The sequence below is a fragment of the Maniola jurtina genome, chromosome 2, assembly GCF_905333055.1.
Source record: "Maniola jurtina chromosome 2, ilManJurt1.1, whole genome shotgun sequence".
Taxonomy (NCBI): domain Eukaryota; kingdom Metazoa; phylum Arthropoda; class Insecta; order Lepidoptera; family Nymphalidae; genus Maniola; species Maniola jurtina.
In genome coordinates, this window is record NC_060030.1 from 9393077 (window position 1) to 9537255 (window position 144179).

General features: G+C 36.4%; 14 protein-coding genes and 3 long non-coding RNA genes across 20 annotated transcripts; 9 read left to right on the forward strand and 8 right to left on the reverse strand.

Moving 5' to 3' along the window:
- Positions 1-1031: 1031 nt before the first annotated feature.
- On the reverse strand, positions 1032-2799 carry LOC123877193. The gene is made up of 4 exons (XM_045923716.1): positions 2711-2799; positions 2372-2581; positions 1892-1993; positions 1032-1276 (listed from the first exon to the last, which is right to left on the reverse strand). Exons 2-4 carry the CDS (start codon positions 2561-2563, stop codon positions 1136-1138), a joined length of 435 nt encoding a protein of 144 aa, XP_045779672.1. The 5' UTR covers positions 2564-2581; positions 2711-2799; the 3' UTR covers positions 1032-1135.
- A 1656-nt stretch (positions 2800-4455) lies between these two features.
- LOC123877202 lies at positions 4456-5255 on the reverse strand. The gene is made up of 2 exons (XR_006798521.1): positions 4965-5255; positions 4456-4648 (listed from the first exon to the last, which is right to left on the reverse strand). It is a non-coding gene; the product is annotated as an uncharacterized LOC123877202 (long non-coding RNA).
- Positions 5256-6157: 902 nt separating this feature from the next.
- LOC123877163 lies at positions 6158-8186 on the forward strand. Its single transcript, XM_045923667.1, has 3 exons — positions 6158-6734; positions 6817-6871; positions 7265-8186. Coding segments are annotated over exons 1-3 (966 nt in total). The 5' UTR covers positions 6158-6732; the 3' UTR covers positions 8174-8186.
- An 81-nt stretch (positions 8187-8267) lies between these two features.
- Positions 8268-19936, forward strand: LOC123872471 (trypsin, alkaline B-like; the record flags this gene model as incomplete). Its single annotated transcript, XM_045916756.1, has 4 exons — positions 8268-8304; positions 16901-17066; positions 18432-18684; positions 19583-19936. Coding segments are annotated over 4 exons (747 nt in total), but the record flags the coding sequence as incomplete, so codon positions are not given.
- On the forward strand, positions 9376-12017 carry LOC123877179 (trypsin CFT-1-like). The gene is made up of 4 exons (XM_045923693.1): positions 9376-9480; positions 9988-10153; positions 10907-11165; positions 11650-12017. Exons 1-4 carry the CDS (start codon positions 9432-9434, stop codon positions 11929-11931), a joined length of 756 nt encoding a protein of 251 aa, XP_045779649.1. The 5' UTR covers positions 9376-9431; the 3' UTR covers positions 11932-12017.
- An 800-nt stretch (positions 19937-20736) lies between the features above and the next one.
- LOC123872479 (trypsin CFT-1-like) lies at positions 20737-23269 on the reverse strand. The gene is made up of 4 exons (XM_045916769.1): positions 23221-23269; positions 22566-22728; positions 21977-22232; positions 20737-21045 (listed from the first exon to the last, which is right to left on the reverse strand). Exons 1-4 carry the CDS (start codon positions 23267-23269, stop codon positions 20758-20760), a joined length of 756 nt encoding a protein of 251 aa, XP_045772725.1. The 3' UTR covers positions 20737-20757.
- Positions 23270-25878: 2609 nt separating this feature from the next.
- LOC123877171 (trypsin CFT-1-like) lies at positions 25879-29120 on the reverse strand. The gene is made up of 4 exons (XM_045923679.1): positions 29065-29120; positions 27726-27891; positions 26923-27184; positions 25879-26166 (listed from the first exon to the last, which is right to left on the reverse strand). The coding sequence occupies exons 1-4, from the start codon at positions 29105-29107 to the stop codon at positions 25879-25881; spliced, it is 759 nt and encodes a 252-aa protein (XP_045779635.1). The 5' UTR covers positions 29108-29120.
- A 974-nt stretch (positions 29121-30094) lies between these two features.
- LOC123872490 (trypsin CFT-1-like) lies at positions 30095-31672 on the reverse strand. The gene is made up of 4 exons (XM_045916795.1): positions 31597-31672; positions 31145-31310; positions 30669-30924; positions 30095-30382 (listed from the first exon to the last, which is right to left on the reverse strand). The coding sequence occupies exons 1-4, from the start codon at positions 31670-31672 to the stop codon at positions 30095-30097; spliced, it is 786 nt and encodes a 261-aa protein (XP_045772751.1).
- A 926-nt stretch (positions 31673-32598) lies between these two features.
- On the reverse strand, positions 32599-33939 carry LOC123877196 (small proline-rich protein 2H-like). Its single transcript, XM_045923729.1, has 2 exons — positions 33637-33939; positions 32599-32888 (listed from the first exon to the last, which is right to left on the reverse strand). Exons 1-2 carry the CDS (start codon positions 33868-33870, stop codon positions 32697-32699), a joined length of 426 nt encoding a protein of 141 aa, XP_045779685.1. The 5' UTR covers positions 33871-33939; the 3' UTR covers positions 32599-32696.
- Positions 33940-34647: 708 nt separating this feature from the next.
- Positions 34648-38310, forward strand: LOC123877185 (cornifin-A-like). Its single transcript, XM_045923702.1, has 3 exons — positions 34648-35082; positions 36041-36352; positions 37691-38310. Exons 1-3 carry the CDS (start codon positions 34741-34743, stop codon positions 37736-37738), a joined length of 702 nt encoding a protein of 233 aa, XP_045779658.1. The 5' UTR covers positions 34648-34740; the 3' UTR covers positions 37739-38310.
- On the reverse strand, positions 37007-38095 carry LOC123877204. The gene is made up of 2 exons (XR_006798522.1): positions 38008-38095; positions 37007-37097 (listed from the first exon to the last, which is right to left on the reverse strand). It is a non-coding gene; the product is annotated as an uncharacterized LOC123877204 (long non-coding RNA).
- A 4202-nt stretch (positions 38311-42512) lies between the features above and the next one.
- LOC123877706 lies at positions 42513-43970 on the forward strand. Of its 2 annotated transcripts, none has more exons than XM_045924565.1 (3): positions 42513-42712; positions 42842-43043; positions 43529-43970. In XM_045924565.1, exons 2-3 carry the CDS (start codon positions 42868-42870, stop codon positions 43722-43724), a joined length of 372 nt encoding a protein of 123 aa, XP_045780521.1. In that variant the 5' UTR covers positions 42513-42712; positions 42842-42867; the 3' UTR covers positions 43725-43970. The 2 variants fall into 2 exon arrangements, with proteins under 2 accessions (XP_045780521.1, XP_045780512.1); XM_045924556.1 differs by having other exon boundaries at positions 42514-42711; positions 42845-43043.
- A 577-nt stretch (positions 43971-44547) lies between these two features.
- Positions 44548-51723, forward strand: LOC123877672. Of its 2 annotated transcripts, none has more exons than XM_045924523.1 (6): positions 44548-44811; positions 47253-47301; positions 48252-48619; positions 50023-50237; positions 50348-50546; positions 51353-51723. In XM_045924523.1, exons 1-6 carry the CDS (start codon positions 44760-44762, stop codon positions 51568-51570), a joined length of 1101 nt encoding a protein of 366 aa, XP_045780479.1. In that variant the 5' UTR covers positions 44548-44759; the 3' UTR covers positions 51571-51723. The 2 variants fall into 2 exon arrangements, with proteins under 2 accessions (XP_045780479.1, XP_045780487.1); XM_045924531.1 differs by lacking the exon at positions 44548-44811 and adding an exon at positions 45639-45918.
- Positions 51724-52161: 438 nt separating this feature from the next.
- LOC123877664 lies at positions 52162-54943 on the forward strand. Its single transcript, XM_045924511.1, has 2 exons — positions 52162-52770; positions 53317-54943. Exons 1-2 carry the CDS (start codon positions 52639-52641, stop codon positions 54466-54468), a joined length of 1284 nt encoding a protein of 427 aa, XP_045780467.1. The 5' UTR covers positions 52162-52638; the 3' UTR covers positions 54469-54943.
- A 401-nt stretch (positions 54944-55344) lies between these two features.
- LOC123877686 (guanylate kinase) lies at positions 55345-66125 on the reverse strand. 2 transcript variants are annotated; one of them, XM_045924542.1, is made up of 6 exons: positions 65859-66125; positions 65501-65768; positions 64048-64271; positions 63227-63334; positions 59745-59840; positions 55345-56047 (listed from the first exon to the last, which is right to left on the reverse strand). In XM_045924542.1, exons 2-5 carry the CDS (start codon positions 65755-65757, stop codon positions 59812-59814), a joined length of 618 nt encoding a protein of 205 aa, XP_045780498.1. In that variant the 5' UTR covers positions 65758-65768; positions 65859-66125; the 3' UTR covers positions 55345-56047; positions 59745-59811. The 2 variants fall into 2 exon arrangements, with proteins under 2 accessions (XP_045780498.1, XP_045780501.1); XM_045924545.1 differs by lacking the exon at positions 59745-59840 and having other exon boundaries at positions 55352-56047.
- On the forward strand, positions 57505-58552 carry LOC123877725. Its single transcript, XR_006798664.1, has 2 exons — positions 57505-58111; positions 58142-58552. It is a non-coding gene; the product is annotated as an uncharacterized LOC123877725 (long non-coding RNA).
- Positions 66126-67451: 1326 nt separating the features above from the next.
- Positions 67452-73507, forward strand: LOC123877653 (G2/mitotic-specific cyclin-B1). The gene is made up of 8 exons (XM_045924505.1): positions 67452-67590; positions 67679-67737; positions 67847-68049; positions 68429-68555; positions 69035-69418; positions 69742-69864; positions 70212-70432; positions 71390-73507. Exons 2-8 carry the CDS (start codon positions 67708-67710, stop codon positions 71811-71813), a joined length of 1512 nt encoding a protein of 503 aa, XP_045780461.1. The 5' UTR covers positions 67452-67590; positions 67679-67707; the 3' UTR covers positions 71814-73507.
- Positions 73508-144179: the final 70672 nt, after the last annotated feature.

Here is a 144179-nt window from a genome sequence, read left to right on the forward strand (position 1 = left end):
ATGATTTGTCATGCACGCCTGCTGTAAATCGCGATCAATATAGAGACAGTCAATTTCCCAATGATTGCTATACCTAAAACTAACGGGTGCTCCATAAAATAAATCTGGAGTAGGTATCTTGCTAACTGCTATTTCTATCCAAAGGGCATTGAACCTCAATGGCATACCTACATACCCGCCATTTTGAAAAAACTTCGTTTCGTTCAAAAAACCAGCCAAGTGCAAGTCGGAATCACGCGCCGAGGGTTCCGTACTTGGGTATTTTTCCGACATTTTGGACGATAAATAAAAAACTATTATGTATAAAAATAAATAAAAATCTGTTTTAGAATGTACAGGTAAAGCCTTTTCATATGATTCCCCACTTGGTATAGTTATCTTACTTTAAAATTGAAAATACTAATTAACTTATTTGTTCATGAATATGTTTTTTTTGCGATGTAGCCACAAATTCACGGTTTACGGATTTTTCCTTTTACTTGTGCTATAAGACCTAACTACCTGCGAAATTTGGTGATTTAGGTCAACGGGAAGTACCCTATAGATTTTTTGTATAGACACGACATCGGCCAGACAGGCAGACGGACCGACAGACAACAAAGTGATCCTATACGGGTTTCGTTTTTCCTTTTGAGGTATGGAACCCTAAAAACTAAGTGATCACAATCAAAAAGTGTTCAGTGATAAAATGTTGTAAGAAATATACTTTCTGAGATATTTGAGTTCAAAATCGTATACCAATGTGTACTTGGTCAGTGTCTCTCTCTAGTCCTCCCTTCATTTCTGAAGATCGTGGTCCTGGTGTTCCTGCAACCTCGTACGGAATAATAAGGTACTTCCATCGGCTTCTATCGGAGGCGAATCTTACAATTGTGTGAAATCAGCTCAGTGTCATAGAGTATCACCAAAATCTTTTCATTTTGAGAGAGTAGAGTAGAGAGTCGGCTGCGGTGGGTTGAAGATGACGATGATGACCTAATTTAAATAATTTTAAGAACCTAAAGAACCGAAAAAAGAATGAATGAAAGACGTTCACCATCAGGTAAGTATATGCTTTATAAACTAGGTACCAAATACTTATAAATTTTTTACTGAAACAACAATTTGTCATACAATTATAATAGAATCATAGGTGTTACTTTTTTCTTCCAGTTTTTGGTGAAGGGTTGCGATAACATCTTAGTAGCATGTGCATATCGTAAAAGCTCATGTGGTGAAATGAAAAATATTCCGGATTTTTATAACAGCCGCATTTATTGGCTCCTAGGCCTAGAACCTGTAAATAAAACATTAGATGGGTACGTAAATCCAGAAAAATGCAATAATAAGACTACTACCCGCGAACTTCCGCTAGATAGCGATATATATTGTAAAATTATTTTTTGTCATCCGGTGTATTTTAACATTACACTATATTTATATTTATGAACTCAGTTTTTTACTCTTTCATTTGATATCCCACTCGATACGATAGTAAAAAAATATATTTTGGAAACCCCCACTTTTTTGGATGTAACATTCGTCAGGTCGATTTTTCTTATAAAATGTAGCCTACGAGTAGGTATGTCACCCGGAACATAATAACGAATCGATTGATCACATTCATCAAAATCGGCTCACACATAAATACATATAAACCTACGTATATAGACTGCTACAATCATAACCCTTCCTTGCGGCTTTGCCGTAGTTGGATTAAAGGTCCGACTGACAAACCCATCAGCACCAAACTCTGGAACCTCCTGAAAAGCTCTAATTTTGCACGCAGGTTTTAGTCGGTAGGAGTCCGTCGTAACTACTGTGCTCCCCCGAAGCCAGTGGTACATATACCTATATGATTTGATTTGACGACCCAGTGGACAGTGAGACTGTAATATTAATACCTACATACCTCTCCAGCTGTACAGCGGAATATTCCAGTTGGGAAATAAGGTAAGGTCTCGAAGTAGGGCATAACGCTGTCACATGGTAAATTATGTCCATATTTTCGACACTGAAAAAATCACACTGCATATTATATCTAGCTAAAATTATTGCAATTATCTCTATGGGCAAAAAACATGGGCATTCCCACAGAAAATTAAATAATAAACTTATTAGGTAGTAGTTATTTTATGCCTGGACTGTAATGCACTATTAGGTATTGATTGACGATATGTAAATAGATATGTGGGGGAATACAAAGGAATCACACAGAAACCAAGGCGGGTGGAGGTGGTTTAGGGCTTTTGCGTACGCGGGCATATTCTGGACTGCATCTAAGTTACATAGAAAATCCAACTATATACACTCAATATAAATTATTCCCGGCCCACCTTCCCGGGCCTAATTTCTGTGAGTGCTACGAGAATAGCAATTGTATGTAATATACATCATAAATAGTGGGAGCAGAGGGGTTGCAGTCAGAGCATGGGTGCGGGGGTGGTTTGTCGCTGTCCCCGTCACTATGATCGCCATCGCAGTCTCCTTTTTGCCGTGATCCACTGCCGCAGACTCCGATCCCGTAGAGGAGAGTTTTATTTGCACGGCAAGCAACAATACGCGGCGATTTAATCGCGAACATGACACTTGAAATTTTAACCTACAGTAATTTTATTTTATTGAAACCTCTCAACATTGAGTGACATCTGATTTTTTTAAGGAAGAAGAAAAAAAACTTTTATTTTTGAAGATATTACACTAAACTCTACTAATACAAATTACGCTAGACCTGCGATTGTCGACCTCTGTTTGAAGCAACTTAATTTTCACCATTCTGTTGCTGATAGCAGTAGTGCGTGCTATGTGCGTGTTATGTGGTGGAGTATTTGAAACTATGTTAGTGATGATACATCTGTCAAAAATTTGATACAAAGCGTCAAATAATTCCTAGTTCGCTCGGTGGGGCGCTTCGAATCGGCTAACAAAATTGCTCTTCTTTTTGTACGGCATGTCTCTTCCAGCGTAGGTACGGAAATACACATTATATGTATATTTCTACCAGAGAATGCGCGAGCACGCGCGGGACTGCGCGCGGATGCGCGAGTATCCGCACGGATGCACAATTGATTTTTTTCCATCCTTTTTCTCCATCTCTTTTTTATTTGCTTCTTATCTTTAACACAAAGGTACGGCCCGTTCACACATGGGAGTCCGTTTTACTGGTACGTTTTTAACGGATACGTTATAAATTTATGCTCTGTTCACACATAGGCACCGTATAACGTTCAACGGATCCGTCATTACTGGATGCGACGTGTGAACACAAAACTCGCAGTATACCGCCGCTATACTACAAAGATGGATCTATCCGTTAAAATTCTACGTATCCGTATATTTTTACTGTTCCGTCGTCCAGTATTCGATGACAAAACGGAATGTCATTTTTTTACGGAACGATATTGTTTACTGTATACAGAATACTGTGCCATGTGTGAAGTCGCTCACGGCCGGTTCACACATGTCTCCGTTTTACTGTTCCGTTTTATCGTATACGTTTTTTTTTTTCGTCAATGGCGTACGTAGTTGTATGAGCGACTTCACACATGGCACAGTATTCTGTATACAGTAAAAAATATCGTTCCGTAAAAAAATTACATTCCGTTTTGTCATCGAATACTGGATGGACGGAACGGAAATATACGGATACGTAGAATTTTAACGGATAGGATACTGTGTGCGTACAATACAACACGACAGAGTCCATCCTTGTAGAATAGCGACGGTATACTGCGAGTTTTCTGTTCACACATCGCATCCAGTAATGACTGATCCGTTGAACGTTATGCGGTGCCTATGTGTGAACAGAGCATAAATTTATGAAGTATCCGTTAAAAACGTACCAGTAAAACGGACTCCCATGTGTGAACGGGCCGTCATACAACTACATACGCCATCGACGAAAAAAAAACGTACACGATAAAACGGAACAGTAAAACGGAGACATGTGTGAACCGGCCGGTAGTTGTAATAAGCAATAGCAAGCAGTGACACAGCAGCAGCAGAAATCACGTCGTCGTCGCCCATAGTCACGAACAAGACAGTGAAGATTTGCGAGTCTGGAGGGACACAGTTCACGCGTGGATCGCGGCATACATTCACGGCGTGAAATATCGGCGCGACTTCATGTGCGAGTGTAGAGCCGGCTGGAGAATGCGCGAACACGCGCGGGCCTGCGCGCGGATGCGCGAGTATCCGCACGGATGCACAAGATTTTAGATATTATTTCAATGAGGATAATGTCGATAATACTTTGACTGAAAAATGTTCTGCGCTGCGCTCCGACCCTTATAGTGGGATCCGAAATAAAATTGCAGCGGGTCATTCTCTTTTCATGGGCAAATATGTTTGTTCTGTTTTTAAGAGCATTAAGAAAGCATATTCTGAAATATATCATGCAAAGAGAAAGGCAGCTTGACCATCTCTGAAGCCCTAGGTTATCATGGAAAACAGATGAAAGAAAATAAAATGAGAAAGATCTTTTTAACTTTTATTCACAAAATCTATTGACATAAACATTATGCTAAGACACTATGGAAGCCACCACAGATTGCCATGCCATCCCTTCCAGCGGCGATGTTAGCAAATCTTCGTACAGCAAGTATATATGGTGATGTTAGGGCAGCACGGCCCGCAGCTCGGTCCACAGCAGCCACCGCAGGGTCCACACCTGGTATAAAAGAAAAATCACATTTAATAAGAAACGGTAATAGAAAATCATATTCAATATGGAATTGAAATATGAGAGAAACAGCCATAATTGAAAAATCTGGACAGTGGCTCCCCAGCAACTTCCTGAAGTCCTCGCCGATCTTGGTGGCCTGCTTGGATTATAGAGCGAGCTCAGCTGTCTGGAGCGATCTAACGGGGATTTGCACCAGCGGTTGAGTGTGGAGAATAAACCCACCAAGACACAATAAGAAGAAGGACTAAAAGATTTTCTAGTAGTCTACTTCTAGTAACTATAAAAGTTGTAAAGTACTTACATTTTGGACTGTGAGTATACTTATGTAGTATCAAAGATTGATAATGACGATTATATTCAACGGTAATCTTACGGTCTATTGCAAAATAAGCCTGCTAGATTTTTTTGAATTTTTTATATAATATGTGAATCACTTGGAGGATTTGATTGTACTGAATGTATCTGCAAATTGTGTTCTACAAATCGACTTTCTAAGGTTTAAATCAAGAACATATGAATTCCAATTTTGTAATTTACTTTTTTGGTCAGCCAGTGTGACAGAAATAGCTGTTGACACAACAGCTCAACATGAGGTGCGTTCACAGCGAGTTTCAATTAAGAAGAAAGAAACCACTTTACGAATAGCATACCTGTGAAATGATTTCTTTATACCCGTATACTATGGGCTTATAACCATTCAGTAAATTACCAGAATTTGTTCGCGTGGATTTAGTATTTTAAAATCCTGTGGAAACTCTTTGATTTTCCAAGATAAAAAGTAGCCTATGCCACACTTTAGGTCTTTAACTAAAACTATGCAAAAATCAAGTTGATCCATTGCCACTTTGCGACCATATTGAAGGACAAACCAACAAACAAACACAGTTTTGCATTTATGGATAGTGATGGGTATTGATTCACTGCTCGACTATCGTCTGTCAGTATCGACTATCGACCATAATGTACTATCAGCAATCTCACAAAATAAAAACTGTTTAATATACCTACCTAGATTACCAATGGATTTTTTTTATAAAACGAATTAAATATGTGCCTTGGCATGACCTACCTAAATTACTAAATTATATTTCACTCAAGATTTGTTTGTTCACATATCAAAATTTTTGTGGAATTACTACTTACCTAAATTTCAGTGCAAATAATTTTTTGGACTACATTATAGGTTAAAAGGAAACATTTTCATTTCCAATATGAAATACTGTAAGCCTTGCACCCCTTTGAAAACTTGCAAAAGTCGTGAGCTGAGAGGCAGTATTCTCTACACAGATTGTTACTGCCTGCGTCGTAATGGATTGCAGTATGACTGTCGTAGAAGTGGCTGCCAAAGTTCTCGTCTATGTCAGGTGCTACCTGCCCCAATGTGTGGACCAGCCCACGTGGCATGTGTGAAGCATTGCGCGAATCCACACGCGGAACCTCTATGTAATATATGCAACATGAGGCGATAGCTGAAGAAATTGAGAATCACACTAACCTGCACTGAAATAATAAACAGAAAAAAGCTGATATTATGAGCCAATGGACGATGTATAACTATATTATATCGATTATATCATCGTCAGCTAACTGACGACTAATCAGCTCTCATAGAATAATCCAATGATATAATATGTTATTTTTAAGCTCACTGGGATTTACATTACGAAGAAGCTATACTACAATTTACAATTGTATATAACATTTTATGGAACAGACTCCTGCAAAAATGAGAAAAAGCAGATACTTGATAAGATAATATGAACTCCGGCTAAGAATGAAATGAAACTTTTTGCATAATCTTTTTAAATCTGGCATGCAAGAATTATGAAAAATATGAGAAACAAATTTTTTAAATTAAATTGAGAACAAAATGGCCAGAAGAATTTTTGATCACATCACGTACACATGGCCTTTGAGTGATAAAAATTGAAAAATTTCTTATGAAATTCAAAATTTTCAAGTGATACTTCACAGCTATTTATAAATTATATTAACAAAATCGATAAAAAGTAGAAAAATATAAAACCTCTCTCTTCTTTTCGTTTAAAATTTACTAAATTGAAAGAACAATGTATGTGTAATTTTGTATGTTTGTATTTGTAATTTTATATACCGAACTTAAACTCCAAATAAATACCCGATGATATTTACAGGTGCTCCCCGTGTGGACCTATGGTTTGCTACAAATATGAGGATTGCGGGCCTCCAGTAAGTTCATATTCCGGTGTTTGTAAGCTTTGTAAGAAGGGCAAGGATTTACAGGCGTATTAATGTTCAGTTGCAGTGTCTTCCACGCTCTGCATTTAAGCGAAACGGCCTGCAGGACTGCCAATACTTCCAGCAGGGGTCGATCCGATATTTGTGTCGGGCGGGCCCATGCTGCACTAAGCCGTGCCCGCCACCATGTCCGCCGTGCGTGCGACGACCGCCACCTGGGAAGACCTACGTTTCGCGTTTTAGTGATTTCGACCTCATGTCACAGTGGTAGTTGAAACTGTGTCGTTCACCATCACGTAGCTATACGGGTAATATATCAATCACGTATTCACGGCGGACAGGGATTTAAAAAAGTACATGATAACGTTTTGATTTTCGTTACAGAAAGAAAGATCTGCCGATACAGATCCTAGAGTGGAAGAGAGTGGTACAGAAAAAAAGGGATCAAAAGAGAATCAACTCAAGAGGACAAAGAGCCGTGAGCTACGTGGTGGAATTATGTATTATAGTTGTCATTGTATAAAGCGTAATGGTCTTCAACATGATTGTCGGCGCACTGGTTGTGGCGGAGAGCCATCGTGTCTAGTTATGCCGGACCCCTTGTGCGCACCGAGTCAACTAGCGCGAGCTCGCGGGCTCGCAGACCCAACACCACTAGCAGCACATTACAGAGCTCAAGGAGGTGGTTCAGGTGGATCAACGGGTTCCAGCACTGAATCCGGCACTGGCAAAAGATTCATAGTGTGTGAACTTAAAGGCATCGTTCCAGACTCTTCAACAAACAACAAGAATAAGCAGTGCTGTAAGTGCCCAATGCTATTAAGTAACACTGTCGAACGTTCTGCATACAAAGAGCGTATTTGCATGCCAAAGGCTGCAACAACCACAGAAACGACCACTACACAGTGTAAGTGTTCGTGTAGTTACAAACAATCACCCGATAGTGTAAATCCAATGTTGATGTTGGACGAGGAAACCTATAATACGATTCTTCGTAGATTCGAAACTAAAGAATTAGCTCCAAGCGATGTAGTTATTGGGCCAGGTGGTCGACCAAGAAAGGTAAAACAAACTGAAGTTAAGGATGAATCGTGTACTAGACCGGGTTGCGTACACTGGAAACCGCCGCCGCCTTGTTTATGGGATGCTCCTTGCAAAGCTGACTGTTTTGAAGCTCCGCCTGGTATCCAGCCTGGCCGAAATCCATTAACTGGCAGCGGCGGCTCCAGAATACCCAGCGCATCACCCGGTGAAAACTCTGGTAAAAAGTTTATAATGCTTACTCCACTTTGAATGCCTACATTCTGTTCAGGTTGTTCAACAAATGCAGAGTCGGCCAACACCAATGTAGCGGCGGCGGCAGCAGGATTACCGGTTCTAGTGATGAAACTTTGTTAATGATCTGACTGCTGAGCTAAGAAAAGGTGCCATGCTATATAATTTTGTTAAATAAAATAGTTTATCCTTAACCCATTGCTTTTATTGCTACAGGCATAGGTACCTACCATATTATTATGCATCCGAAATAATAAAAAAGGGAAATGTTTTCGCCGTGTTGTGACATTGAGCTAGAAGTAGGTATATTTTGATTTATATATTTTCAAATCTATTGAAAGTATATTAACAAGTGTAAATTAAAAATTTATAACACCCCCGACAAGTGAAAGTTACAGTAACTAGAAAAGAGAGCTAACTTTCAAACGGCTGAACCGATTTCTCTCCGAATACTCTCGATCAAGCTACCTTTCAAACAAAAAAAACTAAATTAAAATCGGTTCATTAGTTTAGGAGCTACGATGCCACAGACAGATACACAGATACACACACACACAGTTACACACGTCAAACTTATAACACCCATCTTTTTGGGTCGGGGGTTAAAAATATTATGTTGAATCATAGGTATGTCTAGTTTAGACGTACCTATTTTCCATTTATTAGTTCGGACGCATCACTACCTACCCTTATTATAAGTTAGATTTATAACCGATATTTTCTAAATGCCATCAATTTTGGTGATCAAGTCCCCTGCAACATCAGGACTGAAGATTTTGAATCCAAATTTCGTATGGGACATTTTCGCAAAGTTTCTCTATCAATAGAAAAAAATAGGCAAATCGGTTTAGAAATCTCGAAGATTTCTGGATAAATAAGTAGAAAAACAACTCCTCCTTTTTTGAAAGTCGGTAAAAAAGGAGCCTATATTGCTCTTATATACATAATCAAAGGTTAATCTTGCAGGGTCTTTTATCCACACGCCTTTTTGTTATGAAACTCTCGATATAATACTATAATTACACCCATCTGTGGTGGTATTTTCAAGAAGAGTAGTTGGATTTAAGTATTAGAACTTTATCTTGTTCCACTTTAATTTTTTAAATATACCTAAGCATAATAAATTATGTTATAATATTATTCTGCATGAGGACTTACTTATCTTAATCATTGTGATAAAAATAAGCTCACACGTCTAGGTGAAAATATCTACATGGCTCATATATATATGTAAAACCAGATTAATTAGAAGTCAGATGTAAATCAACGTGAGACCATGAAGACAATAGTTGTTCTATTGGCGATTTGCCTTACTAGGGCTGCTTGTAAGTTTCTGATATTTTTATTAAAACAAAAAACCGGTCAAGTGCGAGTTGACCTCGCATATGAAGGGTTCCGTACAAGATATTTTAACATTTTTTTATGTGCAGCACTGCTAGTTAATGACAACAGCGCCATCTATAATCATAATTTTTTCGTGAACGCATTTTAATTTTTTTTCGTGTGATGGAACCACAAATTTACTGTTTTCAGATTTATTCCTTTATTTGGGCTATAAGACCTACTACTACCACATTTCATGATTCTAGATCAACGGGAAGTACCCTATACTTACAGTACGGATAAGTACAGACACGACGGACAGACGGACAGATAAACAGACAACGAAGTGATATAAGGGTTCCTTTTTTCCTTTTAAGGCACAGAACCCTAAAAAGTCAGTAGATAAACCATTGATGTAAAAGAGTCTTAGTTTTAATAGTTCTTAGAAATAATGATTAATCTCTAATAAATGCTGATTTTAAAAAAAATGTGTATTCATGTTATTTCAGCGCTCCCGCGACAGCAGGACAGGATTATTGGTGGATCGGTGACCAATATTAATACCTATCCGTTCGCTGCAGCTCTACTTTACTCGCAAAGTAATAATTTCCGTCAAGTTTGCGGCGGCACAATTATAAACAATAGATCTATCCTATCGGCTACTCATTGTTGGATGTAAGTCAATATTTACGATTGAATGGATGATGCCTGCGACTTCATCGTGGATGTAGGTTGTTCAAAATCCCGCAGAAACTCTTGGATTAGAAAAAACAGCAACTGCTACTGAATTCCTTGTTTAGGCAGAATCTGTTTTCCGAACCGGGCGGTGGCAGGATCTTGATATATCATAAGTGGTATAAGTAACTGTCCGATAAATTGAACTAAATAAATTGATTTCGTAAGTTTATTTTTTACGAATAAAATTCATAAAAATAAAATAACGATTTTCGAAAAAACGCGTACGTGAAAAATATTCAGGGTAGTTATAAGCTATCTTCATTCCTTTCAGCCAAATTAGTTCTGTCATTAGTGAAGGAATAAACATCTAAACTTTCACATTTGTAATGTTATAAAGATTCTTACAAAATATGTCTTTGCTATAATCATTTATAATGTGTATGCCTAATTCGTTCCTTTAATAAATATACCTACTCGATATTGGTAACTAACCCCCGACACAAAAAGAGTGGTGTGTTATAAGTTTGACGTGTGTATCTGTCTGTGGCATCGTAGCTCCTAAACTAATGAACCGATTTAAATTTAGTTTTTTTTTTGTTTGAAAGGTGACTTAATCCAAAGTGTTCTTAGCTATAATCCAAGAAAATCGGTTCAGCCGTTTGAAAGTTATCAGCTCTTTTCTAGTTCCTGTAACCTTCACTTCTCGGGGGTGTTATAAATTTTTAATTTACTCTTGTTTTATGTTTACAGACGTCAGCTAGCCGCAAATCGTCACCGTATCCGCGTTGGTTCTACCAGAGCCAACAGCGGTGGCACGGTACATAACGTCGCTCAACTCATCAGCCATCCGCACTATAATACTTGGAACCACGACAATGACGTTGGCTTGGTCAGAGTAACAAGTGCTTTCCGATTTGGGACCAGCGTGCGGGCTGGGGCTCTCATTGGAGCCAATGTTAATATCCATGACAATACAAACGTTATGGCAATCGGATGGGGAAACACAACTGTGAGTAAATTTAAAATATGATAGAAGTATCTTAATAAGATCTTAAAAATCCGAATAAACATTGGTAGTCACTCTCATATAAAAATTAATAGGTTTAACATAACTCAAAATTTAAAAACCCCCGACACAAAAACCTCTATAAGAAAACTAGAAAAGAGCTGATAACTTTCAAACGGCTGAACCGATTTTCGTCGATCATACCGAAGAACACTCTCGATCAAGCCACCTTTCAAACAAAAAAACAAAATTAAAATCGGTTCATTCGTTTAGGAGCTACGATACCACAGACAGATACACAGATACAAATACACACGTCAAACTTATAACACCCCTCTTTTTGGGTCGGGGGTTAAAAATTATTCATACCTACATTTACAGTCTTATTTTAATGCAATATTTCATTATTAACATAATTATTATATACCTGTTACTGTTATTTATGTAACTTAACAAATATCTCTGCACTTTTTTATCTATTTTTTAGCCGTTTGGAAGCCCATCAGAACAACTTCGTCACGTTCAAATTCGGACAGTTAATCAAGTTACTTGCCAAAATGCCTATGGTGGAGGCACCATCACTGCTAACATGTTATGTGCTGGCATGAGTGGTCGGGGCTCATGCTTTGGTGACTCTGGCACCGGTCTGGTCCACGGTAGCGTGGTTGTGGGTGTTACCAGTTTTGGTCGCGAATGTGCTTCTGCGCGCTGGCCTGCCGTCTACGCAAGAGTTTCTCGGTTTATTCCCTGGATTCAAGCGAATGCTTAGGAACAATTATTGTCTTCATTAATTTGCAATTGATTAATTATCCTGCAGATATTAGCGATTGGACTACTGTACAACTACCTTTTGTACCTATTGTGTAAAATAATTATTTGTCATTTGATGTAAAATAAAGAATGTTTTTTATTTTTCAATGTGTTTTAATTACTTTATCAGTTTTATCAGATGGTTGTTTATCTGCTTGGTTCGAATTTTGCAGTCTAAGAAAAGGAGACTGACTGATCTATAAGCTCAAAATGCTGGATAGGAATTTGAAATTTGTGTAGTATAAGCGGACGAAGCTAGCAAAAGCTAGTTGATCTATAAACACAGGTTTGTAGATTGGAATGGCCATACAATATATCTTGACAAAGACAAGTCAAAGTCAAGACAAAAGACAAATGCAAGTCAAAGACAAGACAAAGACAAGACACTGACAAGACCAAGACCCGACCAAGACAAGACCAATGTAAGACCAAAACAAAACTAAGACACAACCACGACAAGACCAAGATGTGACCTAGAAAATACCAGGACAAGATCAAGGCATAACCTAGACACGACTAAGACAAGATAAGGCAAGAACAAAACAAGATTAAGTAGACCAAGACAAGACCAACATATCATCCGCATAGCAATGTCTCATGCAACATGACATTGAGATAATATGCAAGGTGAAGAGTGTAGACGATAACATTGAGCCCTGTGAGACGCCAGCATTGATGGGCTTAATTTCTGTGCAAAAACTGTCGACAGCGCCTTCGATGCTCCGTCCATCAAGGAAGCTGGGGACTCAATTACACCTGTTAATGGGTACTCCGTAGGTAGTTTCGCTTTCGATGGTAGTAAGTAGTGGGTAGATGATGCCACCATTGCCACTTAAAGATATTAACACGTTTTTTTTACATTAAGTACACATAATTTTACATTAAATTTTATTAGATTAAATACTTAATTCTTGCATCGAAGATCGCTAGGTTTACGTATCTAATCTTTGTTATTAAGTATCCATTACGCTCATATTATATAAATAAACAAATTAAGTTGTCCCGTAACACAAATAAAATACGAAACAATGAAGACACTCTTTTTCTTATTAGAAATTTGCATTACAGCAGCTTTTGCATGTAAGTCTCTTGGTTTTTAATTTGGTAGAAAATTGTAGATAGTAATTCAAGCCCAGCATATTATAACGACAAAGACGCGGGCATAAACTAGTTAAATTACAATACAATAAAGTACAATATGAGATAACATTAAATGCTTTTAACATTACTAAAATAAATTTATCAGTTTATAGGTAGGCAGCTACTGTATTTCATTTTAATATTATTGTAGCGCTTGTCCAGCAGCAGGAAAGGATAATTGGTGGCTCAACAACCACTATAAATACGTATCCGTTTGCTGCAGTTCTACTTGCCACACAAAATAATATAAATTTTCGCCAAAGCTGCGGTGGTACAATCATAAACAACAGATCTATGCTGTCGGCTGCTCATTGTTGGTTGTAAGATAATAACTTATACTTATTATGATAATATTTCTTTCTAATGTGATAAAAGCCTGCAGAATCTCGTATTGTGAACTACCTTCCAAGTACCTTCCTTCAAAGCAAAATTGAAATGGATCTTTTAGACAAGCGCGCTCCAACCTAAACCTAGGTTGGACCTCATAAGCATGATTGTCATCAAGCGCAAGCCTATCTGTCATGCAATAAAAAGTAGAACATACTTCTATACTTATTATCTATACGTAGATTAACGTAAATATATTTATATCCACATGAAGCATACTTTAAACTACCGGTCTACGTCACAGTAGACTAGAAAGGTATCGTGTGTTTTCCCTATGCACCGAAAGAACGTGATGTGATCTTAAATATGATGTAAATTTTTAAAGCAACTAGGTAATTTAGTACCAAAGTAACCACGATTTTTTTCTGCTTGGTGGCATGAATATAATTTCTCTTCTTTTACAGTCGACTGCCTGTCGCAAATAGTTATCGTATTCGCGTCGGATCAACTAACGCTAACAGCGGAGGCTACGTGCATAATGCAGCTCGAGTAATTGGCCATCTTCTATACTAATAAATAAAATTGGAGTGTCTGTCTGTAATTTCGAAATAACTACCTTATATTAAGCTCATATGGTTATTTGAACGATACCATAACTGAATCACACGTTTTTAAAATTTTTGTCTGTCTGTCTGTCTGTCTGTCTGTCTGTCTGTCTGTCTGTCTGTTTGTTTGAAAAGGCTAATCTTTGGAACGGCTGAACCGATTTTGACGGGACTTTCACAGGCAAGTAGAGGATTGACCAGGGCGTAAAATAGGCTACTTTTTTAACCGACTTTCAAAAAGGGAGTTGTGTTTTTTACCTATGTACACCGAAATCTCCGAGATTTCTGAACCGATTTGCGTCATTTCTTTTTTAATCGATAGAGGAACTTTGCGACATTGTTTCATAAAAAATTTGGAGTCCAACTCCTCAATCCTGATGCTGCAGGGGATCTGACCAATCCACGCGGGCGAAGCTGCGGGCATCAGCTAGTCCACAATATAATACTAGAAATCACAATAATGATGTTGGAGTGGTCAGAGTGGCTACAGCCTTTGAGTTTGGTAATACTGTGCGAGCTGGAGCGCTTTCAGGAGCTAATATAAATATACCTGATAATGCAAATGTTATAGCTCTTGGGTGGGGTGCTACTACTGTAAGTCTATTTGTAACTTGTTGCATGAAAATGTACATACATTCATTTAAACTTGAATAGAAATAGTTTTATTTGTTGATTTAACACATATTAAACACATCATACAGAAAGTATATCTTCTTAAGATCTAAGTCGGCTCACCTAAATGTTATAGATACAACGCTGTTATTCTGTTAGTGTCCAAACGAGGAAAACGAAGATCTAGGCCTCAATGGCTCTTATTCCATTATAGGATGTTATTATTTATTTTATTATCTTAAATTATTACAATCACACATAACTGCCATAAAAGCCCTATGGCAGATTGAGCCGAAGCAGGCCTCTTAATAAATCAAAACTATTGCCTATAAAATTAGTCAATATAATTATTACTTAGATTGATGAAATTATTTTTAGCCAGCTGGAAGCCCATCGGAACAACTTCGTCACGTTCAAATTCGTACAGTAAATCAAGAAAGATGTCAAACTCTCTATGGCGGAGGTACAAGTACTATCACTGCAAACATGTTGTGTGCTGGCTGGGATGCCGGGGGTCGCGGTTCATGCTTTGGTGACTCTGGCACAGGCCTCATCTACAAAAATGTTATCGTGGGAGTAACTAGTTTTGGTCGTGAATGCGCTTCTCCGCGATGGCCTGGAGTTTATGCTAGAGTTTCACGATTTATAACCTGGATCGAAAACAATGCTTAAGAACAAATGGCCAATAACCCTTGATGATAACATTAGTGACCATAAAACAAGCTTAATATCTTAAATATCTTTAAGAACCTCGTAGGTATATACCTTTTTCAATCATTTGATACATCTCTACGTCAGTTATTAAAGGTCTAATTTTACGTTCGTATGTAAAAGGATTGCATCCCAACTTGAGGAAGGGGAAGATATAGCACGGATCTAAGCTACAGATTGCTAAGTTAATTTTCCTGAATTTTTCAAAACTATCTGCTAGTACTACTTCACATTTTAAATATAAAGTATATTTATTTGTAAGTATAGTAATACAATTATTTACAGTAAATATATTTGAGCAGAATATTAAAATAATAAACCAAATTACTATTACTAAACTTGTTTGTGTTACCCTCTGATTACACTAATATTATAAAAGCGAAAGTGTGTATGTGTGTGTGTGTGTGTGTGTGTGTGTATGTTTGTTACTCCTTCACGCAAAAAATACTGGACGGATTCGGCTGAAATTTGGAATGCAGATAGATAATATCCTGGATTAGCTTACATGACATAGGCTACTTTTTATCCGGGAAAATCAAAGAGTTCCCACGGGATTAGGAAAAACCTAAATTCACGCAGACGTAGTTGCGGGCATCGGCTAGTTTTATTATAATTTGACCTGCCATGCCAGCTTGATCGCGATTCGACAGCAGGTAATTGATTGTTTAAATTTACAATTTATTCATGTGAAAAAATGTTTCAAATAAAAGCTAGCATTACACAAAATCTTTCTAGTTTTCCATACAAGAAGACAAGTATTACAGGTATTACAATAATTTATCACATAACTCTCGGGGGATATTATCTCGGTGATATACAACCGAGATCAAGTTTTCAGGAACGATATCAAAAATTGCTAACACTAATCATACTTATATCTAATGCCATATTGAAGTCAAATTGTAAATTAATTTTTATCATAATCTTAATGACGTGCTTAATTTTAATCATCTATGAAAAATGACCTTTGAAGTAATCCAAAACAGTAAATTATTTTATTTAAGGCAATATAAAAACAATATTACATGTTGCTTCTGATCCAAATCATTTCCTGCAGTGAGTAGCAGCCATCCGATTTTGTCACGATGAAGAAAGTTGCAATTTTACTAGTTTACCTCACGTTTGCTTCTGGTAAGTTACGATCATAATTATTATTTATTAACACTGTAGTACAATGTCTGAACCTTGTTTCACTGACTCCTTGTTAGTTGTTACCAATAAAGCAAAGGTTTTGTAAGATCAAAGTAATGATCTCGAATCTAAATAGATTATTAATAAAGTTATACTGTTTTAAGATTTGATTTTTACGTGCAAATTAAGCTTGCGCGCTTGACAAAGTTATAAGGTTCATAACTGGTAGAAAGCAATAATATTAATAATTAATAAGTTGCCTAGAAGATACCTCCTTCTTGTTTTGAAATACATGATAGGAAACAAGGACGCTGAAAGGGCGTTAGTGACTCGTATCAGAAACGTTTCCAGAACAAAACAGATTCATAATAAATTATGACCGCTTATTTGTCTTCATTTCAGCATTTCCACAACAAGAGAGAATAATTGGTGGATCAATAACCAATATCAATACATACCCATTCTCCGCAGCTCTCTTATTCTCAAGAAACAATATAGGATTCCGCCAAAACTGCGGTGGTACCATTATAAACAACAGATCTGTTCTCACAGCTGCTCACTGTATTAAGTAAGACAATAAAATATACCGACCTAAACTTATATAGTTATAAGTACCCTAAAGGTTCTCTTGACAGACACGACAGACGGTCAGACTGACAGATAAACAGACAACAAAGTGATCCTATAAGGGTTTCGTTTTTCCTTTTGAGGTACGGAACCCAAAAAGTCGTAAGAGTCGTCATAATCATCAATACATCGCCAGCTCAGTACTGATCACGGGTCTTCTCTTGAAATGAGACGGTTTAGGCCATAGTCCAACTCGCATGCAGGATTCCTTACGATGTTTCCCTTCAGCAAAAAATATGACTTTTTTGTTAGCTACAGTTTTCTGAATACCTATTCAATTTTAGCATTTAAACTATCATTTATTGATAGTGATATTCATTATAAATATATAGGTATATGTATAAATATATAACATCATGATCAACCCAGCGCCCGCGCCGGTTCACTACTGAGCAAGTCTCCTGTCAGAATAAGAAGGCTTTAGTCAAAGTCCAGCATGCTGACCAAGTGCGGAATGCGGATCGGCAGATTTCATACACCTTTGAGAATGTTATGGAAAATTCTTAGGCATACCTACAGGTTTCATCACGATGTTTTCCTTCACCACTAAGCAAGTGATATTTAATTACTTAAAACGTACATAGCCCTGAAAAGTTAGAGGAGCGTGCCCGGAATCGAACCCCCGACCTCCCGAATAGGAGGCCGACGTCTTAACAACTATATAGACTAACATAGCTTTTAAATAAATTACAATTATATAAATTATGCATATAAATAGGTAATTATGGACCTTTTTGAGTTTCTTACTGGCTCTATCTTCTCAGTAGCATCTGTTGGTGGTGACTATTTTATATTAACTTGTTTTTAACCCCCGACCCAAGAAGAGGGGTGTTATAAGTTTGACGTGTGTCTGTGTATCTGTGTATCTGTCTGTGGCATCGTAGCTCCTAAACTACTGAACCGATTTTAATTTAGTTTTTTTTGTTTGAAACGTGGCTTGATCGAGAGTGTTTTTAGCTATAATCCAAGAAAATCGGTTCAGCCGTTTGAAAGTTATCAGCTCTTTTCTAGTTATTGTAACCTTTACTTGTCGGGGGTGATATAAATTTTTAATTTACACTTGTTTTATGATCGATTTCTACATCGAACTCTGACGTGGTAATCAAAGTCTTTGGTAAAGCATTTTGATTTGTATTAAATAAAACAAAATTGAAAATTTTCTTTTATTTATTTACTATATTTTTATTTATTTTACTTGTTATTCTTTTTTTACTATCTTTTTATTATATCGTCGTGATGGTTTTTTCGCGTTCATTAACTTCTTATAAGCGCCATAAGTTATCCTTTTTATTTCTTTTATTTACAGTGGTTCCAGTGGCAATCACCGTGTTCGAGTCGGGTCAACCAATGCCAGTAGCGGCGGCAGGGTTCACAATGGTGGTCAACGTCTCATACACCCTCAATATAACCAAGGAACGATGGACAACGACATCGGTTTGATGAGAGTGACATCGGCGTTCCAGTTTGGAACCACTGTACGAGCTGCAGCCATTATTGGACAAAATGGGCATGTCCCAGACAACGTACTTGTTTGGGCTATCGGATGGGGATGGACAACAGTGAGTTTGATTTTCATAGATAAACTAGCTGGTGCACTTAGGATGGCTGATGGAATTAGGTTTTTAATAATCTTGTGAGAACTTTTTGAATTTCCGGGATATAAAGTAGCCTATGTCACTTTCCTGGTCTTAAACTATAACCATACAAAAAACACGTCGATCCGTTGCTCCGTTGCGATGTGATTGAAAGATAAGCCAACACACCAATAAACCAAATGATTCGACATTGATGTCTTGCTGAATGGTACTGGGCGAAATGGTATTGGTAGTAGGTAGTTAGGTACCTAATTAGCTATCGCAAATTCATGTCTTATTTTAGAATATCACTGTCACTACCTATATTATAAACACAAAAGTGTGTTTGTTTGTTCTTCAGTCATGTCGCAACAGAGGAACAGATTGACGTGATTTTTTGCATGGATTTAGTTCAAAACCTGCAGAGCGACATGGGCTACTTTTTATTCCAGAAAGTCAAAGTGTGTCCGTAATATTTAAAAAAAAATCTAAATCCACGCGGACGAATTCGCGTTCATCGACTAGTTTGAAATAGATTCACCCTGAAATCTCATACATGCCATACGTTTTTTTTTGCTTTTTTTATACACAGGAAATGCCTAACTCATACACCTCTCTGCCAGGTGAAATGGAGGGGTTATGTGGGGCTTGCATCCACTTATAGAAAATTACTGTACGAACAGTCTTGAAAGTCAACAGGAATGAAATTTTTATAATTTTTATGATAGTGTTTTTACCTACACTTCCTTCTTCTTCTTTCTTTCTTAGCCTCTACACGTGCACGCCATTCCTTTCGGTGTTGTGCGAGCCTCCTCCAGGTTTTTCCCACTTCCTTACCTTATTTAAAAAATTTATGAGTAAAATTCTGGATTTTTTTTTTCAGGCTGGTGGACACAATCCGTCAGAGCAACTACGCCATGTACAAATCCGAACAGTACCCATACCTAGATGTCAGACTGCTTATCCCGCATTCCGTATTACTGCAGGGATGATATGCGCCGCCTGGGACTCACCAGGGCGCGGCTCATGCCAGGGCGACTCCGGCTCGCCTATTATCTACAATAATGTTGTCATAGGCGCCACTAGTTTTGGTTTACATTGTGCTAATCCACAGTTCCCTACAGTATACGCCAGGGTTTCTCACTTTACCAACTGGATAAGAAGCAATGCTTAAGAATTACAATTGAATCCTTTACTGTTATATTTTACCCTTAGCTTCCAATGTCAAGTTTTTTAATTTGAAAGCAGCAATTTTGTATAGTTATTGCACTGATGTTTTCTATTCATTTTAAGTAGTCGCAGTCTATAACATTTTTATGAAAAAACATTTATATAATAAGTAATAATAATTTATTTATTATTCACTCATGGGCCTATGAATAAATACACGTTGTAAAAAGTTTTTATTTTAATTTTCATAACCTCTTCTGCAATATAAAATAATTACAATAATAAAAATAATAATTAATATAATTGGTGGTTACATTCAAAATGTGTTTCAATTTTCAAAGTAAGATAACTATACCAAGTGGGATACCATATGAAGGACTTTACCTGTACATTCTGAAACGGAATTTTATTTATTTTTATGCATAATAGTTTTTGATTTATCGTACAAAATGTCGAAAAAATACTCGAGTACGGAACCCTCGCGAGTCTGCCTCGCACTTGACCGGTTTTTTCCTTAACTTGTGCTATGAGAACTACCACGGGAAGTACCCTATAGGTTTTCTTGACAGACACGACAGACAGACAGACAGATAGACGGACAGACAGACCAAACAGGCATTTGAAGGTGTGAGAAGCTAGTGCAATCATCATGATCAACCCATTATGGAGAACTCTCAGGCATGCAGGTTTCTACTCGATGTTTTCCTTTATAATAATTACATATAATGCACATAACGTTAAAAGTCAGAGGTGTGAAACCGGAATCGAACCCCGGACCTCCCGAAAAAGGACGATGCGACGTCTATCATCGCCTATGGACCGCAAGTGCGATATGGACGTTTAAAAAAAACACGTAGGTAGGTACCTACATCATATAAATACTTTATTTTAGGCATTAGATGAAATCCAGCTGGTAAATCTAGAAACTTTAGTATAGATGCTGGGGTATCCTGATCCTCCGCATCCAGTACCAAAAGACGTTATACCGACGACTATGTCGTTATGCAGGAGAGGTGAGCCGTGGTCGCCCCAGCATGATCCACGCCCACCACCTTCCCACCCTGCGCACAACATATTTGGGGAAATATAACGTGAGACGTGATAGCTTCGGCATACACTTTGGCTTACTTTCCTGATCTGAACCTGGCGGAGTTGTTCCGATAACTGTTCACCTTCCTGAAAAACAGTTAAATTAATACATTGGCGCTGTATCATGTAGGTACAGACCTCCGTGGCGGCCGGAGCGGCAGCCACTAAAGACGGAAGGGGCCAAGAAGCGTAAATATGAAAATATAGAGAATAATTTCATATTTTTGCCTTTTGGGGTGGAGACCATGGATTCGTGGGGTGAGGATGCCAGATCCTTTTTTTAAGGATCTGTCATCCCGTCTCGTGGAGTCCATGGGTGACCGGAAGAGATCTGGCAGTTACCTCGGTCAGCGTATTAGTCTGGCAGTTCAACGAGGTAACGCAGCCAGCGTTCTGGGCACCCTGCCTCGTTACAGTGGCTTGGATGACATTTTCGTTTTGTAATTTATATATTAAAGTACTTACATATCTGTAGTAATGATTTAAAATAAACTATGCTACTACATAACTTTATTATATGAAAAATAGGTATTTAAATTAATTAATTTTTGTATCAATCTTGTTTATTCAGACAACCGGCTGACCTTTCAGTTGCCCACTTGAAGATAATGTAGTGTATTGTTATTTGTTTCATATTGTTACTTTTTATGATTTGAAAAGAGCAACTGCTGAGTTTCTTGCTGGGTTCTTCTCAGACACTACATTCTATTCTGTAGAGTCACGGACGTAGCGTAAGAGACACTAAGTAAAGCCTGTAAAGTCTGTTAACTAAAACAAGTTTGAATTCGGCGTTTATCTGTGTACGCCTTACCGAATATTCGCAAGGTAATGTCAAATGATGCGTTATTTATGAACAAGTCTGTCATGTCTTCTAGCGTATTAACTCATTAAAAAATGAGCTATCTACACCACAAGACTCTCGTCTCTTCATTCAACTTCACCTACTCGACTATACGTCCTTATTGATGTCATGCTATGATGAGGTATTTCTAAATGATTAATATTAAAATAAACTTACACCTTTCTGACCCCATCCGATAGCCCACACAGCTTGATTTTCCAAAACAATATAATTAGATCCCGCAATTAATCCAGCTCGCACATTATTCCCAAAGGAAAAAGCAGTCGCTACTCTCACTATCCCAATATTGCTATCCTCAGTCCTGTCGTCCAAGTTTGGATGTTCGATGAGTTGCCGGACTCCGTGGATGCTGCCACCGCTGTTTGCGTAAGAAGAGCCGACCCGAATGCGAATCTGATGTGCAGGTCTAAAACTACAAATGAACAAGCAAATGCCGTGTAATTAAAAAGGTTTAACAATTAAGTAATCAATCATTATAAATAAAATGTCTAACGGCTAAACTTAAGTGCCAGCGACGACTGCAGGATCTGCAGGAACCGTCGGGGAATGATATGGAGCCTATAGGTTTCTTGACAGACACGACGAACAGACAGACAACGAAGTGATCCTATAAGGGTTCCGTTTTTCCTTTTGAGGTACGAAACCCTAAAAAAGACTCCACATTGGTTCGAAACTAATCGGACATACTCCAAATAACAAATAACTTCAGAGAAAATGCTTCTGATAGTTTATGTTTTGGTCTTACCCCCAACAAAGAGCAGCTGTGAGAACAGATCGGTTATTAATAATGGTACCACCACATTCATATAGATAGTTAACATTATCCCGTGCATATAAAAAGACTGCTGCATACGGATGTTGGGCAACAGTGGCTAGTGATCCACCGGCGATCCTCTGCTGTGGAAGAGCTAAAACAAAAGCTAATATACAGCTAAGTACATTATACATTCCTATTTAACATTAACTTTGATGATCTCCGCGGTTAGCAGTTAGCACTATGTTATGTATTAAGTGAGACTTCCCGGGCACAATTCCTGCGAGAGCAATTTGGGAATGTACAATAATAGCGAGTAAGTATGATTTCTCTGCGTCATCAAATCAGAAATGAGGGGATCCATAGAAACCAGAGTAACGACATAACTCAGCGGGTTGCGAAGCTGAAGGTGTCACTTCAGTGATAGTTCGAAGAACCGATACACGTTCCAAGATGCTTGAGTGGCGACCTTACACCGCCTGAAAATAGGCAGGCCTGTGACTAGGGAGACAGATAACATCAAATGACTCGTTGGGACCTGCTGAATTCAGGCAGCCGAAGAGAAAGACCGTGTTGCCAGTAGTGGATATCTGTTGGTTGATGATGACTACAATAGTAAAATAAAAAATCAAGTATCACTACTTACCCACAGCACTTGTAAGGCAAATTGCCAATAAAAAGGCAATTTTATGCATTGTATCTAAATATTAATAAAATGATTTAAAAGATTTAGGTGCTTGATGTTCTTTTTATAGGTTCTCTTCAATATGAAAACTGATAAGATAAATGCCTCACCAACTGCTATATCATGTGTGTATCTACATATAATGCAAATACTAATAAATTATTGTAATTCCGAGCGCTGGACCATGAATGCAACGGAAAAACTGGACTGATTTGCTGCATCGACCAGACGCGTAAAAATAAAATATGCACTTCTAATCACTACAGAAAGCCATCAAACAGGAAAAAAAGAAGAATAATATCAATTTCTCAACCTGTACTGTAGCTCTGAAACCCGGCTGTCTGGTCTCCCCAACCGGCACAGAGTAAGGATAAGGTAGTTACATACAGAGATTTGACGAAGACAGCAATCTTGCGGTAAGTGCGGGACAAAGGCACGACCCGAATTACTGCCCTGTACTTAGAGCCCTATGTTGAAGGGTCGTCGTGGTCATCATTCAGCACTAGGCCAAAGTCGTTGGACTATATTATTGTCTCTCGTTTACTACGTGCTACCGGAGTGTTCCTCCGCCGGCCGCCCGTTACAAATACGGGCGTGAGAGTAAAAATTGTTAAAAAAATAAGTATTAATTCTGCGATACAGCGCCAAAATTAACAATAATTGTAATAAGCTTACGAAACATTGTAACGAGCTTTTAGCATAGCATAGTATCCAAAGGAGGGTTATTTGTTTAATAACCTACCTACTCTTGTCCGATTATAAATAAAGTTGGTCTACAACATATTATAGACATATAGGACTATAGTTAGCGACAGATCGAGATGGCAAGCGGGATATGAGGCGCACACCCTCACAGCGCCCACACTCGCCTCACCGGGTTAGCGTGGGGGCTGCGCGGGTGTGCGGGGTGTCCCCACCCCGATTGGCATCTCGACCTGTCGCGCACTATTATACCAATTTTCAAATAGATAAGTAAACTTACTCACTATGTGATATAATATCGCACAGTAAGCTTTAAAATCCTCACTTGTGAAGGACAATAAAAAAATTATAATTGGGTGATTAAATGTAGACTTTAGATTACATAAGGAAAGAATCGATGCCATAAATAAAAACAGATATGTAGATACTAATTAAACGTTCAGGCATGTACCTATACTTATTTGGCTTTCAGGATACCTGCGACTTCGTCCGCGTGGAGTTAGGTTTTTAATCCCGTGGGAACTTTAAAAATTTCAATTACAGGGACGCAAGCCACCTCAGTTCCAAATTTCATACAAATCGGTTAATCGGATGGGTTTTTAGGAATCCCGTGGGAACTCTTTGATTTTCCGGGATAAAAAGTTGCCTATGTCCGTCCCCGGTATATAAGCTAACCCTGTACCTTTTGTCTGAATCGGTTAAACTGTTGGGCCGTGAAAAGGTAGCAGACAGACTGACAGACAGACACACTTTCGCATTTATAATATTAGTATGGAAGTATGGATAGTATGGATAATATCAAACGTATGAAATCATGATCAACCTATCGCCGGCTCTCTACTGCGCGTGGGTCTCCTGTCAGAATGTGAAGGGTTTCGCCGTAGTCCACCACGTTGGCCAAGTGCGGATTAACAGACTTCACACACCTCTCAGGAAGGCTGGTTTCATGCTTTCCTTCAACGTCAAAACAACTTCTTTTTTCCTACCATAAAATGGCAGCTTTAATTTCAAGATTCTTTAAAAAAATTAAGATGTCCTTTTTTATAGTTCTCTTTAAATTTTCAAATTGGTTGGGAAAGCGGTGGTTTAACCCGCCATTTGTTAGTAGGTAAGTTGACTACATCTATACTAATCTATACTAATAAATAAAATTGGAGTGTCTGTCTGTAATTTCGAAATAACTACCTCATATTAAGCTCATATGGTTATTTGAACGATACCATAACTGAATCACACGTTTTTAAAATTTTTGTCTGTCTGTCTGTCTGTCTGTCTGTCTGTCTGTTTGAAAAGGCTAATCTTCGGAACGGCTGGACCGATTTTGACGGGGTTTTCACAGACAAGTAGAGAATTGACCAGGGAGTAAAATAGGCTACTTTTTTAACCGACTTTCAAAAAGGGAGTTGTGTTTTTCTACCTATGTACACCGAAATCTCCGAGATTTCTGAACCGATTTGCGTCATTTCTTTTTTAATCGATAGAGGAATTTTGCGACATTGTTTCATAAAAAATTTGGAGTCCAACTCCTCAATCCTGATGCTGCAGGGGATCTGACCAATCCACGCGGGCGAAGCTGCGGGCATCAGCTATTCAGATATAAGTTAGCCCTTGACTACAATCTCACATGGTTTTAAGTGATGATGCAGTCTAAAATGGAAGCGGGCGGGCTTTTCGGATATAAACAATCCTATTACGTAAACCCAGCGTATTAGCAGCATATAAGTAAGCAAGTTGCATTCAAATATGTTCAGTAGTTTCAACAGTTTAGCGACAAACAGAAAAAAAATACTGTTTTAGACTTAGTCTATATTAATGAAACCTTTTATTTGTAGTTTTAATGTTCCAGTCTTTGTCAAGTTATAAAATAAAACAACATGTTATATATTGAAACAGCATAATATAGTATAATATCATTTCCTAAGCATTAGCTTGAATCCAGGCAGTGTATCTGGAAACTCTGGAGTAGATAGCTGGGTAGTTCGCGTCTCCACAGCCTATAGTGAAAGATGTGACGCCAACTGCTACTCTGTTATGAAGAAGAGGCGATCCGGTATCGGCGACACATGAACCACGGCCTCCAGTCGGCCAGCCAGCGCACAGCATGTTAGGCGTCACGAAACTGACGCCGTAGATATCTTGACATCTGCCTTGGTTTACTGTCATGATCTCGACCTGGCGGAGTTGCTCAGAAGTTACTGAAGTCGCCTAAAAATAAAGAAGAACCCATAACATCAATTAGGTCAGCTTCACTGCGATTCGTGTCGATACTAATTAGACTTTTGGCCGTCTCTGTGTGTGTGTGTGCGTGTGTGTATGTGTTTGCGTGTGTGTGTGTGTGTCGTGTATCTATGCCGTGTGTTTTGTCGGTCGGTTTCGTTACCTCAGAAAGAAAAGAACCAAACTAAATTCCATAAAACCATTGATTAAACTAAATGGAGTGTAGTTAACGTCGTTTTAAGTGTTCTGCGTGTACAATTATATGACGAATAAAACAGATAGAAATACTTGTAATAAAAGAAAAAAAATAACAATTGGTAAAAATAATAACAAATAGCGGGATGCGACTCAAGGTGAATTCCGAAAAATATACAAGTTAATTTAAAATAGTTACTTAGGCATCTATAATAGAAAAAGCAAATCAGTCAGTTTTCTAGTCCTTAGTTGGATTTTAGTTCTTGTCTTGAACAACTGCGCTTATCGAAAAGAGTAAACGGGTTTTATTCAAGTTTTCGTTAGTAAACGCTCTCGTGGAAGGTTCATACGTTTATCTCATCCATGTTGTAGTCAGGATCATCATATCTTCTTCTTCTTTTTAGCCCTTATTTATCTATTGTTGGACATAGGCTTCCTCACTTGCACGCCATTCTTCGCGGTGTTGGCTGAGCCTCTTCCAGACCAACAGGATGGTTGTCTATCAACATAAAATTGGACAAAACAGATAGTTATTGCTAGAATACTTACAGTTGTGCGGCCCCATCCGATAGCCCAAACATGTTGGTAGTCAGCCAGGTTGTAATTAGGTCCGGCGATAGCCAGAGGTCGTACGTTGGCTCCTAATGTAATTATTGTGGATAATCTTAGTATGCCGATGTTGTTGTCCTGGTTCCATGAATTATAATTCGGATGGGCTATCATTTGAGCCACATTGTGGAGGACGCCAGTAGAGTTTGCGTTTATTGAGCCAACTCGAACACGGAAGTTATTTGGAAAAATATTATTGCCACTGTAACAAAATCGATAGCGTAATATTATCAAGATCGAGCTGGGCCACACCGAACGCGTATGCAGCACGTACACGTGACCACGCGCGTAGTGACGCGCGTGAATCCATAGACATGACAGCACGCATTACGTCTACGCGAACGTTCACGTCACGCAAGCGGTATGCCATATCTCATACAGTTCCATACATTACAACGTCATGGTACGCGCTACGTCTACGCTTACGTGCTGCATACGCGCTTGGTGTGTCCCAGCGTTGTTTGTGATTTTTGGAATTCTTTATATTAAATCTTTCGAAAACATTTTTTTTATACTTATATAATATTAAGTAAGTACAGTAAGTGTATGACTGAAATGACTAGTTATGTACCTAATTTCAGTTGTTGCGTAATACGAAATCTTCAAATTAAACGTAATCTAAATGTCGTTATATAAAATACACAATTACAATTTTTCCGAATCAATCGTCAATCGAAGAGTCTGCCCCTGGTTGCCATTCTTTTATGTTTTTGAACTTAAGTATAAAATGTCATAATATTTACATGAAACAATAAGTAGCTGAAAGGATGGATCGGTTGTTTATAATGGCTCCTCCACAGGTTTGCCGGAAATTCACATTGTTTTGTGCGTACAGAACAGCAGCTGTATACGGGTGCTGAGCGAGGGTGGCGAGTGATCCGCCAGCTATCCTTCCCTGCTCTGGAAACGCTGAAACACGAGAAAATAATGTATTTTTTATTCCATTACAAGCCCTTGACTTATCCCTTGACTGCACCGACTGATCTTACCGTGTTAAGTAATGATGCAGTGCTAAGATGGAAGCGGACTAACTCAGAAGAGGAATGTATGGCAATTGTTATTAAACTCATCCTACCCCTTATCGGTTTCTACTGGGTATCATATCGGAACGCTAAATTGTTGTGCAGCACGGCTTTGCCGATAAGATGGTAACTAGCCGCGGTCGAAGCCTGCCACCAGACCACACCAGAAACAATTTAGAAATTATAAAATCCTAAATTGTTAAAAAATCGCTTGCCGCATCGCAATCGCATTTAAAATAAACATTTGAGAAATTTTCATAATATAGACTTGCTAGACAATTCCCAATAGACTTTCTAGACAAAGTGGTCAAGACGTCTACTACTCAAGGGGTCGGGGGTTCGATCGCGAGCACACACCTTTCCGGAACCATGCGCGTTTTAAGCATTTTAATATCACTTGCTTCAATGGTGAAGGACAACATCGTGAGGAAACTTGCATGCCTGACAGTTCTCAATAATGTTCTCAAAGCTGTATGAAGTATAATACGCGCTTGGCCAGCGTGGTGGACTATGGCCTAAACCCTTCTTATTCTGAGAGGAGGCCCGTGCTCAGTAGTGGGCTGACGATAGATCAGTCATGATTATGATGGTGATATACCTACTTACTTATCTCTGACCTTTATTCAAACCCGATAAGTTTGGCGAAATATGTAAAAAAAACCGGCCAAGTGCGATTTCCGACATTTGGCTCGATAAATCAAAAACTATGCATAAAAATAAATAAAAATCTGTTTTAGAATATACAGGTAAAGCCCTTTCATATGATAACCCCCTTCGTATAGTTATTTTACTTTGAAAAAAAAAAAAATATTGATGTAACCACAAATTTACGGTTTTCGGATTAATTACTTTACTTGTACTAAGACCTACCTACCTGCCTAATAATTTCATGATTCTAGGTCAACGGGAAGTATCCTATAGGTTTTCTTGACAGACACGACGGACGGACAGACGGATGGACGGACAGACAGACAGACAACAAAGTGATCCTATAAGGGTTCCGTTTTTCTTTCTGAGGTACGGAACCCTAATAAGTATCAAGATGGCAAGAATAGCTCACCCGCAACGCTTGCCACTAATAACACAAACACAATTTTACACATTGTCTATCTAACATAAACACAATGTTAATGGCTAGCTTCATTTTGCTCAGTTTATATATTGCCTAGAATATCATTTTTTTGATTAGATAATGATTAAAATAATAAAAAGCTTAAGAGATACTTCATATTAATAATTCAATAAAATTCATAAAAAAAGGAAGTTTTCAATTTCGTTGATATTTCTATGCAATTATCCTTAAGTGTCCTAATCAATATATTGCATCTATCATAGCTAGTTTTAAGTTTACATTATTAATTGTCACCATCATTATCTTATAAATTTATAAGTATCAAAATCTTTAAAATTCAAAAAGTGTACAATGGTACCCAATTTGATTTTGACTTTTGACTTGTCTGCACAGTTGAACCTATTATAGTAAAATCAGTTGAACTTATGTTGAACTAGTGGGAACGAGCGCAAATCTCTATATTATCTATGGCTTTACAAGGGAAGAACCGTTATCGGTTGTACCTACAAATAGCTCATAAAATACTTGATAAGTAAATAGGTGTTTATACAGTTTCAGCGATCATAATAAACAGGTCGATCCCTCCACAGAGCTGAAACCTTACCTACTTAACTGGATAGGGATTTGATGGATCATTTGGATGAATTTATATTTGGTAGGCTGGGCTACGAAGGCAGGGAAGTCAGTTAAGATTTAACGTTTCGATAATATGGTAGTTACATCGGTATAGGGTATGCCGAGAAGAAACCTTCACAACCTAACAATCTTCCAGATAAGTAGGGTTTCATGTTAATCTGTAGGTATGTATGTATCATAAATCAACACGAATCGCCTGGTTTGGATTCTGTGAAAGGGCATAGGTGCCCTTTCACATAAATACTTAAATTGCCATAAACAAAAAAATACTTAACTCAAAATATACCTAATATAATTATTATGATTCAAAAAGTTTTATTCACAGTAATTTTTATTTGCGTAATACACAGACAGTACTTAATGTTAAAAAACAAAATTATCATTATGCATTGGTTTGTATCCAGGCAGTATATCTGTTAACTCTCGTGTAGATGGCTGGAAAATGTGTATCTCCACAACCAGTAATAAAAGATGTAACGCCCACAGTGACATTTCTATGAACGAGGGGTGACCCCATATCACCAGAGCATGCACCCCGTGGAGTTTCGGTCCAGCCAGCGCACATCATAGTTACAGTTAAGAAATTTAAACCGTAGACATTTTGACAATGAGCTTGGTTAATCGTCCTGATGTCGACCCGGTGGAGTTTACCGTATTGTGGTCCATTTTCCTAAAAATAATTTGACTAAATTATATATAAAAAATATATTAATCTTTTATTATATTTATTGTATATTAATATCTAAATCAAGGCGGCTTAGAAAATAGCCTTAAATAATGCTAGAGCATTAATTAACTAACATTAATTAGCATGAAAATATAGAAAGTGCCTATATTTTAATGAGGTAGACCTTATAGGCACTCCCTACATTTTCTTCTATTATTGTGACTGTTATTGCTGTACAATCTTCTTCGAAAAAAGGATCTTTTTTTCATAGGATCTCAAACATACTTACAGTTGTCTGGCCCCATCCCATCGTCCAGACGTATTGGTTATCACCCACAGCATAATTTGTTCCAGCGATCATAATAGGTCGCACATTGTTCCCAAGTGGAAAAGCGGAACTTGCTCTTATGATACCAATATTATTGTTCCGGTTCCATGCATTATACGTTGGATGGGATAAAATAGTAGCAACATTATGAACGGTGCCACCGGATTTTGGATCAATCGAGCCAACCCGAATGCGAAACTGATTTGGAAAATTATCACTGTAAATTAAAAAGTTATGGTTCGAAAATAATATAGTCCACAATTAAATAAATATGTAGCAAAATATCCACCGAAATAACTGGTGACACGAAATATAAGTCTAACAGTCTTTCCCTTACAAAAAAATTAGATGTTCAAAATTTCATTTCATTTCAAAGCTCAAGTTTAAAAGTCAATAGTAATATTGATCAACCTTGTTACTGTGTACTTAATACCTACATCCAACAAGAAGAAGCTGAGAGGACACTTCGATTGTTCAAAATGGCACCCCCGCATATTAGGTGGAAATTAGTAGTATCTCGGGCGAAGAAAATAGCGGCTGCGTAGGGGTGTTGCCCAGGAGTAGCCAACACTCCACCGGCGATCCTCTGCTGCTGTGGTAGGGCTTAAATAACAACCAAATAAGTAGAATATAAATTAACTAAGTGCATAAGATTCTAGTATCTTAGTTTTAAAACTGTCATACATCTTCCAGAGTAGCTCGTTTCCATCTTGGACTGCATCATTACTTAACACTAGGTAAGATCACAGTCAAAGGCTTGTAAAAAAAAAACCGTGGCAACATGTTAGACACAATAAGTATATTTTGCACAAATCTCATCCATCCATAAACCTATATGCTAGACATAGTAGAGGTGCGCTCACCGTTTGGAGAGCGCACCTCTACATACAGTCCTCCACCTTCTTAATCCACCTATTTCCTGCCATCTTCATAAAGCTTGTCAATCCCATGGCCGGGAATCCCATGCTGCATAGTGCTACACGGTCTATACTCTATACAAACATAATATTAGGGATTTTTATAATATGGTCGCAAAAAAGATCACACAATATGATACATATTCTAGTAAGAATTTTTATTAAGATTCCTTAGTCCCGTTATAAAACAGTTATTGTTATTATCTGGTATCGTACCATTATAGCAACTTACCCTTAGCAATAATAAAGCAAGTTGCCAAAAAGAAGACTAATTTACACATTGTAACAAAGTTATGAAAGGCGGCAATAGCTATCTGCAATAGCTGGCACTTACACAATAATTATTAATATTGCGAAATAGCAAGATCTATAATAATTGCTTAATTTAATTAATTTTCTTTATATACTTTCTCAAATATCACATTTGATTAGATAATAAGTAATTAAAATATTATAAGAGCTTTAGGTATGATCCATTTTATCGTGTCTAATGCATAACATATATTTTTTGGCTTGGTTTATACAAGGTTGCCTTCTTAGGTTCTTATATTTCTATGCTAGGAAATACCTCGGCCAAGCCACAGCGCAATTTTTATCCAGCTTGGATAAAATGACCAATTAGATAATATCTGATTATAATATATATATTTATGGATCATAATTAAATCTGTCTCGGACAAGGACTATATTAAGCATAATATTCTGTGCTACTAATATAAAAAAAACCGGCAAAGTGCGAGTCACACTCACGCACCGAGAGTACCGTATATTTATATCGGTACCGCAAATACCTGATATTTTTTTCCTCATTTTGCACGTTAACTCAAAAACTATTATGCATAAAAACAAATAAAATCTGTTTCACAATGTACCATAATATGCTACACTGTACTATACAAGCAATTGCAATTCTAAGATCATGATCCATGTCATGGCCCAAATTTTAAAACGTTGATAAGTGATAAAGTGAAAAATAATTTAGAACGCTTTATTTGTTTCAATCACAAAAATATAAGTACAATCCAATCCAATCAAAGAAGTCCATTTTTTTTACGAAAACTTTGTGTCTGAATCACCAAACGGGCATGCATGGGCCACAGCAGCCACCGCACACGGCGACTCCAGGATAGCTGCACCGTTTTGCTGAACACACTCCAGGCTCCGTGCAGCAGTAGCATGGACAGGGCTTACATCTGTTAGGCCTGCAGCATGGAATGGCTACAGATTCACAGATACGGCCGGGTGGGGGAATTGGATTTCCAGGCTGCAATCATAAAAATATATATCAATGCTGGTGGGTTTGTTGGATTATTGGACTGTCCTTCAACCACGACGTAATGGAGTAACGGATCGATGTGATTTATTATAAATGCAAAAGTGTTTGTTCGTTGGTTTGTCCTTCAATCACGACAACGGATTAACGGATCGACGTGATTTTTTGCATGGGTGGGTATACTTAAAAACCTGAAGAATAATATAGGCCACTTCAAATTCCGAAAAATCACAGTTCCCACGGAATTTTGAAAACCTTATCATCAGCTGGTATGAAATAAAGTTAAAACAAAGATATCCATTAGATCATCTTCCGTTTTTGATTCTGTTTTAAAAAGGGATTACATTACTATCATTATTATTTCCGATTTAATAATTCCTTTCTTATCCATTAGGTGTTTTAGTGCAGGTATTAATAACATCCTGAATAACAATCATGCTTAAATCCGTAATATAAAAATAATCTGAAAAAATATTTTAGATAAGCTAGATCTCAGAAGCCATATTACCTGATAACTGTTTATGAGCTATTAAATATCACTTTAGCGATGAAGGAAACCATCGTGCGGATAACTGAATGCCTGAGAGTTCTCCATAGAGTTGTTCTCAAAAAGGTGTGTGAAGTAGCGTGGTAGAATATGGCCTACACCTTTCTCATTCTGAACAGATACCCGTTCTTAGTACTGGACCTGTGATGGGTGATGATGATAATTTTATAATGAAATTTGGATATGACAAACCTTATCACATGGTGGACATGGAGGCAAGCAAGGCAGGACGGGTGGTGCCGGACAAGGAGCTGGACAGGGTCGCACGGGCGCTGGACATGGCGAGCACCCTCCGCCTGGGCACACTGAGCATGGTCCCAAATCGTTCCTTGATGCTACACACGGCTTTGTTGAATATGGGTAGCAAGCTCCACACGGCATGCCTGTGCATACGCAGGGGTCGTAACTGTAAAATGTGGCACTCATTTTAACTTTTACAATTTTTAAATTTAATATTTTAATAAAAAAACTAAAGATTTAAAAGATTATGGTTATAATATAATATGGTTTTTAATAATGAACAAATAAAATACTACTCAACAAGTGTAAATTAAAAATTTATAACACCCCCGACGATCCAAAGTATTTGAGTTTTCCAAAACATCATTTTCAAATAAATAATTATGTATGTAGGCAACGTCCATCTTGACAGCTTGACATTTGTCTATTGACATAATATTATGAACCTAACGGTTATCTAACCTTCTTTTGTACAAGAAAACTAGAAAAGAGCTGATAACTCTTAAACGGCTGAACCAATTTTTTTAGATTATAGCTAAGAACACTCTCGATCAAGCCACCTTTCAAACAAAAAAAACTAAATTAAAATCGATTCATTCGTTTAGGCGCTACGATGCCACAGACAGATACACAGATACACAGATACACAGACACACAGATACACAGATACACTCGTCAAACTTATAACACCCCTATTTTTGGGTCGGGGGTTAAAAAGAAGAATGTGATATGACTTTGATATGCTTTGATGAATTGATGACACACTATTTCTTTCTTCATGTCTTTGACATCAATAAAAGAGGTTTGTTCAGCACTTGTAGCGAAGAGAATTTACATTGCTTCGAAATAGGTTATAAGATCTGTTTTCTTCTTAAAATGCTAGAGATTATGGATATAGTTTTTTTTTTACGATATTTGACAAACACTTAAAAATATTAAAAAATTCATAAAATATATATTTGGATAACTAAATCGTTATAAAAATTGAAATTAAATGTAATTTGTGCAAAATATTTACTTATTTTATATAAATCTTTCTATAAATTAATCGTAAAAATGTGTGCGTGTAGTTTCTGTCCGACATGTCCCGCGATTCTCCCATGTGGCATGGGGCCATGCAGGTATACGTGCCCTCCACCGCTGCCCTGCTGGCAACCCTGCTGCCCACCTCCTGTACCGTGCACGCCGTGTCCACCTTGCAATTGCAAACCAGTGTTCAGACCTTGTCCAGCACCTATAATTCCTGATATCGTACCTCCAATAGTGCCCGTATTGCCTCCTTGTAGAAGTAGAAGACAACTACCGTGTGAACCTACCCCGTACCCACCACCAAAACCAGTATTTTGTCCACCAGTACTGCCTTGCTGCCCGCCGCCAGAACCTTGTGATCCCCCTCCGGTAAGCTACTTTTATCTACCTGTGCCTAGGCACAAATAAATAACTAAATGTCTGTGATTTCGAAATAGCTGCGTTTTATTGATCTCAATAATTTTAACAATTTTTTAACTGAACCGATTTTGACGGGACTTTCGCAGGCACTGGCAAATATATATTTTGCTCACAGGCTATTTTCATCCAGGAAAGTAAAAGCTTCCTAATCCTACGTCTAATTCACAAACCTAGATCCAGTATAAGGGCAAGAGCGGCAAGAGTTAGTTTTATAAATAAATCATACACATTACATTGACCTACATTTAAAATTAAGAAAACTATTATTTCTTTTTCAATTACGTACTGCACTTGTTGATCTAATAATTGAAAATTCCTTGGTCTTATTTAAACGGAAGCTCTCAGGTTGGATTCCCGGCAGAGGCAAATATTTGAGGAATTTATAATTTAATTTGAAAGTGTCTCTTTTGTGATCTGGAGAGAGGTTGTGGCTATTTACCGATATACAGCCTATAGTGATTTAGCTTTTCGACACGATCCTTTGTAGAAACCGATTAGGGGTTTGGGTTAAATTGACTGTCATATCCCTTCCAAGTTATTCTGCTTCCATCTTGGACAATACAAAGAAAAAAAATACTTCTTAAAATATTTTATTCTTAGTAAATCAATAAATAAAATAAATAATAACTCAAAATTTAAAAATCTTCCGACACAAGAACCTCTACTATAAGAAAACTAGAAAAGAGCTTATAACTTTCAAACGGCTGAACCGATTTTCTTCGCTAAGAATAATCTCGATCAAGCCACCTTTCAAACAAAAAAAAACTAAATTAAAATGGGTTCATTCGTTTAGGAGCTACGAGGCCACAGACAGATACACACATCAAACTTATAACACCCCTCTTTTTAGGTCGGGGGTTAATAAAACACTCTCTGATGTTTCTATTTTCTATTATTTGTTCCACAGGTCTGTCCTTGTCCAGAACCAACTCCCTGCTATCAACCGGTATTGCCTTGCTGCAACCCTCAGTGCCCAACTCCGATACTTCCCAAGCAGCGCCCTATATGCCCGAGAGCACCACCTCCTCCATATCCTTGCCTACCAGTCTGTCGCAGTTGCTGTTCGTACTGCGAGCTGGACCCAGTGACCCGACGAAGGCCTTTGATAGTGCACAATAGTGTCTTCGACACACGACCGACAAGTCTTCCTGCAGATTGTAACACAAGAAAAAATCCCGGTGTCCGATACGCTTTGTCTAGTACTAATTACTTCAAACAAGTAAGTAAGAAATTACATATTGTCTACCTAATCCTTACTAATATTACAAATGCAAAAGTATGTCTATCTGTACCTATGTTATTTCTGCTAGCTTTTCGTGGCCCAGCTGTTTGAAAAAAAAGCAGGATTTTTAAAAACTTAAATCCACATCGAAGATATCGCGGTTATCATCTATTTCGTACAGAGATAGCTTGCATCACAGAGACGGATATAGGCTACTTTTGATCCCAAAAAATGAAAGGGCTTCCACAGGATTTTTAACCCCCGACCCAAAAAGAGGGGTGTTATAAGTTTGACGTGTGTATCTGTGTGTCTGTGTATCTGTGTATCTGTGTATCTGTGTATCTGTGTATCTGTGTATCTGTCTGTGGCATCGTAGCGCCTAAACGAATGAGCCGATTTTAATTTAGTTTTTTTTGTTTGAAAGGTGGCTTGATCGAGGGTGTTCTTAGCTATAATCTAAAAAAATTGGTTCAGCCGTTTAAGAGTTATCAGCTCTTTTCTAGTTTTCTTGTAGAAAAGAAGGTTAGATAACCGTTAGGTTCATAATATTATGTCAATAGACAAATGTCAAGCTGTCAAGATGGACGTTGCCTAAATACATAATTATTTATTTGAAAATGATGTTTTGGAAAACTCAAATACTTTGGATCGTCGGGGGTGTTATAAATTTTTAATTTACACTTGTCACTATTATTAACAAACTGAACTAAGTAGTAATAACATAATAAGGAGGAATTTATGCCTCTACTAATGTTGAATTGTTTCGAAATTTGCCAACCAAAATTTTAAATAATAGCAACGCTTCCATATTCACAATACCAAGTTTTTATAATAAGCACTCTATAAATTATATAGAAAAAAAATATAAAAATAATGATTAGTACTTTATTCAATACTAGTTTACGCCCGCGACTTCATCCGCGTGGACTACACAACTTTTAACCCCCTATTTTACCCCTTTAAGAGTTTAATTTAAAAGCTATCGGAATGCTGAATCTGTCCAGTAGTTTGAGCTGGGCGTTGATAGATTGACAGCCAGTCAGTCGCCTTTTCCTTTTATATTTTAAGAAAACCTGTTACTTACTCAAATTTAACAAATGTTTAAAGTTTAAAATCTATCACAATCTTTTTGTGCAAATTAATGTTTGTCTGTTTGTCTGACTGATATAGTTAACTAAGTATGACTTTGTGCTCCATCCATCCGACTGAGTTGAAACTTTATACAATTTGCTGGTCAGACTTGCGGAAGGTTTTCCTTACGTATGGTGCTGGCATTATTACAGAAGGTAGGTTGCGCGTATTTTCATAAAAATTAATACAAATTTTCTTTTTCAGGGTCCACAATCTAGCAGCTATTATCCCGTTAATGTTCCTCTTCGGTAACAAAATTATATTAGTAGATTTGTGCAATTTTTTATTCGTAGTTTTACATACCTACCTTTATTATCTTTTACAATTTATAGTTTTTTTTTTAATGTATAGTCGATACAGAGTAAATGGCATTTTTGCACATACACTAATGTTTTTATTTCTATAAACAATAGGTGAATGACTTGAAAACTACTGTTTTATACTTTAATTTTACATACTAATTATTGTTACACAACAAAATTTACTGACGAAATCACTGACGATGTTAGTCCAGCATACACTTGATTTTCTTGATTATTGCATACAATCCGGTTTACATTATTTGAGTGTGACAGCTATAAATATTGATGCAAGGATTCACAGGATAGCACCTCTGTGTTGGTGGCACGTTGCTCTGGCACATGTAGGATCCAGGTCCACATGAGTTGTTGGTTGGCACACATACTGGTTGGCATGGCGGCGTATACATAGGCATCGGCGAGGCACAAACTGTAGGTGCACAATTAGGCATTTTGGTACTTTGAACTATTTATTTTTTCCACTTATATAAAATTTTGAATCTGTGTTATGGTAGCCGAACAAATGAGCCATCATGCCTAGATGCGGTATATTTATAGCCACAATACCTAGGCTACGAGATTTACCAGTTTCATCTAGATGGCTAATGGAATACTAAGTTCGGTAATTAAATAACATATTATTATGACATCGTGTTGGCTACGACTCTACGAAACGCTACGAAGTTTGTTGCTACGACAGAAATAACTATTGATCATCCGAAATAATATTATGTTTTCTAATAATATGGTCCAAATCAAATCCATTGGCTTATATTTGGATGTTGGAAACTATACCTAGTTTCCAACTGGAGTTACTGATACCCCCAGATTTAGATTCAAAAATTTTCTTATTCTGTTTATCCACCCCATAGATAAATCAATCCTAAAACCCCAATCATTTGAGTCGTGTATGAAACGAGTGTCCGGACATCTACCCTGGACTAAAAACTAATATGCTAATTGCCGTCCAGGGTACACGGACACGCATACGATGTTTCCGAGTACCCTAAGGTGGCTGTTGGTGGAGAAACGGAATAAGTTCCAAAATCAGACCATAGCTCGTTGTCCTAGCATAGATTTGTTACACAGACAGTGAAATTTTTATTCGTTAGAAATCTGCTTTGTTCCGAGCAGAAATTGATTTATCGGCTTTGAAGTTGTCCTTGTCCGCACAAAAAATATTTTTATAACTAGCAATGATATATACCACCTACATGCATGCCACTTACGTAGGATTTTTACTCTACCTGTATACCTATTTTTGAAAGCTTAACTATGTCAGAAATTTAAAAAAAGGAGAAAAATCTAACAAAATTATAATTTAAAATTAAAAAGTAACGTTTAATGAATATTTATTTTATTTATTAAGTAATTAAAGATTTTTACTCCAAATAAAATTTGTAGCCCAGGACTTGATTTGCCAAGCTTTATGGAACCTTCAAACTGTATACCCTGCTATCCAGTTCAGGTACCTTCTACGCTTCTATATTTTAGTAGAGTAGTTTGTAAAGAAGTTGTGATTATCCAAGAAGTGATAGCGGATACTTGTATTTTACGTAGACTTTCGACGTTGCGATGCCTACGTTACTCGTAATGTCGTGCTTTTTGTATGGAGCAGACAATTATTATCTACTCCATACAACAAGCAGCACCAAGTAGTGGCAATAGTTATTGTGTCCGTACCTTTGTAAAACCGTACCTGATCATTTTTTACACAACTGCCTAAAAAAAGAAGTGTAATGTTTTCATGGTTCACGTATGTAATAAAAAATAACCTCAACTCATAAGAACTAACAACTAACATAGCTATACAATGCATGATAAACTTTAACTTTAATTCTAACCTACTAACTTCTTGAAAACATATTAATAAATTTCAATCTTTTCTGCTTCGAATCAATAACTATCACTTTTCTTGGCGCTATTTTTCCATCTCCCTCCAATTGTCTTTTCTTTTTTTCAAATTCAACTCTAGGCAAAGGCAATGTCGCTAACATAATTATGTATGTGAGTTTCTTTGTACCATCTATTTTCTAAACGACTGAACAGATTTGGATATGACTTAGAGTATCGTTAGAATCCTTACATCATCCCGATTGACATTGGCTATAATTAAAAAAAAAATTCAATCTAGCAGAGCAGTTGTGTTTTTTAATTTTTTAAATTACTACTTTCTTGTGAATTATAAACTATAGGGTTTAAAATGCTTACCGTGTGGAATGGACCCTGTGACAGTACGGAGACCACTGATTGTCCACGACAGCACCTTCGACTACCGCCCCACCAGCTGGCCGGGTATGCTTCTCAATAGCCAGGACAAGAAAGTCAGATACCAGCTTATAAATTACGAGCGGCCGGTAAGTGTACATACAACTCGACATATAATTCCAGTGCAAAGTCGCCATTCCAGCATCACCTTCACTGTTTCATTGTTCGAGCTGGAGTCTACCCTGATCATCTCGTTTAACTGTTTGGTAACTCTGCTTCTTCAACGGAGATCCTAATTTTTTCATTATGCAAGTAGATAGTATCATGGATCTCTTCATCGCCTGCTGCGTGCGTTGGAAGAATTTCACCCTAAAGCTGGATAGGTTCTCAATTCTCATGCGAGTCTTTCAATACTTTCCGATGATTGCCATTCTAGCACTATGGGACCCCAAGATGAGCATAATCTAAAATCAACTGGTCACCTCGGCTATCACACCAAGAGTGAATCATAAAATAGCTATAACAATTAGTTAGCATATTTTGAATCACATTAAAATATTATTTGATTACAGGTCCAGTCTCATTACCCGTCGTGTTCTCCATCGTATAACTAAATAACAGTCACATTTAATGTAAGTTTTTCTTCTTGTTCGTCATCGTAACACTCAGGCAAAGCGGTCGTAGTGATCACGAAGTTTGCACAGTTGTTGTTGGGATTTGTGAGAATGTTTCTGAGATAAAATATCATAATTTACAATAAGTAGCAGTGAGTCGCATAATGATAACATCGTACCAACAAGGGCTTCTTTGAACACCTCCATTGATGATCAACTCTACTTATTTTCAAAATCAGAACTAAGTAATTGAAACAAAACTTTGAGATTGGCATGTTGTCAAATTGACAGTCATCATTAAATCATTTTGGCAAAATTTTCACAAGTGTGATAAATAAAATCAATTAGCTTTAAACACAATAAGAATTCGAATTTGAAGGGAAAAATTGCAAAATGTGTAACCGAATGGGAGTCATAAATCAGTTGCAATCTATTATGTCCGCAATCCAGTAAGTTGTAGATACTCGTACCTTCAACCCTCCCAATGCCCTCCCAGTATATTAAAGCCATCTATTCTAAATTCTAGGTCCATGCCTTAAACTCATTTTTGAGACGGATAAAGTAGTTTTAACGGTGTCTTAAGTATGAGCGAAATCAAAATTCGCTCTTTAAGATCTCAACCTTAGTCTACCTCACGTCCTTTATTCAACGTTCTTTTTTCAGATCTGGCAGTAGTGGTTGTCCTCATGCTTGCTGTTCGCCCAGCAGTCCACCGTCATGTTGCGGCAGGGGCGGATCCCTCGTCACAGTTTACAGTCAAGTAGCTCATATCCAGTGATGCACCTACCAGACGACTCGCTCTCTTCATATTTCAAAGTCATTTTCTGATGGAAATTCTTGTTATAGAACTAGTTATACCGACTAGTTATAGACATTACAACGTTGTACATCCATACTAATATTATAAATGCGAAAGTGTGTCTATCTGTCTGCTACCTTTTCACGGCCCAACAGTTTAACCGATTCTGATGAAGTTTGGTACAGGGTTAGCTTATATCCCGGGATATTTAGCGAGTTCCCATGGGATTCCCAAAAACATACATTTGATACATTGATAATAATATGGTAAAGTTTATGATTTTAAAAAAGTACTTACCTAATAACTTGTTCGTTCTACTTATGATCTGTTTTCCGAACTGCTAGTAGGTAAATTAAATAAATTTTGAAATTTAAACCTTAATTAATCAATTATTTATTTTTAATTTTTAATAATTAAGGAATTATTGTCGTCGTTCCAACTGATGGAAGTCACATGGACTGGACATTATTATTTATGTATCACTCTCTTTTATTCCCTGCGACTCGTTTGACGTCATCAGTCCGTCTAGTTTGGGTGCACCTATCAACACTGCGCTTTCCCGAGGGTAGCTGCTCCACCGGCCGTAGGGACCTTGTCATACTTATTACTTTTCCACAGATATTAAAATAAATTTGTCAATTACAGATGCCATACTTGCCGTGGGTCAGCCGCCGCAACCAATCGCAGCATTCGATAAAGCAACGATTGCAATCGGTCATCATGGTCCTAATTGCATCACGTCTTATTGATATCATAATTTTTCGGTGTTGTTTAAATTTTGTTTTGTCATGTGAATGAATTTATATATTCCTACTGTGAAATTATTATAATTAAATCTTTTTTTTATTTTAACGTTTATTCGTTGTTGTTTTCTGTTATTTTAAAAACTAGATTATTTAACTCTATGAATATCAGTTTTTTTTTTGTTTTTGAATCCTCTGAAGGTTTGTTCGGTTAGTGCGACTGCGAATTATATACCTAGGTACCTTGCCGAATTTGTGTGCATTATACTGCACACAAATTCGGCAAGTATGTGGCAAGCATGTGGCAAGCAAGGCTGAAAGTCTGGCAAGTTGCCAAATGCCAATCATGAAAAAAATAAGGAAAATGACATTAGTCATTAGTAAAAATTTAGTAATAAGCTCGTTTATAAAATTTCTATAAAAAATTTAAAATATCCAAATTGAATAAAAATTGAAAAATAATATAAGACGTAAAGAGCACCTTTTGATGGTTAAGACAAGAATATTTAAATCTTTACGGAGAAGATTTCCTTAAATTCCTGATTTACTGGTTTAGCTACAGGTACCTGTAAAACCAACCTAATATTAATTATCTTTGCTTTATTAAATACCTTCCAGTTGATGTGCTCTCGAAAAGTCGAAAGTTTATTTCATCTATAGATAAATTAAACATAATTTTTCCTTTTCCTCTAAAGGCTTAAAAATCAGAAAAACAATTATGTCAGTGTTGCCACGAGGAATTGAATGTTCAAGAGCCGAACCGAGGTATGGGTGTGTGAAAGGCGAATACAGCATCTACTATAAGAGGCCTTGTTACGGCCAGCCCCGTCCTAAGCCGTATCAAAAGGAAGTAGCACCATACTACGGAGGACCAAGCAATGCACCTCGGGAAAGGTAATTTTAAAAAGTCGCAGTAAAATTCCTTTGATTTTTCGAAAAACTACATTTTCAAACATCATCATCAATAACTCATCGCCGGCTCACTACTGAGAACGTCTCTTCTCAGAATGTTGACCAGAGTCCACCTCACTGACCACATTGGCAGAATTCACACATGCGAGAACTCTCAGGCATGTAGGTTTCCTCACAATGTCTTCCTTGCCGTTATGGCAAATTACTCCGAAAGTCAGAATTGCATGCCTGGTATCGAACCCCGGACTCCCCGACTAGGAGACCGAACGTCTTGACCGCTAGGCTATAAGTACTACTGACTGATATTTTCAACTCAATAGTTCCTTAATATATTACATTATATGTAGAAAGCAGTTAATCTAGTTCCTACTTATTAACAAAACTTACTTTGGTTTTTAAAACTATGTGTATTCCTTACCTCCAAAATTTATATTTTAACCGAAATATTCAATCCTAGTTTTTTCCAGGCCTTGCTGCTACGATTTCCCATGCAAAGCAGACTGCTTCAACCACGGCGCAGCCACGAGACCTAGCGGAAGGTATGCGAGAACGAACTGGTACCCTGGCGAGTGTTGTCCTGCGGTGCCTCCGTGCCAAGCTTTTACGTACCCCAACCCACCTTATCATCCCTGCTGTGTCTTCACTGTAAACAAATACGTTTAACAATAAGTGTTAGGCTAGGCGCACGAGCTACCTAGGTTATTTAACCTACAGTAGGTTTTTACGCAAGTTTTGTCTTCCACATCAAAAAGAGAATTTGTATATGAGTAGGTATGTTGCAAGGCAGCACCTGCTGCATAGATGTGATGTAAATAAGACAAATCTGTTGTGAAGAGAACATTTTACCTATGTAAAAGTTTATTTAACTTCTTTCAAGTTGAGTTTAGAATTTTTATTAAAAGTCTTTTCTTTAAATGTGTTTTCTTTATTAACTGTGATGGATATTTCATGGAGATACGATATACCTACGTAGTTATAGGAATAGAAAAGAATGTTAACACGGCTAAAAGACGAATTTACTACAACAACGGGTACAACTAGGTAGGTGAGGCAGGAGGCAATAGGTATACATTATTTATTCAGCCTAAAATCATGTGTAGCCAGTTACAATATTTTGACTAAAAAGCATTCGACTTCTATTAGGCATATAGACTAGACCCAGAATGAAATCTGATCGCCTGACTCCCTCACTCTTGTCTGACCTACCTACCCCTAGAGTGTGTTTAGAAAGCTCGAAGCTAGGAGGCTCACAAATGAAGGAACGATGAAGCAAGTCTAAGCCATTTTAGTCGAAAGCATACACTTAAGTCTAACCAATTTCTATTAGTCACAGCTAGTTGCAGCCGGCTACTAGGCGCAACCGCACTTCAGCTTACAGCCGTAACATACAGATATCTAATCTAATCCTTACATATGAGTAATCGCTCCCTCCCATAATAGAGTTGGTATAATACAATCCGTTTATTATATATTGTGTCGTAATCATAAAATATATGATACAGAAGGTACTTTTTCTGTATCTTTGTCCTTTGCCAATAAAAATGTTCATCGTAAACTGATTAACGATAATTTTTTGTTTGATTGATGGCTTTTGTGACAAGGTCCTATTCATTTATACGTTTGGTGTAAATGGGTCGCGTAAATTGAGCTATCTTAAGCACTTACGTAAGTAAAATCATTGACCAAGACTGCGATTGAATGGACCCAACAGCTGGACGTGGACCACGGAGCGCTAGAATAAGACCACAAGGTAAAAATCTCAACTTTAATCGAACTGAGGCTGATAGTAATAAGTACCTAGATATTGTAACTTACATACCTAAAACTGTAACTACTGTAGATTAGTGTGGGGGAAGAGCAGCGTACCCTGATAACATGGTTAACAATTTCTCTTCATGGGATATTGTTAGCCATGACTAATTGACTTGGCAGGGAGGGGAGATGTTGAGGATAGGGAACGTGGAGGGGAATTGCCCTCCCCGCGAGCCCAGGCCTTCGGGATGAGCCGTGAATGATGGACACGGGGTGGTGGGTCACTCACAGTGTGGTCCTCGGGTTGGTTGGCGTGCTGTGGTACCCGCATGCCTCTAACGGTGTCGGAGGCACGTAGTGCCCCAGTGTTGGGTTTGCTGCGGCGGGCATCCAGTGGCGGAGTAACGAGGCGGCCCTTGTGCTCCGTCGAAATCGGTGGGATGGAACTTCGTGAGGTTTTTAGTCGGTAGGAGTCCGACATAACTACTGTGCTTCCCCGTGGCTGATGGCATCCATGATAGATTTTCCTCAAGAAAAGAAAAAGGAAAGGGTCATTATCGACGTAAACATCGAGGCTGTCAACGTCGCTGCAGCCTGTTTCCTCTCGCAACCCGTTCCCAGCACCTTGAGCAGTGATCTACATTAAACCATCTCAGTTAACCGTTACCTACTTATGCACCTATAGTTACGCAATAATTTAATTGTAATCCTACTATTTCACTTATAACTTCATCACATCGTCACATTTATTAACATAATGTCATTTCTAAGACCCATAGAGGCTATATAAACAGTATTTAAATACCATTCTGGCAACAGTACTACGCGCCGCCCACGTTGAATCTCCCAAGTAGTTGTGAGATCGCGCTTTTTGAAATCAGTTGGCTTTGTCCATTTTGGCCGGGATCACCTTGGTGCAATAACGAGCAGTGTATTTCAAAATAAACGAATCTTAGTTCGCGAAAATATAGTTCGCGAAAATCTTTTGCGTACCAACTACATACAGATCTACATACGTAGTGGAAAACATCGACACACAATACTACGAATGTTGATCGCTACATAATGTTTTGTTATGTTGTTTTATTAATATTATTTTTCGCTGGTAAGTGTTTTTATTATACTTACTTTTATTAATTGTTTTCAATGTTATTTTATCCTGTCCTATCTAACTTAAAAACTCAATCTCATTTTAACTCTAACGCATTTTGCCAACTCGAAATCTTTTGTTTTTTTCCTTGAAGATAATGAATTCGTGTAAAACACACTAGGTAGGCATTTTGAACCAATTTCAAAAAAGGGGGAGGTACTTTTTTTTGAAATAATTCTAGATTATCAAAGTTCGTTATCTGACCTTGCACGAGGCTTCATTATGTTTACCTATACCTAGGTATGCATATTATTTCAAAATTATTGCATGACATCAGTATCATCATGATAATATTGATAGTGCAACAAATCTCTAAGGAATGCACCTGAGACTTTTAATTGTGTTGTCTGTACAATTATATTATCCTCATATTATACTGTTATTGTACCTACCATCTTGGAAGAAATTCTATGAGCTGCAATGGACAATGGTCAAGTAGATATAAAAAAATACCTGTTTATTTGTGTTCTTTTGTATTCGGTACAATATCATACCTACTATCTAATCATTTTATGTTAGAATGATCCCAAACGGTTATATCACCGCTATTATAATAGCAGTGATATCATAATATTGTTATGCATTTCAACATGTGCATCAATATTAGTCACAAATCACAATCATTATTATTATTAGAAACTACTTTGATTTACATTAGGCTAACTTATGTCGCAGTACCTAAACGACATTCACGCATTCTTCTAGTATACCTAATACTATTATATTATTCTTTGGTATAGTAAGGCAGGTAGGTACCTAAATATTAATTCTATATTTTAAATAATTAATACGTACCTAAGTAATTTAAAAAAAAACCATTAAAACATAAGTAAATTTAATTACAACTCAGAGCTTTGATTTAACTTATCACACACACATTGAAAACAATATGCCTACTAGCTAATTATAATTATTTTATTAACAGTAGGTGTGCAAAAAGGTGTCCTCAACTCTTCACTATTATGCTATAATTTAGATATGTACTTTGGCTTATTCCGTTCAACCACCCTCAGCCATCGTAGTCTAGGGTGTAAATACACGGAAACGTGTGTCCGTCTATTCTATTACATATTATTATTTAGCCTTTGGTGGACGCACGTTTCCGAGTCTACACGCTGTGGCTGTTTTAGGGTGGATAACTGGAATAAACCGATAATAAGAATCAACAATCATATTGAGTAAACTGTATGATTAATTTACGTTTGCAAATACCTACTTATGAAGAAAATTTTAAAATAAAATAGTGTAAGTGACCTTTAAAATTCAACATTATTTAAAAATTGTTACAGGAAGTTTCGGAGCACGCAAAACTGAAACACTCAATACACACATCATCAGGTTCGTTGTGACGCACGACATTTGGAATGCATTTTTTGACCGATTATACATCGGAATGGGAACATTGCCATAATAATTTAGACACAAAACATCTCGATTTCATTACTATTTCTAATCCACTAGCCTAGATTTTGTATTCAGCTCAGAATATCATCATGATCATCATTATCAACTGATAGACTACTGCTGGACATACTAGGTCTCTCGTAGGGACTTCCATGGTCCATAGACCACGGTCTTGCGCCGCCTGAATCCTCTCTGCGACTCGCTTGATGTTGTCTGTCCGCCTATTGGGGGCTGGGGGTCTTCCAACGCTGCGCTTTCTGGTGCAAGATCGCCATTCTAGCATCTTGGGACTTATCGGTTTTTCGAACAATCTTCCCTACCCTTTGCCGCTTTGTCACAGCTTCGCAATACATATAAGTAGGTAAGTAGGTGTAAAAGAAGTTCCGTAGATTCAGATTAATATAAACTTACTACACTGTTAGGTACATAATACATTATATGATTTGTATGGTAGGTAATTAATAAACCAGATGCTTAGATATAGGTAGGCGATAAACAGAATCGTTGTGGTATGAATTCCACAAGGGAATAATCTTCCCCAAAATAGCTTTGACGTCATTGCATATTGCAAACCACTTCTGCATGCAACGTTTAGAAATTCAAAATATTTACGGGAAAATTGAAAACTTCGTTGTTTTTGCAGTTGTGTTTGTAGTGAGATGCCTTATTGTTCTAAAAAACATGCACTAACTTATTTAGGTGCTATATAAGTAGATCCAAACTAAAAACGGGATGTACTTTCTGCCATGTTGTGATTAGCTTGCAATAGGTATATTTTCAATGGATTTTTAAGTAGCTACCAGACTAATTGAAAAAATACTACTTATTTTGTACGTATGTATTATAAATATTTACGTTTTGTAGATGCAGTGATTATTTTTCAGGCCCTTTCAAGCACCCCTGGAGTCGCATAGTCCGTCAAATCTAAACCATCTATCTCTGGGCAATCAGATTACCAGAACTAATGATTACGATGATAGTAGCAGCAGGCTCGCAAGGCTACGCGCGCCGATGCACATTGTACATGCACCCAAGACGACGTCCTCTAACCACGTGGAAGACGTATTCAAAACCTACCAGCCAAGAGAGGACCCGAAGCTCTACTACCAGTCTGAAGCATATCTTAAAGAAATTAATGGCCAAAGTATTAACAAAGAAGTAACGTATATTTATCCTGGATGGGAAGTCATCCGTGCTGGCGAAAAATACCGAATACCGAAGCATTTATTGAGAAGCATAGAAGATCATAGAAGTTAGTTAAGTTAATAAAAAATGATCCGAAACGCTAACCCTGATTTTCACAATTACAGGACACTGTAACAGAACTCTTTGGGTCATATTTCCATTGCAGAAGTTCGTTCGGACTTCAGATCCCTTTCACTTATATTTTTGAGATATTAATCCGATGCGTTGCCAGATCCTTCCCCATTGAGAATGAGATTTCTACTTTTAGATTTTTACGGTCAACAGAAGATAATGAATCATTGACATATTCATGATAACAAGAGACAATTATGAAAAAAGACATTGCAAAGCTCTTAAACTACACTTAGGTGCCTATAACTTACCTAGAACGAGACCTTATCGATCTATCACGGTAGATGAACATCTGCTGAATATGTTTCTCGTTTGGACTTCCACATTTCACGGTCTTATCGTTAACATATGTACCTAGCCTTTCCACCAAGTAGCATCAGCCAACACTGCGTTTTCACTCCAATCCAGCACCTTGGGACCCTTATGACAACAATATAGACGACCCTTATTAGGTAGAGAAAAGAAATGCAGGTCGATGTCGGGCAGGAGGCGCACCGGTGCAATACCGCGATAACCAAGCCGCGCGTTTTGCGTGGTCATTATTTAGGCAAACCCTTAGCTTCAAATTCATTATTCAATGCTGACTTCAAATTCAATTCGCCTGACTGATTGCCTCCCATAATATTTATATTTTGAAGCTTAGAGTTAGCTAGCTGACAGCTAGTTTCCAGTTTGCATCATATTAGCAGCTCAAATTCAGTTCAAAGTAGCTGAAAATTAGCCACAAGTTATTTGGCTAATCGGTCCGAAAACTTACGTGGAACAAGTGTAAATTAAAAATTTATAACACCCCCGACAAGTGAAGGTTAGGTACAGTAACGAGAAAAGAGCTGATAACTTTCAAACGGCTGAACCGATTTTTTTTTGATTATAGCTAAGAACACTCCATCAAGCCACCTTTCAAACAAAAAAAACTAAATTAAAATCGGTTCATTAGTTTAGGAGCTACGATGCCACAGACAGATACACACGTCAAACTTATAACACCCTCTTTTTGGGTCGGGGGTTAAAAAGAGAGAAACACGAGCAAATCACCAAGTCCTCGGCTATTCCTGACTATTGTTATATTATCAGGAGGCTTTTGTTTGGTGGGAGGCTCCGGCCGTGGCTAATTACCACCCTACCGGCAAAGCCAAGCGATTTAGCGTTCTGGTACGATGCCACGTACAAACCAAAGCTGCCATATCAATTCCAGGTTAGCCCGCTTCCATCTTAGACTACCACTACACCATCACTTACCACCAGGTGAGATTGCAATCAAGGGCTAATTTGTATCTAAAAAAAATAAAAATAAAAAAGGTATCAACACTCTCAACTTATTAGACTTTATTATTTCAGAACCTAAAGTTTGCGTGAGGTGTCCACATAATAGAACGCTAATTGCAAAAATTGGTGCAGAAAAAGTAATTTTCCAAAGTCCAGTATTAACCACGTGCTCCGGACGGAAAGTTCCCAGAAGCATTCGGCTAGTCCACATGTATGGACCTAAATTCGGTACATTACTTCCACAAGGTTCCTATGTTTTAGTTGGGCGTTTAATGCACAAGAATGAAGTGAGTTTATTTTAAGATTCGTGTTTCACACATTGGATTCACGTCATCTGCACTCTGCAAACAATCAAAATAGGTACCCACTTACCACCATCGAATTATTTATTTTCCAGACTCTCCGATTGTGTAAATTACATGTGCATGTGGTTACTCAAAGCTGTTCAACGCCAAAACATTTGCTATCACATTGTTTAGATAGAAATAAACCTTGTAATTTTACATGTCGAGATGAAACTTTAAAGTTACAAGGAAAATCAGCATTAGTTTGTGGTGAAGATATGAAATGGGAGGGACATCTTCCTGTATGCAGAGGTATGTATTAACATCGTTATAGAACTTATTCTTCATCGAAGAATAAAAAAGACTGATTCACATTCTATCTACTTATTCTTAAAAACTTCTCGAGTAGGTAAGCATGTAGCAGATATTAGATAAGTCCTACTCCTTCCTGTCCATAGTTATGGATAGATAGATACGTCTACTTTTTATCACGGAAATTCAAAGAATTCCCACGGAATTTTTAAAAACTTAAAATATATCTAAGTATATATCTTTGTACTGAACCTAAAAAGTACGAAAAACGACAACAAACGATATTATAGAGCTCTAACATTGAGCTTGCTAAGGTAGGTACCTAGATACTATCTACATACTTGTATTTTATTTTTATCGAACTAAATATTTGGTGGTATAGGCGAGGATGGATTTGATGGCTATCAAACGCATGCGATTGGTTCGCCAATCAATCCCGCACCGTAAATATGAAAATATTAAGTTGGTATAACTGCTTTATAACAAACTAGCTGACGCCCGCGACTTCGTCCGCGTGGATTTAGGTTTTTCGAAATCCCGTGGGAACTCTTTGGTTTTCCGGGATAAAAAGTAGCCTATGTGCTAATCCAGGATATTATCTATCTCCATTCCGAATTTCAGCCAAACCGTCCAGTAGTTTTTGCGTGAAGGAGTAACAAACATACACACACACACACACACACACACACACACACACACACACATACAAACTTTCGCCTTTATAATATTAGTGTGAAGTGTGAAGTGTGATAGTGTGAAGTGTGATTACTAATTAGGTATTATTGTTTGTTTAATTGATATTTCAGCTCGAAACTCCTGCAAGCCCTTATCGCTGCCTAGTGTTGGTGAAGTCAGCTGTAGAAGCGCAACCACTGACTACAGCTTAGAAATAAGCGAGGGTACAAGATGTCGAATTCGATGCCCCCTAGGCTGGCGATGGTCCCCTAAAGCTGTTACCGTATGTCGTCGTGGGAGCTGGACAAACGTGTTACAGTGTCTGCCTAAGAAAAATATGCTAAGATAGGATAGGATACCTTCGAGTAAATCCTACTGGCTTTTTTTAGAAACATTTAACAGTAAACTATGTATAAAAATATGAAAAATAGATATAAATATTATTAACTAGAGGATGCCCGCGACTTCGTCCGCGTGGATTTAGGTTTTTAAAGATCCCGTGGGAACGTTTGATTTTCCGGGATAAAATGCCTATGTCAATTACAGGGGACGCAGGCTACCTCGGTACCAAATTTCAAACAAATCGGTTAAGTGGATGGGTTTTTAAGAATCCTGTGAGAACTCTTTGATTTTCCGGGATAAAAAGGGATGTCCCCGGGATATAAGCTGTATAACCCTGTACCAAATTTCGTCAGAATCGGTTAAACTGTTGTGCCGTGAAAAGGTAGCAGGCAGACAGACAGACACACTTTCGCATTTATAATATTAGTATGGATAAAATTAAATAATACATGGGACTTCGTCTGTGTTGGTGTTAGCTGGCGGGCGTGCTCTGCCTTTCTACAGTGTTTTTTTGTTAGAACTGACTGGAAAGCGCTCTAAAGGGGTGCCGTGCGTATGTCGGCGAGTGCCGGCACAGACGGGGTCCATACTTGTATAGTTTAACTAACTTGTTACAAATAACTACAAACTTGACATTGGCTAATCTTTGTAAAGCCAGACGAAAGAGAAAGTAAAAAATAAATTTCGAAAAATACATTTCGCCGCCATATTCACTTTGCCGCGCTTTTTGCCTCTGAAAATGTTGCTTCAGTCTGTGGTTCGAGAAAATTCCACCAATCAGGTGCAAGTTGGAACCCGACAAGTTGTCACGTCTGAAGGTCTGTAGATGCTTCATTGAAATAAAACAAAATTCTTGTCTATGGCACAATTTTTTTTAGCCGCCTTTTTAAAATTGGAAATGAATTTTGACAGATTCAGCCGTTAGTTGTTTTGGGTTGTGCTGCAAAAAAATTAAAATCTCTTGAAAACAGTTAGTTTTAATTTAATGTATATTTACTAGGATTTCTTAAAGAAAATGTTTAATTGACCTGTGTTCACATGATTTGAATAGTAATACAAAATAAATAAAGTAGCTATGGGGAGTAATACGAGTAAATCAAGTACAGAGACAGCTGCAGTTTTCCAAAACAACGAATTGGACAAGGACGTAAGCAGCAATCCGGATCCTCGTTCTCCTACGCCTGAAATAGCTCGGACTCCACTGCAGGTTCGTATTATAGGCAATAAGGAAACGCTATAAATAGGTAGTCTTAGACTTCTTACTTTGGGAATTACTTGTTCTTACCAATTTAGAATCTGGGTATATTGATTTCAGATAGGTCTCTAAATAATAACTAGTACTTCTGAATACATATTTCATAACTAAGTACTAAAATATGGTGTAACTTTTGAACCCCTCAAGAACGATACTTTTCATACAACAGCTAATACTTAGTTTGTGTTTAATTGAGCTAAAATATAGGATGAGAATGAAGTTCAAGACAGTGGCATATATGCCAGTTTTATATTAGAGAATGCATCATACACCAATATAGGTTAACACCTGTTGTTCTGGTGCATTCAACTAAAATAGCATGACCAGAGTCAATTTAGATTTTCAAGTTGTATCAAACTAGGACTTAACTTAGTAATTTATATGTAATAAATTATGTTTTATCTTCTAATCCTCTAGCTAGAACAAAATTTTAAATTATGGCCCTACGAGTATACTATAGAGATTTATAAATATAAATAATTTTTATCTTCATTTCAGAATAAAAATGGTGCAAAGCATAATATAACTAAGAATGTTGACCTGAGAAAGACATTTGAAAGTGATAAAGCAGAAGGAAAACTTATTCATAACAATCCGATTCTATCTGCAGTTATAAAAAATCATTTGCAGTCATATGACCCTCGGTCGCCAACACAGGATTTTGAAAGAACTCCTATAGTTATAACATCTGATATTGATGAAGATACACATAAAAGACTCCATAAACTAGAGGGCAATAATTGTGGAAGTCCTTGTCTAAATAATGATAGTATTGACAATAACAACTATGATTCTTCTTTTGAAGTAGAACAAGAAAGTCCAGATTTAGTACTTCCTAAAAAATTATATGATAAATTCATTGACTTGGCTCTTAATGACACACTGAAGGAAACAGATGAGCCATTAGGATCTTCAACTGCTTCCAATGAAGTCATTGAAAATGAATTGTCATTACCATGCTCTAAGCCTACCACACTGTTAGAAACGAATTTTGATTATGTGGAAACTGATAAAGGACAGTCCCAGGAAAATAATGAGGAAATAGAAACTGTTGACGAATGTATACAGATACCAGAGAATGTTAAAAATATCCCCTTGTTTAAAATTCTCACAGAGGACCCTAGGTCTCCATCTATAGGTATTGAGAGAACTCCCATTGTTGTTGCCAAAAACGAAGACACACTTGGTGATGGAAATGTTGAGGAAATGTCAGATGATTCATTGATTAAAGCATTGCAAAATACAAATACTGAACTCCGTCAAAGCAATGTTCCAGACAAGTACTCTGATGGTATCCTTATTTATGAGGATGAGTCTGATTCTCTCAATGATACACCTAAAAAATCAAAATCAGCAAGCAGCAGTGGTTCTAGAACTCCACTGTCATGTATGAAGAATAAAACAGATGCAGCTCACAGATCAAAATCAACAAATACTTTGTACGATACCAAAAATAAGGCAAAGTTACAAAAAAGAGTTTCTCATATTCCAAGATTGAAGTCTTTGATCAAGCAACCTAAGTATGGCCACACAGGAAGCAGTGTATCATTGAAGAATGCAACTAAGTCAGCTATTAGTGGCGATTGCGAGAACACTCCACCGCACACTCACCGGGACAAATGGGACAAAGATAATAGTATTGTTCTGTAAAATATGTTTTTGATAGGTCAATATACTTTTTGAAAAATCTTAAAAAACCAATTTAATGTTGTATTTTCTAAGTAAATTGTAATCAATTGTCTTTTGGAAGAAATCTCTTTTCCAGTCAGTAATAATTAATAGATCTAATTAATATAGCATCACTAAAACACTAAAATGAGAACCTCCTTTGTGGAAGTCTAAAAGAAGTTAAAAACTTAAAAATGAGTTTGTTAAAAAAATTCAGTGTATAGGAGGTATTATTGATTTTTAACAATAACACATTATCCATTTACATACTACAATCTTAAATAATTAATTATTGTAAAGGTCATGGCAATAGTACAAATACATGTAACATCAATTTAGACTAATTTAATTATTATAGCAGTAATGATTAATTAATTTTGTGAAAGCACTAAAATTATTAACTGATGTATTTTAGTTGTAATGGTATCCACAATAAATATTTAGAATTACATGCTTATTTTTTTCTTTTTATTTACCTACCCTTCATAAGGTATAGGACGGTAAAATCAGTCCTACACTTGGTCCTACAATTATTATATGTACATATTATGAAAATGTCTAATTCTGATGTACTTGTGTAAATCAGAATTAGACATTAGATTTAGACGTCAATTTAGTTCAGCGATTGTTCGCTGAACTAAATTGACGTCTAAATCTAATGTCATCCTTTTCCACATGGAGCATTACGAAAGGGATAGCACTAGATCTAGATCAGTCAATAGTATTTCAGCAAGCTAATTCTCTGAGTTAATTAATAGGTCAGTGCTAATTCTGTTGTACTCAAAGACCTAAGAATTATAACTTCCTAAGTAATAGTAGTCATGGACTAATGATATTACTGGCAGTAATGAAGTAGTCATTACTAATGAGTATGTCAGGTACTGTCTATGGTAAATTCATGCATACAACTTTTTTTAAATAATTAAATAAAAATTTGGGACAAAATAAAACAAGATTTTTCTACAACATTTAATTCACACAGATAATGGTTAATTACATAGATTTAATTTTTAATGCCTTTTTACATAAACTTAAGGTGCGGTTAATAAACCGTTTGGTTTATACAATGCATGTGTTTAAAATAATTAATTAACGTCATTGTAAACCGCATCTAAAGTTTTTGTGGTATGACATACATATTTACTATTCATAATAGTTTAAATATTACAATAACTAAATAACTTCTTTTAAAACTTAGTATTACTTCTTTATAGACAATCAATTTAAATTGACTGTTGAATTTTAAAAAAAGCGTAAATAAAAATATAGCAAGTGATCACAAAACAATTTACGGAATGGTTTAGAATAATTTAGAAATCTGAAATTTAACATAATTATTATTTCAAAAATAACAATATTAGATAATTGTATTTTGGTACCCATTACACACAAAAATACTTTTATTAGGAGATTAGATTTGTATTTATTAGAAAAGTTATGTACCTAGGTATATATACACATACCTTTTAAATAAATTGTAAAAGCTATTTTCATTGATACTGTTTACTGGGCAGCACAGACTTGTAATCTTATTCATCAACTCCTTACAGACCACGAAGGGCTAAAACACAAAATAGTTGTTTTAATAATAATCTATAAATAGTCACTAATATTATAATTTGAGTTTATGTGTAGCTAAGTGTAATATATATTGTCAATGGTGTTTGTCAATAATTATATCAGGCTTTGGTTTCGACGGTTCGACGTGTCTTCGAATAAAATGGCATATCGAAATGACCATGGTTATTTACTTCTTGTAGTATATTTCACTTAATATGTATATGTGGTACTTGAAAAATTCTGTCACATTTAACAGGTACATTCAGGCTATATAACTCGGGCGAAGTTGGGGCGGTTCGCTAGTATGTAACTAATAAAGCTATTTAACAGTAGCAGACCCACCCTGGTTCCGCTCAAGTTGAGTTTTTCGAAATCGTAAAACTCAAGCATTTCTTTATTTTTAACGAAACACCCAATTATCAATTTTTATGGACAGTTGAAGTTAAGCTTAAGTATTACAACAATATAAGGTGTCCGCCATAAAACCCTAAACTGCAACCCTAAATGAGCAAGGAGATTTAATAAACGAGTAACCAATACGATCGAATAACATTTCTATACACTTGCATGAAAGGCGAATTTAGTTCTACAATTAATGTTCTTTGCTAGTCTAAGCTATACACTATTCAGTTATTAAATTGAGCTAAACCGCGTTAGAATGTGAATATAGCATAGACTAGCGTAGAATATTAATCATAGAATTTAGTTCCTGCTTCGATTACTTAATAATTTTAATATTACATTTTATTATCTAGGTGTAATAATAGGTATATTATGTGCACTAATTATTACATCTAAGATGATCGTGTTAGGGTTAAAAACTCACTAACATTAAATATGTATGAAACAAAAACTACTTTTGTGACATTTCATACCACAGTAAGTACTAATTAATTTAAATATAATTTGGCACTTCAATCATCAAGTAAAAATCAGCAATTAAATTTGGGCCTGGCCATTTTGGCGTTCCGTACCCAATGGGTAAAAACGGAGCCCTATTAATGTCTCTTTGCTGTTTGTCTGTCTGTTTTTCCGTCTGTCTGTCCGCCGGTCACAGCTCTCTAGCTCGTAGATAAAATAAGTTCTTTCATTTTGGTATTTGATGTAGAATGTTGATCCAAAATCAAATATTATTAGAATTAAAAATTCAATTAAATTAAATTTGGGGACAGCTCTAATAAAGAAATAGGAGCCGGAAAACAATTTTTTCTTACCCTAGCATGTGGGGTATCATTGTTTAGAGCTCAGTGAGTAGAGAACGAATACATTTTTTATTTTATTTTGATCTTAAAAAATAAGGACATGAGGGCCTTCAAAGTTGTCAGTTTAGAGCATTTTTGTATGGGGGGCTATCTCAAAAACTAAACTAGTCAAGAATATGAAATTTCGGTATACTATGTACCTACTATATACTGTATTTAAAAAACAAATACTGAAAACAACGATTTATGAAATAGTTTGTAAGCTGTGACCAAAACAAAGGAACATTTTTTGGGTTTTCTTTCACGGTTTGTTGGTCTGTTATAACAAAAATCAAAAGCTTAAAATAATAATATAACTATACTTAAATATTTAATCTTAACTGGGTTTAACCGCGATAAAATCTTAAACAGCTACTTAATGTGCAAAGGAGATTAAAACGAGTAACATGATAAACATTTCTACTTAAAACATTTCTACACTTACATGAAAGATTTTTTAAGCCCGAGTGTGCACTCCCACAGTATCTAAATTCCTATACATATTATGTACGTATATAAATGCGATACAATGTGAAAAGTAAAATAAAGATAATTATTAAGTATTAATGTTAGTAAAAATAATATACCATCTCTGAACAGTGCACGTTTAAAAAAATAACCTAGAGATTGCGTTAGTATTTAATTTATAAAGATGTGTAAGGCATCTGATAGTTTTGTACTCAATAATACTTATTGTTTTAATATAGAAATTGGGGCTTTTATAAATAGGAACCCTTGTATATTTACTACTTCTTAATCATGTATTTCATCCTAATATTATAGAAAGAGAAAATTCGAGGGAAAACGTCAATGGTGTGTATTCTGTTGTACACAAATATCAACACTGAACCGAGACCTGTTAATTTATTTCACACCAGAGATTTGGGTACAAACTACAAACGAACAGGCATCAACGACAGTATTTTACTAGAGTTGGATACAGGCAGAGCGAACGAGAGCAACCGCCGCGCGTCGGTACATCAGATTCGCTGATGTTCATTCTATGGGGGAAACAAGCGAAGGCGAGCAAGCGGTATTCATAGGCGAAACTGACTATTAACTAATCACCCTCGGTCTTAGTTTACCCTTGTTCATTCTACCTGTACCAGCCTTAATATGAGCAGTCTTTGGTAAAAGATTTTGAATGCTGTCTTTAATTGTTTAATAGGTACATGGCTTAAATACAACATTCATATTTCATTGCCCTTACTAACAAAAATATTTAGCCACTGCTTAAACAATGGCTAACACACATTTCTGTCATAGACAACATGTACAAGCCACTTATAAGCAGTGTGTAAAATTTTATTAGTCTATGTCTCTAAACAAAATTTTAAACACATTTTGCCAAAGTATTTTTCAAGATAGGAGTTGCATTTTTTAGCTGTAATAATATTAATTAATAAATTAATGGCTTAAGTATTAGTGGAATGGTAATATTATTTTATAACTTAAAAGCAAGTCATGATTTACAATTATGTACTTGAACCTAATTATTATTACCCATGTGAGATTATATTTTTAATAAAAATAAAATAATTATTTCACTAAATGAGAAAAAAAACATTTTATGTATGATGTGTCTATTTAAATTCAAAATTGCAAACAAAAATTACTGAATTCTTTTAATAAAATTTAAAAAATGTAAATGCAGTACTGAAAGCTAGTTATAAATATTTACCAATCAAAGAATAAGACACAAAATAAATAATAACAAATGCTAGACTCAAGGCATATTGGCGCGGCTTATAAGCGATACGTTTATCTCAAAGTAAACTTAGCTTTACCTTCACTATGCGTGTATCTAGTGTGCAGCAAAATTTAAGAATCACAGACATGAACGTCGACAAAACTATTCGCGTCAATATGTATTACATAGTAGCCTTCAGTTTACTTAAAATTTTATAAAAGACAGAATGCTGCACTTAGCAACTGCTCTGCCGCAATATGCATTGAGTCTTGGAGCTTTTGTGCACTCATTCGTATTTCTTTTCGTAAAATACGATTTGAAGTGGCCGTCATAAAAAAAAAAGATTCTGACAAATTGAGAACCTCCTCCTTTTTTGGAAGTCGGTTAAAAACACATGCTTGTGCACTTATTTGTTTCGTATTTTGACGGGATCCGTATAAATACGAACCAAATTAGTGCACAATTAGTGTACTTATATTTTCTGGCTGATGCCTGCGACTTTGTTTGCGTGGATTAAGGGGTTTTAAAAGTCGTGTAGGATCTTTTTGATTTTCCGGGATAAAAGGTTGCCACTGTCAATTTCTAGGACGTAAGCTACTTCTGTACCAAATTTCATATATTGGTTAAACGAATAGACCTTTAAGAATCCCGTAGGAACCCTTTGATTTTCCGGAATGGAAAGTAGCCTGTCCGTACCCGGGATGCAGATGTAATCTAACTATGTACCAATCATAGACGAATACAAATGAGTGCACAAACGCCCTTACAATATTTGGAGTTTTGCAAGGTAAACAAGCGTTTTTATTAATTAGTATCAATTGGCACGCATGCTCTTCACTCCTGTGCCTGTGTTGCATCTGGTTCTGAAATAAATTACCAATGCACAATGTTATACAAATCCAAGCATATTAATCACAAGTAAAACAAATAACATGTTCTAATATCATTTAGATAATAGGCCTGCAGTGGCCACATTCTAATTGTTAAGTTAAAAAAATAGTCACTACAGTCACAGAATAAAAAAAACCAGCCAAGTGTGAGTCAGATTCGCGCACCGAGGGTTCAATACTCGGGTATTTTCCCCGACATTTTGCACGATAAATCAAAAACTATTATGCATAAAAATAAACAAAAATCTGTTTTAGAATGTACAACAGGTAAAGCACTTTAATATGATACCCCACTTGGTATCTACCACTTGCCACTTGTAAGATACTCATATGTACTTGGTACGAGTATCTTACTATGAGTATCTTACTTTGAAAATTGAAAATACCAATTTCTGTTCATGAACATATTATTAAGTTATATGTGAATGCAAACGCATTTCGATACAGTAAGAGAAAACAGAGTTTTTAACATTTTTTACGTAAAGGTTTCGTCAGTACAAACTCATGGTTATACTATTATTTTGTATGTTAGCTGTTGTAAGTTGTAACTAAATAATAATGACACGTAAATTACGAGTATACTTGACTTTTACATTAAAGGTACATTCGAAGTATTTATTTAATCTGGAGTGCCACTCAACATATTATCTTATCTGCAAAATCAAGTGACAAATTGTTGTCGAGACAAAACAGCACAAGTCAATCAATTCTACACTTACTGGTTAATTGAGGAAAAACTGTATCAATTATTGTTCCTAAACTAGCGGCACGCTATGATGGCCGGTTTGACGTTTGTCCGCTCATGAAGTTCCGTATTAATTGATAACGACTTTGAAGGAAATAATTGTATTACTTTATTGACGATAGTGATGTGCAGAGATTCATAAATTTTATCGAATGTAGTTTTAGGTTTAGGACTCAAAATTTATTTATTAAATTGATTTCTTAAATGTATACAAGTGTAGAAAAATCAGTTTGCACCATTTAAGGGGTGAATGTACTTGTGAATATGAACAATTTTCACTATGTGGACAAACCTCTGAAATCGCAAAAAAATATCAATAAATTTTTAAAAATGGAATCTAATACGATCGTCACATAGGATCGCTGGCTAGCACAACTACTACCTCCGGCAAACTCGCGTCAATGCTCAATGCAAAACAAAGCAGTTTCAAATTGACGTTGCTTCGAAAAGTATAAACTGTCAGTGCAATGCGATTGTGATATAGTTTTGACCTGGCTTTGGATTTCAAATATTGATACTGCATTACTGTTGACCCTTGCTCGTTAATTTGGACTCTGTTCAAGCCCTTTGTTGTGGATTTCGTCGATATGACCGAACGTACGCAGAGAACTGTTCTAAATAGTCAGACACGTGAGTTCGTAATACGCCTTCGTAACTATTTCGATCGTGAAGCTCAAAATGGAGGGCCAATTTTACCTATAACGTCAGTGGTTGAACGCGTAGCTGATGCGCTTAATATTGGACAACGAACTGTTAGACGGATAACTAAAAAAAAATATGGCGAGACTGGCACAGAAGAAAATAAACTTCACACACCAAAAAAGAGAAAACGAGCAAAACCAGTCGTAGGCATCGATAGCTTTGATGCCGATGCTATCCGAAGACATGTTTACGGCTACTATTTACAGAAGGAGTATCCAACAAGAAAAAAGTTGGTGCATTCACTGAAGGAAGCTGGATTATTCTTCGGTGGGGAAAGTTCTTTAACGAAGATTTTGAAGACCATTGGATTTCGATACAAAAAATGTAACAAACGCAAAATATTGATGGAAAGATTTGATATAGCGATGGCAAGGTATACTTTTTTACGGCAAGTGAAAGAAATCAAAAATTGGCAAAATGTTGTGTTCTTGGATGAAACATGGCTTAATGCTAACCATACTGTAGGCCGTTCTTGGAACGATGACACAGCAGCATCTACTTCCAAAGTTCCTGTAGGAAAAGGATCGCGACTTATAATTTGTCACGCCGGAACCATCAACGGGTTTGTCGAAGGTTCTCTCATGGCTTTTGCGTCAAAAACCACTGGAGACTATCATGAAGACATGAATGGAGAAAAGTTTACTGAATGGTTTACCTCAATGTTGTGTAGCCTCCCTGAACCATCTATTATAATTATGGACAACGCCCCATACCACTCGATGCAAATTGACAAACCACCTGCCCAATCCCAAAAGAAAGCTGATATCGTCGCATGGCTTCGTAAAAATGGCGTAGATGCAAACATGAATATGTTAAAAGCGGAATTAGTACGTCTTTTAAAAGAAAACAAACCAACCAAGATCCGATACGTCATTGACGAAATAGCATTAGAACATGGGCACAGAGTTATACGGTTACCGCCTTACCATTGTGAGTATAATGCGATTGAGTTGGTGTGGGCTCAAATTAAGGGATATGCTGCAAGACACAATACAGAACCCCCATTTACCACAAAAAAAAATGCTAAAATTATTAGAAGAAGCTTGTGAACATGTGACTAAAGGAGACTGGGAAAAGGTTGTGAATAGAACTGTTAAATTAATAAGGGAAGATTATGAAAGAGATGTGAAAATAGATAATATTATAGAAAACGAACATATAATTATTAATGTATGTGATGATAGCAGTGACGACAGTGAAAATAGTAGTATGGACGAATCTGATTAATTATGGCCTTTTGTGGCACCTTTTTTGGTATCTTTTGTATTCATATGTTTCTTGTGTGCATATAAAGTATGTATATTCATTTTCGTTCAAATATTCAGTTCGTTCAAATAAATTAAATAAACATATACATTTTTGTTTTATTAAACCTATTTAATCAGGTACAAAAACAAAACTTAATTGTTTTTTGTTCGAGAATAAATTGACATTCCACATCACTATTGTAATGTGTCAAACCGGCCATCATAGCGTGCCGCTAGTGTAGGTATAGGTAGGTATCTCAATTGTTGTGATTCGTTTAAATTTATGGTACTCTTGTTGCAACAATGCATTGTAGCTAATAGTGAGCGAGCGTCAACCAATCAGAAATAAATGCACATTTGCCGCAAAAAAAGTTAAACATAAAAAGACCCGGACACCATCAAATCCTAACCTTATTTTAACTGATTATAGGATATGTAATGTTTATCATTCGTTTTTGATAAAATACAAGTTACAGGTTTCGTATTTTGTATTATATATCAAATTATATTAGCAATCTTAACTCACAAGTAGTATCGTTAAAATTAATTAAATAACACCTACCTACTTTTCTGAGCAACACTTAAATTATTATCATATTAAGAAAAAAAGGTTTAGCATGCTGAACAAAATAACACAATTTTTTTAATCAAATGCATCAACATACCTGATTCTTTCTCCACTATATTCTGGAAAATGAAGTCACGTAACTCAGAATAAGCTTTAGACAACTTGGCATTCACAATGATAATGTGAAAGTTTCCAGGCTCCCTACCTGAAATAATATACAATGAACATTATTTCATTTATTTCTTATCTCTATTGTTAAGAGATCTCCTGATCCATAATAATTTTGTCGTGGGAAAATGTCTCTCTGTCACCTTTTCAGGGCTCATTTGCTTTACCAATTTTGACGAAATTTGAAACAGAGATAGCTTGCATCCTGGAGACATCCATAGGTTAGGTGCTTTTCATTCCAGAGAACGAAAAAGTTTCCACAAGATTTTCAAAGATGTATCCGCTTTACCGATTTTGCTGTTTAGGTACATCATCAAGTTAATATAATTTCTAAAATTTTGGAAAATTAGTCTTATTAGTTTAACGATTATTATAGACTATTTCATTTTAACAATAAAGATACAGACATGAAGCAATATTGATTATTTGCAATGATTAAAATATTTCTCTATTTATATTTTTTTTTAATCATGGACTCATGCAATTTTGAATTTTATTTCGTGTTTTGTGCTCCTCTGGTTTTTATAAGTGGGAGATCTGGGTTCAATTTCTGGCTGTTTTGACTTGGAAATAAATGTTTTAGAACTTTAAATCTAATATGTAAGGAGACTTTGGCTGTAGCTAGTTATCACAAAGTGAAATTAGTTGTCGATTTAGGTTAAAATCTCTTAAAAATCGCAATCAATAAATAATTGATATGCATTGTTACAAATATGCCACACACCCCTCTTCAGATAGAATAGATCTTACCATACACAATTTCTTGACGGGCTGTTTCAAGCCTCTTTTTTAATGCATCTTCATCCTCTGTGTTACGGCCTCGCAAACGTCTTTCCAACTCTTCGATAGATGGTGGCATCACAAATACAAGCAGTGGATCTAAGTCGGTACGCTTGATCTGTTTCACACCTTCAATCTCAATGTCAAGAATGCAGACCTTGCCTGTACGACGGACATCTTCTACTGCACGTTTACTGAAATTGATAATTATTTTTGACATGTATAGCCCGGTCTATACTTACGTGCGAATTATGGCGCGAAAAACTGTGTGGATGGCTATTTTGCGTCGTTCACTAGGCTCATAGATTCTGGCAAGCTACTTTCTAATATTAGACTAAGAGCCAGCGAGGGCCAGACATGACATTTGTTATCTTATAAAAGTAGAAAGTTTATCTGCGTATTGTCCCCAACACAGGGAAGAATGATCAGCGACTATGAAGTTTGGATTGGAAATTTTACATCAAAGTAAAAAGTCCAATTTTTTGATATTTTTTAGATGAATAGTATGAGAAATCACACACCCCTACCAGACACCCTTAAACTCGAACAATTTATTAAGCTTTAAGGGCTTTGACTGAAGGAAACTGACTTTATGCCCACTCAGACTGAAGAACAAAGATAGAGAATTCTGATTGTACAAACTTAATTAAAAACATAATAAGTAATAGAATAAGTCTAGTTCCATAAAAATTAACTAGCTGATGCCCATGACTGACAGAGTTTAGGTTTACAAAAGTTCAAGTAGTGGAAGCACTGCGATAACTAACTCTTAGATAAATCTATACTTATAATAAAACTGGAAGATTTCTGTACATTAAATATATTTTGAAAATTTTAACCAAAACATTGATCAATATAGACCACAAAACAATTTTTTTTTTGGAATTTTTGTCCCTCTGTATGCGCATCATGCGATAACAACTCAATGGATTTAAATGAAATTTAGTAGTAGCTGATACTCCCGGTTAACATATAGGGTAGCTTTAATCCTGAAAAAGATTAGGAATTTTTCAGGATACAGGATTAAATGTTTTATCTACTCCATAACTCCATCAAATATGAACCGATTTTAATACATAATTCTTTGTTTCTGGTTGGCAGACTTCACACACCTTTGGAACAATATAGGGAACTTTCAGGTGTGCAGGTTTCCTAGGGTTTTTCTTCAAAGTTATAGCAAGTGATCTTAATCATTTAAATTGCAAATAACTCTTAAAAATTAGAGGTGTCTGCCCGGGATCAAACCCCAGATACCTCCAAAGAGGAAGCTGAAATCTGAACCACTAGGCTATCACTGCTTAGATGATTACAATCAACTAATAAACAATGACTTGTTCAAGCGTGAACAACATGTTGCCTGTTGGCACTAGGCCAAAAGTTGACAAGCACATGGCCATTTGTCCGTACAAAACAATCTATTTACCTGGTTCCATACATGTTTCCACTGAATGTAGCAGTTTCTATGAATTCACCTCTTTCAATGGCCGCTACCATCTCATCTTTGGTAGTAAAGTGATAATGAACACCATCTTTTTCCCCGGGCCGAGGACCGCGGGTTGTGTGTGACACACTGAACCCGAATTTATCCGGGAACTCTTTCAGAAGACGCTTTAGTAAAGTGCTTTTCCCTGAACCCGAAGGTCCGCACAATACCAAAGGACGAGGACCTTTTTGCACCATTGTAGCAAAGGCTGAGGAAAAATACTTTCATTAGCCGGAAGCCGCATAACGCACCAATCCATATTAATTCATAAAACATGTATAACATTAAATCATCTAACCTTTGAAGAAATTCGTGGTTGGATTATAATAGCTTTAACACTATATTATTTGAATTTAATGTCGCGTTTTCCTCGATGTCGATTTTTTGTCGCACCAAATTAGATTATAGAAAACAACAATATTTGTAAAGAAAATGGCAAATATTACAAATTATTATTTAATATGATGTAAACATTTGATGACTGCAGAATTTCCAATTTCAATTTTCTTTTCACTTTTTAGTTTTCAGCATCCCATCAACAAAATGAAATGGAATGGAATCAGAAATCAAAGAGTCATGTTATTGGTCTGTGATCAAAGAGTATGTAATCAGTAATCACTACGTTATACTTCACACTCACTGCTTTTTTTTTTGCTCTATCGTCTGGCTTTACAAAGATAAGCCAATGTCAAGTTTGTAGTTATTTGTAACAAGTTAGGGAAACTATACAAGTGTGGACCCCGTCTGTTCCGGCGCTCGCCGACATACGCACGGCACACCCTTAGAGCGCTTTCCAGTTTTAACAACAAAAAAAAAAACACTCCAATAAGGCAGAGCACGCCCACCAGCTAACACCAACACAGACGAAGCCCCTATACAGAAGTGTGACAGAAATTCTGAAATCCGACCGAACCGAATCCACAATCCACAGATTACTTTTTACATTCACAAATCACAATCTCACAATCCAAGATCCAAATCCATCAAAAAACATTGACTTCACTGTTCACTCTTTCCATCTTTTTTTACTCTCGAGTCTAGTGTTGCCAACTGCTTTCCAGAACGCAAAGCAAAAATATTATGATTAGGATTTGATGTGGACTTTGTCTGTGTTGGTGTTAGCTGGCAGGCGTGCTCTGCCTTTTTGGAGTGTTTTTCTGTTAAAACTGACTGGAAAGCGCTATAAGGGGGTGTCGTGCGTATGTCGGCGAGCGCTGGCACGGATGGGGTCCACACTTGTATAGTTTAACTAACTTGTTACAAATAACTACAAACTTGACATTGGCCAATCTTTGTAAAGCCAGGCGAGAGAGAAAAAAAAAAAAAGGATTTGATGTAAGGAGTAGATGAACTTTAACTAAGTCAAATCCAATATATCATTTTCTATATACTATCTAATCAAGGTATTAAACACATAAAAAATTAAGAAACGGTGTTTTGTCGTTTGGTTTGGTTTGTGTGTGGTTGTGGCGGTTTGGTCTTAGAAAGTACTCCGTGGTGTTTGCCGATGCTTGAAGTTGTTTGCCACAAGATGGCCACAAGCATGAAGCGGCTCCATTAGACGTCAATGAACCACAGATTCACGATTCTCGGTTAAGTCTTACTGTCCAACCAACCATGTCCAACTGCCAACAGAATCAGAAGGTCTGGCGAGCGTTATAAAAAAAGTAGATGTTCATTATGGATCACAGCTGTTTACAGGAAAAGACTGTTGAGCGATTTCTTTTTAGTTTTAATGTTTTTTTTATACCATAAAAGATAAATTAATTATAAATAAATAAAAAAATATTTATTAAGATTTATAACAAATATGATCTCTTAAATAAATCATGTCATTTTGATGATAAATTTTATTAAGTGGTTAAACTATATCCGTTTCATAAAATATTGACCAATCGCAACGAGTGCATCAAGAATGAAAACTCGTTGGACGTGCCGAAAACGTATTTCAGTCGTTATTTTCAATCTGGGCAAGTTGGAGTTAACTTCGGCCATCAAGCTGTGATTGCATTTTGTATACTTTTTATCAAGTAAGCAGTAGAAACAAAATTGTTCTTCTTTTTAATGCCAACTTTAACTAACTTTTCTTGATATTATTAATCGTTTCTTGTGATTTAGCTGTTGACACGTCGGACAGGAAAGGAGAAATGGAGATGCACGTCAGGAGGAATCAAAATGTAAGTTTCTTTTGTACAGAAAATAAAGATGTATGATAGTTAATCTTGTGCATATGTATCAATGTATCAGTAATTCAAGATTGAATTTCATAATAATTTCTTTATACAGGTTTACGATCAGGAAAACATGTATGCTACCAAAAAAGTTGGCGCTACAATACCGACAAAACACTCTGAGCTTAGCATGCGAGGGGCACTTGGAGAAATAAACACCAACACAAATGTTCAATCTCAACCTGTTAGTAATGTAGCCAAGGGTACAATTTCTTGCGAGATTGAAAATAAGTGCGCAGATCGTCGAATCGCTAGAAGGTAACTAATACCCTCATCTCTCGTTATAAATAATTCCGCCATTTCGATTACATTGTAACTTTTTGATGATTTCAAAACTAACTACGAATTTGCCTTTTGTATTACTTGAAAAAAATTGATGGTTTGTTATATTTGGGATTTTCTGAAAATACTTTACTTGTAATTTTAGCTCATTCCAAGAACCTTTATAAAGAAAAAACCATAAAATGTGATTAATTTAGTTTAACTAAGGCGTCAATTTCACAGCAAAGTTCCTTATTTACTTACTTTAAAGATATAACTTGTTTACTTGACCATCTTACCCAACTACTTCTGTGCTGGTAGATATACCCAAGCCATCGTATAATATACTGATTACAGTGTATATCTTTATTTTCAGCTATAAACATGTCCAATCCAAAATAGACACCGGATTATCTGTTAAGGGTGTTCAGCCTGCTTCGAGACCACCTCTTAGAAGAGAAGAGAGCACTGGCAGACTTGCAGCTCGGGCTCTAGTAACCAGGGTAAAGTATTACTACTATCTAATAACTATACTGTTCTCCGTACTGGTTTTTTTTTTAATTGTGAATTAAGCTTGCACTTGACAATAATCATGCCTAATAAAAAGCAATGATGAGGTCTAAGTTGGAGCGCCTCTTGCCTAGAAGAAGCTGTTTCACTTTTGCCCTCTTGCCTTAAAGGTATTTAAGTTATACTTGACAGGAAATACAGATGTCAGAAGATCTTAGCAGTTTGTATCAGAAAGTTTAAGCAAAAATGTTTCGTACAAGATATTTGGATATTGACCACAATGTTGCTAATGTTCACAGTATCTTGCTGTTCTGTATGCGAGGTAGGTACTTTTGGAGAACTCAAGATTTCAGTTTTAGCACAACTCGCTTTCTTATATTTTATGTACAGATATTTAGCTTACAATAATATTATGTCGGTGTTGGAAGTTAGTCACAAAGTAAGTAATAATATCTGTTGTGTAAAATTTCAGGCTGCACCAAATGCACAGAATAAGCTAAATGAAATAAAAGAATCAGTGAATATATTTGTACAGTCAAAGAAAATTGTCCAGGCGAAGAAAAAACTGGCTCCTGTTAAAGAGAACGCTGTAGAAACCAAAAGCTTGATTAAACCAACTATCAAAGAACCTACAGAATCACTTGGCAAGCTTAAATTGGGTGATAATGTTTCAAAAAAATCTATTACCAAAGTAAAGGATTCACCTACGCCAGTACTCCCTAATGACATAGAAGACATAGACGCAAAAGACAACAACGCTCCATTTCTTATGACTGATTACATTAAGGATATATACAGATATTTGACCAAGCTTGAGGAAAAGTATGCAATTGAAAAAAACTTCTTGTCAAAACAGGTTAGTTATTCTTGAATTTTTACCATTTTAACATTGAGTCAAATAATTAGACTTGATATTATACTATTTACAAATTACCATTCTGTGTGTAAGAAATATTTTGTAGATGTAATCAATGGAAAAAATAGTTTGAAGGTAATATATGAAATCAGGATCATTTCACTGTAACATTCATCATTATTATGATCAATTATCTCTGAGAGTTCTCAAAGTTGGTTTCCTCACAATTTGCTAAATGAATAAATTGAAGGTCTTTGAGTAGATTCAGAAAATATATAATTTATAAAAATTGTATAAAAATATAATATCTTGTTAATTTGCAGCCTGATATCAATGGAAAAATGAGGGCCACACTGATAGACTGGTTGGTTGAAGTTCAGAAACAATTCTCTCTACAGTTAGAGACTTTCCATTTAACTGTTGGAATAATTGACCGCTATTTACAGGTAAATTATATAATCATTTCAAAACTGCATATTGATTATTGATACAGCCTGTTAAAAACAGTATGGCAGTTTACAGTTTGAATATAAATAGGTAATTAAATAATCAATAAAATAAAGAAAATTGACATATTATCTCTTACCCACTTATGGGTGTTTATATATAAAAAAGTTATATATTTCCCTGTAATTTGGAACAATTTGTCTTCTAGAACCAGTAATATTATAAGGTCCTTATAAAGGCTTATTTTACTAACCAGACTGCTTAACAGCAAAAGAGCGCCTTCCTCAAAGCTGCATTCAGTACGCGCGCGTGAATCGTACCTTAATAACATTTGGATCTTTTACAGGCAGCGAAAAACGTTGGAAAGACTCGGCTTCAACTGGTCGGCATAACGGCGATGTTCATCGCCAGCAAATACGAAGAGGTGTATTCGCCTCAGGCGGCGGACTTCACCTTCATCACCGACAACGCGTACAGCGTCGCCGACGTGCTGCGCTGCGAGCTCGACGTGCTGGCCAAGCTGGGCTACAGCCTCGCCAGGCCGGTACCTTTGAGCTTCCTCAGAAGGTCAGTTCGAAGGGATGACTTCACCTTCATCACCGACAACGCGTACAGCGTCGCCGACGTGCTGCGCTGCGAGCTCGACGTGCTGGCCAAGCTGGGCTACAGCCTCGCCAGGCCGGTACCTTTGAGCTTCCTCAGAAGGTCAGTTCGAAGGGATGACTTCACCTTCATCACCGACAACGCGTACAGCGTCGCCGACGTGCTGCGCTGCGAGCTCGACGTGCTGGCCAAGCTGGGCTACAGCCTCGCCAGGCCGGTACCTTTGAGCTTCCTCAGAAGGTCAGTTCGAAGGGATGACTTCACCTTCATCACCGACAACGCGTACAGCGTCGCCGACGTGCTGCGCTGCGAGCTCGACGTGCTGGCCAAGCTGGGCTACAGCCTCGCCAGGCCGGTACCTTTGAGCTTCCTCAGAAGGTCAGTTCGAAGGGATGACTTCACCTTCATCACCGACAACGCGTACAGCGTCGCCGACGTGCTGCGCTGCGAGCTCGACGTGCTGGCCAAGCTGGGCTACAGCCTCGCCAGGCCGGTACCTTTGAGCTTCCTCAGAAGGTCAGTTCGAAGGGATGACTTCACCTTCATCACCAACAACGCCTGCTGGTCAAACTGGGCTACTGGCCTTGCCAATTTTCAATAGTAGCTCAGAGCAAGAAAGTTTGCGGCATAACAACTTTTTTTAAAAAATTTAAACATCTTTATTATTAACAAATTTTAAGAGTAAGAATACAGAATACACTTAAAAACAAAGGATGACCTTATCACTAAAGTTGTCTCTTCCAGGCAACGCAAAAGCGTTGGTCCTGCTTTTTATCTCTCTCCAGATATGTTTGATGGCCTTCCATCGAATTATGAGAGTGAAGAAATACTTTTTGCACACATAATATTATTGTGCACAATAATATCTGCTGCATATAAATTTTATCAAAATTAATATCTAATAGTTTTATTTCCTTCCAGATTTGTGAAAGCCGCGCACGGGAACTCCAAAAATCATCACCTAGCAAAATATTTCGTGGACTTGTGCCTAGTGGAATACTCGATGGCGCACTACAGACCTTCAGAGTTGGCCGCTGCAGCCATTTGCCTGTCCCTGTACCTGCTATCGAATCAAAAACTAACGGAGGTGTGGACCCCCACGCTCGTGTACTACTCGGAGTACACTCTAGAACACATTACACCCATTATGCGTGAGATGGCGAAGATCGTTATAAATGTAGAAAAATCCAAATACCAAGCAGTGTATAATAAATATTTGGATATAACATTGGCCAGGGTGTCAAGTCTACCTCAGCTTAAAGATGAAGTTATTTATCAGTTAGCTGGCATTGAAAAGCCTAAGCCCGTACCGATCTCTCCCATTTTGAATGACGTAACCAATTGATATACTTGGTAGATTTTGATACTTATGTGTAATGACTAATATAATAATAATTGTCTCAGATTGTTTGGTCGCTGATTTTTTTTTTTGTGTGAATGTAAAAATAAAATGTCAATTTTTGATTAAGGTTTCTTTTAGATGTACCTGTTATTTAAGATTATAATTTTTAGATGTAATTGTACTATTGTTAGATATAATATAGTGATAACTATAATATTGACGATTGAGTTATAGTATCAATCAGATTGATATAATGACTTCGAATAATTTATTAGTTTACCAAGTTTATCGTATCACTAGGTACATGTATCGACTAGCAACACTGAGTTATGTACCGTTATTTTCACGAACTGTTTGTGCATTTAGTAAACGCGTACACCCGCATCTTGCTTGTGGCTATTCGTATAGATGCATAATTCCTAAGTATATTTAGCAAATAACGCGGAGTTGTATATTTGCCAAATTGTTTGCTTGCTACGTGTATAAATTGCCTATTTGGCAAATGTAGCAATCAAATACGCCTTAACACAATTCTTATCAATTTTATAGTTACATCAAAGAAATCGTACAGGAAAATTCGTAACTAAAGTGTATGCGGCTTTTATTATATCCATGTCACAGACCACGAATGTATCGTGTATTTGTTCGTAGGTAAGTAAAATATTTTGGCAATAACTGCAAATATGCAATCGCCAATATGAATAGCCATGTATGCTCCTATTAATTATTGACCTATATTTATTTTTAGTTTAATTTTTTAGCAAATTGCGTTTAAATTGTTTCCTGTTGTATTTTCTGAGCTAAAATATATATTTTCGAAGCATGATTAAAAAATGTTTCACCATGCTGTGCATATTGTTTGATACTATTTTCTTAATAACATTTTTGCAAATTATTATGATCACGACTTCTGTTTGGCTTAATTTCAAAATACGTGTTCAGTTTGTTCAGTTATTATTTGTTCGTAGATCACAGTCATAATTTTTTTAATGAAAATATTGGCTCTCGTAATAGTAATAAAGAACTACGTTAACGGCACATTAAAATAATTTATCACGCCATAATATAGTAGAATAAAATCGCATACAAATTAGAACAGAAAGCTGCGTATCCACGATGAAACTTGTAAAATCACGTTCATACGGGAGGAATACTGCACGTTTTTTTGCATGATATATATATCTTATCCAATGCGAATAGCGGCGCAAACAGAAAATGAAAACACGAATAAAAATAAGTTTTTTTGCAATACAAACATCGTGTGGCGTGAATTATTGTTCTATGTGTGGCACTACTAAAAGCCATAAAGCAAAATAAGAATTATTCTATACTCAATATAACGCGCCATTAGGTATCCTGCAAAAAACGTGCGGTGCAAAAGTGTGAACGGGGTCTACCCTCCGCGTGGCTCCCGCTACACGTTTGTAATGTTTAAATGAAGACGTTTTTGCCGTTACTGTCAGCCGTCAGTCGTTCCTTCTGCTAAGACTTAGGTTTCCTTATTGAGTGTGGGAAAATATTTACAAATTCAGGATAAGAACGCAGAGCGCTATAGGAGCGCGTACCTAGATCATAATATGCATGGACATCGCGCGGCACTAAATGCGTTGACTGAACTGATATAGAAGGGACACTAATATTAATAATATATTTTTAATGATTGTATAATTTTTTTGAAATAAAATGTATTAAATAAATGATTTGTTTTTGTTTTACTACAACAATTTTTCATTTCCTTCCCATCACATTATTAAACTGTCAGTTTATTGTTAAAAATTGATCTGATTTGGAGCTTGCGATGCAACGCTCACAAATAAAATGTCTACCTAAGTTTTACAATGGTTTTAAAATGCAAGTTATATTTTGAAAAGTAGAAGTGCGTAGCGTAGTTTGGCGATCGTAACATTCGTAACTATCCACAATTGCAGTAACGCTAGACCGCCGGATTCCCGCAGCGATTTCCATGGCTTTCCCAGGCCACAAATTCGAAGAATTTATTAACGCTTGGCGGTCGCCCGAACAGTTTTTGTTCCTCTTTTGCTATCGACTGGTCATTTACGGTTAGAATAGAATAGAACGAATTGCCTAAACTTTTTAAAGCTTTTAGTGACAAAGGTATCTATATCAATACAGAAATATAATGTAAGCTAACTAACTACAAAGCTGCCTTTAAAGTTCAAATTGATGTGCATTCTTAAATATCATCAGCATCATGATCGTCATCAATCGATACCCTAGACTAGACCTATGCACTACATAGGTCTCTTGTAGAACTTCCACACGCTATGGCCTTGCGCCGCGCCGCCTTAATCCAGCGACTACCTGCGATTCTCCTGATGTCGTCCGTCCACCTTTATAGTGGTGGGTCTTCACTATTTCAGCACCTTGGGACCTCAACGTCTATCGGTCCTAAAATAATAACCACATAACGTGCAAATACCTAGAAGAAAATTCCTTCTATTTTCTTAGCTAATCTTACGAGTACCTATCACTTAATTTATTTCGAACTGAAGAAAATTAGTTTCCGACTAGACTAGGTAGGTACGTACATATTGTAGTAGATAAAGATGGGTCTTAAATATCACCAAGTTAGTTTTGTGTGGTGACAAAATGTTCCAAATTATTGTCGTGTTACACTCTTGTACTTAACGTCTGGAGTCGCAAGTGTCTCCAAGCAACGATGCTTCCGTTGTTTCGCCAACTTTTAACGAGTTTGTCGGACACGAGTCTGAGTATGGCGCGAACTGCGAAGTGCCGACGACCGACGTATTTTGCTGCACACATGTTACATCCACTCGTAAACATGTTTGTAAGAAAATATATGAAACTATCCTCATTTATTGGGCAGGGGGTAGGTTAGAACTGTTTTGTACAAACTTTTTTTTAAAGTTTTCAGAGATGAAAAATTAGTAGGTATATTAATGGCTTTTGGTTTAGATAAAAAAAAACATAAAAAGCTGTACCTAGATATCGCTCAATTATTACCATGACATACCTACCTTAGTTAGATTTTTAATCCGATTAGATTTTGTATCGATTTATGAGTAATCGTATAAAGGGCGTGTTACATTACATAATATAGTAGATAGGTGCTTGCTTAGGTAAAATGGCGTCTCTCTAAATACCTATTTAATGCTTGATCAGCGTCGATTTAGGTCTGTAAAAGTCCGTGGGAACTCTATGATTGTCGTAATAAAATGAATCCTATGTCACTTCCCAAGTCTATCAATTTCTATGCAAAAAATCACGCCGAAGCCTCCCACCAAACAAAATTGTCTCTATACCTACCTAGTTGGTCCTAGGCTTTGTTTTGTAGTAGGTACCTAAGACTAGGCTTATACATACCTATTACTTATGTATAGAATTTCTAGTTTTTAATCTTCTTAGGTCATAGAATAAATAGCCTTTACAATTTAAACCATGAAAGGCACGGGTTGCGGTTTGCTATCCCTATCGTATAGGGCAGCACTTAAAAGCGCTGTTAAAAGCGGCACCGTTTCAAAAGCGCCGTATAAATAACGCGACTACGACGGCATTTACCGTTGCGACAGAATTTTACGATATTCCTTTCGTTTCCATTTGCTGACTAACGGTGTTATACGTCTGCCAATTTTTGTAGAAAAAACAAGAGTCACTCAGTTTTAGCAAATGAGATCGAAACAATTGTTTCTTCTTTCTAGTTTCTACACATTGGCGTTCTGAGAGCACCTACGAGTTACTGAACAGCAAACTGGAATGTCAATGAGGTCAAGAAACAGATATTTCTTGGCCTCTTCGATATTGCAGATTAGACGTCTGGGTTTTGGAGGTTTGGAGTTTGGAGTTTGAAGAACTGGTTTTAATGAAGAAATTCGCTTGACCAAATTGGATTGTAGAATTCTGATGAAGATAAGGTGCGCGCTTCATACATGTGAAAAAACACTGTCTACCCTAAAAGTTTGCTGCCGTTGATTTTATTTTTAACCCCCGACCCAAAAAGAGGGCTGTTATAAGTTTGACGTGTGTAGGTATCTGTGTATCTGTCTGTGGCATCGTAGCTCCTAAACGAATGAACCGATTTTAAATTAGTTTTTTTTTGTTTGATTAGTGGCTAGATCGAGAGTGTTCTTAGCAGAGCTATGATCGAAGAAGATCGGTTCAGCCGTTTGAAAGTTATCAGCTCTTTTCTAGTTTTCTTGTAGAGGTTTTTGTGTCGGGGGTTTTTAAATTTTGAGTTATATCTAAAGAAGAATTAGTCTGCTTGATGTTTACAGCCTAATTTTGAGTAAGCCACTGTCCTTTTAATAAGGTGCTGAATACGTAGGTATAGTGCGCGACAGGCTGAGATGGCAATCGGGGTGGGGACGCCTCGCTAACCCGCTGCGGGCGAGCGCGGGTTTGCGATTGCCATCTCAACTTGTCGCATACTATGGTCGACAAGGTATCTACTTCTAACATGCGGTATAGACACTGAAATTATATTTCTACTACAGTCCCAACTGGCACAAATTGTAACTTGCAAACAAAGGCAAACTCTGCACATGGTGCACAATGCTGATAAGCAAACTAAACTCTAGCTATAATCATGTTAAAGAGATAGTTGTGTCCAACACATTCCGTCATTATAATGTGCATCAAGTATATTTTTCCAAAATCGATTGTTTCAAGTTCCCTTTTGTATAGTATAACTATTATATTATTCTGTGTTAGTGGCTGAAGCCTTCCATAGGATCAGACCTCAAGCTTTCAAAAAAGGTCATTAGACAAACGGGAATCAACTCGAAGCCTTTACTTGTTATTGGCTTGATCAAATGTGTAGGTAGGTACTAGGTACCTATTGCATTTGGTAGAAACATCTTTAAAAAATCTAAAACTGAAGGATAAATCTAACAGAATATTACTTACCTGAAAATAGATTCGAAGGTCAGAAAACTGAATACAATAGAATAGGTACGAAGCAAGTGGGAATAAGGGAAAACCTCCCCACAATATCCCAGAACAAAGTGAGAAAATAGATTGGCATGACGGATGTTTAAACAAGGCCGAAAATCGTTGCGGAGTGCGGACCGCTAACGCAAGTGAGCATGATTGAGCCAGCCTAATGTTTGTTGTCGTTGAGGGGCCGAATGAGTGGATCCCGTAAAAACTCACCCCAAACGGGGTGAAAACTGTCGACGCGTTTGATATCGGGTAACTGAGCTAGCGATGGGAGTACCTACTACAAGTTATTATCGATAAAGGACCAGCTTTGTTAAACGTACCTAATTTGACCGTAGTTTCTCAAAAAATCAATTAGGCTCGTATGACGCATTATCACTAACTTTAATTTGCCAGGTACAAAGTAGGCAAGGCCCCCTTCTCAGGGATGCAAGTTATCTAATACAAATTTTATCAAAATTGGATAAGCGGAAAGGCCGACACACTTTCGCATTTATACCTAGTATGATTAATGCAATTAACTGACTAAACAATGAACAATGCATTAACAAGTAGGTATCTAATCTAATTATTCTCTTATTTTGTATCGATTTTCAGTTATCAAATTAAGTTTGTTTGTGTAGACCGCGTGGACTATCCAAATTTTTAACAGGGGTTTAATCGCTTAGGGGTTGAATTTACAAAAATCCTTTCTTAGCGCATGTCTACTTCATAAGCTATCTGAATGCCAATTTGTAGCCCGATCCGACCAGTAGTTTGAGCTGTGCTTTAATAGATCAGATCACTCAGTCAGTCAGCTTTTCCTTTTATAAGTACTTATATTGAGATTATACTTACTTACTCAAAACGCATACTCAAAGTAATTTATCTAAATACGAGTAGGTATCATTGTACACTTTTGATTTTATCACTAATGTTGAATTTGTGAGATAATGAGTAATTAAATAAATGATAATGAAATAGTTAATTGAGAAACAAAAAGATTGTAAAACCCAGATATTGTTCGCTTAAACAGGTAGGTACATAATATTTTCTCGAAAGTAATTTCATCCTTAGGAACCTTATTCAAGAAAAAGAAAAGCTCTTAATACAACAACCTAACAGTATTACGAAGTAGATTAGTCCTAAGGTATTTTCACTCCTGTCGCAAAGGACCAAAACTTTGATAACTTTGTGATTGTTTTTGGTCCTTCTGATTATTTGGTAGACTTCGTTTAGAATACTTAATACCTAATAATATTAGGTATATTTTCTTTCGAAATTCTTTGTTCTATTTCATTAATATTAAGTTACTCACAAGTTACGCAACGAATAGAGACAATTCAATTTAGAAAAAATATTCCCTTTATCATCAAACTCATCCAGTGTAAAAATAAGTCAACAGACATTACCTACCGTAAAACATTATCCTTGCGATATCCCACACATTCAAATCTGTACATGCATTTAGAAGTTATGGTGGGGTAAAGAAACTGGCATAGATACAATATGAACCCTGAAATTATTAAGAGCTCGTTCACACAGGCTGCGTAAGCGTAGACGTAGCGCGTACCATTGCGTTGTACTGTATGGTACTGTATGAAAAATGGCATACCGCTTGCGTGGCGTGAAAGTTCACGTAGACGTAATGCGTGCAGTTACGTCTATGGGTTCACGCGCGTCACAACGCACGTGTCACGTGTACGTGCTGCATATGCAATTGGTGTGAATCGGCCATTATGCTTACTCCTTTTTTGGGTAGTCGTGTAGATAGTTATCGACATTTTCCATCACTTTTTCGGAACGTCCCACTACCTACCAACTCTTATTGTGCAGCTTATTTTATTAGTGCGACTTTAAATCAGCGTCACGGAGACAGGTGAAAGCAATCATCATCAATTTCACATTCTGTGGTAATTTTCCTTTCATTTACTTACTTTTTTCTATTATTATTATAAGTACAAAATGGCTTGCTTTATGAAGGCTATGTTTCGTAAACACAGCTAGTAGATTTACAGCGTGTGATCCATAAATTGTCTTGGAAGGGACTCTGCAAATTCTACGTCAGCATAGGCCCCGACAGGGTTCCGACTGATTGCTCCATCTATCTGCAGGGTTGAGGGGTCGTGCGTATAATAACAGGCTATAATCGCTATGGATTATCTTGTAAAAGGTGTGAGGACACGGCTATTTAAATTACTTTGGCGGATTAAATTTTTGAAAAGATCTTAATTAAATTATGTACTTATAAACCTACCTAAGATATAATATTATCATAGGTATTTTTCATCCCTTTATGAGTGACTAGACTCTACTAGAGTAGACGAAGTCGCGGGCATCCTCTAGTCACTAGAGGATGCCCGCGACTTCGTCTGCGTAGATTTAGGTTTTTAAAGATCCCGTGGGAACTGTTGAATTTTTTTTGAATGTTGAATGTTCCCGGGATATAAGCTAACCCTGTACCTTTCGTCAGAATCGGTTGAACTGTTGAGACGTGAAAAGGCAGCAGATAGACAGACAGACAGACACACTTTATAATACTACTAGTATGGATTTGAAACCAATTGGAATTCTACAACACCAAATCATATAGGTACCTACTTAAACTTATGAAAACCTTACTACTGGCGACTCGCCCTCGCTGCGCACTGATACTTATAATTTTCTTAGGGTTCTCTAATTGTTTGTAAATAAAATATAGCCTATGCCCCTAAGGAATAATGCAGCTATCTACAGGTGAAAGAATTTTAAAATCGGTTTAGTAGTTCCAGATATCACTTCCTTCAAACAAACTCACAAAACTGTTTATAGTATAGTATAAATATTAGTGTAGTATTGTGAATCTTCTACAAACCGGCTAGCAGGTCAAGTTTCATAAAAATCAGGAAAGAAGAGGAACCTTTCCTTACTAGCACCTCTTTAGCACCTCCTGAATCTTTCATGCCAAATACCAATGGATTTTAATGGAACTCAATTTTTAATTATTGCGATCTTCGATGTAAATATTTACACTACATTACTGATTTTGCATATTAACCAAAAATGAATTAAGTAGTAATATACGAAATCATATTCATATAAGTATTCAGATATTATTATTATATTCCAAATCTGTGATTCCAGCTTCTTGCCGTGCTAACGCTATTTCACTAAGTTTGCTTGAATGAGAATCTATTTGAGTTAGCACAACATTCTGCTTAGTTTAACATTCAATTAAGTAGGTATAATGCAGTCAGTATTGAAGTCTATAGCCTATACGTACCTAAGTGCTAGTAATTTCCAATTTACTTAAGTAATATTCTTCGAACTTCAGTGTTTCCATCAATTTATAAACAAGGGGTTGTTTAGTTTTGGATATACGTACCTAAATCGTTAGTTACAGTTTTATTTCAAGTAGATATACATACCTACCTGAATAGATTAAACGGAGGATTTTAATAAGTTAAGGTGGATTTAGAAAATGCTCAAATTTGAATTTTGAAAAGCATATTAAAGTCTAGAAACAGACACTCAAAGAGGCTCTCGAGCACCAAGAGACCTAGCAGCATTCGGCCTCCAGGAATAGTTTATCAAGGTTTGCATGGTCAAGAACTTTTTATTATAGTGTTCAATTTTTAGACGCTTTTATGGCACTGAATAAAAAATATCAATCCATCTTTGATACCACAATGCGGCTGCACGCCGATCCATAAAATTGCCCATTGTCGATGCACTCGCACGTAAAGCAGACATTAAACTGAAAGCGATTTTCAAAAGCCTCCCAACTTAAGTAGGTATCGCAATAGGAAACCTGCCTTACTCCCTCCGTTCGGATTTCTGCTTTCTTTTATGCCCGTCTATAAATACCATCGTATTTTCAAACCGCGTCTGGCACTTAGGAAATCTAAACTTACTGAGTTGTTGCAAATCTACACTAATACCACAGTAGGTATAAGCAGAGTATACTAACATAATAATATTATCATCCTTACTCTGAGCTAACACTTACTAAGTACATTATTATTAAAGCGAAAGTGTATCATTCTGTCTGTCTGCTAGCTTTTCACGGCTCATCCGTTTAACTGATTTTATGTTGGATGGATTTTATGGATCATATGCTGGATGCAAGCTAACTCATAGGTAGGTATTTTTTATCCCAGAAAAATTTAAGAGTTCCCATGGGATTATTAACGAACTTAAGTGCACTTAGACGAAGTCGTAAGCATCATCTATGTATTTTGTACATAGATAGCTTGTACCCCGGACACAGATATAGGGTACCTTTAATCCACCAAAATCGAAGAGCTACCACAGGATTTTTAAAAACATAAATCCATACGGACGAAGTTGCGGGTAATAGTATTGAATTATATTCGGTATTTAACAAAATAATATCTAATGCAACGAAACATATAGCAAACCTATGTCTTAGGAATCATCCCTCGAACATAAAACAGCAGGCGTCACGGAGTGAGTTCTCAGCTTTTCGGGATTGTCAGGACATCCGCCGACTATTGCCGACTCCTTTCCGTTTCCGTTTGTCTTCTATCTGCCGTTGCTATGAAAGCACCAAATGGGTTCTTAGTATCGTGGAGTTAAAAAATAATGCCATCAAATTATTAACAGGTTTCTTATTAATATCAGCACTAGCTGTTAATCATCAATATCTGATGATGTCATTATTAGTTAATCATCATTATCTGCTGATATCATCATTAGGATTCCGTACCTAATAAGGAAAACGGAACCCTTATAGGATCACTTTGTTGTCTGTCTGTTTGTCTGTCCGTCCGTCCGTCGTGTCTGTCAAGAAACCTATAGGGTACTTCCCTTTGACCTAGAATCATGAAATTTGGCGGGTAGGTAGGTCTTATAGCACAAGTACAGGAATTTTGAAAACCGCGAATTTGTGGTTACATCATTTAAAAAAAAATTAAAATGTGTTTCAATTTTCAAAGTAAGATAGTAGTAAGAATTATACCAAGTGGGGTATCATATGAAAGGGTTTTACTACACTCTAAAACAGATTTTTTATTTATTTTTATGTATAATAGTTTTTGATTTATCGTGCAAAATGTCGAAAAAAATACCCGAGTACGGAACCCTCAGTGCGCGAGCCTGACTCGCAGTTAGTCGGTTTTTAGTTCATTATCATTATCTGATGCTCACCCTATTATCTGATAAAAAATCATCCCATCTGAGAGCTTCCGTGGTTTGCGCTGCGTAAATAGAAACAAAGTACCTATAGAACCATAGTTAACCTGGATGGGTCGCTAGTAAATAATAATAATGTAAGCGTACATATTACTCAGGTAAGTAATTCCAGTGAAACTTTGTACTCAATCATAGGATTGAATAGTAAGTTTTACTTAGTAGGCAGATTCCCGCACTTCCCGAGGTAGCCTGATCCTCGAAGTCACTTCTAAGCCATTACTTACTCGCTTGTTTCCGATTTGTTTTTTCAGTAAGAAAAACCCAGCGTAAAAAACAAGTCAGGCCAACTTTCGGGCAATCAGCATGCCTAACTTCAGGGAGGGTTAAATCAAAGGACTCCGGTTTTATGAAGACTTATTTCAGACTTACCTACAAGTTGAAATTAGATTTAATCTGCTCGAAGCTATAGGATTGAATTTTGTAAACAATTTCGAATACCTCTACAACTTTTGAGCTTTGTTGAAATACCAATGGGATCTCGGGATAGCAAGTTTAGAATTTCCGCCGAAATGAATTCGTAAGTACTTGTATGAGGTGAGTTATGCGTGTTGGCTGGTTCGTTCAACGGTCGATGAGTATTTCAATTTCGATTATTTTGTTTGGATTCGCTTTCAAAACTCTCAAACTCGATTACCGGCAAGTCTTCTTTAAAAATTTATTCTTATTTTACATCCGTTTTGTTTTATTGTTAAGTCAAGAAATCTATTGATTCAACTGCACACAATATTTTATTCTAAATATTAATTAAAATAAAATATTTCTAGAGATAGCGAATGGGAAACGGCAAATTAGATTTCCGGTATAGTTGCGAGCGGGGATGCGGAAAGTATACAAATGTACTTCCTACATAATAATATCTACTTTATGATTCTTTGAAAAAATTTAACAGGTTTATAATGAATTTATATTGTATACTTTGCTTATAATATGTTGTTGAGAATTTAATTGCATTAAAGTTTTCTGATCGTTAAAAAAATACATTTTTACCGTGAAGATACTGAGTGATTGTTACAGGCTAGTCTGCTTTGCATTTAAAAGTTTCGTTTTCAGCTTTGGCAAGCATAATTCGGCTTCCACTAAAATACAGTTTTTGTTCATCTTTAATGTTATCCAGTGTTGAAATGTGAGCGGTATTGCATGTAATGAAAAATTTTCCATCGAGATTTGTTAGGCGACCCTATAATTACCTACCTAAGCGAAACTTTCATTTTCACAGACACAATTATTTACGAACAAAGTATCCGACTTAATGTTGCCCTTAATCGTAACCGCTTTAAAGTACTCGACTGGTGAATATTCCATTTACACATCGCACCACTTGCATAACTCAATTCAGTATCATGATCTATATCCCAAGTTTCTTGACTCAAATTACGTCGTAGTAATTTAATCCACGTCGACTGCGGTAATTTTATTTTCCCTTTGAATTATTTGAATTCATTTAAAAATTCCTACCAAGATCCGGGCAATTTTCAAACTCGAGAGGTCGTAAACTTTAGTGCCGTAATGATATTAGCGGCGAGATTTCTAGGATTTGTGACAAGTGGGCCTCCGCCTTTTGAGAATGATTACCAAAGAAACATTAGATGTATCTACATAATTATTATAATGAAAGATAAGCTCTTCCTAACAAAATTCAGTGTCACTTTGCAGTGGGCGAGGAGAGAGCTATGCATGGAGTTTCTCTATGTGATCAAATTAGAAAATGAGGAGACCCGTAAGAGAATCATAGTAACTGACGATGATGATGGGGATGATAATGTTATATGATCAAGCGTTGACCTATACTTTTTCATTCCATGCCATTCCATTAGCCTGTATGCGTCGACAGCTGGACATAGGCCTTTCCAAGAGAAAGAAGAAAGAAGAAAGAAAACTTTTTTTATTAGGTCACTGTAACACTACATTGCATCTTAAAAACTAATCGAGTTATACTACATAATATTATACTTATGAGCTAAAATGTACTAAAATGAATGTGTCACATGTGACCAAACATAGGTCTCCCACTCAGCATAATGCTGCAGCAAGCTGCAGCGCTGGTTTTCAGTGGGAGCCTAAAAAAGTGAGGTCACGGACCATGAGTTACTTAAATACAAATAATTTAGTTTCGACAATATGTAAAATAAAGCAAGGATTAAACAAAACACTTAAAACAAAACAAAAAGACTAGCAATATGAAAATTATTAAATAATTATTAAAAAATTAAAACACGAGAAGAGGCAGGTATACAGGTATTATCCGGGCAAGTAAGAAAAATAATGAAAGTAATCTAATAACAATTTATAATTAATGTGCGGCTTATGTGCTGTAACGATGCTATGCCGATCCAAATAGTAAAGCAAATATTTAATATAATAATTAATTTTAAGTTGTAATTTTTTGTTGCAAAAGAAGATATGTTTTTAGTTTAGTTTTAAAAATTCCAAGGGACATAGGCAATTTTAATGGTGGTGGTAAATCGTTCCAGCACTTAGTGGCCGCAAATTTAAAACTTCCCTTAAATGCTGCTGTTTTATGCTTTGGTGTAGACAGTAGGAGATAGGAATTACGTGTAATACGTGCTGACTTATCACCAAACCACATTAGTTTTTTACGCAGGTATTCTGGAATTCCGTGCTTAAGTACCCCAAACAGTAGAGTAGCAAGGTGTAACTTCCTACGTGCTTCCATCTTCAGGAGATTTGCCTCGTTAATGTAGGAAGTGACATGCGTGCGTGGTGGGATGTTAAGGCAAAACCTAGCACAGGCGTTTTGGACGCGTTGAATAACCTTTTTAGTCCTACTTAATAGACGAGGCCCATATACTGTGTCAGCATAATTTAGTCTTGACAGAACGAGTGATTCGCATAACCGTATTCTTAGCTTTAAACTAATATAGGGCCTCATTTTATAAAGCAGCTTAAGGCGATATAAGCTATTGCGGACGGCGTTAAGGATGTGAGTCTCAAAGTGCAGTGCGGTGTCAAAGACCACTCCCAAATTTCGTGCTTCCTCTATCTTTTCAATGATATTATTATTGATTTTTATTGTGGGATTAAGCACGTTTAATTTAGCAACAACACTTTTGGAGCCCAACATCATACATTGTGATTTACTAGGATTTAGTACCAAGCAGTTCCTTTTTGACCATAAATGTATTTGCTCTAGATCAGAGTTAATTTTTGATTCAGCTGCCGCTGTGTCCAGGGGATCAAAAGAGATGTACAGTTGTGTATCATCAGCATAAAGATGGTATAGGCAATGTTTAATGCAACTTTTAATGTCAGCAGTATAAATTGCAAACAGCAGTGGTCCAAGAATAGATCCTTGAGGAACTCCTCTGATCACAGGAGATGGGTCTGAGGTTGAGACTGTGCTGCCGTTGTTCGTGACTTCAACAAACTGCGCTCTATCACTTAGGTAGCTATCAAACCATTTCACCGTTAAGATGTCAAACCCATAGTACGACAGCTTGGACAGAAGAAGAGTTGTATTTAGGGAATCAAAAGCTCTTGAGAAGTCTAAAAGAACAAGCAAAGTACCCTTACCCTGATCCTGTGCCGTCAAGATATCATCTACCACGGTTGCAAGAGCGGTAGTTGTGCTATGTCCTTTTCTAAAACCTGACTGAAAAGTTGGTAGTATCTTATTTTCTTCCACGTAATTTGTTACCTGATGAGCCACAACCTTTTCTAAAATTTTTGAGATGCAAGGCAGAATACTGATGGGTCTCAAGTCTTTAAAATTGAGGGGATTATTACATTTTGGCAATGGTTTTATTTTAGCAACTTTCCACGCATCAGGAAATGTAGACGTAGATATAGATTTATTAACTATCGCGGTGATAACTGGTAATGTTTGAGGCAAAGTCAGTAATAGCATTTGAAGAGATATGTCGTCTACACCCTGTGCATTTGACTTTAGATTCTGTATAATCTTGGCAATGATAATTTCATCCACTGGATGCAGCGTAAACTGGCCATCTCTATACCGGTGATATTCATAATAAGACAGATCCGACAAAGCTACTGCTTTTTCGCCTGGTACGTCAAGAAAATGTTTGTTAATTATGTTGGGGTCATTTAACATCGCTGGCAATTCTTTCGATTTTTTCTTGTCCGTTATCAAAGATGATTTTTTTAGATTTCGCCACAATATAGTTGGAGAATTGATGTAGGCATTGATGTATGTTTCATAAAACGCTTTTTTTTCAGATTCCAAAGCATGTTTAACCAGAATTTTCATGTCTTTGTAATATTTTTTATGCGATTCAATCCCAGTGGTCTTAGCCCGATGATGACTTTGATTTCTGAGTTTTATCATAAATTTTACAACATCAGTAATCCATGGATGTTGCTCTTTCAACATCACTTTTTTTAAAGGCGCATGCAAATTAAATAAATCTAAAATTATTCTATTAAATTCTAATACTATATCATTTACATTATTAGTGCTATTTACAAAATTCCACGAGATGTTATTTAAATCTCTGTTAAAATTTTCAATATTTATATTTTTTAAGGGTCTAATACTAATCCAGCGCGGTGGGAGGTTGTCTTTTTTTAAATTAAGAGTGGATGAAACTATCGCATGGTTTCCAAGTTCTGGTATGTGAGTAACTTTAACGTCATGTATACGTGAGTCAGTACAGATCACATCAATAAGTGTGCTGCTTTGATCTGTGAAGTGTGTTGGCTCAGTAACTAGCTGTGTAAGATTTGTGTAGTGTAGGAATTCATGAAACAGTTTTGTCTTACTGTCTTCTATTTTTAGTAAATTAATATTGAAGTCGCCTAATAGAATCACACAATCAGCGTAACCAAACGAGGTAACTGATTGCGTGATTGCGTCAAAGAATTCATTAACGTCAAGCCACGGTGGCCTATAGGCAGTTCCAATAATTATACGACGTTTATTGACGGTTGTTCCTAGCCACATCTGTTCAACGTTGTCTGAAAGTGGATGCTGATAAGTTCGCACACTCACACCTTGTCTGATATAAAAGCCCACTCCCCCGCCTCGACCTCCGCGCACACTTTCAGGTCGTGGTATATGCCGTAATCTATAATTAGGTACAACAGGTGCCCGGTCGTCCTGCCGTTGCCGAAGCCATGTTTCATTTATTGCTAAAATATCTAAATCTAGACTATCCAGAGCCGCTACAAACTCGTCATGTCGTGTTCCTAACGATCCAGCATTAAAAAGTCCAACCTTAAAGTATTTTTTATTGTTTTTGCCTGTGCCGGTATAGAGTTATCTCTTCATTAAACTTCAATAAAATATAATCTTTTACCCTCAACATTATATAGGCTGCATCTGCTGGAACACCACAAAATCTAACAGAAGAATGATTATTATAACGGCTCGGTACGAAAATTGTTACACGGCAACATAATTCTATATTCGGTATTTTTCTAAAACATGGAACTAATGAGCAACATGGCATGGCATATAATAAGTATATCAAAATTAGACACTCTGTAGAAAACAACCGTATCGGAGTTAACAAACTAAATTGCAAGTATAATATATTTTTAAATGCTCCATATTGTAGAGTACTATATAGAGCAGATGAGCAACATGGCATGGCATATACTAAGTAAATCAAGATTAAGCACTCTCTAGAAAACAACTGTATCGGAGTTAACAAACTAAATTGCAAGTATAATATATTTTTAAATGCTCCATATTGTAGAGTACTAAAAATTATTAGCTGTCCTCTTAACCTTACAGAAAGCATTATTACTAAACTAGACCAAACACAATAACTAAACCTCATTTGATGTCTGCGAGAAGCTGCGATGCACTTAAACTCTATGCTCGTTAACATTTCCAACGATGCTAGAGCCAAAAACACGTGCTAGATCATCGTCAGATCTGATGGTATGAACTGGTTTACCTTCTCCTTGTCGAGTATATATTCGGCCTCTTTTTGTCCAGGTAAATTTCCATTGTAAGCTTCTTGCTGCTTCACGCGCCGAATAGAAGAGTTTCCTGTTTGTAGAGGTTAGGCGTTCGTTGACATAGAATCGTCGTGGCGGGGCGTCCACGCCCAGGTCGGCTGATGTAGCCCCACGCCGAACTCTAGCGCTCTGTATAAACTCGTCCCGCAGCTGACGTCTAGATAATCGTACTACAAGACGACGACTCTTTTTGGTCTCGCCTTTGTTTAGATCAAAATTTTTGCCAACTCTTTCAGCGAATACGACATCTTCCTGTTTAAGTGACATGCCTAACTTTGTCGCCAACACCATGACAGTCTGTGTTGGATTTTCACCTGTCACCTCTGGCAGATTGGATATCTCTATATCCGACTGTAGAATGTCCTGTTCCCGGTCATTAATATCTAGTTTTAGCTGAGCGATAGTCTGCTCCAACATGCTTATTTTAGGAGAAGAGTCCGATTCCTTTAGACCTTCGAGCGCACTTATTCTTTTTTCTAGGCCGTCGATCCGTTCATTCGATCCGGAAAGTAGACTGCGCAGCTCGGAAATTTCTTGACGAAGGTCTTTAAATTCCTGTCTGACTTCACGGAGTTCGTCTCGAAATAAACGAATTTCTAGTCCCAATTCCACACTGAATGATTGGGTAGTATCGTGGGCCGTGTCGTTTAAATTCTGATTATTATCTGGGCTCATGGAGCCCGTAGGTTCAGGATTTTGGCTAGCAACATTACCCACAGATATACAGGGCGTCTCTGACTGAGGTGGCATACTATAACTGGTGGCTATGCCCTTCACAGGTGTTGCCGCATTGCCCGTTTTTGGCAACTTGCATTTACACTCTGGACACATCCAATCTGATGGTATTTGTGCATCTTCTGAAATAGCGACGCATGCTTTATGATAGATCGCAGAGCACCCGCAAGCAACGGCACCTACCGGCGAAAGGAATTTTCCACAAGCCCGGCACTTAGCCATGTTGAACCAAGTATTGATTAGGACAACGTATCTTGAACCGACTTGTACGTAGTTTAGACAATCGACAATAGATGGCGTTTACTTAGTAGTTTACTGTAATTCCAGTAGATGGGGCTAAAAGCTAGATTGTTTAACTTGGACAGCAACGATCTACTTGGGCAGGTCGATTTAACTAAAGTACGCACCTACCCTCTTCTTGTCTTTATATACCTGGTGAACAGTTTTAATTGAAGATTTACGCCACTTAGAAGCGAAGAGCGCGCCACCAAACACGTTCCTCCGCCTTGCTCATCCACCCGCTCCTCGCCACCTTCTTTAGGTCATCGGTCCAGCGGGCTGGAGGTGGTCCCACACTGCGCTTACCGGTACGCGGTCTCCACTTCAGAATACGTCTGCCCCATCGGCCGTCGGTTCTACGACAGACATGACCTACCCATTGCCACTTCAGCTTGATAATCCTTTGAGCTACATAATATGTCGGTCGCTTTTGTTCTTCTGCGAATATCGACGATCTTATCCCTGACAGTGATACCCAACATAACTCGTTCCATAGCACGCCGAGCGACTTTTAGTTTGTGGACGAGGCCAACATGAGGCCAACTGTCAGTGTCCACGTTTCTACTCCATACGTCATCATAGGTAGGACACACTATCTATGATGAAGGTACTTGCTAGACGCTAAACGATATTAAAAAAGAATAGATCATCTTTCTTACTTTCACGGTTAAAAAAAAAACAGATCTTAAAACAAACCAACTTTAAACCAATCTTTTATACAAGAATGCATAAATTGTTTGACATTCACCGCGCGTTCGTGTAATTTTTATACTTTCGTGCTTTTGACGATAGTTACAGACATCAATATAGTCAAATATGTTTTGTGTAGTTGAAAGTGTAGTTCGGTACTCGGTAGCAAATCGTGGACGTGTCGCGGAAACGGGAGACTGGAAGACGGTTTTAGGACGAGAGACGTGCTGCAAAGTTTTTATTTCCCAAAGGACACACCGATCGCCTGCCACCCAGGTGCTCCCCGTACGATGGGAACCTATAGGTATTATTTGTAGGGAAACTTTTTGGTCTCGTGTAACATAAGTAAATTATATTCGAGATTGGAACAACACCATTGTCGACGTATTCTCGCTACCTACTTACACATAGTTGCAAGTTAAGGACTCATGCCTACGACCGCTTTTTGTATGAGAATGATTTTATTCAACAATAGTTATATTGTTATATACGAGTATTTAATCCAATTTTTGTCTTCTACTTTTGGTGACTTTTGTCGGACCATTATTTTAATTACTATTTACTACATACTTTATATTAATTTATGAGCTTTGTCAAAAGCATTAAATTGATGAACATTTTACCCTCCAGTGAGATATATTTGCCATATATCACACTGATATTCATAGGAACACCTTTTATTTGATGTCTCACAACATAGTTGCAAGCATTGGTTGCAAGTTAAAATGTAGCGTAGGTACCTACAAGGTATGTTACGTATCTTTTGTTGCAACATTTTATAATACTAGTAAGTTTTATAACACTTTTAATTTGATGAATATTATACCTTTTTTTAATATTTATTAAGTCCCGATTACCCGAGTACGGAACCCTCGGTGCGCGAGTCTGAGTCGCACTTGGCCGGTTTTTTAAAATCACGTGCGAACTTTCTGATTTTTTTCGACTGAAATCAGGGCGAGTCAACTAGTAAATAGATACTAAATATGCAGAGAGATAGTCAATTGTTCCACTATGTACCTATTATTAGCTTCCACTATTTTAGTTAGAAATTTTTCAGTTATCAAGTCACTAGCTGCTTAATTAGTTAAAATAGTCGAAGTGAGAAATGGGGAGAATTCGTCAAAGATAATTCATTGTTATTTAGTTTTAGTGTAAGTTACTTCCGAGTCTGATAAATGTCCTTTCAAAGCGAACCGTCAGTCAAACCGCGGGGGCTGTCTGCAAGATATATAGTGGACCCAATACTTGCCCTTGCGAGACCCACGGCAGAAATAACTTTGAAATTAACCTATTAATGGCCCAATTATGTTTGAGCTCCATCATGTTAATAGGTCTACTCTAATATATCTTAATAGCACCTTAATATTATAAACAACCTGTGTATTTATTTGTAACTTCTGAACTTCATAGTGAATTTCAATGCGACTTTCATTCCAAATGCTATTCCCATGAAATCTTCATGAAGGCTATTGCAGAAAATATAAACGGCGCATTGTTTTATTTTTCCACTAGATGGCGTATCTTATAGAATACTAACTTCTACCTATAATCATCTATAAATCTTCTGCATCCTTACATAATAATATTATGTAGAGTTACTTTACGTTTTCTCAGTATAAGTCGTTTCATTGGAGGTTAAAATATTTTTTTCACATAATAATATAGTAGCTGCGACACTTCTTGTTGAATGTAAACCACTTATGAAAATGAATATAAAGCGGTGGATAAACCAAACGTATTTTCCGCGCGAAGTAAAACGGGGTGCTACAAATTGCTTTGGGCATAGCGTAAATTTTAATTTTATCTCTAATACCCAAATGAGCACCGTGACTCGACATAATAAATGTACTTTCCCCTCTGTAGTGTTCCAATCCACGCAGAAACTCCGCGATGTGTAACAGTTTCGTTATTTAAGTAGGTGAGTATCCATATTATTGCTTTCTTTTCCAATTTACCCTTAACCTACCTTACCGAAGCCCTTACCTTAAGCCGGTACCTTAAGCGAAAAAATCAAGCTTTTATTGCCGGGCAGTTTTTTGTCTATTATACAATAGGTACCTGCCATTATTAATTTTTGAAAATCGGTGAGGGGGTAAAATTTCCAAAAATCCTAAAACACTTCTTCATTGTGGCCTGAAAACCCAATTACCAAATATCGTAGATATAAGTGATATAGTAACTGGGAAAATGACGAACTTTCATGCAAACTTTCATCCCCTATTTAGCCCCCTTTGGAGGAATTTTTAAAAATCCTGAAATACGTAGTCCTTAGTTGTAGCTAAAAGCTCAAATACTAATTTTCATAAATATAACTTAAAAAATTACCGACTTTCATACAAACTTTTATCTCCTAAAAACTCCTTTTGGGGTCGTATTTCCAAATATCCGTTCTTAGTGGGTGCCTACGTTATAAAAGGAACCTACTGTCAAAATTTCGTGGCAAACTCCCGCGGTTTTGTCAATCAGTCAAGACTTTGAATTTTACATATACAGATAATAAGAGAAATTGGCAAAATAATTATTATATATAGCTACGTACTTAGCCATGAAAGTTACTACTACTAAGTACCTTCCTAATGTAAGTAATGATTGATTGCAAAAAACCATTAATTACACTTTACAACAATAGAACCTGAGTTCTGTATAACATACCTAAATTACGACTTGACGATTAATAGAACTATAACTACGTATTCGTCGGAATTTTGTTGTAAAGTTTACAATTTAGTTAGTTTACAAATAAGTAATTTTTTACAATTATTATTAATTTCTTACAATAAGCCGACGAAACATGAAAGATGAAAGATTCGAAAATTATTCGATTGACGTAATTACAATTTTTTTTTAATTTGTGAAGACATAATGTAAGATAATTATATACCTAACTATTAAACACTCTACCTACCATCTAAAGATGGCGGTTTATGTCGGCATAATTTTGCAATCTACACAGCAATTTTCATGAAACGCTAGAACTTGAAATAGCTAAAACGCTATATTAACTAGGTTGCAAATACCTCTGGACTTCTTTTGTAAGTTAATAGTTTCGAAACAATTTAAACCTACAAGAGGTCAATACTGTTGCATAGGTTTTAACTTTTATAGTCTATTATATTCCCAAGACTTTTTTATAGTAGGCATTAACATAACTCCAGATGCAGGTACTTTAATTAGAAATATAATAAAATTAATAATAATAATTATCATTATCATAGACATAAAAGTGAACGGGGCCACAACTAGGGCTGTATGTACAATAATAGGTACGTTTGCAAGTGATCGTCAGACTCTTTCCTAAATCTAGCTTGTCATCCATAGGGAAAATGGAAGTTGACTGGTTTGTCTTTTTCATGTTGAAAAATTTCGTTATTCTTCTCCCAATTTGACTGCAGAGGCTTTTACTCCAACTGGACAGGCTTTGATTATTTCGTTCCAGTCTAGAACTATTCGCTCAGTTTGACGTGGGTTAAATTTAATGAAATACTAGCAGTTTTGGAAGCGTTTTCGACTTACAACAACCGCAACAAGCATTAGCTCGAACAAGAACAAACAAAGTAATTAAACACATCAAACGGGGCAAAATTGAAGCCTCGATTCAAAAGCATCAGAACCATTTGAGTATGGCAAGCTTATGCCACGCTGCGCCGCTCGCTCCCGCGCCATGCCGTTGATATTTACACCTAATAGCTTACATTTTGAAACTATCAATCAATATTTATATTTAATCAATAATTTTGCTTTCCATGTAAAATGTAATCGCAGTTGTATTACCGATTTTTCAAGTACAAAATATAAATACCCCGGTCGAGCCCACCGCTGACAAAGCCCGCTCCTGACTAATGCCTAGCATTAATAACCCTTGTAATTAATCGTTTGCATGTCCGCGAGAGATCCGCCGTCGGAAATATTCCACTTTAAAATGAATTAACGAACCAACAGAACATTCCACGCGTTTTACCAGGAATGTGTTACCAGCGTTCGGTTTTCAGGAATTCTTTGTTGCTAGTTTTGTGAATATACGTTCAATCCCATCTGAACTGTTCAAACTTTCTAGTATCACCATTTGATTGTTTTTTTTATTAGATGACTTTAATATTTTCCCTAATAAATCTGCCTACGTACCGCCTGCCAGTTAGGCTACCTACTTTTTTATCTTTGTTTTTCGTCCATTTTATTTCTCGCAGGTTGAAAGGTAATATTGTCATCAGCGTTTTTAACCCCCGACCCAAAAAGAGGGGTGTTATAAGTTTGACGTGTGTATCTGTGTGTCTGTGTATCTGTCTGTGGCATCGTAGCTCCTAAACTGATGAACCGATTTTAATATAGTTTTTTTTTGTTTGAAAGGTGTCTTGATCGAGAGTGTTCTTAGCTATAATCCAAGAAAATCGGTTCAGCCTTTTGAAAGTTATCATCGCTTTTCTAGTTACTGTAACCTTCACTTGTCGGGGGTGTTATAAATTTTTAATTTAGACTTGTTTGTAAAATGTTTTGTAGAACATTGATTTTATAATGTACTAAGCATTTGATTGTTTTTTAGTTATTCATTATAAGTAATTTAAATATTTTCCGCTCATGAACCTGCCTGTAAAGAGTAGGTACTCGTAGGTACTACGTTCAGCTTAGTATAGGTTATCAACTTTTAATAAAAATTTGTCATTGATTTAATTTCTGGCAGCTTGATTCCAAAATAGGTTTTCATTGAGTGAAAGATCATAATTTTATTATTATCATGAGCATGAGAGTAAAAAGTGCATGAAAGTTATACTCAGATATATTTTAATTAGATATTTAAGTCGAGCATTAATGTTAAAACCAAATATAGGTATTTAGTAGATCCCCACTTTAAAAGGTTAAAAAATGTGATTTCTAAAGCAAAATTTATGAAAGGTTTCCAAACATAATAACCCATTATGTAAAACATGAGGAAGGTTATTTTGTCCACTCGATGTGGATGCTTGACTTCTGGAAGTGCTCTTGAACGGGATGGATCGTTGATTTTCAGGTATGGTTATGGATAAAAGCCACTAATGTCCTCTTCGAAAAAATATTGGCTTAATTCAAGGTACATTAGTCAATTCCTGTAGGTATTTTTTGGGCTCTATGAAAGTTGAATGCCTTGCAAGTTATAAATATTTGATAAAAAGCAATCATATTCGTACCACTTTTAATGATTTAGGACCATTGACTTACCATCAGGCGGCGCGATTGTGCGAAAATCGTTAAATAAAACCGGCCAAGTGCGAGTCGGACTCGCACACAAAGGTTCCGTACCATCGTACAAGATAAATATGCTTAACACTATGCAGTTTTTGAATTTGTAGGAGGGCCATTTTCATTTGTCGCTATAGTTTCAACTCTCTACCTATTACGGTTTATGAAATGCAGCCTGCTAACATACAGACAGACGGACGGACATGTGGACCGAGAGCAGAGGCTTAGTAATAGCAGGTAATGGATAGGGCCTCGTCGGCACCCTTCGGCCACGGAATCTTGACAACGGTGGTGAAGTAGCCGGTGAAACACAAAAACTCGATGGAGCCTTCAAAGTAAAACTCTTCTAAATATTGCTGCAAAACTAAAATTATAGAACAGTTTGACGTACCAAGCAATATCTTTGAGGCTAACTAAAAGTTTTATATTATAACTCTTTGAAAAGTGAAAAGCTGATCTTATACGATCAGCCTAGCAGTAGGTAACTAGGTAGTAGGTACCTACATCCATACTAATATTATGAATGCGAAAGTGTGTCTGTCTGTCCGTCTGTCTGTCTGTCATGTGTCTGCTACGTTTTCACGGCCCAACCGCTGAACGGCCGGCCGGCGGATTTTAATGAATTTGGTACAGACTTGGGGTACATCCCGGGGAAGGACATAGGCTACTTTTATCCCGGAAAATCGAAGAGTCCCTACAGGATTTAAAAAAAAACCGAAATCCACGCGGGCGAAGCCGCGCTTGACGCTTATCATAATCAGTTTTAATAACTTCATCATATTTCGATTACACTATTATCAAGAAACTTGCTGGCAAATGTACCTACTGCTATAGATTTTCACAACCAGTCCTTTTCTTTTCTTTGATACGTACTTTAACAGGATTTTAGGATAAAAGTTTAAACAACTTGAGGGTAAAGATTTCGCACTAGTTTTCGATTTCTAGGGGCAGAAAAAATGTAAATGCTTCTTGTTGTTTATTCAATCGTTTTGTACTTTTGATACCAAAAAACTCGCGTGAATAAAGTGAAAAAGATTTAACTGTCCGCTTTTAAAATGTACCTTTATTACTTAGTTATTTTATATTGATGTTGAAGAAAACGATGTCTTATACCTATATTTTTTTTTTATTACTTAAGTCTACGATACTTAAATCTAACTTACATTTTCGTTTCATAAACGAAAGGTGTCGTACAGTTTGAACAAGGTTTCTACTTCGAACTGATCACTGTACCATGTTGATCTCACTGGTATATATTTTTGAACAGTCTTAGCGTTACTCTGGCAAAGAGAGGTATCAAGTACTTAATAAGAACTGTTAACTGTCTTGAAGTCAGCTGAACCATAATAAAAAAATTATCAATCATTTTCTGTTTGGAAATATTCATGGAATGCCACAAATATTGAATAGAAGGTAGTCTTTGGGACGCAAATACATATAATTTACTTATCTCACACGAAACCGGAAAGTTTCGATAAAACAAATAATATAGGTTTCCATCTTGTAGGGAGCACCTGGGAGACAGGCGATCGGTATGCCCCTTGGGAAATAAAAACTTTGTTACACGTCGCTTGTCCTAAAGCCTTCTTTCAGTCTCATACTATATAGATAGTTCATGTACTTTCCTGTTGACTTACATACATTTTGAAACCAAAATTCTCCGATACTAAAATTATGTAGCTTTCAGATTCTTTAAGAAATATGAAAAGATAGGCCAAGTGCAAAAGCGTTTTTAGAGTTCCGTACCCAAAGCGCAATTAAAAAAAAACTATAGTTTAAGAAATATTAACCGACAAAGATTTTAGCAATGAAGTACGAATATGGTACCCAACTCTATTCGTGTTCGGAGACTTGACAGTTTTTTATTTCATAGTAAAGTCTATGATATTTTATTTATCTTCTATGATATTTATGAAATGCTTAGCGCGGGCGTTCGCATAGTTAAATTAGGTATTTGAGAAAATAAAAAGCCTTATGCTTTTGAAAGTTGAGAACTTTGTCTTCGCTAATATTAATACTTGGTACAGGAAGTTCTTGACATCTCGAGTTCGATAACTGCCCTCGCTAGAGCAAGGAATTTTTAATTCAAATGCAAAATAGAATTATCGGAGTTGGTGAGAATTAAATTGCTACGAAGTAATTTGTGTCAAGCAACTTGAAATATGGATCATGATAAGACGCTGACTTTTGCGAAATACGAAATATGTAAATGTGATATTTGCGAATAAAACAAAATCCTAGTGTCGTTTAAACTATGAGAAAACTAATTTAATCTTGTCAGAATATTTACTTTATTTATTTTTTCCATTTATAAATAGTGGTGAATTTTTAAATATACCTTTCTATGTTGGGTTTAACAACACAACCGACACAACGGTATAATTTATATTTTCTATATCGATTAGGTATTGTTCGTGAAATAATGTTCGCCACGTATCGTAAAAGGTTATGCGCGACCCATTCGTAGTTCCTATTTTTCTAAAACAGGCAGCCCTTTGTGTAGAACTTTAGGTTCGCACTTTTTTCTCCCATTGTCCAGATTGCTCGCTCGGATAGGAAAGTGATGACGTGTGTAGAATGCACACGGTACTGGCAATCTATTAGATAGCCAACAGCTACCTAAAAACCAAAGAGCTTTTTAAAACTTGACTTCGTATTCCGTTTCGCACATGTGATTTCGGGGAAATGTGACGAGTTCTAGTCCCAATTTTTCTTTTTCAAGCTCTAGTCTGACCATTAAGCGTTAAGGTTGAATCTTTTAAGTGGGCTCTACACTCGCGGCGCGAACGGCCGCGAAGGCCCGCGGCAACTGCGAATCACGAGTGTAGATGTTGTTCACGCCTTCGCGTTCGCGCTTCGCGCCTTTCTCTGATCAGTGTCGGTTTTTGGTCCGCGACAAAGGGTCGTCCATAGTCAAGAACAAGACTGGGAAGATTTACGAGTGTGGAAGGGACATAGTTCATTCGTGGATCGCGGCATACATTCACGGCGTGAATAATGGCGCGACTTCACGTGCGAGTGTAGAGCCGGCTTTAAATGTTATTAAATTGAACTGAATACACTTGTCTTTTTCTTATCAACTCTGGGATAAACTTGACAAAAGTGACAGTATTCAAAATTGATCTATGGTATACTAAGTGGGCCTAGACTGCAAATGTGTATCGTTGATAGCAATTGCATGTTGTCTTTTTTGTGAATAGAATAATGCATTTCAATACAACTTCTCGCCCGGCGACATTTTAGCCATTGTGATATACTTGTCTAGCGTGTTTGGAAGGTCCCTAACGAGAGTATCATGCCGCGCTATCATTGCAATGTTAAATATAAATCACTTGTCTTGACAAAACCACTTGAGTGTAGTAAAAACGAGTGCAAAGCGCGGATAAACCAGAGCCTATTTTCCGCGTGAAGTAAAACGGGCGGATGCAAATTGCTTTGGGCATAGCGTAAATTTTAATTTTATCTCTAATACCCAAATGAGCACCGTGACTCGACATAATAAATGTGCTCTTTCATGTTATCATTTCGCCGTGTTTAGTAATTCACGAAAAAGTGTAAACAGCCTTACAACATTCGATTTTTCAATATACTTACTTGTTCGTAAAGTGACTACGCGGTCTTTTGGCAAAAACCGTTAAGTAACTCTTACCAATTCTAGACAATTCCTGAAAAATCTAGACAATTTCTTGACTTTTCAGGAAGTATTTAAATATTAGGTGTATAATTTTCACCACGAGCACTTCGCTTGTTCCGTAAACGAAAATTAGATTTATTAGCTTCGAAGGCACATTTATTCGAAGAATTTCCATATGTAACAATTGAATTCTGAAATAAGGGTGTACGAAATGTGACTCTACATCGTTTTACTTTCTTAATGTGCCAATTTATTCACTTAACATACATTATTATCTTTTATCTACGGTTATAATTAGGGCAAAGCTGCAGCTGGAAGCTGGAGCTCGAGTAGGGCTTAGTGGCTGCTAATTTCTCCATCTTTTAGTATGCGACCCTGGGAAACGAGCAGCTTGCTTGCACAAGCTGTTGTGACTATATGTAAGGAACATGGCGCCAAGGGGGTAGGTGCTTCCTTCAGGATGAGCTCAATGGGCGTCGCGCGAGAAAGGCGCATATATTCTTTAGAGCTTCTCAATTTACGCTGAGGGCACCATTGAAGGTTTGTAGTGGGCAGAAATCCCACATTTCCCGATCTCTCCCTAAATGGATCAGGTATCTTAACATTTCTTCCTCGTTAACAAAAAATAAAAGGCAAAGTTGCAGACTTTTACTAGTTTGAGGCTTAAGCTTTTTTGAAGAAGAAGGAGTAGACAGTAATAAGACTATTACAAGTTTTTTTCTATTTAAAAGTTCTTGACGTCTTGAGTTCAACTACTTGATCTCTTTGGGATTAAATTAAGAGAAAATAAATTATTTAAGTTGGTATCGGATTAAATAGCATGATTTTTGCACAAAGAGAAGAGTATGATAACAAATTGAGTTTGGCAAGGCGTGAAATATGTGAATAGAATATTCGGAAGGAAGTAATTATGTAAAGAGGTTTCGATAAGGGTGATTGTAAGTCGTACATAAAAAGGTACAAGACTTATCAAACAATAAAGTTTACCTTTAGTAACTCAAGATCTCTGTGGTGGAAATTGATGTGATATAAATTGTAGCAAAGCACATAAAAATCTAAGGGAATGTGAAATTTGGAAAAAGTTAAAGTCGAATATTAAAAGAAATAAAAGTCTCTTGAATACCAAGAAAATCATCGAAAGAAAATACATGACGTCAATTCAAATAAGCCAAATTTTATGGCTGTCCTGACTCGGCAAGTTCGTTGAAACGTTATAAAGGTTTACATAAACAACGTCGATATACCGACCACCGTAAAAGATCAGCTTTTCACTTTTCAAAGGGCCCGAACTTAAAGTTGGCCTCGAGGAATTTATTAGAATTTCAAGCCGTTTTCCAATTTTAACTTTTCTAGGTTACCGTAATGTTTACTTTTCGTTTGACGGGATAAGCTTTTGTTGCTCTTCAAGATACCTTTTGAATTTGTTAACGAGGGACTTTCAAAATGTCACATTTAAAATAATGAGAATGAAGTGCCTAGTCGACCAAACGAATTAAAATTAGGGTTGTAAAGCCCCTATTTGTTACAAAAGTACTAGTCCTCCTTTGCAAGATCTTCAAAAACTCTAGATCCAAACTTTTATTACTAAGTTAATATCAATGAAGGTACGCATTGACGATAATAGAAGAAACTAGCTCGTCGTGTGAATATAAGGTATAGTATTTTCTTATTATTGAGGGTTATGACCTCTACCATACATAATGGTGACGTTTTTCGTGGGGCGATAATGCGCTGGGCTCCCAAATCCATCGGTATACTACTCAAAGAAGAGTCAGGTATTATTTTGATAGGAATATTTTTATTTTATCAGAATAAAACTGGGCCGACAACTTCACGCGCTCCCCAAAACACTAAGGAGAAGTCAGTCATACATCCAAATACCGACTGTAAGTAGCATAATCGTGTAACATTATTATTATATTAACATACTATTATAAAATTAAAGAAAAAAATAGGTCGTTCTAGATTCTAGATGATCGAGCTAGTGAAATTATAAATGAAATAAATCTATCACAAATATGCCCAATACAAAATAGATATGCGTAAGTAGAAATGAAGACGTAGAGGCCCTTTGACCACTATTAATAACGGACGGTCATTTTATGAATAAGTTGCTGAGTATTTTCGATAACGTCGCATGAATCGTTCGCTTATATTTATGAGGATCTAAGGGATAACGACGTGTTGAATTAAGCCAGCATTTTTTCTAAGTGGGCATAAACGGGCTGCTTTCACCCATATATATTGGAGTGTCGTATATTTTACGATCCATCCCGCTCGAGGGCACTTCCAGAGGGCGAGGATCCTCGTCGAGTGGGTAAAATTACCTCGCTCGTGTTTTACAAACTGGATTTGCCTTGTCATAATTATCTAGGTACGTTGAATCCAAAGAGGATAAATGATGATTGTGCTTATACAGCGGGATGTAAGCGCAGATTCCAGGTCTTGCCTGATTTGGTTCGTAGCAGGAATAGGTACGTGGCGTGGTAAGTGGAATTTGTATATTATCTTACAACGTGGTGCCCGCGACTTCATCCGCGTGGATTTAGGTTGTTAAAAATCGCGTGAGTTTCTTGTTTTCCAGGATATTTAATTAGTAGTCTGTGACCACTCTCCAGGTCTTTAACTGTATCTATGCGAAAAATCACGTGAATCCGTTGATCTGTTGCTGCGTGATTGAAGAACAAATAGGTGAAAAACAGCATGCCATTCCGGAGGAAACGTTTGTTTTCCTGAGATAAAAAGTAGTATTGTCACTTTTCAGATCTTTAACTCATGCAAAGAGTCACGCCAATTCGTTTCTCCGTTGCGGCGTGATTGAAGGAAAAACCAACAAACAAACACTTTTCCACATTAATCACACTTATCACACTAATAATATTATAATGGCGAAAGTTTGTATGCGTGTGTGTGTATGTTTGTTACTCCTTCACGCAAAAACCACTGGACGGATTTGGCTGAAATTCAGAATGGAGATAGATAATATCCTGGATTAGCACATAGGCTACTTTTTATCCCGGAAAATCAAAGAGTTCCCACGGGATTTCAAAAAACCTAAATGCACGCGGGCGAAGTTGCGGGCATCGGCTAGTTTATAATATGAGTAATTGTGTAGTGATTATCATTAACTAGCTGATGCCCGCGACTTCGTTCGCATGGATGTAGGTTTTTTAAAAATCCCGTGGGAACTCTTAGATTTTCCGGGATAAAAAGTAGCCTATGTGCTAATCCAGTGTATAATCTATCTCCATTCTAAATTTCAGCCCAATCCGTCCAGTACTTTTTGCGTGAAGGAGTAACAAACATACACACACACACACACACACACACACACACACACACACACACACACACACACACATACAAACTTTCGCCTTTATAATATTAGTGTGATGTGATGTGATATAGTAGTTTCCGGTAGTTATGTGATAACACATAAATTATTATTAAACTTTGTTTGATTTATATCAATCAACTAGCTGATACCCGCGACTTCGTTCGCGTGGATGTAGGTTTTTAAAATTCCCGTGGGAACTCTTTGATTTTCCGGGATAAAAAGTAGCCTATGTGCTAATCCAGGGTATAATCTATCTCCATTCTAAATTTCAGCCCAATCCGTCCAGTAGTTTTTGCGTGAAGGAGTAACAAACATACACACACACACACACACACACACACACACACACACACACACACACACACACACACACACATACAAACTTTCGCCTTTATAATATTAGTGTGATTGTATTTTTCGGTTTAGAAATTTATTTCATTTCAACTGTCCTGGATAAAATTTAGATTTCATTTTCACTGCAACAATCTTCTTTAATTTTTTAAAAAATTAATCCTCGATATTGAATTAAAAAAGCGACCGAAATAGTGATGTTTAAATAAATCATTTAAAAGTTTGAATAGCTAACACAATGTGATGATACGGGTATTCACAAAACTGGCAACAAAAGAATTCCTGAAAACCGAATAACTGGTAACACATTCCTGGTAAAACGCGTGGAATGTTCTGTTGGTTCGTTAATTCATTTTAAAGTGGAATATTTCCGACGGCGGATCTCTCGCGGACATGCAAACGATTAATTACGAGGGATATTAATGCTAGGCATTAGTCAGGAGCGGGCTGTGTCAGCGGTGGCCCGGACCGCTCGGGGTGTTTACATTTTGTACTTGAAATATCGATAATCCAATAGTGATGACAGCATTTTGCTGTGGAACGGTTAATAAGCCCTAAAAGGTAGGCTATTTATTGAGTTAAAAGCTTTGCCGAAGGTTCACAACGAACACTACAAAAATACTTCAATTATTTTATTTTAGCTTAGCTGTAATAGGTATTGGATTATTTTATGGAATAATGAATATAATAATACTTACTTATCTATCTTATCTATAGATCTTGCAAAACATACCTAGTGCTGCCCAGAAAATCTTCGAAATACCTACTCCATGAGTACTTAGGTATATTTTCCCTTTCGAAAACTAAATACTTGTGCTTGAGACAGTTTAGGATTCCCACACATCCCAGATTAGCAGGATTTTACCAAGTTTGTTATATAATATTATTTGAGAAATTAAAACAATTATTGAAAACACAATAAAATATCTAATACTTTTGGTAGCAATATTATAAAAATATTAGCATACAAAACACCAGTAAGCACATAGGTACCTATCTTTACCCTAATTTTCTAGTATAGAGATTAGTATTAGAAATCAAAGGATTTTGATGACAAGATGTTTTTTTGGCATACGCATGATTGTTCCTCGCACGTTTCTAGTATTTATAAGTAGAGTGTCCCGGTTTATTTATAAAAGTTATGGAAACCCTACACTAATAGGGCTGGGTGTTTAGGATGAAACTATTTAGTGAGGTTTATGTCAGTAGTTAATTAGCCATCGAGAAGCCATATTATAGCAAGTGCGAACGATGCGTGCGTTCGGTAAGCGTTGATAACGCGTGTAATCCTATGAAATGTAGGTATTGTGCTGCTCTAGACGAGGCCGCTGTGCCTTAATTGCGTCTGTGTATAAGTAACAAATGGGTTGGCCAAGCTAAATAACCCCAATTTTGTAACTAATTTGCCGTCACGTTCGCATCTTTCGTCGTGTCGCCAAACGATGGACGTCCACCGCTGGACAGGTAAATGCCACTTATAGGGACTTCCTGACGCCACAGTCTCACAACACCAGGTTACCTACATCTTTACACCGTTGTTATTGTCGACTAACCGGTGACTTTGTTCGCATGGAATAGATATTTTTTTTCAAATTTTGATGATACTTGGCTGATAATATTTCTTTAGGATGAAATAAGCCTCTTTGCCTGTGTTCGGAGTGCTATTTTTATACCGAATTTTTTCAAGATTGGTATGTTGATAAAGTTAACAGACGTACATAATATTCCGACACATTTCCCCATTTATAATTTAGACTAAGTTTGAATAGCTGCTATGACATTTTTATGCTCTCAAGTAGCGTTATAATAGGTATTTGAGTAAATTAAATATCAGAGCTATCTCTGAATTTTTTCTCGACTAGGCTAGGTGGGCCGTGACTAATTGTGTTACAGGTACGCAATCTCTAAACTAAATAATTGAAAATTCTAAATGTAAGGCTATCTGTTTCCACACGGAGCATTATGAAAGGGATAGCAGTAGGTAGTTTTAGGTATTCATTAGCTGTTTTTAGTAAAAAACATGCAAAATTTTAGTAAAAAACATGCAGACACTTTTCATATAAAGGGCAAAACCATAGCAGCTGAAAAATGGACACGATAAAATGTGTTCTCTTGTACGACTGGACCCATGTGACCGCTACTCATATAAACCTCACGTAAAATTGTCGTTCCGGTCTAAGATATGTGACAGTGTAAGGGCCACTGAGATATTTTATATTGGAGGCAAATAAAATGGAGTTAAGTGTTAGCGACCTCTGCTTCACATTTATTTTATGGCAAAGAAAATGTCTCACGATGTAACTACCTTGCAAGTTGGTGTATAAGCAATACATAATAATTGAAATGAAATTAGAAAAGCTTATTTTTTATTTTCTTAACTGCAGCTTCATATATTTTATTTAAATTCTTATCTCCTTTTGTTATTGTTTTTGAACACCAGTGAGTAGTAAATGTAGAAGAAAAACTCATCATCAGCAGTCGTTTATAAGAAAACGTTCAGTGGTGCATTAGCAATGCATCCTTATAACTACGTTTAGGTTTCGTGAGGAAACCTGTAGGTATATCTGAGAGTTCTCCATATACTCACTATACGCATGAAACCCCATATGAGTGAATTTATGTAAAAAACGGCATTGTGGTATGGTTTGGTATGAACTGTAATTCAAAACTTGAAAGTTGCCCGGCCTCGGCATCCCTATATTGGCTACCCGTGCATATCCATGACTTAACTATGCTGCAATGAAATATGAAAACAGTGGCTACACGCTTGCACCGGATACAGAGTATAGAAACTGGCTTGAATTTTGCGGTAGATACTAGTACAACCGATTACTTCAACCTTTGAACAAGGTAAACTTTTTCCCAGTAGTTCAACTGTATCCAATTTTAAAACCTTTAAAGAATTAAATTGCTGGGACAAAATAGTTGAACTCAGGTAGTGCGGGAATTCAAGGGAACTGATTTAATTAAATCTTAAAATTGAAGAAAAAGCAATACCAAGTACCTGGGTTTAACTACTTTGTCCCAGCAGTTCAACTCATGCGATTGAACTACTGAGATAAAAAGTCTCAGTGGTTCAACGGTTTAACTAAACGGTTGTATTAGTGGGAATGAACAGAATATTGCGCTGTTTGATATGTTTAATTATTTTGTTTCCCATTTCAGCTAGGTCTTGTTGCGGTCGCTCCAAGTTGAAAGCTCTCACAAACCGGTCTAGTTGGTATTACATTAAACGTAACCCAAGCTAAGCAAATAGTTAAATACCTAGACTGCCAAGAACGAAACAATTAATATTGTATCGAGGAGATTAAACCATCGTAGTAACAGCGAGATTGTACTCTGTTCTAATTACTTTGAAAATATAACTAGTTTTATAGGTAGGTATATTATATTCTTTGTCTCTGTTTTATTTTTTAATTTATTAGAATCATGGTTTCTAATAAATTGAAAAATTAAATTGAAGAATACATACATATACAATAAATAGTGCCTATTAATAAAACTGGACCCATTCCCAAATAAAAATATTAAAACGCTCCTTAAAATATAAAAGGGTTTTATGGTTTATTTAATCGTAAGATATTTATTTTGTAGTCGTGAAGTCTTCAAAAATCAACTAGATACTTCATTATTTAGGACGGGACTAGCATTTCATTGAATTATCAGTCTAATTCAACCGAACAAAAATTATTATAGTCTTATTATCCATAGCTTTCAAAAGGTCACAGAAAACATCTTTGAATCTATTTACTATCTAGGTCTAGGACCCTTACTTTGAGCGTATAAAGTGAAAGTGCAACCTCGGCCTTACACTGATAATCTCGTAGACTCTTGTCCTATTGTGTAGCACAAGCTACAGGCGTAGACCCTGTTGCTTCTGCAGTTATTATGAACAGTATCGTTGTTATAAGCTTCCTCTTGCCAGCCATCAATAAAAATACTGTTTCATTTACATCTTTCAATTACAGTGAATAAAATTAAAAAGGTAGGCACATTATGGCTTTACTTGAATTTCTCATTCAATTCGATCCACATATATTATTTTGCGTTACGAAACAACTATAATCGCAACTAATTTACAATAAATGGGATTACATTTAAGACTCATAATTTTAAGAAAACTCATAGTCTTATAGTGTGCGTAGGGTACCTACGCAAGACTTACAGAATACGTAGAAGACGTACAGAATTTTTGTTTTTCCACTATGTTTTCACAATTCTTATTATATTTTGGCTTAACTTGCTCTTTTTATATATTATGATAGAAATAGATACATATCGAAAGTTAATTTTAAACCAATCTATTTCGCGAGTTCCACAAGGAGTCGAGGTACGGGTCCACTATATATCTTGCGGGAACCAACCGCGATTTGACTGACGGCGCACTCTGAAAGGTCATTTATCAGACTCACTAGCGGGTTGTATTAAACCAAACAGCAATGAATCCTAATAGACAAATTATCCTTCTAATGCGTTCCAAATATTATCGCATTAAATTAACAAACATAAAACTGAAACAGCATACTTAATTATAAGGTTACTGGGTATGCTGTAATATGCTGTACATTGCCAGTGAGTCCCATATACCCGCTTTTGTGTGGGATGCGTAAATACATTTTCGCCAGCGAAAAAAAAGGTCAGGAACATACAAAGACACTATACAATAACTACACATTTGTTCATATAAACATGGTGTGTAAAATTCGTAGTCGTTGATCAATAAGACAGAAAATGCAAAACGCACTTAGTAGTGTTGAAGTGATAGCGCTCCACAAAGTGACCCAAATTTCGCAAAAGTAAGTCTTCACTTTAGATACGTAGTATGTAACATATCTGCTACTTTTTACAAAATTATTCCTATCAACAGAACAGGGAACAGATGTTATTCTATATTGATTGCCACGCACTGGAGCTCCTACTTTTATACTTGATCTGATATCATACTTGGTAATAATTATGCGGGATTTACTCAAAAATATTATTTTTATAATAATTATATACATGTTTAAATCAGTAAGGAGGCGATCCATAGAAGAACCATAGTAACTACCATAGCTAAATGGGTTGCGATACTGAAGTGGCAATGGGTGGGGCACGTAGTTTGAAGAATCATCATACTTTGGGGTCGCAAGGTGCTGGGATGGCAATCGTCTCATTGGACACATGCTGCGTAAGGTCGTTGTTTATGGAAGTTTAAAAGAGACCATGTCCAGCAGTAAACCTCTATTCGTTGACGATGACAACGACAATGACGACTTCTTAAAACCACATACATGTGATAAGTATAACGCAGACCCCTCACTATAACATCGTTAATTCTGTAGTAATAATGTAGCATCCGTTTGTTACACGCGAATGTTAGATATCCACCCATGTAAACCACACATTTCAGTTCACCTAGTGCATCATCAGTGTGCAAGTCACGAAAAGACATTTTGTTTAACTTCTCAACTCCTTTGTTCACGTTCGAATGGGATATAATTTTCATAAAGAACACGAAGTTTGCCTGTAATAAAAATTAGATTTAGCAGAATTCCAAGTTTTCCAGTAGATAGGTAGGTACGAAAATAAAACTACGATGTTTATACCGTCTCTCTGACTTCAGACAAAGCAAATGTTTATAATTCATCACGCGCTCTTCCGTTAAAGCAAATATTGTGAGCTTAACGTGCTTATCTCTGAAGAAATTCTGGGTTCAAATTCAAACATATAAGTAATTAGATAGTAACATGGAACTAAAATAAAAGCAATGATAATTTTATAGTGCCAATCATTTTGTTTGGGAATCATCAATTTGAGAAATTAAAACAATTATTGAAAACACAATAAAATATCTAATACTTTTGGTAGCAATATTATAAAAATATTAGCATACAAAACACCAGTAAGCACATAGGTACCTATCTTTACCCTAATTTTCTAGTATAGAGATTAGTATTAGAAATCAAAGGATTTTGATGACAAGATGTTTTTTTGGCATACGCATGATTGTTCCTCGCACGTTTCTAGTATTTATAAGTAGAGTGTCCCGGTTTATTTATAAAAGTTATGGAAACCCTACACTAATAGGGCTGGGTGTTTAGGATGAAACTATTTAGTGAGGTTTATGTCAGTAGTTAATTAGCCATCGAGAAGCCATATTATAGCAAGTGCGAACGATGCGTGCGTTCGGTAAGCGTTGATAACGCGTGTAATCCTATGAAATGTAGGTATTGTGCTGCTCTAGACGAGGCCGCTGTGCCTTAATTGCGTCTGTGTATAAGTAACAAATGGGTTGGCCAAGCTAAATAACCCCAATTTTGTAACTAATTTGCCGTCACGTTCGCATCTTTCGTCGTGTCGCCAAACGATGGACGTCCACCGCTGGACAGGTAAATGCCACTTATAGGGACTTCCTGACGCCACAGTCTCACAACACCAGGTTACCTACATCTTTACACCGTTGTTATTGTCGACTAACCGGTGACTTTGTTCGCATGGAATAGATATTTTTTTTCAAATTTTGATGATACTTGGCTGATAATATTTCTTTAGGATGAAATAAGCCTCTTTGCCTGTGTTCGGAGTGCTATTTTTATACCGAATTTTTTCAAGATTGGTATGTTGATAAAGTTAACAGACGTACATAATATTCCGACACATTTCCCCATTTATAATTTAGACTAAGTTTGAATAGCTGCTATGACATTTTTATGCTCTCAAGTAGCGTTATAATAGGTATTTGAGTAAATTAAATATCAGAGCTATCTCTGAATTTTTTCTCGACTAGGCTAGGTGGGCCGTGACTAATTGTGTTACAGGTACGCAATCTCTAAACTAAATAATTGAAAATTCTAAATGTAAGGCTATCTGTTTCCACACGGAGCATTATGAAAGGGATAGCAGTAGGTAGTTTTAGGTATTCATTAGCTGTTTTTAGTAAAAAACATGCAAAATTTTAGTAAAAAACATGCAGACACTTTTCATATAAAGGGCAAAACCATAGCAGCTGAAAAATGGACACGATAAAATGTGTTCTCTTGTACGACTGGACCCATGTGACCGCTACTCATATAAACCTCACGTAAAATTGTCGTTCCGGTCTAAGATATGTGACAGTGTAAGGGCCACTGAGATATTTTATATTGGAGGCAAATAAAATGGAGTTAAGTGTTAGCGACCTCTGCTTCACATTTATTTTATGGCAAAGAAAATGTCTCACGATGTAACTACCTTGCAAGTTGGTGTATAAGCAATACATAATAATTGAAATGAAATTAGAAAAGCTTATTTTTTATTTTCTTAACTGCAGCTTCATATATTTTATTTAAATTCTTATCTCCTTTTGTTATTGTTTTTGAACACCAGTGAGTAGTAAATGTAGAAGAAAAACTCATCATCAGCAGTCGTTTATAAGAAAACGTTCAGTGGTGCATTAGCAATGCATCCTTATAACTACGTTTAGGTTTCGTGAGGAAACCTGTAGGTATATCTGAGAGTTCTCCATATACTCACTATACGCATGAAACCCCATATGAGTGAATTTATGTAAAAAACGGCATTGTGGTATGGTTTGGTATGAACTGTAATTCAAAACTTGAAAGTTGCCCGGCCTCGGCATCCCTATATTGGCTACCCGTGCATATCCATGACTTAACTATGCTGCAATGAAATATGAAAACAGTGGCTACACGCTTGCACCGGATACAGAGTATAGAAACTGGCTTGAATTTTGCGGTAGATACTAGTACAACCGATTACTTCAACCTTTGAACAAGGTAAACTTTTTCCCAGTAGTTCAACTGTATCCAATTTTAAAACCTTTAAAGAATTAAATTGCTGGGACAAAATAGTTGAACTCAGGTAGTGCGGGAATTCAAGGGAACTGATTTAATTAAATCTTAAAATTGAAGAAAAAGCAATACCAAGTACCTGGGTTTAACTACTTTGTCCCAGCAGTTCAACTCATGCGATTGAACTACTGAGATAAAAAGTCTCAGTGGTTCAACGGTTTAACTAAACGGTTGTATTAGTGGGAATGAACAGAATATTGCGCTGTTTGATATGTTTAATTATTTTGTTTCCCATTTCAGCTAGGTCTTGTTGCGGTCGCTCCAAGTTGAAAGCTCTCACAAACCGGTCTAGTTGGTATTACATTAAACGTAACCCAAGCTAAGCAAATAGTTAAATACCTAGACTGCCAAGAACGAAACAATTAATATTGTATCGAGGAGATTAAACCATCGTAGTAACAGCGAGATTGTACTCTGTTCTAATTACTTTGAAAATATAACTAGTTTTATAGGTAGGTATATTATATTCTTTGTCTCTGTTTTATTTTTTAATTTATTAGAATCATGGTTTCTAATAAATTGAAAAATTAAATTGAAGAATACATACATATACAATAAATAGTGCCTATTAATAAAACTGGACCCATTCCCAAATAAAAATATTAAAACGCTCCTTAAAATATAAAAGGGTTTTATGGTTTATTTAATCGTAAGATATTTATTTTGTAGTCGTGAAGTCTTCAAAAATCAACTAGATACTTCATTATTTAGGACGGGACTAGCATTTCATTGAATTATCAGTCTAATTCAACCGAACAAAAATTATTATAGTCTTATTATCCATAGCTTTCAAAAGGTCACAGAAAACATCTTTGAATCTATTTACTATCTAGGTCTAGGACCCTTACTTTGAGCGTATAAAGTGAAAGTGCAACCTCGGCCTTACACTGATAATCTCGTAGACTCTTGTCCTATTGTGTAGCACAAGCTACAGGCGTAGACCCTGTTGCTTCTGCAGTTATTATGAACAGTATCGTTGTTATAAGCTTCCTCTTGCCAGCCATCAATAAAAATACTGTTTCATTTACATCTTTCAATTACAGTGAATAAAATTAAAAAGGTAGGCACATTATGGCTTTACTTGAATTTCTCATTCAATTCGATCCACATATATTATTTTGCGTTACGAAACAACTATAATCGCAACTAATTTACAATAAATGGGATTACATTTAAGACTCATAATTTTAAGAAAACTCATAGTCTTATAGTGTGCGTAGGGTACCTACGCAAGACTTACAGAATACGTAGAAGACGTACAGAATTTTTGTTTTTCCACTATGTTTTCACAATTCTTATTATATTTTGGCTTAACTTGCTCTTTTTATATATTATGATAGAAATAGATACATATCGAAAGTTAATTTTAAACCAATCTATTTCGCGAGTTCCACAAGGAGTCGAGGTACGGGTCCACTATATATCTTGCGGGAACCAACCGCGATTTGACTGACGGCGCACTCTGAAAGGTCATTTATCAGACTCACTAGCGGGTTGTATTAAACCAAACAGCAATGAATCCTAATAGACAAATTATCCTTCTAATGCGTTCCAAATATTATCGCATTAAATTAACAAACATAAAACTGAAACAGCATACTTAATTATAAGGTTACTGGGTATGCTGTAATATGCTGTACATTGCCAGTGAGTCCCATATACCCGCTTTTGTGTGGGATGCGTAAATACATTTTCGCCAGCGAAAAAAAAGGTCAGGAACATACAAAGACACTATACAATAACTACACATTTGTTCATATAAACATGGTGTGTAAAATTCGTAGTCGTTGATCAATAAGACAGAAAATGCAAAACGCACTTAGTAGTGTTGAAGTGATAGCGCTCCACAAAGTGACCCAAATTTCGCAAAAGTAAGTCTTCACTTTAGATACGTAGTATGTAACATATCTGCTACTTTTTACAAAATTATTCCTATCAACAGAACAGGGAACAGATGTTATTCTATATTGATTGCCACGCACTGGAGCTCCTACTTTTATACTTGATCTGATATCATACTTGGTAATAATTATGCGGGATTTACTCAAAAATATTATTTTTATAATAATTATATACATGTTTAAATCAGTAAGGAGGCGATCCATAGAAGAACCATACTAACTACCATAGCTAAATGGGTTGCGATACTGAAGTGGCAATGGGTGGGGCACGTAGTTTGAAGAATCATCATACTTTGGGGTCGCAAGGTGCTGGGATGGCAATCGTCTCATTGGACACATGCTGCGTAAGGTCGTTGTTTATGGAAGTTTAAAAGAGACCATGTCCAGCAGTAAACCTCTATTCGTTGACGATGACAACGACAATGACGACTTCTTAAAACCACATACATGTGATAAGTATAACGCAGACCCCTCACTATAACATCGTTAATTCTGTAGTAATAATGTAGCATCCGTTTGTTACACGCGAATGTTAGATATCCACCCATGTAAACCACACATTTCAGTTCACCTAGTGCATCATCAGTGTGCAAGTCACGAAAAGACATTTTGTTTAACTTCTCAACTCCTTTGTTCACGTTCGAATGGGATATAATTTTCATAAAGAACACGAAGTTTGCCTGTAATAAAAATTAGATTTAGCAGAATTCCAAGTTTTCCAGTAGATAGGTAGGTACGAAAATAAAACTACGATGTTTATACCGTCTCTCTGACTTCAGACAAAGCAAATGTTTATAATTCATCACGCGCTCTTCCGTTAAAGCAAATATTGTGAGCTTAACGTGCTTATCTCTGAAGAAATTCTGGGTTCAAATTCAAACATATAAGTAATTAGATAGTAACATGGAACTAAAATAAAAGCAATGATAATTTTATAGTGCCAATCATTTTGTTACTTTTCATTTTATCGCTTTAAAAATAAAGTATTTAGAACTCTATAAAACTATTATATTCCTTGGAAGATAAATACGAAATAACTTTCGTATACAGCTTTAATTTCACGAAACGACTTCTCTGAAATTAATTCTGTGGTGCAATTCGAGTTTAAAAACTGTCCAAGTAAGGAATTTTCATATTAGTTCAGAAGAATAGTACTAAACTAGTGTCTATAAAATTACTACGAGTATGATATGAATTATTTGTTTTAACAACATGTCTAATATGGATCGTAGATTTAAATTTGATTTAAAAAGTTTAGTTGAAAGAGTTTTGCGAGGAGTTTATGGTCGTTTTGCATTCAAACGAACTAAGTATGCACATCATATATGTATAATTCTACAAAAAAAAAATAAGGCTACGCGTACACTGGCTTCTATTACCCGAGCGTCAACCATTTTCAGCTATAGAATGTGAAGATGTACCTACTCGAGCTTCTCTGCGGTAGCTTTGAAATCTTCTAATTCTTCTACTCGGATATTAATTGAGCCACTCCTAAGTGTTTCTCTGGAAACCTAAGCTACTAAAAATATTTTAGACGCTCAAATGCTGAAAAAAAACGAATGCTCAGGGAATAGTAACCATTTGGCATCCAACCAGTCATACTTCTTTGATGTTCATCCACTTATCAGTAAGTGAACTGAAAAGTATAAAGGAAACTGCCTGACGTGAAGAAATCTTTAAAGCCTTTGAATAAACATTTACTTATTTCAGACCCTTTACCAGCCGTGAAGGGGATCGGCAACTTTTCCTAAACTTATTTAAGCTTTTATCTCAGAAATCTTTAGAGGAATCAAAGAACACATAAAACTAAATAGAATCAAATAAGCTGAAGTTGCAAGAGATTTTGCAATACTTTTTCTAAAATATGTTTTTGCAATACCTTTTAGAATGATAACAATAATTATTGAAACGGGTTTGTTATAGTGTAGCCAGCTTTTCTAATTTGTAAACTTTGAACTGTTAGTTTACAATTTAAAAATACTGTGAAACGTTGTATATGCAACGTTCGGGCATCTATCCTATGACCAGCAGCTTACAGTCTAAAGTTTTGAGTTGCGTTTTGCTTTTAAAGCCTGAAACATACCGGTTGATTTCGCGTAGATGTGCACGAACTGTATGAGACATGGCACACCACTTGCATGACGTACACGTGCACGTAGATGTAATGCGTAAAACAAACAGGCTGCGTACCCTACGCAGAACGAAACGGCAACGTCGCATAACGTGTGCAGTGATGACGTTGTATTCAATTTCATTTCCTATTGGACATCACGCCAAACATGCTCGAACACATCATGGTCAACCCATCGCCGGGCCACTACTGAGAACAGGTCCCCTTTCAGTATTAGTTAGGGCTTGAGCCATAGGCTACCATGCTGGCCCAGTGCGAATTGGCAGGCTTCATTCACTTTTGAAAACATTATGGAAAACTCTCAGGCATGCAGGTTTTCTCAGGATGTTTTCTTTCACCGTTAAAACAAGTGATTTTTAATTGCTTAAAACGCACATAGCTCCGAAAAGTTAGAGGAGCGTGCCCAAGTTTGCACTCCTGACCTCCCAAATAGGAGACAGACGTTTTATTAACCACTAGGCTATCATGGCTATACCCAACCTAGCAGGCAATCACCTTTGTGTACAAAAAGAACCAAGCCATCGCATAGTTCACTCTGGCATACCTCTCCTAAAACGCGCAGCTTTGCAATGATGGCTTTATGATGGACAACACAACACACACTTAACGTGAAAATGTGAAAAAATAAAAATAGAAGTAAGGATCAATTCGGCAACGCCGAGCTATGCAAGGGAATCTAAATTTGGTGCAAGGAGATCATGTCTGTGTGTCATTGTTTAGAGTTCTGGAGAACGTCGCCGGAGTCAATATGCGGAACATTTCCTATTATACGCCCACTTCTTCCCGTGCACTGATGGATTCACCTAGAGATGTTGTTTTAGTAAAAGTTTCATATAACAGATGATTAATTCTAATTTTTATCCGACTCTACAGGTTTTGATAAAAAGACTCAGCACGATTGTACCACATTTCATTTAGTCCATCCGTCGCGTCTTCTGTTTTTATGACACAATAATTTAATTCAGAAACTAATAAGTAAAATGGGATAGTTGAAATTTGCATTGTTATAGAAGCTTGTTACCGCAACATAGGTACTTAAGTTAATAATTTGAAAAAAAAAATGGTATACCTACCTACCATGTATTTTTTGCGTGTCGAATCCGCTCAAAAATATTCTCAAGCTTCGATGTCAGCGGAGGGGTGTTAAACTTTGACTTCTTTGGCTTTTTGTGTGCCTGTGACAAAGTAGCGCTCAAACGGATGGAACAATTCGCCATTTGAAAACTTAAAAATAAATAGACATACCAAACTTTGTCTCATTTCATCTAAGATATAAAGTTATACGAGTTGCAAAGTGTGGCAATTTTGCAAAAATATTACGAGATTAGTTCATCCTCCCTTGTTAAACAAAGTCTATTAAAAATTCAAAGTTTCCAGAAGAGCGCGGACCGACTTAATAAATCTGCATTAGCAGCTCCATGGAGTTCTGAGCATATTTTTATTCCAACACAATTTGTAATGGAAGCGACACGCGGAGACAAGAGCGCAAGGCTAGGGGAGGTCGGAGGCGGCAAAATTACTTGCAAATTCCATTTACGGAGTCGGCTAGGCGACGTCAAAAGAAACTGGTGAGGTGGCTACTCTATTTATTTTATGATTTTAGTTAATTCACACCGACTTCTTTGTTTTTAATTATTATTAATTAAGTAAAACTTGTTTATAGCAAATTTTGAAACGGCAATATTTTTAATAGGTCCATCTTACTTATCACTCAGTATAAAAGCGATTATTTCTCATACTTTTGTATTACGATGTGTCTTTGTGAGACGTGATTGTGTTGAAAGAGTGATTTAATAATAATATTTATTTGTCTTTATAAATTTTCATATTAAATCTGAAAATACTGTGTAAGATCTGTTCGCATTTTGCAAGTAAGTAGGTACTTATTTAAGTATTAAGTAGTTATTGAACCTAACTACAAATTATTAATTTTAAAATATCAATAAGTACAAAACGTTCAGCCACTTTATTAATATTGAAAGCTTACACTACAAAACGAACGAGCTTGCAGCGAGCAGAATATAATGTGAAAATAACAAACCGCTTTCCAGACTTGCTTCTACACGTCCGACACCTAATAAGTGTAGACGGGAATGAAGTAAAAATTTGTTCCATTGTCATTCCGCGGGCGTAGCGGTGGTAATGAGCTAAGTTCGCCGTTACGTCTCGTAACTTACATACCAATCGGACCTTGCGCCGTCCGCGCCCGTATTGGTAATCATTCCACAAACATTGAAAACAGAAAAGTTCTAATTATGTTTGTCTGGGAATGATGCAACTGTTATTTTCTTTTGTGATTTCGCCGCCTTGAGAATTTATACTAAGTATATTACCTTTTTTTGACATTATATTTGAATTATTCTTAGAGTAACATTTTTTTTCCGTTTGGCTTATATTAGTGCTAAAAAATTCTTACCGAGATTACTTGTCTCCTTTAGCACATTGACGTACACGCACTTGGTGCGCGGTGCCTACGCGGTATCACACTACAGCTATATTAGACGCTTGATTAGACGTTATTCGTTTCGCTTCCGCGTGTGAAATGATTTCGCTTCGACATGACAGCTCAAGCCCTGCATCACACTGTAAACCCATACTTCAGTTAACTGGCGTTCGAGAAAATTGCCTCAATCACTAACAATTTTATTAAAATGACAACGCCGATGAAGTTGTAAGTCACTTCGTTCATAAAAATTAAAATAGTCTAATAAAATGCAAGGTTTCTAATTAAAACATTTATAATTCCAGTAAAAGAACAATAACAATGTTAAGAGTAAAATTGTTTTATAAACCGCAATCGAGCGAACTTTATGAGTCGCATAAACGTCGCTAGAAGAAAGGGCGACATTGCGACTTTGAATAAAATATTTGCTATGAATATTACATTATATGGGGCCGCAAAGTGTTTATTGTGATAGTACGTCTCACTTCACAACACCACCGCAACCTCATGTGAAATAAAACACCTAGATTTTTCTTCTCAATCTCACAGAGTACATCAACGCAACCAATTTAAATTCAAACATTGCAATTGGCTATCCTAGTTCATCTAAATTGAATCGTACTATGTTGTCACTGGTTTCATATTGTGTAGTTGACTTGAAAGTTACTTACGTCCACCGCATTGAATACGCCCGAGGATGTAAGGAGTTATAAGAGTAAAGTAGGATCAACGATTTAGAGTCAAACGGCTCAAGAAATACGGTTCATAATTAATTGTACGGCCGGACTTTTTGCTAGTGAGAGTCGGAATTGAGGGAAGGTGGTAGTAAATAACAAGCGAGATCGGATTATTTCGATAAGATCGTAAAATGAAACAAGGCGTGCCTCCACGGGACGTTTTCTTGAACGCGTTACAAGTTTTCCTCATTACCCGATCCGACATAAAGTCGAACGTCAATTATTGAACAAGGTAAATTGATTCAAAATTGACCGTATAACAGGTACATCCTATTTAAATTATACTGGAGGTAGGTAAGCCTAGGTAAATAGGTAATTACATCAGGTGTTAAAAAGTCCTTCAACTTAATGATATCATGGAGCTTGAAATGTGCTATGTGTGTGTGTGTATGTGTGTGTGTGTGTGTGTGTGTGTGTGTGTGTGTGAGTGTGTATGTGTGTGTGTATGTTTGTTACTCCTTCACACAAAAACCACTGGACGTATTTGGCTGAAATTCAGAATGGAGATAGATAATATCCTGGATTAGCACATAGGCTACTTTTTATCCCGAAAAAATCAAAGAGTTCCCACGGGATTTTGAAAAACCTAAATCCACGCGGACAAAGCCGCGGGCGTCAGCTAGTACTTAATATGGAGCAGTCCAAAGCTAATTTAATGAATGATTAAAAACAGTTAACCAGTACACCAGTCATTTTGGAGGAATCATTGCACTACCACAAATAAAATAACTTTACTCTGGATATATTTTATTCCAGATCATTTTTTCATAGCTCTCTGCCTGTAGAGGACAAGCGCCTCATACTGATATCGGATCGAAAAATGTAGAGACGCTCTTACAAGGAGCGCGTTAACCACGTACACATGAAAAAGCAATATTTGACTGAATATTTTATTTTGTGTTGGCTCTTTAAATTTTGTCGCTTTCAAAGTCCTCAGTCTTTTAGCTCGTGGGTATAAACTACAAAGGCAGACAGAATAGTAAAAAATTATGGATAGGTATTATATTCTAATCTTATCGATTATAACGATTTTGGAGCTTAAAAATTTTCTATGAATAGTGTAGTAGAATTCAGACCTAAACGTGTAGTATCATTACTCTAATCACATCACACTGATATTATAAACGCGAAAGTTTGTTTGTGTGTATGTTTCTTACTATTTCATGCAACAACTACTGGACGGATTTGGCTAAAATGGAATGGAGATAGCTTATATCCTGAGCTATTTTTATCCCGGAACATCAAAAAATTCCTGTGGGATTTTAAAACCTCCTCGCGGTTGAAGTCACAGATATCATCTAGTTAATAACATTTAATATAGTTTTCTTTTCTAGTACAAGTTACCGTGTGCCGGATAATGTGTGGAGGATGTAGAATTGGGAGGCGATGGAAATGACTAACTTTTATCTTTTCATAGTTAGTTTCGAGTATTTTTTAAGTAAAAAGATTTAATAGCTCATAATATAGGCATATCATCAATAGTGATTGGGTCCACTGGCTATGTGGAAGCACGCGCGGGTCAAATTCCAAGTGCAATCTTATTTTTCCGGGCGGCGCTGGCTCTCTGCCGGCGGCTTATTGCCTACGTGCCGGCCGGTCGCGCGCCCGTCATATTATTCTATCGAGGGCAAAGATATTCAAACGTTACAATGTTAATAAATGGAATAAAAATTAAAATCATAAAAAGAAGGAGGAACTATTCATAAGAAATGGCGAGCTTCTTCTTGTACCGATATAATTGACAACCTGAAAGGTTAATAGATAACTTTACCCTAGATTTTTTTGACTCCTTGCAGCAGAACTGCGAATCTAGTGATTGAAGACGATTTAACGTTCTTTTAAAAATATTACTTAATTTGATGGTTTTGGTTTTTTAATGTTATCGAGATTATACGGTTATTTGTCGTTATGTTTAGAGGCCAGTAGTAAACATGAGATTTTGTATGTTATGTATTTGTTGCCAATGGCCGATCTTCAATTCATTCAAACTCTTTGCTCGAGCGGCTATCGCCTGCGCCCACACGACTGATATTAGTATACCCGGCGCTGCCTTCTTCAGATATTGGCCCGGGTCGTAAATAAAACTGCCGCGCGGTAAACTGGCAGAACGCTGGAGCTCATTCCGCTTATCACCTTTAAGTAGTCCCGTAAACGAAATATTGCGGTCCTTGGAAACGGTTATATGGGTTGGTGCTACTTCTTTCCTCGTTGTCAATACTTTTGTGGTAAGGAAAATGTAATTTATAAATTCCAGTAACTGAAATTATTGAATGCCAAATGATGAAAGCATAGTAGGACGTCAGCCTTATTTTTCGGAATCATCACTAATATCTGATTAAAACTGTAAATCCCAAGTATCGAAATCTCGTTCTGTTAGTCGAGTTGTATCTTTCTACCATAACGTTCTACCATAATATACGGAAAGGGGTTATGACTCACGACCCTCAGCAATGAGAAATGCGAAGCGAAGAGATTCAACTTGAATCATCGCGTAAAAGCAACTTTATTTTATTAAATCATATAACAAAGGACAGGTACTTGTACAAAGTTTTATTAAATTAAACTTGTCGCCTCGCACGAAAACAATAATGTAATAAGCGACCGCAGCAATAATTACTGTGGCAAATGTCACCGCGGAGAGTTGAAGGAGTGAAAGTTTTTATCTGTACAGTGTAGATACAGTCCCTAACCGAACGTTCACGTTTCCACGGCGGCGTATAGTTCTTGATCGTGATCGTAGGGTTGAACCACAGAGACCCTAGTGCAGCTTTTTAAATACTAGCTTATGTCCGGGACTTCGTCCGCGTGGCCTACACAAATTTAGAACCTCTATTTTAGCACCTTAGAGGTTGAATTTTTAAAAATCCTTTCTTTGCGGATGTCTACGTCTTAATAGCTATCTGCGTGCCAAACAGCCCAATCCGTCCAGTAGTTTGAACTGTACGTTAATAGATCAATCAGTCAGTCAGTCACTTAGCTTTTCCTTTTAAGTTAGGTATGTCTAATTAGAAAAAGACAAAGTCAAAGTTTGAATAAATTATTTGCTGCTACTAATACACTTTTGGATTGTCAGTTGTTAGATTTGTAAGATGTTGGTGATAATTAATTACGTAAACTTAAAATTTAAAGCTACGAGGGTTCTAAACGCGCCCAGATTTAAGAAGAGATACTTAATATCGTGCGTTGCTGAGCAAACTGCTGGATTTTTTGTCGGCTCTTCTCAGTAGCTTTACAATCCGGTGGTACCTACTTACCTTACATCGGATACTTCGGGTCAATCATGACATTTCGTAAGCAAGGTCTCACAGCACAAGATCCTAAAACTATAATAGCATAAGAGACAATAATCGAGGTTATGTGTATTTTAAAATTTTACAACCCTTAGTACCTACATACTAAGAAGTGGAAAGCAAAGAAAAATATTTACTCCAGGGTGTAATGGCTCTAAAAATTATGTGATTCACGCAGCTCCTGCGAGAATTTAACAATAATTCCTTGTCTTTGTTTTAATTAAACTTTTAGTAATGAATAAAAACTATTGTGGGTGTAAAAGATTTTAACATAAATGATAAAAATTAAACTGTTTAAAACAAAATTGACCAATTTTATTATAAGAATGTGATGATAATTTTCTTATCGTACCTACCTACTATTTTAAGAATTTAATACCATTTCGAATGCGACAGTGCGTGGGATCTATGACTTTAAATGACCCTGATTTTTTTCTATAAACATTGGGATTTTTTCTATTAGATATACTACACAATAAGACCAGACAAAAGCAAAGATAAAGTGTTTGTTTTAACGCCAACGAGACCAAAGATAGGGCACGCAAGCCCAACCGGTCCCGGTTGTTTACATAAGCTAACCTCAAAACTCATAACTCGAAACGCTTTAGTACAATTTCAGTAAGCTCTACCTACTATTCCCATAAAAATATTATGATTAAAACTTCTGAGCTTCGTATAAGTTTTAAATAGCATAAGTATCCGGAGACTATTTTTATACTTTTTTGAGAAATAAGTAAGGCTCCGTCCGTCTCCAGGATGTACCAAGTAGGTGATGCCATTGCCCGCTACTGCATCCATGTGGATGAAGGTACGTTAACAGTCCCGTGGGAACTCTTTGATTTTCCGCGACAAAAACTGTCCCTGTCCATTTCCTTTAGCGGAATGCAAGCTATCTTATACCAAATCTCGTCAAAATTGGTTAAACGGATGGGCCATGAAATACTAGCAAACCGACATGTACACACTTTTGCATTTATAATATTCAGTATGAATATGGATGTGATATTCTAGGTAAAATAAAACTGCTTAGTTTTCTTTCGTGTTAATTTAACTGACGTGGTTAGTCTGAAATATAAATCACGCGTGAAAAACATTTGTTAAAAAATCAACAGAAATATTGGTAAGCAAAACGCTTCACTAATAAAACTGTCGATAAACGTTCGGCGTGTTGATTTACGATTTCATTACTTGCTTACAACTGAAAAAAGCAAAAACATCAACATATGCAAAATTCATTGTATGTGATAGTTTGGTTTATCCTAGCATGTTCCAGTCTGGTTTTTTTCTTAACCATTTTCGGTTACTAATCTTGGAAATATAATTTGAGATCAAAAATATAAACAATGGTGTAGCTAATTCAAAATAGTAACCTTGTCTGTGTAGTTTGTCAAAAATTACCTTAGGTACACAAAACTAAATCTTACACACAGTTTTTTAAAATTAAAATACGATCCAATAATTAAAAGTAGCTGTTTTAAATACAATTGTGCATTTTTTTTAAGTAGGTACCTACTGGCAATAAGGTGGGAGCTCCAAACATTTGGCTCTTCTAAGCAAAAAAATCAAGTGGGCTGTGTTCGGTTCTAAAAAAAAAACTTTAATAACCAATTAATTCAACATTCTTCACAAATCACACAGCCTTTTTTTCAGAATGGCGAATAAATAGAGATGTTTCCATTGTTTTACTTTTACTACTAATTATAATTTTAAGTTCAATGTCCTGAATATAATCCTAGACGCCTAGACTAGTTAACCTGCCCTGGCTTCTCTGGGGTGGAATTTTGTAAAACCCTTTTTTAGGTCGGTCAGTCTACCTACGTTAAAGACAAAACCTACATGTTAGTCAACCAGTTTATCCTTTTATATGTATACGTATACATACGGCTGATGATACCATGTTGCAACCAAGCCAATTTGATACACTTTATGACGTACCTACATAATGTACTACTTTGTGACGATATTAGAAATATACGAGCAATGAAACTTCGAGATAGAAATATTAACTTCGCAAGAGTAAAAGCTTCTCATTAGTGCTGGCGATGGTAACTAGAATCGACTATTCCAAGTTCCCTGCGGGTTTGAAACTTAGTGAACTAAGAAGAAGACGAGTGTGACAGCCGGTAATTACTTACCCTGACGATCCTGTAGAATTTTATCTAGAAAATAAGCATTACTAGTCAATTTGTTTTAGAAGACGAGACAGGAGCTCTATACTTTAAAGACTTGTTGATAGGTGTTAATATCTTTACCTACCTCTTTTAAGTTAGCCCGCTTTCATCTTAGACTGCCAAAGACATGGATTTACATGTATATCGCTGTAGACTGCATAGTCACATTCTTTATCGATCACATATCGTCAACGAATATAAAAAACTCGCGCATACAAAATACCATAATATGTAGCTTAGGTATATTTACATGTACCTATATACCTAGATAGTCCAGTCATATTAACACCATTAAGAAAAATGACCCACGTGCTATAGAGCTTTCCATACAAACGTAGTTAGGTTCTCATTTCAACCAAACTACGTTCACCAATCAAACTCAATGAAATTATGTAGGGCGTTCTAGAAACACATATCTGTATTATCTTTGTCTGTGGTTTGTCCCATAACCATAAAAGAGTTTACAATATTTCATTGATTCTGATTGGTTAGTATTCAAATGAGAACCTAACTACGTTTGTTTGGAAAGTGCGCGCTAGGATTACTTCTCTTAATCATCCATATCCATACTAATATTATAAATGCGAAAGTGTGTCTGTCTGTCTGTCTGCTAGCTTTTCACGGCCCGGCAGTTTGACAGATTATGATGAAATTTGGTACAGCGTTAGCTTACATCCCGGGGAAGGACATAGGCAACTTTTTATCCCGGAAAATCAAAGAGTTCCCATGGGATTCTTAAAGGCCCATCTGTTAAAGCGATTTACTTATATTAAATTTGGGACAAAGCTTGCATCCCGGAAATTGACATAGGCAACTTTTTATCCCGGAAAATCAGAGTTCCCAAAGGATTTTCAAAAAATCTAAATCAACGCGGGTAAAATCGCGGGAATGATCTAGTTATAAATAAATTCAACAGCGGTCCCCACAAAGTCATACACTATAACTTTTCTCACTTAGTTTCCAATGGCAGAAGAGGTGAAAATGTGACCCATAATAATTTGTTGAGTGTTTTACCTTCTTGTAAAAACAAAGGAAAATTGAGGGTCAGATATGCCATTATATATTAATGTAATGGTAGCGACGCCATTCTCCTGCTAGTTTTGGCAAAGATGCAATTTCATTTGAATATTGTGCAAGTCGACTATCCCGCGTTATCGTTACTGAAGCACTTTAAATACAAAGTGCTCATAAAAGTACTATCTTTAACGGCATTAGTATGTGAATAGCGCTAATTGATATTGGGAAATACAAACAAAACAGTAACAAGTAACAATATTAGCTAATTCCATATAAAACGAACGCGTTGTATTTTCAGGGTACAAGAAAGGAAAAATAGAATTCACAAAAGTAGTACGTAAGTATCTTTGAAATCCATACTAATATTATAAATGCGAAAGTGTGTCGGTCTGTCTGTCTGTCTGTCTGCTACCTTTTCACGGCCCAACAGTTTAACCGATTTTGGTGTTTGGTACAGAGTTAGCTTACATCCCGGGGAAGGACATAGACCTTTTTTCGGGAAAATCAAAGAGTTCCCACGGGATTCTTAAAGGCCCATCCGTGTAACCGATTTGTATGAAATTTGGTACCGAGGTAGGTCCATGCAATTGACATAGGCAACTTTTTATCCCGGAAAATTAAACAGTTCCCAATCTTCGTTCGATCTTTAAATCCACGCGGACGAAGTCGCGGGCATACTCTAGTACATAATATTTATGTATTTGTTCGTATGGATAGCGGTACCTAGTTAATATTCAGATATAACAATTTAAGGGGGAAAATACGAAGAGCTCATAAAAGTGTCTTTAACGACATTAACATAACAGCTATTATGATAATTATATTATGATAGCGTTAATTGATATTTGGAAATACGAACAAAACGTAACAATATTAGGTAATACCACGTAATACGAACGCGTCGTATATTCCGAGGAACAATTAAAGGGAGTTTAGCAGGCAGAGGCGCACGTTGAGATATCTCTCATTTTGTGTAAGCGCCGCTCCTCGTCACCGTGTCTCTGCGATTTATATCCGAGTATTACACGTCATTCGACACGTAACGGTGTCGCTTACAACGATGTAGGAAAGGGTGGATTTCTTATTCGCCTTAAGTAGGGCATTTGACTTTCATGAGGTATTCATTCTGTTTTATTATGTTTTAGGGAATTGTTTTCTTTTATTATTAAAATGCCTAGCGTTTCTATCGGAAGTTTTCATAAAGACATCACAACCCATATAAAATGCGAAAGTGTGTGTTTGTTGTTTTGTCCTTCAACCACGCTGCAACGGAGCAACAGATTGACGTGACTTTTTGCACGTAGGTGCTAATAATAATAATTAATTAAAGAGGTGACATAGTGTGACAGTGACTTAAGCTACTTTTATCCTGAAAAATTAAAGAGTTCCCACGGGGTTTTTAACGGGAACCAGCTAGTTTTATATAAATTATACACATGATATATTAATAATAGAATATAATCATTTTCAGAGTTGACAGTTAATAAACGATTTGATACCTGTTGTGGTGGTCTAGTTTATCAGATTTGGACAATAGCCATTAGCATACCTACTATTTTTATTTACCGAAATTGTTCAGCTGAGTTTCTAAGTTAATAGAGTTTACTCAATTGGTGCCTTCGCATATTATTATATTATACCTAAGGTAAAATACATCTTTGTCTCCTAAATATATAAGAGGAAAAGGTGATTGACTGACTGATAGATCAACGCCACCAACGCACAGCACAAATTACCTACTCCTCGGATCGGCCGGGATGGCTATTACGACGTAGACATCCGCTGAAAAATATTTTGAAAATTCAACTCCTGAGGGGGTAAAATAGGGATTTGAAAGTGTAGTACACGCGGACTAAGTCGCGATCATAAGCTATCAAATAAAATGATATTGTTAATCGTAGCTTTCTGTCAGTACATTTTTTCTAACCTTTTCTAAAATTGTTAAAACATAAATTGCCATATCCCTTCGTAAAGTTTATTCTAACATTCAACTGTAACTCTATGACTGCTCTCGTGTCTAATTGTTTCTTGCAACGCGGGTATATTAAACAGTGAGACGCCCCAACTTTATGACTTCTTGAATGAGTCGTTAAGTTGTCGTATCGATTCCTCTTGAGCCCCAAAATTACTCGAATGAAACCCTGATAGGGAAGAGAGCGACGCATAACAAACAAAGGAATAATTTAATTCTAATTGACAGATAAAGGAAACCTATAAATAGGAATATCTTTGTTGGAATCGAACTGTAGGTAAAAAATGTGTAGAAAAGGCAGCTAATAGATAAAACTTAAAATGCTTAAAATAAAACAAACTTTAAAAGCAAAACTTTACAAAAATAAATAAACTTAAATAAAAATAATAGCTAAAACGATTTTTTTACGTGCCAAGAACCCTATTTTATCAAATTTAATATGTCTTACTTTACCAAAAAATATAATATAATCCACCAAATTAATAATTCCGTTGTGTTTATTTAAATAATACCACTCTACGAGTATCATAATAAAATTAAGAAAAATTCCATCATCAACGAAAAATTTTGTGAATTTTTTGGATGTAGTATTTTATATCAAGCTATTGTTGTATGCTTTGAAAGTGCCTTCGTTACTTTAAGAAATTGCTTTTCATACCAGCGACATAAAATTATTTTGCCTTTTGGGAAAAGTAGGTTTACAAGGTAAAAAAGGAGTCTTTCTCTTTTTTTTATACTTTTTTCGTAAACAAATTTTCTTAGGTATATTGAAATGTAATAATGTGAAAATAATGCAGTTTACAAATTAACATAATCGAAAGAGAACATAGACATAACTTCTTTGGAAAGCAAGCTCTCCCTGAAAATTGAACTAACAAATAAAACATAAAGAAATACTATCACTAACTTCTAAATAACATAAAATGAGCCACATGTACCTAGTAAAAATAAAATAGATTTTCATAAAAAAAACACTTTATATTTTGACTAACTTATTTTGAGTTGAATCCGGCTAACATAATAATATTTGTCCTTAACGTCATGATTTTAGGCTTATTTCATGGTTTAACGACACATTAAGTATCATAATGTAGATAATGTATAATATTATCATTGTATTAATCGTGGAACATACCTATCGGTTCTTTACATTATATTAATTATGTCCTTAAAGTCATTCAAAATGGGTAAACATACTTTGCCTATTCGCTTTCATTTCGGCGGAAAAAGAAATTAATAAAACAGGGCGACAAAGTTCATAAAGAAAAATGTCACTGCAAAGTAAAGTAATGCTTCCTTGTTCTGAAAACGGGTCACCACGCCGAAACCGCAAGTTTTTATAAACTAATTTTAAATCTAAAATTGTATGACATGGAAAGTAAGTTGAATGTTCTTAACTTAACTCTTAAGGGGGTGTTATAAGTTTGACGTATACCTATCTGTCTGTGGCATCGTAGCTCCTAAACGAATGAACCGATTGTAATTTAGTTTTTTATTTGTTTGAAAGGTGGCTTGATCGAGTGTGTTCTTAGCTATAATTGAAGAAAATCGGTTCAGCCGTTTGAAAGTTATCAGCTCTTTTCTAGTTTTCTTATAGAGGTTTTTGTGTCGGGGTTTTTTAAACTTTAAAACAATGTAAGCTGCTTTAGAAATTATTTTGCTAATATAGACTTTCGTACAAAATTAACTACGTTAATATAATATTTTGGAATAAAGAGCATATTTTCTTATAATTCACTGAACTAGATAGGTACATGTTTATGGTAGGTATGAGGTGCAGTCTGTAATAATACTATGTTCCCGCACGTGCAGGAAAAGCATGCAAGCAAACAGCAATACGCACACTACCAAACAACATATAAAATTATATGCACTCTACTTACATTACAATCATCCTCGAGAGAATAATAATACGTTGACTCTATACGATAAGCAATTGCAAAACTGTGATAACACAAACATGTTATGCAGTGCGTAGGTTATTATGCTGCACAAACACAGATTAACCACAACAAAGTTATAGCACCCCTTCTTTTTCGTTGACGGTTAAATAAACTGCATTGCACAATAACAGTCTGCAGCTTAATGTCAGATTCCTGTTAATATATGAATGCATAATAATGAGTTCGAGGAAACAGTTTCGCGCTAAATTAAAATCTCTCACGAGCGAATTAAAACCGGGAAGTTTTAAAGCGTACTTTAGGCGCAGCCGCTTAATGATATTACACTGTTGATTTATGCGCGGAAAGGCTTCGTTAAATTCGTGTTAGTTTTTACGATATTTATGTATGTAATAGGCGAATGAAAAACAACTTTTTCCGTTTTACTCATTCTATATTCTTTGACCCACTTTTACACGACCACAGACTGGCTTTTTAGGATTTTCTCTTTTATTACCTATATTAAAAGGCTTAGAAGAAAACCTAAGTAGGTGCTAGTTTTTGTATAAGTTTAGTTCTCAAAACTAGATTTATAAAATTAGCTGAGATTGTATCAGTAATATATAGTTATTTTCGTTATCAATTAAAACAAAATCAACAAGTTTCCTTACTGTCGTTAACTGTGGTGTAACTCTTTGATCACTATATGAAGTCCATGATTATTATAGGCACGAGTGACATAAGCTCGCATATATGTCAATCGCGACACTGTGGGTAAAGATTTCATAAAAACTCTAGTGCGTTTCATTTCTCAATGTTCTAAGTACCTAAATTAATTCTCACAAAAAATAAACTAAACTTAATAAAAATTGTGTCTACAAACACCTGAGCTATTTATACAAGTTTAATTAAGTATATATTTTCTAGTACTGTTAGTTACGATGCTAGTTAAGCGGGGCAGGTAGCTAGCGTGCTCTATCTGTCATCTCGGCGAGCGTCAGTGCAAACACGGCCTCACCTCGGCTCATTTTACCAGGAACCCATCTCTTTTGAACCCAAATCACTAAAGTGATGTACTAATGGCAAGAAATACAAAGATTATTACTATCGCTTTTTTCACTACGGTATCAACTGATGCAACTCTGGTAATATAACGGATTGCCATTTTTTGAAGCACTCTCGTAAGTTTCACAGTTTGGCGCGTAAATCCTGCGCCAATATCTGTGTCGTCTGTATCGCTGTGTGTGTCAGACATACAAGTGTAAGAGTTTGTCTTCACTTTTAAAATACAATGCATGAGCTTTAGCTATTCTGAGTTTTAAAATATCTTTGAAACTGATGTGTGACTGACTCATATCAATATGACTTGATGGTGTTGTTCCAAATCCGCATAGCAAAATATACTCATACAAATTATTCACGCACACCTGATGTCTTTGCTTCTTTTCGCAAAATCAGTGTGTAGGCGTACCAACATTTAAAAGTCTCACACTTAGTTGCAAAAATTTATAATTTATTCAAATAAATAAATAAACAAACTAAACTGCAGTTGTATAGTAATCAGTAGTGCAAAAAGAAGTGAATACATTACACTAAAGATCTAAAATTACCTGGGTTGTGTACCGCCGCCGGAGCCAAACCTTGGGCAAACGTGCTCTATCTGTCATCTTGAAGCACCATGACAAATATAGTTCCGAGTTGGATTATTGGAACCTGTTGAATTTATTTATATGTCCTAATATATGATAGCTGTTTCCGTATCCATACCTACTAATATTATAAATGCGAAAGTGTGTTGTGTGCTACGTTTTCACGACGATTTTAATGAAATTTGGTACAGACTTGGGATACATCCCGGGGAAGGACATAGGCTACTTTTTATCCCGGAAAATCAAAAGAGTTCCTATGGGATTTAAAAAACCGAAAACCGCGAAGTCGCGGGCATCAGCTAGTAGAAAATATTACAAACAAGAGAAAGTCCATATTTGACCCCACAACATATTTTCGTAAACTTTCTCAGTAATATAATACCTGTTTACATAAATATGTTGTGATATCAAAAATAAATTCGGTACGATTTTAATACTAACGGTAACTGACTGATGTTAAAAATAGTCGCTTCATTTTTCTGCGTGACTTGATATATGAGAAAATACTTTACTATATGAATTCGAATTTAGTTACCTGATAGATTTTTAAATTCTTACAGTATGAAAATAATTTCGAGCTATGAGTTTTGGGGCTAGTTTATGTATACAAGCGAGGGCAAGCGGGCAACCGTGCCCTATCTGGCATCTCCGCATTGTCCCGGCAAACACAACGTTACCTCGCCCATTTTATACCGTTGCATACTCAAAACAATATGTTATATTGTTAATATGTTAATGAAAATAAAATTCAAGGTTTCTTAGCGAGCTATTAAATTATATCTTAAACTGAGAAAAAATATAAAACTTACTCTTATTTAAACAGCAGCGGGTTGCGAAATTTATAACGTAACAATAAATTCTCCCAACTTTCAATTTATTTGCAAATAGTAACAGCGTTTCCAGTTAAATGGTAAGTATTAAAGCATTTCGTATTAAAAGTTCTAAGGGTAGCTTATGTAAACAAGTGGTGCGGCGCAGGCAACCGTGTCCTATCTTGTATCTATAGGATCCGTCAAAGCTGCACATCACCTCAAGCCAACTCTTTGGACAGAACGCTGAAAATCTTGTAGGGACTCCCACACGCCACGGTCTTCTGCCCCCTGTATCCGACGGCTTCCCGCGACTCGTTTGTTGTCATCTGTTCACCTCGTGGGGGGTTTGCCAATGCTGCGCTTTCCGGTGCGAGGTCGCCATTTGATCATTTAGGGACCCCACCTTATATTTAAATTATATTATAATAAAAATATCTATACCCAAAATAATAGTATTGGAAATACACCTAAGTATGATATTTTATATAAGATTTATCTCAATTTGATGAACGATTTAATTTGCACCGTTTTGAAGCGAACCAGGTGCATGAGTATTGCACCTTTCCATTTTTTTTAAATAGCGAGCAAACGAGCAGGTGCAGGTCACCTGATGTTAAGTGATTACCGCCGCCGCCAATTTTCATGAACATTTGCAGTAACAGAAGAATCGGCGATGCATTACCGACCTTTCAGGAATTTGTTGACCCGCCCTTTGAATAACCCCATGTTGTAATCTAGTGGGAACACCGCCGAGTTGATTCCACAGTTTGCATTTGCGTGGAAAAAATAACTGCAATAAGTACAAAGGTAAGCTTATCTCTTTAATAGTTTCCCTCAAAAGTGACCTTAGTCACAAAATCATAAAGTGGTCTTAGGTACAAAAAAAAAAAACAACAATTCTATAATAATTAAATATAAATTCTATCATCTTATAAAATATCCCTCACTAAGGATTACTACAGCTGACCATGCAGTGCACTAATGCAGGCATTCGTCGGATCTGGCTTTCACTAAAGCGGGCTACAGTAGAGTGAACTATAGGCCGGTATCAATAGTCAACGCAATTAGCTGGAGTGCACCGTTTTGAAGTATCGCTGAATCCCGATAGAGGCTTAATATTATAAGCTTATTATGCAAGCCGATAGGAATAAAAAAAAATGTTATAGTATATTGTAAATTTGTAAAAGGCATACATTTAAATTTTTTCAATATGCATTATGCAAAACATTTACACAATGCATTTTATTACATTAATTGAGAAAATATCCATCACACTATCATGTAAAATCCATTAGATAAACTAAAATGAAGCCCATGCAGCCAGCAAATGAAAACGTTTTGAAAACAACCTAAAACTCTTAATACGCTAATAATTTACTAATGCAGGCATTCGTCGGATCCGGCTTTCACTGCAGCCGGCTATAGGCCGGTATCAATAGTAAACGCAATTAGCTGGAGTGCACCGTTTTTGACGTATAGCCGAGTACCAACCGAGGCTCAGTTCATGCGAATCAGGGATATATTTACAGGGATTTCATGTATTAAACATAATATTATCATGCATAATAGTTTATAATAAATCTAGTGTATATTTATTATAATGTAACTAGATGATATCTCCGACTTCACGCGGGCTTATGTTTTTAAAATTCCGGGGACTCTTTGATTTTTAGGGATAAAAAGGAGCCTATACCCATTTCTGGAATGCAAGCTATATCTAAGTGCCGAATAGATGATGCTCGTGGTTTCAAGGTTTCTTAAATAATGCAGGAACTCTTTGATTTTCCGGACCAAAAATTAATTAGCATGTGTCTGTCCCCGGACTGCAAGTTATCTCTGTACTAAATTTCGTCAAAAACAGGTAAAAAGATGGGTCCTGAAAACCTAGCAGACAGACAGACACATTTTCGTATTTAAATAGGGACACCGTTTATATTATTCCGCGCAGAGAATATCTCACGGTCAGACTGCTTCTATACATAAGTATTCAATTCTGTGATCCTATTGTACCTAAGATAAACGAGACCAGTCGAAGCACGTCCATGCCAACCGACCGTGATGCTGCGTAAAACGTAGTTTCTATCCTATAATCCAATCCTACCGTTTTTTCATGAGTTCATCTTCATGACCCAGAAATTATGTATTAGTAAACATAGTAATATTATGTACCTAACTGTAGTCTGGAGCTAGTGCAAACTTATCCAATTATTATTATAATCTCTATTACTATTATACTTACTTGTATTCTGTTACGTACTTATTCTGCATATACAAAAAGAAAAGGAAATTCTAATCTTCTTACTTCAGCCCAAGCACTTTTTATCGCTAGTTGGGGAGCTGTTATGTCCAAGGCAGAGTAAATGGGTGCTTACTTCAAATAGCACGATTCATAAGGAGCAACGTTACTCCCAGTTAAGAAGTAGGGTTTGGTGATAAATGGGTTAAGGAGGTAATATTATGGAACAGGAAAACGCGAGACAACGCTTTTACTGTTTAAACACTCCTTCCGTGGTCTCGACAAAACAAATACTGAATAATTAGAGGAGAATTTTTAATGAGTAACTCTCATATAAAAATTTGCGTGACAATAAGTTATGTTAACAATTATTATTTATTTTCATGGACCAAGATATTTGTTATTATTTCGACGAAGATTTCAACTAATTTTTCTTTAGGTACCTGCTCGATGAAGCTCGCGACTTCGTTCGAGTTGATTAAAGTTTCCGTGGAAATCAAAGACGTCTCCGGGATGCAAGCTAACTCTGTAAGTTATTTCGTCAAAATCGGTTCAGCGGATGGACCGTGACAGTTACACACTTTCGTTTTTATGGCAAGGTACTTCTTTGTAATTGCGGCGTATTGTTATTGACGTCTGTGGTGGATGCAGTTCTGCATCTGATATTTTAGCGAGATAACAATATATCGAGTGAGATTTCATTTAAAACAAAAGCACTTTAATTTGAAGTACATAAAATGAAATTTCACTTAAGTCAATAGGTGTAATTTCATCATCCGTCATACTATTTGTCACGGCCGTCATCGTCAGGCGCCGCCGACCGTCGCGCGTCGAGTGCGAGCGACGCGCTGCGTATCCAATTACGCATTCGCAATATTTTCTATGCTATGACACTGGAAAGCAATCAATCTGTTTGAATGCCAAACTACATGACCTGGTTGCTTTTTTAGGGTTCCGTACCTCAAAAGGAAAAACGGAACTGTGTCTGTCCATCTGTCGTGTTAACCTAGAAGCATGACATTAGGTAGTAGTAGGTAAGTAGGTCTTATAGCAAAAGTAAAGGAAAAATCCGAAATCCGTGAATTAAAATACATATTAAATTAAATATTTACAAACTACAACCACATAAAAACCACGTATTTATCTACTAAGTTATCTAAGTCTTATCGAGCGAAATTTTAGATTGTAATAAATTAGCATGTACACGTTTTGGATTAGTCTGTAAGTGTATAATATAATATATAATTGTTTAAACTGAAAATAAAGTAAATACAGAATGAATACGAAAACAGCTTCAGTAAAAGTTCACAAAAGTCTAACCTTCGTCCGCTGAGCTCATACTTTTTATCGCTAGTTGGGGAGTCGTTATATCCGAGGAAGAAGGTGGAGTAAATAGGTGCTTACTTGAAATGGTGCGATTCATAAGGAAAGGTGTAGTTCCGACTTAAGAGGACGGTATCGTGATAAGTGAGTTACCTAAGTTGGGAATTATAGACTTCAAAACGTGTAATTTCTTTAAAGATCTCTCTGCAGACGAGAGAATACTGGCTGTCGATAGCTCAATTTTTGTATTATTTAAAATAGTACTTTGTAGTTACACACCTATTACTAAAACCCCGCTGTCCGTCCGTCCGTCTATCTATCAGTGGGCTGAATCTCGTGAACCGTAACAAGTAGAGAGTTAACACGGAATGTGTATTTCTATTGTCGCTATAAAAACAAATAATTATGATTTCAAAATGACCGTCTTGAAAATTTAAAAATAAAATATAAAGAGTTATTTCATGTAGGTTGATACGGAACCCTTCATGTGGAAGTCCGACTCGCATTTGACCGATTTTTCTAAAAAGTTTTCTCTATCTATTGATCTACCTTCCCAATGTCTAGATTTACGTTAGCTTATATCTTCTGGGCATCTAACCAATCTAGCATCCATAGAACAGAAGCAGCTCAAACATTTCTAGCAGTTAAGTAATTTTTAAACACTTCGAATGTTGCGGTTACATTAAGGTTAACGTCAATGCCCAACAACGCCATAATTATAGCGATTATCAACGCGTTAAAACTGAGTGGCCACACTTGAACGTCTAATGCCAATTGAATTGCGTTTAAATTCGTCTAACGCCAAACGGCTTGTGAATTGTGAATGCTACGTTGATCGTGACTACATATACGTTTAACGCGAAACGCCGTTGAACATTGCGTTGATGGCCGTTAATGTGGCCAGGACATAAAAAGAGCCCCTTGCTCAATAGAGGGCCGGCACGGCACGCGATGAGTTGGAACGATGCTGAACAATCCTGGAACCTGAAACGCTTACCTACCTACCTATTAAATTGACAATAATTTGGTGGTGTGGGCACTCAGTCCGGCTTTCACTGCAGCCGGCCATAGGCGGGAATCAATAATAAATGCAATTAGCTTGAGTGCACTGTTTTTGATGTAGAGGGCAATCATACATGACCAAATTCCTATTATTATCACTGGTATAATTATTAATAGTTTTAAAAAGGTTTTGCGAAATAATTATATGTCTCATTATAATTAAATGATTCAATTATTATTATAATTTTGTTACCAACGATAAAACTTTTCGTACCCTTCTTTTTTTTTGTTATTTTATTGCGTGACATGTGAAAATAGTTTTAATAATAAATAAAAATTTAATATTTTCATTTCTGTTAGTGCCTTTTCACACCCTTGATTGCCGGTAGTCGGTGCTAAAGCACCTCTTTGGATAAGTATGATAGCTTTCACATACGTATTTAGTGGCTAAATTTGACGACGCGCGACATCGAAACGAATTCCTGAGTTTCACTGTCGATTAGGAGTAGGTATGGTAGGTAGTAAAATAATCGACTCCTCCGATCCTCCTTACCATCGTATAAGATAAAAAACTACTTTTCAATTTTTGTAACTTGCATGGCAGTCATTTTGGAATTCACAATCTTGTTTTTTTTTTATTTTTTGTAATAGAAACACCCACTTTATGAAAATTGTAACTCTCTACCTATTCCGGTTCATGAGATAGGTACAGCCTGCTGACATTTAGCAGAGACTTAGAACTAGGATTCCGTTGGCACCCTTGGGGAAAGGAACCCTAAAAACTGCCATATTATACGTTAACTCGCTACCACTGACTTATTCTATATCATAATTTGTCACGAGAAGACAAAACAAATTGAAGATATCACGTCTTGAAACTACCCGGGTCCTGGAATGACCATACAATTCACCACCGAGTTACTAGTTACTACCAGGCACCGACTACCTAGCAACCGGAGCGTGTAAACAGGCATTAACTATGTCAACATAATCGCATAGCTTAAATTGTATTGGAAAGGTACTGTGCAAAAAAGTTCTACGATTACTTGTGTTTTCTTTGATTAAAGGGAACTTAACTAAGCCTTGTCCGTTCCCGTATGTCGTCTTACCCTGATGACTTGATGCTCTTCTGCCAAAAGTTTTCCTCCCAAGTTTAATCTTGGAAGGGGTGGATTTCTGACCGTAGCTTTATTTATTTTCTAATGAATAGTTATAAATATTCATAAAATAAGTATAAACTTTTCATTTTTGAATGTTTTTATCTTTAGTCTCTTTTACATTATTTAGTCTGTAGACGTCTGAAAAACCATCATCCTTCAGGTGAACTTCTTACATTCTATAGCTTGTTGAGATACTCTAGTTTCAGTTAGCGTATGGTTAGTAGACTGAAGACTGAAACATTGAAGACTTTCTTCACTTTACTTTGATCTTCAGCCATTGAGATTATGACGATAATATCTACTGCAATTAGTTTCTAGAATCTGCTCCCAGACAACCTTTAATTTTACCTTTTAGATACCTTGATAAAGTAACTTTTAAAAATTCCTCCTATTTGCTATTGCACTCTACATTTCTTACGTTCGCTTCTCTTTACTGTTACGTGAAAATAGTTATGACGAAGTTTTACGTCGTAGTAGCTTTTATATTGCTTCTCTAACACAACGTTGCTTATTATGCGGTACCCATTATCATTTAAAATTGAACGGATATGCAACAACATTTTCCAATGTTGCATTCTGGCAAGCAACGCAAAAGGTGGTGATGATCACAAGAATCTAGTTATTAACGAGTTTCTGTAACAGTAACAGAGTAGCAATGTCTGTTGGCCTTATTCTGTTTTGAACTTTGGACATAAACGTATGAACGAAAGATGTTGCCTGTGTTTTACTGTCTTGGAATTTTAGATTCAATGTCCATTTTAATAACGAAATTCCTGAAAGGCCGGCAACGCAGTGGCGGTTCTTCTGGTATTGCAAATGTTCATGGGCGGCGGTAATCACTTAACATCAGATGACCCACCTCCTCGTCTATTTAAAAAAAAAAGAATGCCCATTGAAAATTTCCATTTTTCATGTTGATGATACCTACCTACATAGGTACTAGTTAGTCCTGTAGTTTTTACAAACATTATCTTGTTCCCGATGTTAAAGTAGGTTTGAGTAGGTACCTACCTAGTAGGTAAAACAGGATTTCCACATTCCTTATAGCGATCTATTTCTACAGACTTTAAATTTATGTTCATCATCAGCCTTGCCATTTGTCAAGGGCCGTCAGCATCAGACGCTATTCACGCGTAGTGTGCGTGACATCTCGCGTAGAGACGTTTCGGGCCTTGTAGAATGGTGATCCAATGTGTAAAGTGATAGGTAAGTAGGTACAGTTATTTTAAAGTTTATAATAGTGACTGACGATAAAGCGGAATTTACAATACGTCGTTAGTGGCACGAAATTAGTGTCACGACATTAATTTCACTGTCAATTGCATGTGTCACTAATTTCACATCACACATTTACGACATTAATTTCATAGTGAATAAATAAATGTCGTGACAGTAATTTCGTGCCACTAACGTCGTAATGTAAATTCCACTTAAGTAGTAGTTTTAGGGTAGGTACTACGTCCGAACACTAAAACGCAAACGCATACGTGACGATACCTCTCCGAAATAATTTTACAAGGTGCATTCATAGTCAAAAACAAAGTAATTTTAATAAATAGGTAGGTACATCCGAAATCTCATATTCCTAAATTATTACCTACTATAACCCTCAGATTTTATTATTCGAATATTAGTAATCTTAAAAGAAAAACCAGATACAGGATTTCGCTACGTTGAAAAGATGATTTCAATCATGAAAACATAGTTATTTTTCTGTTAAACTAAGGTCTAACCACTATTGCTAAGACCTTGTAACCTTGGATCAATAATAATGGGTATAAGCCTAGTCTTTTATTCCTTGATAGCCGGTCTATAACGGTCTACCAGTGTGTCCCTGAGGTCCGATAACAGAAACAGTCTTCCCGCATTTAAAATAAGGTGAGTGCAATTGAATCGACGTGGTTTTCACTTTATCTTCTTACTATGTACAGGTAATTTTCTAAAGTTATCTTAATTTTTCAAAGCTCAGAGTCACTCAGCGGGCGATAGAGACAGCAATACTTTGAGTTTATCTACGTGGTCAAATTAGAAATGAGGAAATCGGTAGGAGAAATTGTGAGTATCCGACGTAGCTCAATGAAACTGAAGTGGTAATGGGCAGGGCACATAGTTCAAAAAACCAATAGAAAACATAGTAAGGAAACCTGTATGCCTGAGAATTCTTCATAGAGTTTTCAAAAGTTGTGTGAAGTCTTATAGCAATTCACACTTAGCCAGCCCGTGCTCAGTAGTGAGCCGGCGATAGTTGATGATGATGATGAATCTAAGCGTTATAACCACAGGTTATAACCACATTATATGTGGTAGCCGCTGCACGGCTCTATAATGTGGCTGATTTGAATGTGCTCTGTAGGAAGGCAAGTGAGCAAGGCTGTATGAAATATAAACTTCTAATCGAAATTCCTTGAACTGCTCAATGAGTGAAGGAATTTAGATACCTACCAATGCCTTCTGAAGACTCCCTGTCTAACGACATTTCCCGCAAACAAATTACTTGAAGCCATCTAACTACGAATAGTGTAATGACGTTAGGTTCATTAGAACATCTTATATTGAACTACACGCCGAACTGAAATTGAGGAAATGGGTCGCTGTATCTTCGGATTCACACGCGAGTGAGCCACCTTGCAGATTGTTACGAAATGTGGCGTCACTAATGTACCTAATGTTGTATGAAAGGGGCCGACTTATCGACATCGCGACTTTTCATGTCCGCGATGAATTTAACTTCTGCGTAGCTAGTGGAAGCGTTTTTTCTTACCTCCTGTATCTAGTAGCTACTGAGACCCTACTAATATTTTCAAGTTAAAAATTGTATGATGTCGAATCATAGGTACAAAAAATTTACTAGTATTTACGAATCTAGCTCAAAACACCTGTCACGTTGGGTAGCTTGAAAAGTTACCTGCACCAAGAATCATTAAATGTACATTCCTGGTTACACTAAGGTACAGCCAAGAAATTTTATTAATAGCAATTTATTTAATTTGTTTGATTATAGCCTACAAATTTTAATTGCTTTGGCGGGTTTTTTCCAAAAGTAACAAGTTATCACCCGAGGGAGTTAACTAAATTGTATTTTTTTCTGCAAGAGCAGAAGGAACCAAACTTTTTCTTTCAGAGGGAACCCTGAAAATTTTACAAACATCATTAGACTTCCAACAAACTCAATGGAAAAATGCGTAAAAAAAATAATTTAAATGCGTGATTAATAACAAATATGATAATACTTGCTTTCATCTTTGGCTTCGGGCGAGAATATATCAATCAGCCCGTTGTCGTAACGCGGCGAGGCTCGCAAGCAAATAAAAAAAAATAAGCACTTTAACAACAAATAATAAAAAAACCAAGATGGTGAATTTCAAATAGCCACCATGCAAATTAAAAAAATCGAAAAGTACATCTTGTACGATGGCACGGGACCCTTTGTGTGTGAGTCGGACTTGCACTTGACCGGTTTTATAATAATAATATAATAATAAATTTTTATTGAGTAAAATTATATTTATGCTATTTTTATGTGTTTAATTAGTATGTAGATTTTAAAATTCAATCCCAAATTGTATCAAACCTAAGAAATAGTGTAAAAAAGTGAGATTCATGCACCGAGTATTCCGTGCTCGGGTATTTTTTTGACATTTCGCACGATAAGTCAAAACAAAAAGAAATAAAAATCTGTTTTAAAATCTACAGGTAAACCTTTCATAATATGATACCCCACTTGGTATACCTACTCATCTTACTTTGAAAATTGAAAATACTAATTATATTTTGTTCATGAACATATTTTAATTTTTTTTTTGTGATATAACCACTTAGATTCGCGGTTTTCGGATTTCTTCCTTTACTTGTGCTATAAGACTACCTACCTGCCAAATTTCATGATTCTAGGTCAACGAGAAGTGCCCTAGAGTCGTGTCAGACATGACAGACGGACAGATCGACAGACAGACAGACAACAAAGAGATCCATTAAGGGTTCATCTCGTTTCCATCAGATAAGGGTTCCATTTTTCCTGTTGAGGTATGGTACCCTAAAAATAGTGTAGAAAGATAAGTTAATTCAAATAACGACCATGAATCATGATAATATTTGCGTACATTAATTGCTTTCATCTTTGGCTACGGACGGCAATACATCAATCAGCCCGTTGTCGTGACGCGGACGAGGCTCGCAATCAAATAAAATTTAACTCGAAAGCGGCCGGCGACGCCAGGCGCCCGCGTAAGCTGTTTAATGCAGGTGCTTCCATCCAGTTTTAATGTGCATCATGATTACTGTAACAATATCAAAGTGGTTTTTTGGTAAATAAAATGAAAATCTATTTTCATTTGGAAACCAGATGATGCCATCGCCCGCGTGGATTTGGGTTTTTAAAATCCCAGGGGAACTCTTTCATTTTCCGGAATAAAAAGTAGCCTATGTCCGTCTCCGGGAACTATCTCTGAGCTCTGTACCTTTCGTCAAATTCGGTTAAACGGGTGCGTGAAAAACTAGGAGACAGACACACTTTCGCATTTATAATATTAGTAAGTGGATATTGGATATGGATGGATTGGTACATCTAAGGTTCATTTTGTAAGTAGAATGCTCATTGATACTTAAAACTAATGTTAGTAGTAAAAACTTGGGCAAAAGAGTTTATGGATCTAAATCACTCAGCATCACGATCAGCCCAATGCGGCCCAGCTACTGAGCATGGATCTCTTCTCTGAATGAGGAGGGTTAATATTATAAAAAGAAAAGAAAAGAAAGAGATTTATATTATAAAAAAAGTCCTGTCTCATTGAGTAACTCATCAACGCCCAAACTTTTATATCTAGAAAGCTGAAATTTTGCACAGAACAAGGCCGGATTTTTCTTTCTTATCCTGTGGGATAGGGACTAAAGTAGTAGTCACTAGTTTTTTATGCATTCGCAACATTAATGAACATTTCAAAATTGAGTGTTGTAATAAAAATTTCACATAGGTAATAAATGTTTATTGCAAAGGAATGACAATAAATCTGCATCTCGATTCTGATCACACACGTTTCAATATTCAAATAGGTATGTACAGACACCTGAGACATCGCGCTCCGCTTGAAAAATGCTTATTATATTGCTTGCCCGTAAATGAAAACGCATTTTTATTTCACGTATAAATAAACGTAATGACTCCTCCATAGAAAAGAAACGTGTTATTATTCTACGAGTGATAATAGGTACCCATTGAAACTAAAAATACCTATAATACGCGACAGGTCGAGATGGCAATCGGCAAAGCGGATGTCTTTCACGGCTCCGGCTCTTAAATTATACAAAGAACTAATTTTTATTTTAAGATTTATAACTTTCAATATCAATATAAGAGTTTTTTAAATAAATATACATAAATCTAAATTAAAACAAAAAAAAAAAATTAATGAAAATTAATTCAAAAACTAATATTAATTAAATTAAATCTAAAACCTCAACCAGACATTTGAAAATAATGAAAAGCATTTTTATTTTAGGAATATTTAATAATATTATTTGTTTTGTGTTTAAAAAAAATGCTAAATAACATTATTATAAAATTATAATTTGAACACACATTAAAAAAGGATAACGTGGTCAGTGTTACGTAAAATGCAGATGATCTACGCATCCTCTATACTGCGCGTCGAATATTATTTCGAGATCATTTTTAACCCCGGACCCAAAAAGAGGGGTGTTATAAGTTTGACGTGTGTATCTGTATATCTGTGTATATGTGTATCTGTGTATGTGTGTGTCTGTGTATCTGTCTGTGGCATCGTAGCTCCTAAACTAATGAAACGATCTTAATTTAGTTTTTTTGTTTGAAAGTTGGCTTGATCGAGAGTGTTCTTAGCTATTATCCAAGAAAATCAGTTCAGCCGTTTGAAAGTTATTAGCTCTTTTCTAGTTATTACTGTAACCTTTACTTGTCGGGGGTGTTATAAATTTTTAATTTGCACTTGTACACTACTTTTTGTCTTATATAACGTTTGTTTTACACGTGTATATCTTTTCTAAGCGCTTCAAATAAGCTTTAAGGCATATAACAAGAAATAATTGACTACTTACTGCAAATTAAATAATCTAAACCTAAATTATCAAGTAAACTGTTAGGCGTTAACGTCTGAAAATAATCGTATTTAAAAGTTTGAAGCACGTACTTGATCTCCGTCGGATTAAATTACACTTATTTTGTGTAAAACTAATCAGACCGTTAACTCTTAACTAAGTTTGAGACTGAGTAGGGTGCTGAAAGTCTTTCTACAAAATATAAATAGGTTCCTACAGCACAGTATCTATTAGCCGAAAGAAGTGGTCTTATCAAAATTTGGACTATTTATAGTAAATAAGTGGTCCTCTTTTAATTATGAGTACGGACTCCAAAAGTTTTCATTTAAGCGTATAGAAATTATTAACCCTGAGGTAGATCTTTTTGATATGAATTTCGACATTGACATTGCATCCAAACTATATACCTAGACACGACATAATCAAAAACATGGTTTTATAACATGTTTGAATAGTCGCATGTTAAAATATCATCTGGACGCACATATTTTATTGGGGTTCCGTACCTCTAAAGGAAAAACGGAACCCTTATAGGATCACTTTGTTGCCTGTCTGTCTGTCCGTCCGTCCGTCTGTCCGTCCGTCCGTCGTGTCTGTCAAGAAAACCTATGGGGTATTTCCCGTTGACCTAGAATCATGAAATTTGGCAGGTAGGTAGGAGGAATAAATCTGAAAACCGTGAATTTGTAGATGCATCATTAAAAAAGAATTAAAATGTATTTATATTTTCAAAGCAAGATAACTTTACCAAGTGGGGTATCATTTGAAAGGGTTTTACTTGTATATTCTAAAGGAGATTTTTATTTATTTTTATGCATAATAGTTTTTGATTTATCGTGCAAAATGTCGGAAAAATTACCCGTGTACGGAACCCTCGGTGCGCGATTCTGACTCGCACTTGGCCGGTTTTATTATACACATCCCACTTTACGCAGCTTAGTTACATCTCTTATCATCTTTAGTGAAAAGGTAGCCTTAAAACTTAAAGGCAAAGTCTGAGCTGCAGTAGTTTATAAAATAAACAGAGACGGATGAAAATAGCATTGTCTTCGAGCTTAGGAGAATATAAATAGTTCTAAATTTCTTAAAAGTCACACGTGAAGATCGATAAGCGAATCGTGCACTTAAAGTAATGGTTTCCAAAACCGGAAATACTTTGCTCCATTTTTTGGCGTTTGGAGCGTTAAAAATTCATGTGACCAAGTGTCCGGGACGAGTTCCGTATGCCATCCGACGCGAAACCCAATATTAATGTTATTCTTGAACAGCGTCGCAGTCAATTTCAATTTGTTTCAAGCACATAACAAGTGTAAATTAAAAATTTATAACACCCCCGACGATCCAAAGTATTTGAGTTTTCCAAAACATCATTTTCAAATAAATAATTATGTATTTAGGCAACGTCCATCTTGACAGCTTGACATTTGTCTATTGACATAATATTATGAACCTAACGGTTATCTAACCTTCTTTTCTACAAGAAAACTAGAAAAGAGCTGATAACTCTTAAACGGCTGAACCAATTTTTTTAGATTATAGCTAAGAACACTCTCGATCAAGCCACCTTTCAAACAAAAAAAACTAAATTAAAATCGGTTCATTCGTTTAGGCGCTACGATGCCACAGACAGATACACAGATACACAGATACACAGACACACAGATACACAGATACACACGTCAAACTTATAACACCCCTCTTTTTGGGTCGGGGGTTAAAAAGACTGAGAGACACGTCTGAGCATGACAATGTTTTTACAATAAGCAAGCAAGCGAAGTGAAACGGAGACTATAAAATATTGTAATTCTGATTGTTCTATATCGGACAGAGCAGCAGGAATTAAGAGGAAAACCTATGCGAATGACATTGACGATTTCCCCTTCAAACTAGCAATTTTGACATGTCATGACCCTCTATTGACAATTAATCAAGCAGACATTTCAATCTGCGAAATTTACGCGGACTTTTAGTATTTTGACGTAGGAGGGTAAAAGATCCAGTACATGAACGAATAAGGACTACCCTGACTTTGACCTAAAATTAAGATATATGAGAATCGTTCTATATATAATTTTTATATATTTTTTTATCTGTGTCTATACACAGTAGGTATACACTCTTAAATTATTTAAATATCAAAAACGCAAAAAAATGCGTGGTATTAATTATTATAAATTATTTTATTGCCAGTAAATGAACTGGGAATTTCAGTGAATGAACGAACTCTATCTAGTGCATAAACTCTCGATTCCTATTAATAAATTCTTAAGTATATTTTCGCCTTGGAATTTTAAAAAAAATGTCAGATTTTCAGTTTTTGACTTATTGTATATTTTTTTCTACATTTTGCGCGATAAATCAAAAACTATTTTACATAATAATAATAAATAAAACCTGTTTTAGAAGACTGCAAGTTACAATAGAGCCGCTTGGAACAATTTTTTTTGCTGTTTCTTCTGGTAATATTCACAA

Coding starts and splice junctions, on each gene's coding strand:
- LOC123877193 (XM_045923716.1), bottom strand. CDS start 2,563: ATGTTCGCGATTAAATCGCCGCGTATTGTTGCTTGCCGTGCAAATAAA. Junction 1,994..2,371: donor CTGCTCCCACTATTTATGAT/GTATATTACATA, acceptor TGATTTTTTCAG/TGTCGAAAATATGGACATAA. Junction 1,277..1,891: donor TCCGCTGTACAGCTGGAGAG/GTATGTAGGTAT, acceptor TTTTATTTACAG/GTTCTAGGCCTAGGAGCCAA.
- LOC123877163 (XM_045923667.1), top strand. Junction 6,872..7,264: donor ATGAGGATTGCGGGCCTCCA/GTAAGTTCATAT, acceptor TTTTCGTTACAG/AAAGAAAGATCTGCCGATAC.
- LOC123877179 (XM_045923693.1), top strand. CDS start 9,432: ATGAAGACAATAGTTGTTCTATTGGCGATTTGCCTTACTAGGGCTGCT. Junction 10,154..10,906: donor TCGGCTACTCATTGTTGGAT/GTAAGTCAATAT, acceptor TTATGTTTACAG/ACGTCAGCTAGCCGCAAATC. Junction 11,166..11,649: donor TCGGATGGGGAAACACAACT/GTGAGTAAATTT, acceptor TCTATTTTTTAG/CCGTTTGGAAGCCCATCAGA.
- LOC123872479 (XM_045916769.1), bottom strand. CDS start 23,269: ATGCATAAAATTGCCTTTTTATTGGCAATTTGCCTTACAAGTGCTGTG. Junction 22,729..23,220: donor TTGCCTTACAAGTGCTGTGG/GTAAGTAGTGAT, acceptor CTTTTGTTTTAG/CTCTTCCACAGCAGAGGATC. Junction 22,233..22,565: donor ACAGCTGCTCTTTGTTGGGG/GTAAGACCAAAA, acceptor GTTCATTTGTAG/TTTTAGACCTGCACATCAGA.
- LOC123877171 (XM_045923679.1), bottom strand. CDS start 29,107: ATGTGTAAAATTGTGTTTGTGTTATTAGTGGCAAGCGTTGCGG. Junction 27,185..27,725: donor TCAGCTACTTATTGTTTCAT/GTAAATATTATG, acceptor ATTTTGTTACAG/TGGCAATAATATTTTTCCAA. Junction 26,167..26,922: donor TCGGATGGGGCCGCACAACT/GTAAGTATTCTA, acceptor CTTTATTTTTAG/GCGACTTCAGTAACTTCTGA.
- LOC123872490 (XM_045916795.1), bottom strand. CDS start 31,672: ATGGGATTCCCGGCCATGGGATTGACAAGCTTTATGAAGATGGCAGGA. Junction 30,925..31,144: donor TCAGCTTCTTCTTGTTGGAT/GTAGGTATTAAG, acceptor TTTAATTTACAG/TGATAATTTTCCAAATCAGT. Junction 30,383..30,668: donor TGGGATGGGGCCAGACAACT/GTAAGTATGTTT, acceptor AATTATTTTTAG/GAAAATGGACCACAATACGG.
- LOC123877196 (XM_045923729.1), bottom strand. CDS start 33,870: ATGAGTGCCACATTTTACAGTTACGACCCCTGCGTATGCACAGGCATG. Junction 32,889..33,636: donor CATGTCCACCATGTGATAAG/GTTTGTCATATC, acceptor TTATGATTGCAG/CCTGGAAATCCAATTCCCCC.
- LOC123877185 (XM_045923702.1), top strand. CDS start 34,741: ATGTGTGCGTGTAGTTTCTGTCCGACATGTCCCGCGATTCTCCCATGT. Junction 35,083..36,040: donor AACCTTGTGATCCCCCTCCG/GTAAGCTACTTT, acceptor TTTGTTCCACAG/GTCTGTCCTTGTCCAGAACC. Junction 36,353..37,690: donor GTACTAATTACTTCAAACAA/GTAAGTAAGAAA, acceptor TTTCTTTTTCAG/GGTCCACAATCTAGCAGCTA.
- LOC123877706 (XM_045924565.1), top strand. CDS start 42,868: ATGTCAGTGTTGCCACGAGGAATTGAATGTTCAAGAGCCGAACCGAGG. Junction 43,044..43,528: donor AGCAATGCACCTCGGGAAAG/GTAATTTTAAAA, acceptor AGTTTTTTCCAG/GCCTTGCTGCTACGATTTCC.
- LOC123877672 (XM_045924523.1), top strand. CDS start 44,760: ATGGACCCAACAGCTGGACGTGGACCACGGAGCGCTAGAATAAGACCA. Junction 44,812..47,252: donor CGCTAGAATAAGACCACAAG/GTAAAAATCTCA, acceptor AAATTGTTACAG/GAAGTTTCGGAGCACGCAAA. Junction 47,302..48,251: donor CTCAATACACACATCATCAG/GTTCGTTGTGAC, acceptor ATTATTTTTCAG/GCCCTTTCAAGCACCCCTGG.
- LOC123877664 (XM_045924511.1), top strand. CDS start 52,639: ATGGGGAGTAATACGAGTAAATCAAGTACAGAGACAGCTGCAGTTTTC. Junction 52,771..53,316: donor TAGCTCGGACTCCACTGCAG/GTTCGTATTATA, acceptor TCTTCATTTCAG/AATAAAAATGGTGCAAAGCA.
- LOC123877686 (XM_045924542.1), bottom strand. CDS start 65,757: ATGGTGCAAAAAGGTCCTCGTCCTTTGGTATTGTGCGGACCTTCGGGT. Junction 64,272..65,500: donor GGAAACATGTATGGAACCAG/GTAAATAGATTG, acceptor TATCAATTTCAG/TAAACGTGCAGTAGAAGATG. Junction 59,841..63,226: donor TATAGTGGAGAAAGAATCAG/GTATGTTGATGC, acceptor AATTTATTTCAG/AACCAGATGCAACACAGGCA.
- LOC123877653 (XM_045924505.1), top strand. CDS start 67,708: ATGGAGATGCACGTCAGGAGGAATCAAAAT. Junction 67,738..67,846: donor ACGTCAGGAGGAATCAAAAT/GTAAGTTTCTTT, acceptor TTCTTTATACAG/GTTTACGATCAGGAAAACAT. Junction 70,433..71,389: donor CCTTTGAGCTTCCTCAGAAG/GTCAGTTCGAAG, acceptor ATTTCCTTCCAG/ATTTGTGAAAGCCGCGCACG.